Raw genomic sequence first — 103,012 nt, forward strand, 5'->3', positions numbered from 1 at the left:
ATTTCTTTTATTACAGTTACAGTTGTCCATGGTTTTACCATGCAGAATATTGTAGAAATGCCTCTGGTTACTATACAGTATTCTTTTTTTATAGATTCAGGCACTGACATTCGAAACAACTGCATCAGCTTCAAAGGCAAATCCCACCTACCCAGCAAGAGACCTAAAATAGAATTCTTTTAAAGGACACAAGTTCACGTGGTTAATTTACAGTGTTTCCAACATTCATTGACAGCATTATGAGGCAATGTGCCTGCAGCCAGCACTGCATATTTCAAATCCCTGCTTCATTATCTGTCTTTCCTGTCTGGCTGCTTTAATCATTGAATAATAACTTTCAGGCTGTAGCCCGTGGCAGTGTACTTACAATCCTCTGCTGACACCAAGCTCTGGTGTACCGGAATAACATAGCCTGGCATTATTTTCTAGTGACAGTCCATCTTGATTTATAGAATCATGGGTATGTTAACATACTACACATATTAGACTGTCTTCATATTGTGTTTAGTTTGCCATAAGATATCCTGCAGATTGGAACTGTAAATCACTGAATTTCCCAGGATTTATTAATTTTATTGATTTCCTATTGTTGGTGTAGCTTTTGTTTCCTAGTGGGTCTGGCATGTAATTTCCCAATTGCCAATTTTATAGGAAACCAATTAGCCTGTGGGAAACTGGAACACATGGAGGAAATGCAGACAAGCATGATTACAGGATTTAATTATAAATGTCTTTAAGCAGGACTCTAGTTAAGTGATGAAGGTCGGTACAGAGCTGTTGGTGCTATGGAAGCAACAGGAAATATGTTAGAAATAATGATAGCTCCTAAACAGGAAAATTAGGTAGGTAGACAGACAGACAGGCAAAGAAATACATGGCCAAAAGTATGTGGACACTTTGCTATTACACTTACAGTATATGAGCATGCTGGACATTCCAAAACCAAATTATTGAGTTGGGCCTAGTCCAAACCCTACATAAACAGAACCATACCATTGTACCTTCACAACTGAATTTGCCGCAGTTATCATTAAAGGAAACCTGTCACCTGAGAACAAAGGGAAGAGCCTGCCTGATCCCCCGGTGGAGCCTTACCTCATCCTGCAAGTCTCGCTCCAGCTAGCCGCCCGACGGTCTACGTGCGTGTTATCTAAATGAGAAGAGATGAGTCCGACTTCCACAAGAAATCACTTGCCATTTTACGCCAGCTCCGCCAGGGGGGCGGGGAGGGGGTGTGGACGGGGCGGAGCGGGGGGCGTGGACTCTGGGTCCGCTTTATTTATCATTTTTTTTTCAGCTGAAGTAGGTTTTCTTGCACACACACTGGTGCACCTCTACATAAATCTCCGTACTGTCGGCGCTGCAGGGACATTTTTACGCCCAGCTCAGAAAACGTCGGACTTAATAAATGTCTCACATAGTTTACACTCCGGATGGGATCCCTAGCGGCCCCACGAAAAACTGACATGTCAGTTTTCTGCAGCCACTATTCATTGTATAGCGGCTGCACAAGCCTGACAAGTGATATATTGCTAGTCCTGTGTTTTAAGACTCTTTAATGAGGCTCCACGGGCTCTTCTTTTGCATATTCATGTTTCCCAGGGGGCAATGCACCTAGGATTTCAATGCATTGAGCACTTTCTCTAGCAGCCAGTAGTGCTATCTTTGGCTGCTCTCCCTGAGATCAGTGATCTGTTTCTCTTGTGGCTCTACTAGGCATTGCTTCTACCTAGCCAGAATCCTGCTCCACACTGATGAGGGGCAACACCCCGAAACAGCTGTATGTGGATGGATACCTGGCCTTGGTTTTCCCCTTGTCATTACAATGACTTCTAGGGCCACTTAATATGGTGGTTATGGTGGTTTCCCTCCAGGAGCCGGGGTGGGTGGGCTGGGTTCTTGCTGGAGGGATATCTGTCCTGTCCTATAGTCCTGTGTTTCGAGACTCTTTAATGAGGCTCACACAATGATCCAGAGCAGATGCCTTGGTAATTTATCACCTTTTAACTGATTTATCTTTTGATGCCTTTTTCTTCTGACCTTAGTCTGACTAGAGTTATTCTCATTACTATTGTAAGCAAATAGGCTCAGATAGGGGTAAACGAAAACAAAGATACCTGTCCTTACCTTCTGGCAGTACCCAATCCTCCTCCTCCGCAATACAAAGCCACTCCCTTGTGTCAAGACCAAAACCAGAAATTACTGAGCAACTGGATCAGGCACTGAAAGTGCAGCAACAGCAGGGGAACGGTGAAGGTGATTGTTGGTTTCTATGTGGTTTTTGGCCCTGCATCAGTAGTTCCATCTGCCTGGCTGGAAGATGTATTTTCCCAAAAGATGGAGGCCACTTGATTATAAAATGGGTTATTGGAAGCCGACTGGCTACCACTGGTTTGAAGGGTACACTTTCATACAACAGCAGTTGAATAACTATTTTGTATCAGTACTAATAAGCCAAAGCTGGAGGTAGTTAAAAACACATAGGAAGAACAAATCTTGTGATAATAGTATTCTCTGAGTACTGTAGTACTATAAAAATTCTAATCCAAAATACTGACCTGAATATTGCCATGTGAAATTATCTGAAAAATAATGGAATTTATGTAGTAGCCCAGAACCCATGTTCTATTGATGGGTTCCTTTTCTTGTCCAATCGGCCCATGAAAGGTATTTTTGTATGGGTTGCCTATGTCCTTCTAAGTTTTATTTTTAGAGATGTCTTACTACTGTTTGGCCACAAGGTGCTGCCACTGAGTAGTATCCTATTTTTCTCCAGAACATTGAAAGCATTGGGGGCTTATGCACTTCCTGTTTTGTGTTACATTGTAAGTGCAAGAGTGTGATTGCCGTACAGTTCCCCTTCCCCAGCCTATCAAAGATGTGTTCTAGAAAGTTCCCACCAATGGGGTGTCGAGTCACCCATTAATAGGTGTCTCAGTTCCCCCACTAATAGGTGGCTAAGTCTCCCATATAAAACTCCCTGTTAGTTCCTGATTAGTCAGATTTGTCCGGAATAGCTCTATAGTGGATTAGCAGTGGAGGAGTCTATCCAGTTTGTGCCTGTAAGAGCTACAGCAGTATGCATTGCTAAAACCCTAAGAACGGAAACTACTTTCAGTGGCCATTGGAACAGGCCAGAGCAAAGGTCTAGGCCCCACCCCCTCTATGTTGGCCCATACCAATGGCTGTGGAGGAGGCGGAGCCTGTACACTGGTGACGTCACAGGGCAGGGCCAACTGGCATTGTGGGCAGGGCTAAGTGGCGCTTTGGCCGTGAAGCCCTGTCCAGATAGCAGAATCCATAGATTATAACACTTTTTACTGGAACAAGCACCATGATGTATGATTTAAAATAAGGTATGAAAACTGCAAATTTTACCCTTTACAGCTGTGTAGAGAAGTCATAATGCATAAAGGGGGTGACAGTGTCACTTTAAACTTGTGCAAAGTATTAAGCTGTACTGTCATTTTAAGAAACTTTCCAATAAAGCATTCAAGTGGTTAAGTTTATCCTGGACTCTGTGGTTCCTCTGCGCTACATCATACACTACAGGGACTATACCTACACCTTTTAACGTGTGTGTTTGGGACCCAGGGAGGGCATATACCACTTAGGTTCCGTGACAAGTGCCACAAGGGTACCGCAACACCTGTCCTTGCCAGATCCATCTAGCAACCCCCGATTACCACATTCACATTACAAAGTTTGAAAACTTTCTATTAGCTGTGCCAGTTTATAGTTGTAAAACAACTAAAAACAACTTACTCTATATACACATATGAATGGCAGGATATGAAGAGTCTGCTCCACCAAGTATAAAAGATGCAGTGAGACATATGGAACACATTGAGACGTTTTTTCTGTAGAATGTGAAGCTTGCAAATCTTGCTTTGGAACTGTATTTATGAATGCAGACTACTTTATCCCTAATAAGAAATATTTCCCTAGTATATAGCTTGAAGTCAGTCCTTCATCTTAGTATTAAATGGACAATGCATGTTGCTGTGGCAAATAGTCTTCATGAAGGCTGAATGCCTGTAAGTCTGGTCTGAACTTTTGAACTTGATCTGTGTTAACACAAAAGACAAACACATGTTTGAACTATTCAAGCCCCAAATCCAGTCGGGCAGTTCTTTGTAATGCTCAACTTAAACAAGACAATGCTACCATCTAGTGTCCGGATGTGGCAGTACATGCTGCTAATACAGGATGAGGGCTTACGCACACAAAAATACTAAGGCATCTAAGAATATATATATACACACACACACACACACACACACACCAAAACAGATATTACCAATAACACCAGCATATAGGAAGGGAAAATGTTATCACCATACATATTACGACCATACTGTTACTAACAAAATCCTGTATACTGAGACCAATATGACCAGTATATAGGAAGGAAATATTACCGCCACACCACAACCCCTACCATCACCACCATATAGTTACTGACCAAATCCAGTATACTAAGACCAATAAAACACAGTACCAGGCAAGTAACAAATAATTCCACCACATACTGACTAACACCACTACTGACTAACACCACCGCTGCTACTGAATAACACCACCACATACTAACTAACACCACCACATACTCACTAACACCACCACATACTAATTAACACCACCACATACTGACTAACACTGCCACATACTGACTAACACCAACGCTTCTACTAACACCAACACATACTGACTAACACCACAGCGGCTACTGACTAATACCACCACATACTGACTGACCCCACCGCTGCTACAGTCATATAGAGGTGGATGCAGCTCCACATAGGTTCTGTACACCACATACATCACAGTGCAGTTACATCAGGTGACTCACAGGGGACATCTCTGATCAGAAAATTTCCCTTTTCATCTTCTTCTCCATCTGCCCTGGGCCATTATGAGAACTTCCCTGAGCCACGAATCCACAGAATCTGCCAGAGAAACATATTAGGCTCCTCACTCTGGCACCATCCTCATCTCTCTACAAACTGCACATCTATATTGGCCCCTTTGTCCCCTCATTTAGTGGGTAGGCTGACTCTATGTGTTCCTCCTTATAGTATATGCCCCCCACTATGTAGCCTCCTTATAGATGCCCCCTCTGTGTATCCCCTCTTATAGATGGCCCCCTGTGTTGTCCCCCTTATAGATGCCCCCCATGTTGTCCCCCTTATAGATGGCCCCCTCGCCCAATATGTTGTCCTCCTATTAGATGGCCCCCTCTCCCCCTATGTTCCCCCCTTATAGATGGCCCCTCCTTATAGATGGCCCTGTCTTCTCCCCCCTCTTATAGATGGCCCCTTCTTCTCCCCCTTCTTATAGATGGCCCCTTCTCTCCCCCCCCTATAGATGGCCCCCTCCCCCCCTTATAGATGCCCCCCTCTCCCCCCCTTATAGATGCCCCTTCTCTCCCCCCCCCCTATATATGGCCCCCTCTCTTCCCCCCCTTATAGATGACCCCCTCTTTCCCCCCCTTATAGATTGCCCCCTCTTCTCCACCCTCTTATAGATGGCCCCCTCTCTTCCCCTCCCCTTTTATAGATGGCCCCCTCTTCTCCCCCCTCCCCCCCTTATAGATGGCCCCCTCTCTTCCCACCTTTCCCCTCTTATAGATGCCCCCCTCTTCTCCCCCTCTTATAGATGGCCCCTCTTCTTCCCCCTTATAGATGGCCCCCTCTCTTCCCTCCTCTTCTCCCCCCTCTTATAGATGCCCCCCTCCCCCCTCCTTATAGATGGCCCCCTCTTAAACCCCCCTTATGTATGGCCCCCTGTTCTTCCCCCTTATAGATGGCCCCCTCTCTTCCCCCCTTATAGATGGCACCCTCTCCCCCTTTATAGATGCCCCCCTCTCTCCCCCCTTATAGATGACCCCCTCTTCCCCCCTATAGATGCCTTCCTCTTCTCCCCCCTTTTAGATGGCCCCCTCTCTCCCCCCCCCCCCCCCCTTTATAGATGTGCCCCTCTTTCCTCCATGCAAGCAGATAAAAAATAAAAAAAAACAACAACACACAACTCACCTAACAATGAGTTCCCCCGTCGATCCTCTCTCCTTTTTCAGCATCTGTCTGGCCCCGGCTGATGTGCGGCTGCCGGGGGTGTCCCGTCCTATCCCCGGCAGCGCGCGCATCATAGAGATCCCTGTGCCGGAAGTCACAGGTGCACAGGGAGCTCTCTGATACGCTTGCTGCCGGGGATAGGACGGGACACCTCCGGCAGCCCCACATCAGCCGGGGCCAGACGGAGTCAGCCTCTTGTGACCGCAATCCTTGTTGACTCTTTTGTTATAGAAAAAAAAGTAATAATCTTCTTTCCGAAGTAGTCTGGTCTTCATTTTACCCTGTTGAGTAAAAAATAAAAAATAAAGCAATTCTCACTGCTTATCAACCGTTATTCTACTGTCACTACTCAGCAGAGACCATTGATCTCCCCACCCTGCCTCTGCTGAGACCCTCTAACAATGATGCCAAATAGTTTGCTATAAAAAGGGGCCCGCTAAGACTGTCACCCAAGAGCCCACAAAAAACCTGGAGCCGGCCCTGAATTACATGCATGTTGTATGCACTGAAATAAGCATTACTTGATTTGGTGAGTGGCGGGGTTTTCAAATTTATGGGACTTATCCTACCATGAGCACCACTGTCTGACAGAGGTCCTCCTCTACTACATACTACACACTGTGAATGAAGCAGGAAGGCTTGGCTCCATTCACAGTGTAGTGATTGTATGGTCAGCCTTAGCTATGTGTGACCATTGCAGCCAGACTGCTTACAGGGGTGACATTGGTATAGTGTCCCACTACAAGTTTTCTTTTCTTCTCTTACACCTTGGTACAACTGTATCACTCTAGTGTCACCAGTTAGGACATGTTGGCTACTGTTCCTTACTTCAACCACTAGATTTCACTCACACGGCATAGCTGCAGATAAAACTTAGGTCTTTACACATCTTTCTCTCTAGTAACCACTTTCATAAGTTACTTAGTGCCTGGCTACAGGCCAGGCAGGACGTGTATATAGCTCTTCCTGACACTAGCTATCCAAACACTATGGGTTGCTAGACAAGACCTCTAGGGACATCGGAGAAAAGGGAGATCTTGATTGTGTAGGGTGTGCAGTCCGGAGCCTCAATTCAGAGCCCTGGGTGATATGTGATCCATTATATCTATCATAAACTGATTCTTTTTTGTGTCACAGGAGACAATTTATTTTGTGCTATATGGGTATTTTGTCTACATTTGTGTTTGATGATCATTATTAGATGTATGGTTGTTTTCATGAATTGATTATTTATTAATTTATTTATTTATTCATGTGGGCATTTGCACTTTAAGGCTATGTTCACACTACGCATATGTACGGCCGTAGTTTTACGCGGCCGGAAATGTGCGGCTGAAACTACGGCCGTGGGAAAAAATAGACATGCGGCTGAAAACATACGGTCATTTACTTGGAAATCTGGTTCAACTAAAAATAACAAACAAAATCTTTAGAAAGTGATGCAAACACCTCTGGATGCATCTGGGAAAGCAGGGAAACAGTTTACAGGAATCGCTATTACCGGGGTTAGCGATCCTCTGCAGTAATGCCGATGCCTCTCATGGTTAATATATTTAATTAATAAAACACATTTTCGTTGTAATAAAGTCCCTTTCGTTGTTCAATAATTAAATTTAAACGAATCCATCATTTTGCAATTAAATATACAGTTAAAATAAATAAATATATATATAAATAAATGTATATTTATATACATATTTATTTTTTGACAGTATATTTAATTGCACAATGATGGATTCGTTTAAATTAAATTATTGAACAAAGAAACTGATTTTATTACAACAAAAATGTGTTTTATTAATTAAATATTAATTAGTACAGGAAGCTCCATTAAGCCGTTAATTCATATTCCCGGTAAATAGAGCATTCTGTACTAATCAATACTTGACTTTAATTAAAACATCAAATGTTTCTTCTAATTATGTTATCACAATAGCATTATTAGAAGAAACATTTTGAATTATATGTGCGATCAGCTTTCTCTCTCTTCACCATACACTAGAAAAAGGACTTCCCACCAGGAACTAACTAGCCTTATATAGGGGTGATTGGTTCTAACCTCCTATTGGTGGGGACAGTGTTGAAGAAAAGAGAGGGAAGAAGTGGTGGGTTGTGTTGAGGTACCTGCACCAGTGATTGCTCAAACAGTGAACAGTAAAACACATCAGTTAACCATTAAGCCTTTAGCTGTGCCCATAACAGACAGGGGAGAGTGATACAACAAGAGTATGGCACCTGACAGAGTTACCTTTAACCAGGTGGCATAAGAATTTGTGGCACACCTGTACTGGGATACTACACATTGACGGAGCAAGAAGCCATCAGCTGGGATGTGATGCCCTGGGCCATTCCTTACCCTGCCTACTCCTTGCCCTGATACTGCAGCTACCCCCTTGGCCTTGTGCCAGGGGCAGCTGCCCCCTCCCTACACCTTTGCTGGATAATAAGACCAGAAGTGTTACTTAGATATTGAATTGTAGCCTTATTTGAAGAGCACTGAGAACAGTGGCTGGGCCTGGTAGATAGTTGGAGGGGTAGTAACACTGGGTCTCTGAGAGAGGGGTCTGTAGGCAGACTACTCCCATATAGTGTTATGAGGAGATCTAGGAGCAGGTACAAGGATATAGACTACAGGGAAGCATTCTGGCAGACCTCTGGCAGAAGAGGGAGGAAGCATGTGTGGATCTGTGTGAAGTAAAACAGGCCAGGGAGAGGTCTGTAGGAGGTGTCTCAGGACACTTGGCAGATCAGAAGTAGGCGTGGTTATCAGCACCAGTGGATGTGACACTGACATCATTAGGTGTGGCCAGTTTCAGCAGTTTGAGCCCTCAGAGTAACTTTGAGACAGAATCAACAAAAAAAATCCAGAAAATCATATTGTATTATTTTGAAATAATTTATTTGCATTTTAATGCAAGAAATATGTATTTGCTCACCTACTAACCAGCAAGAATTCTGGCTCTCACAGACCTTTTATTTTTTTTTAAAAGAAGCTGTAATACCCTGTACTCATTACTTGTATTAATTGCACCTGTTTGAACTTGATACCTGTATAAAGACACACTCAATCATACTCAAACCTCTCCACCATGGCCAAGACCAAAGAGCTGTCTAAGGACATGGGGGACAAAATTGTAGACCTGCAAAAGGCTGCTTGCCATTTTTGGAGGAAAAAAAAGGTTGAGTACAACTTAAAAACACAGTCCCAACCATGCCACATGGGTGGGAAACATTATACCTTGGGGGTGTTTTTCTGCAAAAGGAATAACTGCACCATATTGAAGAAAGGATAAATGGGGCCATGTATTTCAAGATTTTGGCCAACACCCTCTTTCCTTTAGTAGGAGAATTGAAGATGGGTCATGGCTCGGTCTTCCAGCACAACAGTCACCCAAAACACGCAGCCAGGGCAACTAAGAAGTGGCTCCGTAAGAAGCATTTCAAGGTCCTGGAGTGGCCCAGCCAGTCTCCAATCCAAACCCAATAAAAAATATTTAGAGGGAGCTGAAACTCAATTTTGCCCAGCGACAGCCCTGAAACTTGAAAGACCTGCAGAAGATCTGTATGGAGGAAGGGGAAAATCCCTGATACACTGTGTGCAAACTTGGTCAAGAACTACAGGAAACATCTGACCTCTGTAATTGCAAACAAAGGTTTCTATACCAAATATTAAGTTCTGTTTTTCTATTGTATCAAATACTTTTTTATACAATAAAATGCAAAAAAAAGAAGTTTAAAAATAATACAATATGATTTTCTAGATTTCTAAATACTTATATTGCCCATTGTGTATACTTGTCACCATGACAAGATTAAGGGTCAACATATAGAGACGTGTTTTGCATTACTCAAGTGGTGTTATAGGTGGGTCCTTGGACACCCAGAGAGGCACACAGGTTTTGTAGGCTGCTTGTCCGGGCACAGGTAACCCAGTTCAAATGCTTAATTGTAATACCAAGGATCCGGATATAGAAACCGAAAATCCTTGTTGTCCGAGGTTTGGGGAAGGGGGGGAGTTTTGTTTGTGGATCAAGTAAAGGGTGCTGTTACATTGTTATTCTCCTTAACATAAAATTTTTAGAAATGCTCAAGCCATAGAGCCACCTGTGAATGCAACCACTTAGCATTGTGCCTGAAATGAGTTTTTGTAGAAAAGGTCAGATCTGCCTTGCACTTAAAGAGTAATAAGAATGAGCCGAGATCCTCATGTGCCCCCATGAGATTATTAAAGGTTAGAGACCTTTTTCCCTTTTTATTTATAATTTTTCCATTGTAACTTAATCATCCAGTTAGAGAGGTAAACAGCCCCCTGTCATGTCATGGCTACAGCTCTACCATGTTGTGGGACATCCAGCGATCATGTGATTGCTTCTTTTCACTACATAGCACATATAGACTGCAAACCACTTCAATACTTTCCTCCGGGTCCCCAGCTGTGACAGCCAGTTACTAGACTCTATCTTACTATGCTTTAGAGTCAGCTGTAATTCATGTTTCAAGCTGATGACACTGTTAGACAGCTGTTAGGTTAATGCGACTCTGTACCCACAGTCTACCCCCACAAACCACTTGCAACTTTGGATAGCTGCTTTTAATCTAAGATCTGTCCTGGGGTCTGCGCGACAGGTGATGCAGTTATTGTCCTAAAAAACAACTTTTAAACTTGCAGCCCTGTGTTAAATTGGCGTGGCCTAGAGTGTCTGTGGATTAGACTTGCACCGCTCCTCCATCTCTCCTCCCCACCCTCTTAAACATCAGGAATGCCCCTAGAACGCTTTCTCCTATTCATCACCTGCGTGAACACTGCACGTGTGCTGGATCTTTTAAGCACCTGTGCAGTGTTCAGACAAGTGATGAATAGAAAAAAAACTGCCATGGGGCATTCCTAGTGATGAGGAGGGCAGGAAGGAGGGACGGAGGGCTATTGCAATCCCAGGACATGGGTACTCTAGGCCATGCCAATTTGACACAGGGCTGCAAGTTTAAAAGTTGTTTTTTAGGACAATGAATGCATCATCTGACGAACGGACCCCAGGACAGATCATGGATTAAAAGCAGCTATCCAAAGGTACAAGCAGTTAGAGGGAGCAGATTGTGGTTACAGAGTCGCTTTAAGGAGACATAACATACCTTTCATATAGCCATCTGTGCTTCCAGAACATAAAAAAGGCTTTAATTATCTGCTACAAGGAGTCAAAACATATGTCCCAGAAAAGCTGCAGGCTGCAATGTCTCCTCAACCCCCCCTTTCTGCTTGATTGACACCTAGAAGCCAAGCAGGGACAGGTATGATAGGGGGAAGTAAGGAGGTGTTACAGCCACTTCAAGGGTTCGGGAAATCCTCTTTCATTCTTCATAATATAGAATAAAAGGATTTTTCCAGGTTATGGAATAACCAACAGATATATGGAAGGTACCATCTCCTGGCCCTAACAGTGAAATAACAGTGTCAGCAGTTAGAAACATAGTTTGTAGCTGACAGATTCCCTTTAAACTCACACCACACATTGACTGTGGAAAGGCAATACATACAAATACTATACATACTCATCATATACATATCACTGGTCATTATCAGGTTAAAGAAGATGCAACTTAACACAGAATGCAAAACTTTATTTTTAAATTTTGGTATAAAAACAGTCACACAGTGACTATGTGCTATTTACAGCTTGGAAAAGTTAATTCAGACCTATGGATGGCTCTGCCACTGGATATAGTTGTTTTGTATGAAAAGGTATGACATGAATACTGGTGCAGTTCTAAGATTCATCCCACATGCCTTCTTAGGGTGAGTTCACACTACGGAATTCTCGCGGATAAACTCTGCGGAATCCCGTCGGGTGTGGACCAACGTATTCCGCTATCCGCCGAAAGAATTGACATGTCACTTCTTTCGGCGGATAGCGGAATATGCCGGCCCATAGAATGGTGTCTATGGAGTCGGTGGAAAGGCGCGCGGCCGTGCACGGACAGCCGACGGAATTCCGCGGTATTTATCCGCGAGAATTCCGTAGTGTGAACCCACCCTCACACTGTGGATTTTGGCCCTACTGATGGAGCCAATTTTCAATTTTGCATTTTCACTTCTTCTCTCCTTCTGTGACTCATAGTGCTTTCATTTCATCACCTACATACCTACATTTTTTGCACTGTAATCTCTAGTATTTATTATTATCATATTTTTTTCAATTTTCTTTGTATTTTTCTTTTTATTATTTTTTTTCTGATAAAAAATGTGATTAAAAAAATCCACAATTTTGGTGCTTTTTTCCTCTTTTTGCTTACGGTGTTCACTGTACAGGAATAGCATTGGTATAGCTTTATAGATAGGACAATTGCACACGCTATGATATATAATATGTTTATTTATTTATTTTTATGTGTTTAATATATAAAATAGGAGGGGTGATTTTAACTTTTATTGGGGAAGGGGGCTATATCATATTTTTTTAAACTTTTTTATTTTTTCCTCCACTTTTTAAATCCCCCTAGGGGACTATAACAAGCATGCATTTACATTACTAACACTGTTGAATGCTATTCCATAGCTTATCATTGATCAGTGTTTTCTGCGATCATTACATAGAGCCTGCCTGTGGCCGCTTTAAAGTGTCATTGTCGTTATAACTTTCAAAATCTAAATTAACAGTAGATGTGATCTAAAGCAAGTTTGGAATTTACATTATTTTTTTTTTGTTATTATGGAAAACACTGCACTTCCTGTTTTCTGACTTTTTTTTCTAAAAAAAAAAAAACTGTAAACAGACAGAAAACAGGAAGTCCTGTGTATCCCCGGCCATCTGAGAGGTCATAGAGAGAAGGCAGTCATGTGAAAAATGAATGTATTTTACAAACCTGATAGCAGCCGGTCCTCACTCTCTATAAAGTGAGCTCAGCTCCTGCAGACCATGACATAAATATATGCCCTAAGTCATCTGGGCCATGACTTTCATGGCATACTTTTACGTCCATTGTCAATAAGGGCTTAAAGGGTACTCCGGTGAAAATATTTTTCTTTTAAATCAACTAGTTTCAGAAAGTTATTTAGATTTGTAATTTACTTTCTATTGAAAAATCTCACAAATCTAACAAATTATAACAAAATATATAACTTTCTGAAACCAGTTAATTTTAAAGAAAAAAATGACAGGTTTGTCTGGTTTGTGGACAAATTGTGTAGCACACCTTTAGTAAATGTGTGTCCACTAAAACTGGACAAAAACTCGACAACTTGTTGCCGAGAACATTTTAGTAAATCAGGCCGAATATCTCATTTGGAGAACAGACAAAAATGCCTAAAAGGGAATCTGAGTTAAGCAAATCCTGTGTTTTTTCTTTTCATTTTTCCTGCAATATTCTGCTTCGGAAACCCCCATCTCAGACACACACACACACACACACACACACACACACACACACCGTACCAAGGGTTTTCATGTTATGCCTACAAAACCCTAATACATGTGCATGTGTGATACTTTTTTGAGAACTACAGGCGCACCTTGGTTCAGTTTAGGTACATGGGTCATGTGCTAGAAGTGCTCTTATGTAACCAGAGGTATAATTTCTAGATAAAGGGCAGTCTGTCTTTTATGAGAGGTCTGTATTCACAAGGCACTGTTCTGCTGTAGTTCAGTTGCAGAGTTCCTCCATCACTATTGCCCTATTTTCTGCCTTCAATACCACATCTACTGTCCTCATCATGCTGAGGATTTCATCACATCCGATACAGCATAGCATTCTCAACCAATGTAGATTTTACAGCAGCTCAACATTGTTTGGGGGATGAGGTCTGGCAAATAATAGTGTCTTTTGTTTTCTGCTCAGATATTGAGTTAATGTGTTCTTTAGGCATATCTGTAAGAAAAAGGAAATATAGTTTCATTTTAAGTTTAATATTATGAAATGTAATGAAATAATATTATCTGCTTATAAACTGGTATCTACTAAAACATACAAGCAGTATGTTACAGACATTATTGATCCACCAAATTACTTCAATAGAACAAGCAGTCACTACATTTGAAAATTAGAATCATCAAGTCATTACACATCCTCATTCACTTGGGTATGACATACAGGTTTAGGCTATGTTCCCACCCTGTAACAATAAGGGAAAATAACAGCCATTGTTGGGAAATAACAGCATTTATTTAAAGGGAACTATGAGCAGGTTAGACTTATCTAACCTGTAAATAGCTCCCAATTGCACAGGAGACGTGGAGGGTTAATGTCAGGACTGGCAAGAACAGACAGGACAGAGACAGTGGGCCCTGAATCTGAACCCACCACTGACCCTGCCTAATTGCCTCGGTCGACCCTAAACGGTCGCGGACAACCACGAAGGCGGTCCCTACGCTGCGTAAGTGAAACACAGAACAGCACGGAGAGACAAAAACACAATAAAGAATCGTAGAACAAGCCGGGTCAAACCAAACAGGCAACGCAGTACAAAGTCGGTAAACAAGGGATAGTCGGGAGTCAGGCGGAGGTCAGAACACGAGTAGTCAGGCAGAAGGAATTAGGACGGGATACGCAGGAAAAGGACAGGGGGAGCTGGGATCAGAATAACTAATAGCCAGAGATTACTAGCTGGCTTTCACTTTACTTTATACTGGACCAGGAGCCCGGACCAGACACTGATTGGTCCGGTCTCCTGATCCAGCAACAATACAGCTGCGGCGCTGCAGACCAAGTGGCAGAGCGATCTGCCACTCAGCCTGCATGAAAGCCGCACCAGCTGTGCCGGCCGGCCGGCTGACTATCACGTGAGACCGCAGCGTCTCCGGTTACTAGGGACGCCGTCGGGTCTCCGTGACGTCACTCGGCTCCGGCTGGCGGAGCTCCGGCGCGCTCTCGAGCCGGCCGCTGGAGCAGAGCCCGAGGAAGACGCCGCAGGAGCCAGGTCAGGTGAGTTCCTGACAGTTAAGGTAAATCTCTTACCTTCATCCTCGGCGCCGTTCCTGTGCACTTAGTTTTTTACTCCACAGTTTACTCCTTGGTCTGGTAAGACTGTTAGGAGCACTGCCCCACTCCCATAGTGACAATCTGGCCTGTTGGCCCATCCCCGGATGGCCCACTCCATTGATTATAATGCAACAAGGCAGTACTACATACATAGTAACATTATCTGACAGGGCCCACATAAGGCTGTTATGGGATCTTTAACAGCACGGCTATACAGCTATCATTATATAGTGTCTTATACCATCAGTAGGAGAAGTCCGTCAAAATTTTTTTTGAAAGTATTGTATTGCCACCCAAAAGTTATACAAATCACCAATATACACTTATTACGGGAAATGCTTATAAAGGGCTTTTTTTCCCTGCACTTACTACTCCATCAAGGCTTCACTTCATGGATAAAATGGTGATGTCACGACCCGACTCCCAGAGCTGTGCGGGCTGTGGCTGCTGGGGAGGATGATGGCAGGGGGGACACTGAGGGACACAGGGCACTGGAGGGACACTGTGCATCCCTCTGCCATCATCCCCGCACAGCTCTGGGAGTCAGGTCATGACATCACCATTTTATCCAGGAAGTGAAGCCTTGATGCAGTAGTAAGTGCAGGGAAAAAGCACTTTATAAGCATTTCCTGTAATAAGCGTATATCAGTGATTTGTATAACTTTTGGGGGGCAATACAATACTTTGTCCTTTAATGTTATTCGGCAATGATCTGCCAAAATGGAAGTTATTGGACCATATGTCAGGGGATTCAGATGGTCTGGACCCTATTAACAGTGAAAAACATTTTTTTTTTTCATGTTATATTACAGTCCCATGATCAACTATTTTCAGCTATGTGACCTAAGCTGTGCAATAGGCACTGTTCCTAAAGTTAAAAAGTTCTGATGTAAGTCAAGAGGGAAAGTACATGAATTTCTATTTCTCACTGAAGAAAAGCAGAACATTCAGTTGACATTTTCCTACGCACAGAAATAAAATGTGAATATACAGTGGAAGAGGAAGTGAGACATTCTGGAGAATGTCATATTCATTCTTTCAGCGTAGAGTTTTTGTTGGTTAATATTAGTGCTTTCCAACACCATTAAAACTAGAACACATGAAAGTAGCCTTGATTGATTTTTGTGGCTATTAGAGATGAGCAAACCTTGAGCATGGTCAGTTTCATCCAAAGCAAGTGTGCTCGAGGTTTGCTCATCTCTTTCGTTGGCAACATAACATAACTCAGCATGTTCTTTTCTGTATACACTCTGCTCAGAATGCTGAACATTCTAATTGCATTGTATATGAACACAAGTCTTTTCGCCTTGACAATAGGTCAATAGGACAATTGGTCAATAGGTGGAAACTTGCTCCAGTTACTGTAAATAACTAAAATAATGCATCACAGTATTGAGATGAGAGAAGCAATGTGAGGTACTGTAGACACTTCTAAATGAATAATGGGGCAAACATCCTAATTCGAAGGCATCTGTTTGCACCTAGAAAACTGAGTAGTTGTTTTGCACAACATATATTTTACACCTTGAATAACAAAGGAATAGGGGTTAATTTCAGCAGGGTGTGGCATTAAAATGCATGAGCTACAATTCTGGCATAAAATAAGGAAACCAATAGGTGGTATAAAAAGTACCTAATAGATGCAAACTTTGTTGCATGATATGCAGCATGGTGGCTCAGTGGTTAGCACCGTTGTCTTGCATCACTGGGGTGTTGAATGTAAATCAAACCAAGGATTTTTGCATGGAGTGTGTATGCTCTCTCCATATTTAAAGGGGTAAAGAGTGACCCTGATCTTTATACTACTGTGCGGCAGCGCTTGAGCTGAGCAGGGAATCAGGATCTGCAGGGCTTAGATAGCCCTGCAATTCCTGCCACAATGGTTGGTAGCTGCAGAGGGGGACATATCGCCAATTACTACTCCCAGCCAACATAAGTGTGTTTGTAAAAAAAAAATATATATATACATTTATTTAATAAAGTTGTAATACTGTGTAACATTTTTTTTTTTTCATCTTTCATCTACTTATTTTAAATTAGTTTTCTTTTCCAATTTCTGCTAATATTCAAAAAGCAAGCTATTACATTAAAAGATGTGTTCTGAAATTGGCCTTAGGTCCTTGAGGGTTTCTGATTTAAATAGAAAAACAAATGACAGCCTACTAGGGGTGTAAAATAGTAAAATACCAAAATACACTCTACTCAATTAGTTCACCCCCACTGCACCTGTTCACTCTCCATGCTCTGCTGACAATTTCCCAAACACACTGTAACCTCAGTTATGGGTGTCAGCGATTGGCTGAACATCATCCGCAAGACAGACAGAGCGTGCCATGCAGGCTGTCATTTGTATTTTTATTTTAGGGTGGGTTTACACCGGACGACTCGCAGCGGAAATCTCGCTGCGAGTTTTCCAGCAAGATCCGCTACAAGGTAAAGTCCTGGCAGGTCCCTGGGCTACCGCCCAGCCAAAGAGTGGCTGCGCCTGGGCAACACACTGATTGGCTGGACGGCAGAGCAGGAAGCCGGGACCCCGTGCAGCAAGGAGACAGGTAATGTATACTGAGAGCGGGAGCCGATTGAGGGGTTAAGGGGGCGGCTGAATTACATACATATGTATTCACAGGGACCTGCCAGGACCTTACCTCATAGCGGATCTCGCTGCAAAACTCGCAGCGGAGATCCGTTAGGTGTGAAGGCACCCTTATTAAGCAGTAAATTGTGCGCCCTGCTGAGTACAAGGAAAGTTGTCTATGCCTTTGCCTCACAATTCCAGTCCTCATGGCTCACCAACAGATCACATCCCATACAAAGAACACCTGTGATAATCCTTGATGCACTAAGTATAATTATATCACCTGTGAAATGCTAAGGAAATTATCTAAACTTGACCTGTTGTTGGCCATGAGGGCTGGAGTTGAGAAGCAATGGTTTATGCAATGAGCATTTCTGTACAGTTCAGCAAAATATATTGGCACTATATAAGCAACAGAAAATGAATAAAACACTTCAGCATCTTAACACTGACATTGCTTTAATGTTATCTTTATTATTACATTTCAGTGCCTACATGAATGTTTCCCAACTAGGGTTCTCTAACCCTGCATTTCTTTGAATCCTTAAGGCTGGGTTCACACTACAAATATTTCAGTCAGTATTGTGGTCCTCATGTTGCAACCAAAACCAGGAGTGGATTAAAAACACAGAAAGGATCTGTTCACATAATGTTGTAATTGAGTGGATGGCCGCCATTTAATGGCAAATATTTGCTGTTATTTTAGAACAACGGCTGTTATATTGAAATAATGGCAGTTATTTACTGTTATATGGCGGCCATCCACTTAATTTCAACATTGTGTGAACAGATCCTTTCTGTGTTTTTAATCCACACCTGGTTTTGGTTGCAATATGAGGACCACAATACTGACTGAAATATACGTAGTGTGAACCCAGCCTAAGGTGCATTCACATGTACAGGATCTGCAGCAGATCTGCAGCAGATTTGATGGCGCAGATTTGAATCTGCAGCAGATCCACAGCAGATTTGATAGCCTAGAATTGATTTGCTTTGAATCTGCAGCTTCAAATCTGCACCATCAAATCTGCTGCAGATCCTGTACGTGTGATCGCACCCTAAATAATAATTATATCATGTAAAAATTTGCACTTCTCTTGTTATAACTGATGATAAAACATTTATCTACCTTATTCTGGATTATTATTAGCGTGTATGGTAGGTGCTATTAAAAGTTGTTAACGAAAAATTACGATGACGCCTCTTACATGAGTGTTAGCTAAATGTCGTTTACTTACATAACTGATGAACATCATCATTATAGATAAGAAAAGCACTGCAGAGCATATGTGTTCTGGGGAATAACTTGTTGATTTGATGTTATAGCTCCAACAATCTACAGAAAAAAAGAAGAAAAGAACAATCAAACTAAATCTATAAAATACCATAATTTGCAGTAAATGTTTTTGTAACATATTTAGAGGTATGTTCACACTGGTGCCTTTCTTTACAGGTGTAAGATGGTTGAACCAGGATTAGAAGTAAATTGTTTGAGACAGTCAATTGTGGACAGTGGATTAAAAACACAGAAAGGCTCTGTTCACACAATGTTGAAATTGAGTGGATGGCCGCCATTTAATGGCAAATATTTGCTGTTATTTTAAAACAACGGCTGTTATATTGAAATAATGGCACTTACTGTTATATGGCGGCCATCCACTCAATTTCACCATTGTGTGAACAGATCCTTTCTGTGTCTTCAATCCACTCCTGGTTTTGGTTGCAATATGAGGACCACAATACTGACTGAAATATACGTAGTGTGAACCCAGCCTATATGTTATTTGTATTTACAGTGCATGTTTTAATGTCACTGTACAGGAGTGTTGCCATAAGTGGTTGTTTTGAATCATTCATGACCCAAAGCAAATGACTTCCACATACATGCACTAGTTACAGGCATATGCTGCATTAGAAGCCCGGTTTAGTGAGAGGTCCTTTGCCTGGTTCCAATCTCCTCTCAGGCTGTCCCTAAAGAGGGAGTTTATTGAAGAGTGTAGTGAGGGAAGTGAGAGGAGATCAGGAGCAGTCCAGCACTCCTTTGTGTAGTTCATGTCTCAAAACCACTCTGGGCCTGTATGAAGCCATAGCTCCAGTCATTGCTGGGACCACAAGTCCACAGCCAAGGGGTTCCGGAGTCCTTGTCTATAGTGACATTAACTGAAAGGACTATATCATTTCTTATCAAAATTGCTGTTAGTCAAGAGGACAACAATGTTTACAAGCCAGTGAAGAGGTGGTATACAAAGGCCCCATTGCTATCTAGGGCCTATTTGGCCTCAGGATGACCCTAGTCATCATTGCCTACACTCACAGTTTAGGACATTGCCAAGTGTGAGTAGTACAACAAGCAGCAGGATACCTGCCAGTGGCCAACCAGTGTAAATTAAGGCCCTTTTGGTGAGGCAAAGAGTAAATAAACTATGATTGTCTGAATTAGCTGAGGAACTGAGTAGAAGAAAGACATGCCATCTCAGATTCCTGTCTTAAATAAATAGCTTCTTTGTTCTGGTTATCCACCTTTTAAGAAAAGTATTTTTGCTGTTCTTTTATAGGAGTGTGACCTCTCCTGTCATGTCCATAGCACTTGCACTTGAGTATTCATAGGCTGTTCATTAATAGCATTATTATAACCAACACCCAGTAGTGAATTATAATAGGGGCGTTTTGGGGCGGCAGCCCGGGTCCCTGAGCTCCTGGGGGCCCATGACCACCCAAAAAAGTGGTGTACTGTCTCCTGTCTGCACTTCCGCCATGATTTGCAAAAAATCACAGTTTTTTATGGCAATTTTGCACAAATCAGGACATCATGACATTATCTGTCCTGTACTATGAACGCCAGGCTAGTGCTGCCATAGTTAAAGAGGGGGGGGGGGCAGGCTTTGTAAACAGCCCGGGGCCTATGGTAAAGTTAATCCGCGCTTGCCAACACCGAATCAGGATTCTAAGATTAAAATAATTGTTCCTCTAAAAAAATGTTATTGATTCCTTTTAAGTTTTGTCAGTAATAAAGAATGGCTAATTTCATAGTATTGTAGAATTTAAGAATTTAGAAAGTTGTGGTGCTTTGGAATTGTTGGTTTTGCTTTTTGTTTACTGTTCGTGTTACATAAAGTTTATGGGTCGATTATTTTAAGTTTGATAGTAAACGTTATCATTTACAGTATATCACACAACCTGTCGTGTTCTCATACTTATCACCTACCAAATTGAATGGATGTTTTCTTCAAATAGAAGCAATTGTTTCTCCAAAGTCTTCCTACACTTATCATGCAGGATCCTCGCCACACGATCTGTGCTCTAGAAGCCTACGCCTTCCTTAATCTAATCTGGTTTGTGGTTTCCTTCTATTGTTGTCCTCAAGAAACAGTACTACTCCTACCCTGACAATACTACTAAAATCACATGGGCAGATAGATCACTCTCCCTCTTTCACAATATCTCTAAACAAATAAAACATGATGCAGCATGAGGGAGGGATGTGTGCTCTAAACAGTGGAGATTGCCATTGATAAGAACCAAAGAAACGTTATATGAAAACAAAACACTGTGAAAATATCAAACCTTTAAGAAAACCTTTAAGCTTCAAGACTTCTGTTGTGTTTTGGAGTTCCAAAAAATGGTTCCTGGAATCCCCCTGGTTGGGTGAAGAATGATTACACAGAGCTTCTCTTAGGGATATAAATGTGCCCTGCCTGCTTTCATTCCTCTGAAAAAAACATAAAGGTTACATATCTGTTAATGATGATCACTGAAAAGTGAAGGCATTCTGTTCTGCTTCTAAACCCAGGGGCTGTTTGTGATGGAGTGGAGGCCCAGTGGGACAGCCGGATTGATTATGTCGTATTATGTTGGTAGGATTCCCTTCCTGCGTACACATGTTCTGGGGGTGCCCTTAATGGTAAAGAGCAATTAATCAACCAGAAACAGAGGTAACTCAAAAACAGTAAATTATGGCACTGGTTACATAGGTGAAGATGAATGGGCACTACCACTTTATGTTGACAGTATTTACATATTAAACAGAGCCAACTTAGGGAAAAAACATCAAGTATTGTGCTGTATAAAAGGGGTTCTCCATACAATTTAGGGATGTGGTTTTGGCATAAAATTTTCTAATTTCCAAATCAGGAATGCTTAGAGACTTGTTAGTGACCTGAGGATAAAATTAATAAGAATCAACACATGGAAAATACCTGGTGCCACATAATAATTGGCTATATCTGGAAACAAGCAGCACATACATGAAAATGAAACATGCTGTATACTACAGCAGAATAGAACTAAGCTAGACATGAAGTTTAAAATAATTAGTACAGTGTTTATATATACTTTTTTACTATACTAATATATACTAATATATATACTAATATACTAATATATACTAATATATACTAATTTTACTTTTATATGTCACAAAATTTATATATTCCAAATGAATTTGCGTGACAACATACAGCCATCTGCCATAGGCCAACTCTAAGTCAGGCATGGGGAGCTTTCAGCCCAGCAGCTATTGCAATACTGCAATATTTTGGCTGTACAGGCATAATGGCATATGTAGTTTTGCAACAGCTGGTCTAAGTAAACAAGTATGATGTATAAGAAATTCTTTACATTTTTCTGTCAGATACATTATGTTGTATATTGTAACCTGATACTTAAAGGAAACCTGTCACCCTGGGACCTAGGGCAAAGCCTTCCTGACCCCCTGGTGGAGCCCCCGATACTTACCCCCTCCTGCTGCTCCAGCTCACGAAGCCAGTGCCGCTGCAGAGAAATCAATGCTGCTCCACTGATTTCCTTTGGAAGTTGGACTCATCTCTTCTCATTTACAAATTGAGCAAGCAGACCACCAGGCGGAGATTTCTCTGTAGCAGGACTTGATTAGGGAGCAGAAGGAGGGGGTAAGTGTCGGGGGCTCTACCAGGAGTTTTGGGTGGGCTCTGCCCTGGGTGCCAGGGTGACAGGCTCCGTTTAAGAGTATGTTCGCACACAGTAAAATAAAAGGAAAATACAGCCGTAAAAAAAGGAAAGAAATGTGGATGTACTATATTAACATCTATGGGAAAACAGCCATCTGTGCACAAAAATAAGCTTGTCTTCACAATGTCTGCACAGGCAGACCTTTTACTGTAGCCTGTAATGTAACACATTATAATATAAGAAAAGCATCTGTATTTTTCCTTATTTCACAACTGTATTTTGCTGTCATTTTACTGTGTGTGAACATCATATCAAATTCTATATATTTTATATCTATGTGGAAAGAAAATTTTTCAGCAATTAATTAATTTTGTCATCAACCATAGATTCTAGACAGGTGCACCTACTAAGATTACAACAATAAGCTTCTTCTTTGCTACCTGATTATTAACTACTCAGGGTCCTATGGTATAAGCAAATACTCCTATTACTAACATCTAGCTGAATTATTGAGACAGATTGTCTGGTATGCAATAGCACCATTTCATGCATGTGCCAAACTCCTAGAATCTGGACGGATATATATACAGTGACAGATGAGTATGATCAAGGCCGTATTTACCACTAAGCACCCGTGGTCCGGTGCCTAGGGCAGCACCTTGCAGGGGGGCAGCACCAGGGAGCAGGGGACAGAAAAAACAAATTTTTTGGGTTTTATTTTTTTAGTTTCCCTCCTCCCCTCCTTCTGCCAGTAAATCACCTGCTGCATACAGTATGGCAGCAGGTGATGGAATAACAGCAGAATGTGTGCAGCTCTACATCTAGTGGTAGGGGACAATGGGGTTAGAGACAGGCGACGGGCCTCTTGATGCCTTGCCTGCCCATTTACAAGTGAGGGCAGAGGAAGTGAACATAGGTGACGTGGGCAGGTAACGTTCTTCATGTCCTGCATGCAGCTGCTCTGCAACGGATGGTAAAGGTAGGGGACAATGGAAGGGAGCTAAAAAAGATCACAGCTGCATGCCCTGGTGTTCTGTTCAGCGCACATGGTTCCAAACAAAAACTTTGCTAGGTCTTACTTTTCGGGGAGGCCTTCTATTTAGCAATTCAGTAGGTCTTATTTTCAGGGCATGTCTTACTTTCAGAGAAACAGGGTATGTGTATGGAGCTCATCTCATGCAATGAGATGAAGATCACAGGGAGCCAGGGAGAGAAGTGCTCAAGCATATGTTTCTCCCAGCTACATCTAGAGATAAGTGGTGTTCTGAACACTAAGGAGGGGATTTATCAAACTGATGTAAAGTAGAATTGTCTTAGTTGCCCCTAGCAACCAATCACATTCCACCTTTCATTTCTCACAGATTCTTTAGAAAATGAAAGGTGGAATCTGATTGGTTGCTAGGGACAATTCTACTTTAAACCAGTTTGATTAATCTCCCCCTTAGACCCCTACTGATAAAAACTTTGAACATGTCTCTGTGACAAGTTCTTTTTTTAATTAACAAATAAAAACTAGAAGGCAAAATCTTTTTAAAAGAATCTAAGCTATGTGAAGTATGGCATCTAGAATTCAGACTCTGGCTATGTTCACCCACAGTATTTTTGCTATTCTGATCAGTATTTTGCAGCCAAAACCAGGAGTGGATTAAAAACTCAGAAAGGCTATGCTCACACATTGTTGAAATTGAGTCATTTAATGCCGTTAATTTAAAACAACGGCGGTTGTTTTGAAAATAACATCCGTTATTTGCCATTAAATTACTCAATTTCAACAGTGTGTGAACATAACCTTTCTGTGTTTTTAATCCACTCCTGGTTTTGGTTGCAAAATACTGACCACAATACTGAGCAAAAATACTGTGTGTGAACATAGGGGGAGATTTATCAAACATGGTGCAAAGAGAAACTGTCTCAGTTGCCCCTAGCAACCAGATTCCACCTTTCATTTTCCAAGGAGTCTGTGAGGAATGAAAGCTGAAATCTGATAGGTTGCTAGGGGCAACTGAGCCAGTTTCCCTTTACACCATGTTTGATAAATCTCACCCATAGCCCCTGGATTTACAGTATAAAAGAAAGTACCCAATCGCTGCCAGGAACCAGATGTAAAATGCTTGGAAAAAAATAAAACACAAAGTATATATTTGATAGTATAATTATACACTGACAATGTTCTGTTTTTTTTTACCCTAAATGGGTTATCTAGAATTATAAAAACACAGCTACTTTCTTTCAAAAACAGTACCACACCTGTCTTCAGGTTGTGTATGGTAGTTCTGTTTACTTCAAGGAAACTGAGCTGCAATACTACACATAAACTGAGGACAAGAATGGCACTGTTTCAGGAGTAATGCTATTTCTTGAAGAAAGCAGCTATATCTTCCTAATCATGGACAACTCTTTAAACCACTGTATTAAAACCATTAGTTCTTATCACCAGTATGTGCACCTCCTCCAATATGCTGCATTTCTCTCAGGTTAGGTATAATATTCAGTTTACCTGTCCCTCTTCTGTTTTGCAGAGTGATGTATCTATACAGTGTGACGCAGCATCAGATGAGCACAGAAGTAGAGTATTGCCAGAGCACACTAGTTTCAATCCAGACTGGTTAACCTGAATCTCCATGGCACAGAGAAGGCAGCACACTGTGAAAGAAAACACTAGTCATTCCATACATCTCAACATGCACGTGACCAGAATTTAGCTTTATATGTACTCACAGTTTCCAAACAATAGACATGGCAGGTGCCACTTTATGTTCATCTTGCCGGCTGCAGCATGTGTGTGTAAAAGACATGCACTGTCAAACCTCTTTGCAACCCAAAGGCTGGGATTTCCTATGTCGTCATGAGATGTGTAGGTGGGGAAATCCATTTATGATTTATAAGACGAAGATCGAAAGAAAGGAGAACTGTATACTCTGAGCCCGTGTCTGTGTGTCTGGCTTCTAACAAACTCATTGATATTTTAGGGGAATTTCCTACTTGCTGTTCTCCTAGATTTTTTTTTTTTTGTTCATGGAAAGTATCACAAACAAATTGACACTTAACTGCAATGGTTCTTTTGTTTTATACAAAATATGTTTTGGGAGGTTGAAGAGGGAGAAGGAAGAGTCATTGTGAGCCAGATCACTCATGCGTTCCCAACTTTTTCAGAAATTATTTTACATTATGAAAACCATTTAAATATATAATATTATATAGAAGAAACAGGGCTGAAATAAAATAGAGGGAGGAGAGACCAATCAGAACTCAGGTTTAATATCTTGAAAAGCTCTGGGCAATGATTGGTTGCTGTGGACCAAACCAGTTTTCATTTATTCTCCCCAATGTCTCCTTCCTAGAATAAACCCATGGGGATATTAATGCTGAAATTATCAAAAGGCAACAACAAAAAAGCTTAGCTGGTTACTAACAAACCTGGTCGTCTTCTGAAGCACAGATATCAACCTGGGAAAGACCTTCAAAGATGGGAGTGGCGTATTTGAGGGATGTAGTTCTTATAATATTGAAGGGGTGAAACCTGATCATGTTCAGTGGAAGGATCAGGAAACAGATATTGAACGTGACATCAGTGGAAGAAATCACAAGCAAAGTGGTCATGTGGCTGAGCCTGAGAACACAAGAGGAGCTAGCAATAAATAATGAAAGTGTATATAGAACATACAACACCCACAGAAGTCAATGCAATGCTAGTTTATTGAAAAGTCACTGACAACCCCTTTACATAGATATATAGCACAGTTGGTGGGTGATGCGTATATTCTATACATATGCATTTATGCTATTTTGTTCTAAGTACTTGTCGCCTGCTCGCTTAAACCTTTTTTTCTCCAGGCGGAGGCAGTGCCCCCTTGTCCTTTAAAGGGAATTTTACCTGGAACATCTTTTCCCCATAATTCTTGTAGGGGCCATTTATATATTTATATAAATTAATCACATCTCCCCTGAAATGTCTCTTCTCAAGATTAAACACATGTAATTCTTTTACTCTATCATCATAACTAAATGCCCTATTCCACGGAACGATTATCGGGCGATAATCGTCCCATGGAATAGAAGGCAACGATCAGCCGATATCGTTCATGTCGGCCGATCATTGCAGTCGTTTGCTTTTCAACATGTTGAAAAACAAATGACTAATACAGCAACGATATGCTGCCATCTCTTCGCGGAACAGGAGGGGCAGCAGCTATGGGCTGCCCGGACGATCTAGCGATCACCCAGTTTCTCTGGATTTTCTGCAATTAATACAGCCCAAACCACTTTGCATCCAGATTCTGTACAAACTGTGTTTTGAAGCTTTCGGCGATGAGAGGTGTGCTACATATTTTTGGATTTGATCGGACTTGTCTTTTTTACATTTAAAGCCTAAAATTCCTCATAGAAATGAGCACAGCACTAACCAGCCAATTACACCACACATGCATCTAGCTGAAATGCAGGTACTTTACTCAATGCCTCACAACATCAAAGCAGTCACATATTCAATTTTGGACAATAGAAGATGGCAGGTCCTTACGATTTTGCCTCACTGACATAAATACAGATTACCACAAGATTGTCATGGTAACCAAGAAATTTTCTTTACCATTATAAGGCCGTTATGGCCTTATAATGTCACTGTCAGTGATGTAACTGTTAAGGGCCAGAATCAAAGTTGCTCTTAAAGGGACAGTACTGAATTTGTTGAATTTTATTGTTTTCACCCACCCCTCCCTTGTGAAAAAAAAGTGTTTCTGGTCTGAGTACCCCTTCACAATAGTGTGTTATATGTGCATTCATACAGTACGTCTGTATTACAGACTTAAAATGTCACTGCCGTTACAAAAAACTTTTGATGTGTCATACCGATCGAGAGAACAAGCGAGGAGAAGAGGCGCTGCAGTGTATCCACTATCCACTAGAAAATAAAGTTAGAAAATAGTCAGGCTTATAATGGAGCTCGATGGAGCCTGGCTCTTTTTTCTAACTCAGAGCTCATTCTCCTGATCGGTACAGGTCTGAACACTCAGACTGATCAAAGCTTTTGACATGTAATAGAGACATATAAATGTGCATATAACACACTGTTGTGAAACCAGCCCTAAAGGAGTACTCTGGCTAGGGCCCTTTTTTTGACAATTACCGGGAAGGGGTGGGTGAAAACAATAAAATCCACTTACCACCCCGGCTTCAGCACTGCTGTGTGCATCCAGCTGCTCCAGTCCCTGTTTTTCGGCCCTTTCCTGGTCTGAGATGGGATTTGAGACATGACATTTCAGGCCCACTCACCACTTAGCAGTACAGGTGGGACACCGCTACAGCCTCTGAATGGCTCAGCAGGACTGTCCACATCACGTCTCAAGTCCTGTCTCAGACCAGGATGTCACAGGTTTTTGTAATGACAGTGACACTTTAAGTAATAGACTAATGACCCGAGATGACAGCTGACATGTCAATAAGAGCCTGAACAGACCAAAGCAACCACAGGCAAATCAGGGAAATATAGGTGTATCTGCCCAAGACTATTCTAGCAGCAGACTGCTTCCTATACAGATGTAGTAAGCTGTGGTGTTGTGTGATACTGTTGTTGCCAATTATGCAAGGTGCAAATGTTCAGACTTGCAGAAGTGAAAATCTGGTCCTTCAGCTCCCCAGTAGTGTTGATCGAACTGTTCGAAAAAAAAGTTATGTTTGAGTCAAACATCTAAATTTTCTCGAACTCGAATCAAATATTTTACTGTTCGTTTGAGTTAGCGTTCGAGTTAGCGTTCGAGCGCCTTTTTTGCCAGCCAATCAGTGCAGAGCAGAAACGTCAATGCTGAGGTGTAGGGGTCTCATTGGCTGCTAAAATCACATGACCATGTCACATAAAATTCACTGTGCCGCGTTCTAGGCGCCATTTTCTCCCCTTCAGCGTGTTGTGTGGACGGCAGTCTCAGCGTACTATCGTCTGCCTGCTGTGTTCTGGATGCCATTGTCTCCTTACTCACTCACTGTGCTGTACAGACTGCTATCGCAGTGTATCATTTTCCTGCATGCAGACATTTCTATTAGTCCCTATGCTACTTTCTGGACACCATTGTCTCCTCACTCACTCACTGGGCTGTACATACTGCTATCGCAGTGTATCATTTCCCTGCATGCAGACATTTCTATTAGTCCCTATGCAACTTTCTGGACGCTATTGTCTCCTTACTCACTTTTCTGTACAGACAGCTATCACACAGATAGGCAGTGAGATTAGTGATATTACAGAGATAGGCATTAAGATTAGAGAGATTAATGGGGTGTTCATCAAGGTTACACTAGCATATTTGCAACAAGCATTTTTCTGTCCATAGACACCATTGCAGCCTCAGCAATACGTATCTTTGGGATTGCAGGCTACATATTGGATTTGCCAATTTATACATAGTGCCTAAAAGTGTATTTTGGTCTGCTCACATCTGTTATACATTACTTAAACGTGCATCTCATTTGTGTACGTGCATTTGATTAGTTAATACAGCTGTATTCCTATAAGCCAAAAAACGTCCTCAGTCCGTCAGGAAAAATTCTAAATAGTAGACATTTGATCACATACAGTGATCAAACATACATCTCGTTTGTGTATGTGCATTTCTTGAGTTATTATAGCTGTATTCCTATAAGCTAAAAAACGTCCTCTGTCAGGAAAAATACGAAATAGTAGACCTCTGTTATACAGTGATTAAACATGCATTTCGTTTGTGTACGTGTATTTCTTGAGTTAGTACAGCTGTATTCCTATAAGCTAAAAAACATCCTCTCTCCATCAGGAAAAATACGAAATAGTAGACATCTGTTAAACAATAATTAAACGTACAATACATCTCATTTGTGTACGTGTATTTCTTGAGTTATTACAGCTGTATTCCTATAAGCTAAAAAACGTCCTCTGTCCGTCAGGAAAAATAAAAAATAGTGGACATCTGTTAAACAATGATTAAACTTACATCTCCTTTGTGTATGTGCATTTCTTGAATTATGACAGCTGTATTCCTATCAGCTGACATACGTTCTTTATCCGTCTTAAAAAATACGGAATACTTCACATCTGTTATACCCAGTAATTAATTGTACATCTGGTTTGTGTAGGTGGATTTATCAAGAGTGGGTAGATCTGTTAATTCTTTTTTTTTGTCCTATAAAGGGCTCCAATATTTCACTCTTTAAACAAAACCAAAAATGGTATGAGGGGAAAGATGTTAAAAAGAACCCCCCATCAAACAGATGTATTTTATAATTGTTGATTTTTTTAAAATATATTTAATAAAGAACAATCATTTTCTTATATTTGTTCTTGCATCTATCTGTTGGATGGGGGGTTCTTTTTAACATCTTTCCCCTCATACCAAGTTTGGTTTTAATTTTTTTTTTAATCTTCTATCTAAGATTTCATATCTATCTTGTGAACATGGTGAGAACCAGAGGTGATAGGCAAGCAATTTCAGGTGTTGGAAGGGGAAATAGAGGTTGTGCACAAGGTAGTGCTTTCCCCACGTTCTGGCCCTGGCATGTTCCCAGTATCAGATGCCTAGCAACATGGCCCAGCATGTTGCAGAAAATATCTCAAGCCCGTTGGCTGCTTCTGTGTCCACCAAGGTCCATATGACTACAGACATCTGCTTCCAGTGCTCTGGCCAACATAAAAGCGAGAACATCGTCAGTAGCTGGACTGTCGGGCCTGTCCTCTCTTGCTAGGTTTCCTGTGCGCCCTAATAATGAACAGCGTTGTCACACTGTTCTTCAGTGGTTATCGACCCCTGAATCAAGCGCTTTGACCTCCTCTTCCTCTCCGTCTTGGCCACAAATGTCATCATCATCATCATCCGCAGTACAAATGAAAGCAAACATGGGTAGAATGTCCCTACCTAGGCTTCATTTTGGTGCGAGTCTGTCAGGCAGCTGCACGACCTTTGCCGATCATCTCCTGAAGACACCGGCTGCCTCCCCCTCCTGTCTGCATTTCCATCCTCGCCTCATCTAACCCACTAAACCCGAGTAAATAAAATGGCCTCAGGTGTGATGGTTTCTGACGTCATTTCAATTTTCAACGCAATGAAAGTGCGGAAAGCCTGCTCTCTTAAGGTGGCCAAGAAGCACGTGAAGGCTGTAATTTTTTGCCTTAGCCCTGACAAGAAGACAATTATTCCAGAAGAAGGAAAATAAATCTTATTTCACATTTTATATCGAGAAACAGATTGCAGAACTCAGGGAGACCAGCCAAACGACAACACTGCCGGCTGCTAGTGAAAGCGCTCAATGCAGTGAAGTCCTAGGTGCATTGCCCCCTGGGAAACATGAATATGCAAAAGAGGAGCCAGTGAAGCCTCATTGAAGAGTCTCAAAACACAGGACTAGCCAGATATCACTCCAGGAAGGACCCTTGTCATTACATTGACTTACAGGGCCACTTAATATGGTGGATTTGGTGGTTTCCTAACAGGAGCTGTCCCTTGGCTGGGTCCTTCCCGGAGGGATATCTGGCTAGTCCTGTGTTTTGAGACTCTTCAATGAGGCTCCACGGGATCGTCTTTTGCATATTCACATTTTATATAGAAAAAAGTAGAGTTTGTTTATTTGTTTGTTGGTATAGTTACATACAGTTTTGTGTTATTAGTTATAGTTTACAGTTTTATAAAGTTTTTTTTTTTGCAAATGTGCAATATGCATGAATAATGCAATAAGGCCATATAACAGTTTTTGACACAAAAAAAACTAAAAATTGAGTTTTCATTTTTCATTTGTTTAAGAACAACCATGTTCACATACAGTATAAATCTATGTTCACACAACGTATCTTTTCGTAAAAGTACGTGCAATCTGCAAAAATAAGTGCAATCTGCAACAACGGCCGTACTTTTTACAAAAAGATATGTTGACTTGTATTCTATGGAATCACAGCCGGAGCGTATACACATAGTATACACTCCGGCCAGGATCTCTCGCGGCGCCGTAGAAAACTGAACAGCGATAGCAGAAAACCCTGTCAGTGCACACTATGGAGCGAGCAGCTCCAGCCGCTCGCTCCATCATGTGCAATGGGGAGTTCTGATGCGCGCCGCATCAGAACTCTGCGGCTGCAAATATCATCCGTCCGATACTGCAGTACCGGCCCAGATGATCTTTTCAGAGACCGTCTTTCCAAGACCCGGCCGGGTTACGGAGTGGCCAGTCTCTTACGCAGTGTGAACATAACCTAATAATGCAAAAGAAATTCAAATAAAACGCTTAAATTAGTTAAAAATCCAGAGTTTATTAGGCCCGGTCAAAAAATTTTGACCGGAACATTATATGTGTATAGTAGAACCGAACAAAACAGCAGGGATAAGGACCGCTGTACCCTTGCTGAGAAACTTGGTGGCAACACTGTCATCTGTGTGGAAGGAGTACCTGTGTGCAGGGCCGTATTTACCACTAGGCACCCGTGGTCCGGTGCCTAGGGCAGCACCTTGCAGGGGGGCAGCACCAGGGAGCAGGGGGACAGAAAAAACGAATTTTTTTGTTTTTATTTTTTTAGTTTCCCTCCTCCTCTTCAAACTTGCCAGTAAATCTGCTGTCTTTTCCAGGGGGGTGGGGGTATGGTGGTTTTGGTCAGGTCTGGTATCGCCAAGAGGTGCGTGAAGATGGGGCATCTTCAGGTTTAGTGCCTAGGGCAGCAGCAGCTGTTAATACAGCCCTGCCTGTGTGAAGACCTCATTGCCTCCACTCCCAGTGTCTGTGCCACTTCTTAAAGGGGCTTCTATGTTATCACCCCCCAACAATGTCTTCTCTGTTACCCTCAAACCTACACCCCCTCTCGATCAGGAAGTCATTCATCCTACAGGCAGGCTTCAAGCCGTTTCTCCAGCAGGCATAAATGTCCCCGTAGTACGTTTGTTTTCCCAACAAAAGAAGCTTTCCCATTCTAGTTTCGAACTTGTCCCCTTTGCCTCTTCATTGTTCACTTGCCTTCCAAGTTGAGTTATTTTGCCAAATGCAACCTGGCATCCTACCCATTCTCCTTACTGCTCAATAGCTCCAAAACTGGGCTCTGTAGATGAGAATCCTTTAATCTAGGTGTTAATTATGATGATGGCATCGTTGTAACGGGATCTGGGCAAAGTTAGGGCAGAGGAGTTGGTCATATTTTTCTTGAGGGGACAAAAAGCCCATTTTGGTCAGTTTATATTGCTGAATAATTTTTTGAAAAATCAATCTCAACATTTGTTAGATGTATTGATGTTTCGTACAGAGGAGTTCCCAAGTATTTTTCTCCCATAGATTATAATAAGATTCCTTATTTGTACGAATATCAGGAGCTATTCTATTCAAATTATCGAATATTTCACTATTCACCCATCTCTTTCATTCTTAAAGCCAAATTTCAGGCTAAAAGTTTTTCCATGTTTCCAGTTTACTCTTCTGGATGATAATTATAGTTTCTCCTACTACATGTAGGTGTCAAAATTAACCCAAACATATCCCATTGACTTTACTATGGTTCGAGTTTGAGTTTGAGTGGAACTTTAAACCGAACTTCACTACTGTTCGAGGTTCACCTCGAACTCGAACATTTTACTGTTTGCTCATCACTAGTCCCCAGCAGGCCCCCATTTGGGATGGGATCCCAGGGTAATTGCAGAGTGCCATCTCCACCCAACAGCATCCCTGATTCTGTCTGTCTTCTCTGTATCATGTAAATTGTCACCCAAAAAAGATAAGCAGGCATTTGTTTCTGTTTTAGATAACATATAACAGTTACACTTGGGATCATTTTCAAAGGTGTTTTCTTTAGTAGCTTATATCTGTCATAAAGTGGTTTTCCTGTTACATTTTATAAAGCATTCCATGAGGTGGCAGTATGTTCTTATTTATAACATTTGTCTATATTCTAGCAAATGAATTTGTCCACAACAGCTTCTACAAATTCACATGATCCACCTCAAATTGATCTATACATCAGTTATGATGTGGAATATTAAAACTGTATTTATTTATTCAGCATAAAGAAAAAAGAAAAAAAAACCTTAGCAAAACCAGCAATAGTGACCAAGATAATAGTGACCAATAGCAATAATAAAGCTAAGCTGACCCTTTTTGTTTTGCCATGTGTTATTTGTTCTTGTCATGGAATGCAAACTGGTGCTACAGTGCATCTATTTGCACTACTTTTCTTCATTTCCATATTGTTTTTTTTATGCAATCTGTCACATTTAAGGATGATGAGATATTATAAGCAACATATACTAAAATGATAACTTTCTCTAATGTATTTCATAGGTATTTTATATGTCTGCTCTATGTTTTAAGTGTGTGTTTAAGTGTGGTATGCAAACATGTACTATGCAATACCTTGTAAAAGGTTTAGTAACAGCCATAGCACTGATGAATATGAAATAAAAATGTTCTGTAACTGCAACACAACCTATGCGGTATATGTCATACAGTGTATGGAATGCAACTTACTTTATGTAGGATGCACCACCAGGAAAGTTAAAACGAGATTGTCAGAGCATGTGTATGACATTATTCACACTAGCACCAGGAGCCCATCCGGAGCCTCAGGGGAACAGGCAGAACAGGGGAACAGGGGAACAGGCAGTCTCCGTATCTAGATAATAGACAGAGTGAGAGTGCCACCTAGAGGCGGGGATAGGTGACACATACTACAGGAGCGTGAAGCCCTGTGGATTTTTCAACTTCAGACAAGCTATACAAATGAATTCCTACAGCAATTGATAGCTCACACCAAAGTATATTAAACAATTTAAACTTTATTGAAAATTCATATAGCATGCATAAAAATTCATATCTTTAAAAATCAAAGCAGTTGTAATCACAGATTTGCACAGATGGCATAGGTGTGCCACAGAGATGACCGGAACATGATTGAATAAATAAGGAACCACAATGTAGTTAATATAGCCGCCAATAGGAACTTGGTAAGGTGCACAGTGCTGCAGGATGAAGTGTCCTATATAAAAGACGGTATTACAGCAGCATGATATATACTAAAGTGCACAGTGCTAAAAGGGTAATGTACACAAAGTCTCAAGTGGACTGGCAGCTAGAGGGATAGTAAACACATGAAAAAATTGGAACAGTGCCTGGCCAGCTTCCAAACTAATAACATGCAAAAGTGTAGAGTATACCTCGGATCCGGTGACTGCGTGGTCCTCCTCCTCCCCCAACGCACGTTTTGCGTTCGCTTGATCACTAACTAAACTCACTAAAGTGCAAAATTGCAGATTTTTGGTCACAAAAAATGCAGAATAATTGCAATAAAAAGTGATCAAAAAGTCATTATATGCAGGCAAAGTACTGATAGAAAAAACAGATCATGGCGTAAAAATTGACACCTCACACAGCCTCATACAACAAAAAATAAAAGTGTTATAAGGATGGGAATAGGGCAATTTGAAGAACTTTTAGATTTGTTTTGTTTTTTAAGTTTTTTTTTTTTTTTTTTAAAGCCATCAAATAAAATAAAAGTTAAATAAGTTACATATCGCTGTAATCGCACCGACTTGAGGAACAGAAATAACATGTCAGTTATTGGTGCAAACACAAAACCCTTCAAAATAAAAAGAATTGCACTTTTTTCAATTTCAGTGCGCAAATAATTTTTTTCTGGTTTCACAGTATATTTTATGGAAAAATTGCAAAGTATAATTGGTGTCGCAAAAAATAAGGGCTCGTGTGGGTCTGTAGGTGAAAAAATGCAAGTGCTATGGCCTTTCAAACAACAAATGTTTCCCTGTCTATGTTCCAATACTCACAACCGAGTGGGACTTAAGGGGTTATTTATCAGGGTGGTGTGGTGCTCTCCCCATCATGGAGGCACCCCATTGGCAACAGGCTAGAGATATCTGGCTATCCCGTGTTTTGAGACTCGTAACTGAGGCTCCACGGACTCTTGTTTTGCACTTTCAAACAACAAGGAAGACAAAATGAAAGCACATACAGTATATGAAAATTGGCACAATTAATCAAACATTTCTTTTTTTTTCAAATGTAGACCAGGGTTATATATCCTTGCAATGCCCCTGCTGAGTCAGAGGTGGTGCAACAGAAGTTCTAAAGTTTGTTATGGGTCCAACCATTTATAAACTGTGTGGGGGCCATACCATTACTTCCAGGACTTCATGCGGCACAATTATTAAAGACGCGCCCCTGACCTACATCATGGAGAAGGAACAGATTTGTGCCTTTGCTAGGGCATAGGCCAGGTGTAAGCCTTGCTTGCTTGATGGGCAGTCAGGTGTGGTGCAGCAAAGCAGGGAGAAGATGTGGCCTCCTCCTGTCCCTAATTTAACATGGTTTACTGTTAACACAACAGAAGTATGTTGGGAGCGGGCCCTGGCCGGCGGCTCCACTACAACCAACAATCACAGAGTTGCATGCAGTCCTCAAAGATAAAGTGACATCACTCCTTTCGTCCGATTCGGCTGCCTGTGTCAGAGAACATCTTTGATGAGGGGATGGAATCTAAGTGCCCTCTAGGTCTTAACCCTTTATTCCTCTCCAGGATGCGGAAGCTGGACTTCCAGCTAGAGAACACCAGGTCACTTCACAAGTGTGTTTCCAATGTGAGCAGCAGCTGGTTCCCAAAAAACAATAAAGTACTTTTATTCTAATGATTTTTGGTGTGGTTTGTGTTCCAAAGCAAACCTTTCCATGAGAAAGATGCTTAGACTCCAAAGTACCTATTTATTTTTAATTTGTCTTTTATATCAATGTCCTGTTTTTAACCCCTTAACGACGCATGACAGGTATGCGGCCGTTAAGGGGGATCAGTGAGGGCTCCCGGCGTGAGCCCTCTCTGCAGCCCGCAGTCCCCAGTTGCTATGTGCAGCCAGGGACCGCGGGTATTAGCCGCAGCGGCCGATCGCCGCGGCCGGCTCATTAACTATTCAAATGCAGCTGTCAAAGCTGACAGCTGCATTTGAATAGTGTATGTGGCCCCTGTCCCTGGTGTCTCGTGGGGGATCTCCCCCCTGCGATGCGATCGCGGAGGGGAGATCCGTAGTAATGAGCCGGCCAGGGCTCAGCGTCGGAATGACGCTGATCCCGGCTCGGCAATCCATTTAGATGGTCTGCAGCAGACCATTATAATAGAGCACCGATCTGATGGATCAGTGCTCTGTTATATACACAGCATTGATCTCAATGGGAGATGACTGCTGTGTATACAGAAGTCCCCCAGGGGCTTCTAATTACTGTTAGTGGAAAAAAATAAAGTGTTTTTATTAATAAATAGCCCCCTCCCCTAATAAAAGTCTAAATCACCCCTATTTTCCCATTTTATAAACAAATAAGTAAGTAAATAAATAAAAAAATAAACATATTTGGTATTGCCGCGTGCGCCATCACCCGAACTATTAAATGTGTACATTCCTGATCTTGCACAGTAAATGGCGTAAGCGCAAAAAACGGCCAAAGTGCAAAATTGCGCCTTTTTGTATAAATTAAATACAAAAAAATGTAAAAAAAAAAATGATCAAAAAGTCACATATAAGCAAACAAGGAACCAAAAGAAAGAAAAGATCGGGGCGCAAAAAATGACACCTCACACAGCCCCATAGACCAAACAAAAGCGTTATAAGGATGGGATTTTAAACACATTTAGTTTCTTTAAAAAGTAAAAAAATGTTAAAAGCCATCAAATAATATAAAAGTTATACCAGTTACATATCATTGTAATCATAACGACTTGAGGAACATAGATAACATGTCATTTTTACCATAGGGTGGACGGTGTAAATACAAAACCCCTCAAAATAAAAGGAATTGCACCTTTTTTTTAAATTTCACTGCACATATAATTTTTTTCTGCTTTTGCAGCATATTTTATAGAAAAATTTAGACTGTATTTGCAAAGTATAATTGGTGTCGCAAAAAATTAGGGCTCATGTGGTTCTGTAGGGGGAAATATGCAAGCGCAGTGGCCTTTGAAACATGAGGAGTAAAAAACGAAAGCGCAAAAATAAAAACTGGCTCCGTCCTTAAGGGGTTAAACTGGCTTTTAAAAAAAAGTTCAAAGTGTCACTGTTGTTTGGGAAAACTTTTGACGTGTTATGGAGACATATAGAAGAAAATAAGAGTTCCTAGAGCATCCATATTGAAGCAGACGTTAATTTTATTTACAATGTCAGGGTACAGGGGTGCAAGGTTTCGACCCAGGATAGGGTCTTTGTCAAGCATACAGATAGGTACACAGTGTGCACAAATGAAAACCCATAAACCAATGGGGAAGGGGCAAGAATTAGGGAAAGGGATGATGGGTATTGGTTGCCTGCGTAGAAAAGTTTGACAAGCTTTGCTCTAAACCAAGCAATACCTTATATTCTCTGATGTATCATGAAAACTCTTTAGTGACACTTGGTTCTATGAAAATAGCATCATTATTGTTTGACTTTCAAACATTAGAGAGCTGCATGACCTAAATGAGCACTGTTATTACCAATAAATAATATTAACCCCTTCCCGCAGATGGACGTAACGGCACGTCCAAATCTGCATACTGTTCCGTCAGATGGACGTGCCGGTACGTCACAGGGATGACACGGGCGCAGGAGCTGCGCCCGTGTCACCCGCTGCAACTGCCGAAATACGGTCCGAGCCTCGTCAGTTAACCCTATAGGTGCAATCGCAGCACCTATAGTGCTGCAAGAAGGGAGAATCCTCCCTTCGTCCCCCATCGGGGCTGTGTGGTGAGATCTATAAATGGCGATTGGCCAGCAGCCATACAAACCCCTGAACATGCTTATGTGCACCACAGCAGCAGAGTAAACTATGTAAACTTCTGGCCTAAGGCAAATATCATTTTATAAAAGGTCCTTCCCACTGGCACAAAATGAAATGCAGAAGCATGAGCAGCCTAATGAAACTCCTAAAGCAGATATTAAAATCAAAATTAACAGCCCACATAAGGCAAACATTAACTATATTTTTTATGTTTTTTTATTTTTTTATGTATCATGACAGGTACACAGCCCATTCAGGACCTGTCAAAAAATGGCCTTAACCCCTTCCCAACCAAGGATGTAACTGTACGTCCTCGGTCGGGTAGGGGTGTTCAGAGCTCTCTGAACCGCAGCGATCCCAGGTGCTATTAATAGCCCGGGACCACGGCTATTAGCTGAGGTGGTTCGATCGCCGTGCCCGCTAATGTGCTGTTTAGATGCAGCTGTCATGGCTGACAGCTGCATCTAAGCTGCTCTTTATGCCCCATCCCTGGTGTTTAGTGGGTAGATCTTCCCCCCCACGATGCGATGGCGGAGGGGTGATCGGTTTAACTTGACGACGCTGATCCCGGCTCGGTGTTCTATGTACGTGGTCTGCAGCAGACCGGACCAACAGAGTACAGATCTAATGGATCGGTGCTCTGTAATTTACGCAGCATTGATCTCAATGGGGGATCAATGCTGTGTATATATAAGTTACCCAGGGGACTTCTAATTACTGTGTAAAAAAAAAAAAATCATGGCGCAAAAAATGACACCTCAACCAACCCCATAGACCAAAGGATAAAACGTTATAAGCATGGTCAATTTTAAGGAGCATTTAGAATTTTAAAAAGGTTTTAATTTTTTAAAAGCCATCAAATACAATAAAAGTTACACAAGTTACATATCGTTATAATCGTACTGACTTGAGGAACATAGATAACATGTCAGTTTAACCATATGACCAACGGTGTAAACACAAAACACCCCACCAAGCCAAGGAATGTCTCCAATCAAGGAAACCACCCAAGCAAGGTATCCATCCACAGACAGCTGTTTCGGGGTATTTGCCCCTTTTGTATATTTAATTTCCCAGGGGGCAATGTTCTAGAATACATTGACATTAAGACACGTAATGGTGTCTCTGCGGTGTTCTGGTTGATCTTCCTGAGGTCGACCACCATCCTTTTGCATGCACTTACTAGGCATGTTCTCCCACTAGCCAGAAACCTACTTCACACTGATGAGGGGCAAATACCCCGAAACAGCTGTCTGTGGATGGATACTCTGCTTGGGTGGTTTCCTTGATTGAAGACATTCCTTGGTTTGGTTGTTCCTTCCCGGAGGAAGGTCTGGCTAGTTCACTGACATCGAGACACGTGATGGTGTCTCTGCAGTGTTCTTTTGCATATTTGATTTCCCAGGGGGCAATGTTCTAGAATACACTGATGTCAAGACACGTGATGGTGTCTCTGGGGTGTTCTGGTTGATCTCCCTGAGGTCAACCACCATCCTTTTGCATGCACTTACTAGGCATGTGCTCCCACTAGCCAGAAACCTACTCCACCCTGATGAGGGGCAAATACCCCGAAATGGCGGCCTGGAGGCTGAGGGCGGTCTGGGGGGAGCTGCAGGGGATCTTTCAGGGAGCTGCGACGGATCTGCCAGGGAGCTGCGGGGGATCTGCCAGGGAGCTGATGGCAGTCATCTAGGCAGGTGATGGGCCGAGCGGAGGGGCAGATGGTGGAGCAGGGGGGCGGCGCGCATGGTGCTGATTGAGATCTGAAGGGTGCCACCAGCGCGCCTAGCTGTCAGTGCCCTGTGTGGTCGCCCGGCCCGCCTGCCGCTAGAAACGGCCCTGTTTTCTCCCTATGTGGTTAACTCTCAGGACTGAAATTATGGAACCTGCCTAAGAACCCGATTGTCAGCAGGAAATCCTCAGCATTCTGCTCATCCCAGGTAACAAGGTCTGGGGCTTGTGTCACCCTTTGGGATGGGACTGGTCACAAGTGTTTGTAGTATACCAGAGCATGGTTCCTGTGGCTGGGCTGAGGATGGCACCTGTCTACAAGCAGTTTATTGTCTATTCTAGGAGGTAACATGTCTTATGTTCAACTGTTATTTGTATTTCTCTGTACCTGTAACTGGCAGGCAGAGAATGGGTTACATGCTTTACACTGCACACACCACACAACAGCGACACCTACTGTCCCTAGTGGGAACTGCTCTAGGTAGTGTAGAGATAGTGTATTAATCCCATAGGAAGTTGCTAGAAGGGGGAGGAGCAGTCTCCTCACAAGACCTAGCTGTGACAGGAAGTGTTGTTCAGTCCAGTTCAGTCCAGTCAGTGTGTACAGCCACTATACAGTGCAGCTAGTGGTTGTTCTGCAAGCAGGCCAGTCCAGCCTGCCTGTTACTAAAGAAGGGGAAGGAGATAAAGGAGGAGAGACTGAACCAGAGGAGAGTTCTTCGGAAGTATTTACAGAGATACAAGGTATTTCTCTAGTGGGAATCCTAAGGGCAGAAACCCCTAAGCCAAAGGACTTGAGCATACTGGGTAGCAGAGATAACTGAGGCCTCTGTACCCATCTTCCTGAAATTTGGGGGGTAAGATTGACTAGGACCCCTGGATCCTCTGGGACCCGAAAGTTGTGGCCTAAGGCCCGGCCCAGTAACAGAAGCAGGAAGCTCCCTAGCAGACTGAGAGGGATAACAGACTCAAGCGCCATTGGGGGAAGAGATCCACGGGGTCACAGCGCCCATCAGCATTCTACACACCACCAGACTCTCCATCAGTACAGTAACCCAGTCAAAGCCGCCAGTATTCACCACTGTATGCTAAAGGACTGTATAACACCTGCAAGTCTTACAGTAAAGGAGTTGTTGTTACACTGCCTCCCTCCTTGTCTCCCTGTTGTCTGGTCCACCTGCACCACACCACCATCAAGGGCCATATTACCAGGCAGCAGTATTTTGGGGTTGGCCCCGGGGGAACTACAAGTCCACACCACCGACCACCTTACACACGGGTGCAGCCCCCCTACAGAAACCGCTGCAGCAGCCACAGAAGAGAGAGAGATACCAGGGAAGCGCCAGAGAGTCCCCCTGTACCTGCAGAAGCCCTCGTGCCCACCTGTGACCGTGACAAGTTCCAGCCATCCTGCAGGTATAGCACACTCTCCCCCTGCAGCCCTCAGTGCGTCCCCTCACAGAGGAGCTCAGCGCCACGCTACCAGGAGAGACTACCAACACCATCATCCTCTCCTCATTCCCCTCACTCTCTTCCCGTTACCCCGGCTCGCTGCATAGTTCTCTTTTGGCGTCACGAACAGGATAGGCTGTGTGCCTGTCACAAAGTACCGACACCTCAGCTGTGAGAAAACTTCCCTCAAGTGTGTGCTAACCGCAAAAGAGGGGGAACCCTGCATCTCCATAGACTGTGAGTGTACATTATCTGCCTGAAAGCCTGCCATTAAACTGTTCTTGCATTGTAAGAGACTCTGTTCCAGCCCTGAAGGAGTTAAAGCACCGCAATTGTTTGCTGCGCCACAGCCTGAACCCGGAAGTGACAGTTGCCGCGCAGACGCTCCGTAACGGAGACTACCTCCATCTTAGGCTCCTGCTGCTGCCTAACCATCACAAAAAGTGAGTCTACATACTGTTCCTGTCAGCAATCGCTGTGGTGTGTGAGCGACTGTGCATTAGAGACTATCCGGTCAGCGTCAGTGATCCCGCTGTGTGTGCTCTTAAAGAGACAGTATCATATATCTGCAGAAGCACGGAAAAGGTGCTAAAATGTCCAGTTCTTCAAGTGACAGTGACTCTCCTGGGCCTAAAGCCACTACCGCTACAGGCCCAATGCCTCTCACTCTACCCTACTACATGGGGGCTCCCTGGCTGCCCCGTTACCGTGGAGACGCTAATACTCTTAGAGGATTCAGAGAACAAATGATGGCCACCTTCAGGATGTATCCTTTATCCCAAGAGCAGCAAGTAGAAATGTTGAAGGGACAATTAGAGGGACCTGCCCTTAAAGAGATAAAGTCATGGTCTCCTACTGAGAGGGAGACAGTAAAAGACATATTTGCTAAACTACAGTCTGAGTTTGAAGCACGCTCATTGTCAGAGTTACAGATGAGGTTCTTTGAGAGACGACAGAAACCTGGAGAATCACTCAGAGACTATGCTTATTCTCTCCAAGAATCTATGGGAGCCATTATCCAAGCAGAACCCTCTGGGGAGGCTCATGCAGACAGAACTTTGTTAGAGCGCTTCATTGAGGGAGCCTACTCCGAACACATCCAAGGCCAACTGAGAATGCTTGCTGAGCAGCACCCTACTCTCCCTTTCCAGGAATTCAGAAGAATGGCTGTTCGAGTGCTAGAGAGGGGGCGACATCAAGAGCCTTCCAACCTGGCAGGCCATCCAGCTGCTGCCATGAGACCTGCTGTTCCTGTCTCTTTGCTTCCTTCCACAGGTGCTCCACCCGTGATCCAGGCTGCGCAAGCCCCTGCATCTGATGCCGTTTCCCGGTTGCAGGAGCAACTGACTTCCTTGGCCAAGACTGTTGAGACTCTATGCAGACGTCTAGATGACCTCGCTACTCACCCTCAGCCGTCCAGTGTTCCTGAGACCCATGTCAGGAGTTTCCCAGATGCATCACCTCCTGTCTACAAGGGTCCACCTGCAAGGACTGCACCAGATAAGGCAAGTCGTCCCAGGCCTATTTGTCGTTATTGCCACAAATATGGACACTCTGCTGACACCTGCTTTCAGTTAAACTACACATCCCCGAGGGCGAGGACCGCCCCTCGGGATCAGCAGATCAAGGTCCACCTCGAGAACCGCTCTGGGGCCCTAGGTACATCTCATCCTGCCCGAGAGTAACTATCTATCTAAATGGGGTACCCTTTGAGGCTCTTATTGATACTGGGTCTCAAGTGACTACTTTTCAGAAAAGTGCATATGAACAGTACTGGGACGTGTGTGACTTAATTCATCCCCCTGAACCCTGGCTCAATGTTATTGGCAGTTCTGGTCACCATATTCCCCATCAAGGCTACTGGGAACCTACCATTCAGGTTAATCATCTCATGTTACCCAGGCAAGGTGTTATTGTGACTTCAGTTGAGGATCATGAGTTTCCACCTGTTGTGTTGGGGATGAATGTAATGAAAAATTGTTTTGGGGAAATTCTCGAGTTGTTGCATGCATCTCTGTCCACAGCTCCACCACCTACCCAGAAGGGAATTCAGAGCGCCATCAAGAATATCAGCGCACAACAGAAGTTCAGCAGTGGATCTGGAGACATCTGCAGAGTACGTATTTGTGATTCCAAACCTGTACTTTTACAACCTAATGCAGAAACTGTACTTTGGTGCCGCGCACGCCCTGGTGTTGGAGGAGAGGACTATCAAGCTCTCTTAGAACCCATTGACATCAAGGAGCGAGCGCTAGTGAAGGCCGCCAGAAGCCTAGTTACTGTGTCTCAAGGGCGAGTGCCAGTTCGTCTAGTCAATGTTGGTGACAGTCCAGCTACTCTTCCCAAGTTCTACGCTGTTGCAAAGCTCTCCCAAGTCACATTTGAAGACATTGTCAGTAGTAAAGCAGCAACCTGCTGTCAAACTGCTCGAGTCATGGACAGTGCAGAGCAGAGGCCCCAGGAATCCTGGTGGACCCAACTTGATATTGGTGATCCTGCTACGCCAGCTGCGCAACTAAAAGGCGTACTGAACATTGCATGCCAGTATCAACAAGCTTTTAGTCAACATCCACTGGACTTCGGCAAAACCACTTTGCTGCAGCACACCATTCAAACTGGAGACCATCCGCCAATCAAGGAGCGGCATAGGCCTCTACCACCTGCTATGCACCAGTCGGTGAAGAAGCTTTTGCAAGACATGAAGGATTCAAACGTTGTCAAAGATAGCCAGAGTCCTTGGGCAGCACCCCTTGTGTTGGTAAGGAAAAAAGATGGAACCATCCGTTTTTGTGTGGATTACCGCAAACTTAACAGTGTGACCCACAAGGATGCCTACCCACTTCCGCGCATCGAGGAGTCCCTCACAGCTCTAGGGAAAGCTGTTTACTTTTCTACCCTGGACCTTACCAGTGGATACTGGCAGGTACCAGTGGCACCAGAGGATCAGGAGAAGACCGCTTTTACCACCCCAATGGGTCTCTACGAGTTTACCAGCATGCCTTTTGGGCTGTGTAATGCCCCAGCTACGTTCCAGAGGCTGATGGAGCGATGCCTTGGACATAAGAACTTTGAGAGCGTTCTTCTTTATTTGGATGACGTGATAGTCTATTCCAAGACTTATGAGGAACATCTCGAGCATCTTGCAGAAGTTTTTCAAGTCCTAATCCAGCATGGGCTGAAGATTAAGCCATCAAAATGCCACCTCCTCAAACCACAGGTGAAGTACTTGGGCCACATAGTGAGTGCAGAAGGAGTGAAACCTGATCCAGAAAAGATCTTAGCAGTTCAAGACTGGCCTACACCAACCACTGTTAAGGAAGTGAGGAGTTTTCTCGGATTCGCAGGGTACTACAGACGTTTCATACCGCAGTTTGCCCACATATCCGAACCATTGCAAGAACTACTGAGAGGGCATCCGCCTGAAGTTCGTAAAAAGAAGTTGCCCATCATCTGGACTGACCAGCAGGAGACTGCCTTCCAGACTCTTAAGAGGCTTCTGACCCAGCCTCCTATCTTAGCTTACCCTGACTACCAGCTTCCATTCCGCTTGTACACCGATGCCAGTTACCTAGGCCTCGGAGCAGTCTTGTCCCAAGTGCAAGATGGGAAAGAAAGAGTCATTGCCTACGCAAGTAGAGGTCTGCGAGGTGCAGAGAAGAACGACCAGAATTACAGTTCTTTCAAACTGGAGTTCTTAGCGCTCGTATGGGCAGTGACCGAGAAGTTTAAGGATTACTTAGCAGTGACACCCTTCACTGTCTTCACTGACAATAATCCATTGGCACATCTCAACACGGCAAGACTTGGAGCGTTGGAGCAACGCTGGGCATCAAGGTTGGCAAACTATCAATTTACTGTGAAGTACCGCTCCGGCAAGGTCAACATCAATGCCGATGCCTTATCCCGCCTACCAACAGATGAGGAACCACCCAGTACACTGGAAGATGAGTGGGAAGAAGTCGAAATGCCCGCATTCTACACCCGTTTTGCTCATCAGAAAACAACTGTGGTTGCACAGAGTCAAAATGCCAGGCCTACCCAATCTAACCAGCACCTTGAAAATGTTTCCTGGAAGACCCTCCAAGAAGAAAGTAGAGTGTTGGGAGAGATCCAGGACTACCTGCAAAGTGGTAGGATACCACGCAGACTGCGTCAAGACTATCCTGACCCTGAGCTGCTACGTCTCTGGAGACAGAGAAAACGCCTGTTTTTCTACCAAGGTCTACTACAGAGGAGTACTCTTGACCCAACCTCAGGTGAGCGACTTCATCAGTTGCTGATCCCACGTAGGGATGCTCACATTGTACTTGAGGCGTACCATGACAAATCTGGACACTTTGGTGTACAGAAGACCGAATCAACCATTCGGAGAAGGTTTTACTGGATTGGCATGCGCCAGGACATTGAGAAGTGGTGTAGAGAATGTCCTTCCTGTACAAGGACCAAAGGAGAAAGACATGACCAAAGAGCTCCTTTGCATCCTATCAAGACTCAACGTCCTCTTCAAATTGTTGCTATGGACCATGTAAAACTGGAGTCAAGTAGGTCTGGGTATACCTATGCCTTGACCATAGTCGACCACTTCACAAAGTTCGCTGTAGCAGTACCAGTGAAGGATTTGACTGCTCAGACAACTGCTGAAAAGCTTTGGAAGAATTTCATTCTACCATACGGCTGTCCTGATCACATTCTAACAGACAGAGGAGCTGCCTTTGAGTCGCAGTTAATCCACCAACTCTGCCAGCAGCACAACTGTAAGAAGTTGAGAACCACCGCTTACCATCCTCAGGGTAACGGTCTTTGTGAGAAGATCAATCAGATCCTCATCAGCATGTTGAGAACAGCCTCAACCTCTCAAAGGGCTGATTGGCCAAAATCACTACCTGAGTTGGTGTACACCTACAACAACACAGTCCACTGTTCCACTGGATATACTCCATACTTCCTAATGTTTGGTCGTCAAGGACAGTTACCATCCGACTTGGCCCTTGGAGTACAAGTACCAGATTCAGTGAACCCTTTACCAGAAATCACCTGGGTGAAAGACCACCAAAGACGTCTGGAAGAAGCTAAGGAGATTGTTGCCACTAAGATGGAAGAAGCCAGACGTAAGCAAGAAGCAGATTTTAATCTACATGCTCGATTGGAACCATTACAAATGGGAGATAGAGTTTGGCTAAAAAACCATCATCGAACAAGTAAACTTGATCCAAAGTGGGAAGCCGAACCCTTCACAATTGTGGCTGTACCCTATCCAAACGGAGAGGTCTACAAGATTGAGAAAGAAGGAAGAGAACCTCAAACCGTACACCGTAACCGATTGAAACTTTGCCTAAAGGAAGATCATCCAGCAGAGTTCAAGGATACAGAACCTAGTTCACAGACAGAAGAAAGCTCAGAGCTACCTGTTCATGTACCAAGTGCATTCTTTGACCCACTGTTCCGGTTTCTGGGACCTATTCTAACTGTGCCTACCTCAAGAGTTCCTACCAGAGAACTGGATACCTCAAGAGCTGAACCAGAATCCGAACTACTATCAGTAGTAGTGGAGCAGCCACCTCCATTGAGGAGATCTGAGAGAACCACCAGAGGAATGCCTCCACTCAGATACAGAGTCTAAGTTCCGGCCTTGTTGGCCATATTGTTGATTGCATTATAATGTTCTTTATGAGTAAATGTTATAGCAATGTATGTTCAAGTTTTAGTGCCTGACTTAAAGTCAAGAGTAACGTTTAAGATATGTGCCTGGTTATATAGCCAAGATTCCCAGAACTGTTTATGTTAGTTATAATCTGCCATGGACTGCCTATTCAGTGACCTTACTTACCCAGAGACTCTCATGGACACTATCTTTGTCATGTGCCACAGAGCTTTGTTTGTTCTGCCAAAAAGGGACTTCATGTTCATGGACACTACCAGGACTCTATATATATTGAGCTGTGCCAGAAGCCCTATACTACTACACTGTTATTGCAGCCATGTGTATTGCTTATTCAAAAGAAGCACTCTAATATGGACGCTGTGCTAAGTGCCAATAGAGAGACTTTAAGAGTTCCCTGTTGGGCAGGAGCCCACTATGTTTACAAAATTGTTTGCACTATATTTGCCTATGTGCCTAACCAAACTTTTACACTTTTATACAGGTATGGTGCCTTTTATTTGTGTTTCCAGCTTTCATCCTCGCCCCAGCCCGTCGCCGAGGCCGGCTTATTTTTAGAGGGGGAATTATGTAGTATACCAGAGCATGGTTCCTGTGGCTGGGCTGAGGATGGCACCTGTCTACAAGCAGTTTATTGTCTATTCTAGGAGGTAACATGTCTTATGTTCAACTGTTATTTGTATTTCTCTGTACCTGTAACTGGCAGGCAGAGAATGGGTTACATGCTTTACACTGCACACACCACACAACAGCGACACCTACTGTCCCTAGTGGGAACTGCTCTAGGTAGTGTAGAGATAGTGTATTAATCCCATAGGAAGTTGCTAGAAGGGGGAGGAGCAGTCTCCTCACAAGACCTAGCTGTGACAGGAAGTGTTGTTCAGTCCAGTTCAGTCCAGTCAGTGTGTACAGCCACTATACAGTGCAGCTAGTGGTTGTTCTGCAAGCAGGCCAGTCCAGCCTGCCTGTTACTAAAGAAGGGGAAGGAGATAAAGGAGGAGAGACTGAACCAGAGGAGAGTTCTTCGGAAGTATTTACAGAGATACAAGGTATTTCTCTAGTGGGAATCCTAAGGGCAGAAACCCCTAAGCCAAAGGACTTGAGCATACTGGGTAGCAGAGATAACTGAGGCCTCTGTACCCATCTTCCTGAAATTTGGGGGGTAAGATTGACTAGGACCCCTGGATCCTCTGGGACCCGAAAGTTGTGGCCTAAGGCCCGGCCCAGTAACAGAAGCAGGAAGCTCCCTAGCAGACTGAGAGGGATAACAGACTCAAGCGCCATTGGGGGAAGAGATCCACGGGGTCACAGCGCCCATCAGCATTCTACACACCACCAGACTCTCCATCAGTACAGTAACCCAGTCAAAGCCGCCAGTATTCACCACTGTATGCTAAAGGACTGTATAACACCTGCAAGTCTTACAGTAAAGGAGTTGTTGTTACACTGCCTCCCTCCTTGTCTCCCTGTTGTCTGGTCCACCTGCACCACACCACCATCAAGGGCCATATTACCAGGCAGCAGTATTTTGGGGTTGGCCCCGGGGGAACTACAAGTCCACACCACCGACCACCTTACACACGGGTGCAGCCCCCCTACAGAAACCGCTGCAGCAGCCACAGAAGAGAGAGAGATACCAGGGAAGCGCCAGAGAGTCCCCCTGTACCTGCAGAAGCCCTCGTGCCCACCTGTGACCGTGACAAGTTCCAGCCATCCTGCAGGTATAGCACACTCTCCCCCTGCAGCCCTCAGTGCGTCCCCTCACAGAGGAGCTCAGCGCCACGCTACCAGGAGAGACTACCAACACCATCATCCTCTCCTCATTCCCCTCACTCTCTTCCCGTTACCCCGGCTCGCTGCATGTTCTCCTTCAAATATTCTTCTATTTCTACCTTATCCTCCAACATCCCGGCAAAGCACAGTACTACTTGGGTTGGGACTCTCACAACATCCTCCTCTCTGCTCCTCTGATTCTTTGTATCTCTCAACACGCAACTCACCCACCACGACTGTACTATCCACTACACTCTGATAACAGATCTGGATCCTGTATTATCAAGTGTCTTATCAAGTCTACTACACTCTGTCAATGCAAAGTTGTATGTTCTGCTGCACCTAAGTAACTTCAGAGTAAACAAGATTTTATTTATAGTGAAGAGACTCTGTGATTCTTTGTTCCACACCAACACAGCATACACCACATCCTTGGGACATTTCCCCTTTCTGTGGGTGGCAAGTACCAATAGTCCGGGTGGGTCACTATTCTACTCCGGACCACCGTGATAACAGCCCAAGGGAACCCGTAGCAGCCCGACAGGTCATTGACCACAGGGGAACAAGCTGTAACCAGCCCTTTTAAATAAAAGTAGGTGTGCTACCATACCTGTGTGCCCAACCGGCACTGGCGTCATGACACAACACCCTAGGGCCTTGTTACATCTCAGCCAACAACCATAGAGCTGGCGTGGCACTTCACCATCTTGTTAGTGACCGGCCGCACCTCCGCCATAACACTTCGGGGGCACACCACACGATCTAATGTACATAAAAAGATACTTCAAACTAAAGTCGAAATAATGCTCAGTGTTTCTTGAGGATTCATATGACAGTTTGCATATGTATGCTTCCAACATCCATTTATGCCTGTTTTAACATAATCATTTTTTACAGGCTGTTTGTGGGACAGGTAACGTGATCTGGGCTGTTTCCTGGATCTCTTACTCTTCAGAGCATGTTCAGTTTCAAAAACACATTATGACTGGCAGATAGACTTCACCATAGACTTCAAAGTGATGATCCACTTCTGTTTTATTTTTACTGAAATAAAATTTAAGCATGCTGTGTTGTGAGAGTAGGACCCAGCTTTCCTGGTATCCTGAGAGGCTATGATGGTTTTAGATGGCACGGAAGAGTTAAAACATACAGGCCTGTATTCTGTCCATAAAAATAATTTAAGGGTATGGGATGTTAAAAGTCCCATTGTTCTTTGCTAAAGTTCTGCCACTAAGGGGGCATTCACATGTCCGCAAATTTCCAGACGTTACGGACGGGGAAGGAATGCCATGGATTGTTTCCCTGCCCTGCATAATATCATGCCAGCAGCAGGGAAAATCCTTTAATCGTTGCGGCTCTGTCACTACAGTGCCACTGCAATTCAAGGAGTTTCCCGGCTGCTGGCATGATATTGACACATCATGCCGGGAAGGGAAACAATCCATTGCATGCATTCACCATCTATAGGTTCGCAAAATCTATGGACATGTGAGTGCAGCCTAACATTTTTCTGTACACACACTGGAACAGTTCACACGTTAAAGCAATAACACAGTAGCTGTATTTAGAGGATCTATTGTCAAAATATGCTGAGTCCTTTAATTCATTTCTAGGTTGAAATAATAGAGATTTTTTGGACCTTAAGTGAGAAGTCCGGCAATATTTTTTATTAAAGTATTGTATACCCACCCAAAAGTTATAAAAATCACCAATATACACTTATTATGGGAAATACTTATAAAGTGCTTTTTTCCCTGCACTTACTACTGCATCAAGGCTTCACTTCCTGGATAAAATGGTGATGTCATGACCCGACTCCCAGAGCTGTGCGGGCTGTGGCTGCTGGAGAGGATGATGGCAGGGGGATGCTCAGTGTCCCTCCAGAGCCCTGTGTCCCTCAGTGTCCCCCTGCCATCATCCTCTCCAGCAGCCACAGCCCGCACAGCTCTGGGAGTCGGGTCGTGACATCACTATTTTATCCAGGAAGTGAAGTCTTGATGCAGTAGTAAGTGCAGGGGGAAAAAAAACTTTATAAGCATTTCCCGTAATAAGTGTATATTGGCAATTTGTATAACCTTTGGGGGGCAATACAATACTTTAATAAAAAATTTTGCTGGACTTCTCCTTTAATTCCCTTTGAAAACAACAACAAATTATATGGATCACTTGCAAAGTGGTTTAGCGAAGTTGAAAACAGTCAGAGGAGGAACGGAATGTGAACCTAGCCTAAATCTAACCATTTAAATAATGGACTATTGAAATACATGTACACTGAACACAGAAAAATGTAAAGGCATACTGAAATGGTACAGAAGCTGTGTATTCCCTGTTATGGAATCCATGTAGTTTCACGCAGCCTTCTTCATTACTATGCAGTAGAGAATCTGTCATCATGACCATCCCCCTTCCTGAACTACTAGAATCCACTTGCCACTTGTGTACTTACTGCGGGGGAGTGAAAGTAAGTAAGAGATAATAACAACATCTTTTATAATCTGTCTTTTAAGCTATCTATGCATTATAGCAATTCAGGAAGCTTTATCATACTCATACATTCTCTTTAGGATCCTTTGTAAGAACCTTTTTTTTCATTCCATAATAAAACATTGTATAATACAATCTGCTGTTTATTACTGTAAAGATAAATGCTGACTTTGTTTTTAAAAAATAATATGTAAATCTTTTGGAAATCTCTTGGCATGCATTTATTAAAGTGACTGTACCACCAGGCCCAAGATGAGGCACTGGAGGCGGGCCGACCCACCCCCAGTGGGAAGAAACCCCAGCCCCTCCATGACGTGACTCCATTAGAATCAATGGAACCCTATCATAGAGGGGCAGGGGTTTCCTCCCACTAAGGGTAGGTCGGCCCGCCTCCAGTGCTTCAGCCTGGGCCTGGTGGTACAGTCACTTTAGGGTTGCATTTACTTTTGATTACTAAAGTCTTGGGTTGGGTTTCCACATATGCACTCAGTTTGCAATCCGAACGCTGTGAAAACCACACCCCTGTTTACTTCCAATGTTGCCAGTAGCAATCTGACTGTATTAATGGAAATGCAGCCTAAGGTTATGTTCTCACACAGTATTATTACTTAGTATTTTGGTCAGTATTTTGCATCCAAAACCAGGAGTGGAGTAAAAACACAGAGAGCCTATATTGATACACTGTTGAAATTAAGTGGATAACCACCATCTAATGGCAAAAAACTTACAATATTTCAAAACAACCACCATTGTTTTAAACTAACTGCCATTTTTTGCCATTAAATGGCGGCCATTCACTCAGAATTAACAGTGTGTGAACATTGCCTTTCTGTTTTTTCACTCCACTCCTGGTTTTGGTTGCAAAATACTGACCAAAATACTGTGTGGAAACATTGGGGGACATTTATTAAGTCCAAAATTTTTTATGCCGGACTTAAAAATGTCCCCGCATCTCCGGCGCTACGGAGATTTATGTAGAGGCGGACTGCCTCTATATAAATCACGTGTGAGCCGGTGCGCACGGCAGGAGACCTACGCCAGCTGAGAGCTGGATAGGTTTCCGGCGTATCTTTAACACAAAGCAATGATATATCGTGCGGACTCTGAGTCCGCACCCCCCGTTCCGCCCCCTCCACACCTCCTCCCCGCCCCCCCGGGCGTACGAGGCAGAAAGTGCCTTGGGGGGGGGCGATCGGAGCGGCGGCGGGGGGGCGATCGGAGCGGCGGCGGGGTGGCGATCGGAGCGGCGGCGGCGGGGTTGGCGATCGGAGAGGCAGGGGTGGCGATCGGGGCGGCGCAGGGGGCTGCGGGGGCAAGCTGCGGGCGGGCCGGGCTGCGGGCGCGCGATCGCAAAACGATTTTTCCGTACGATATATCGTACCGTCTAAACGCTGATCGTTATTAAAAAAAATCGTCACTTCGAAATCGTTAATCGTACGATCGGGCCAATAATCGCCTCGTGTAAACTTAGCATAAGGCTGCATTTACACACACAGATTTATCTGACAGGTGATTGAAGCCCAAACCAGGAACAGACTATAAACAGGGAACAGGTTATAAAGGTAAGACTGAGATTTCTCCTCTTTTAAAAAAAATCTGTCAGATAATTCCGTGTGTGTAAAGCCTTAGGCCTCATTTACAAATCCAGTGATTTTTATGGACAGACATTTTAGTCTGCTAGCTAAATCCATGATCCGTGATAAACCATCTGTGATTAGACCCATTTTTACATCTGTATCCTTTTTTCACTGATCACATCACCCCAGTATGTATTGCACCAGGCATCCCCCTAGCACGTTTACACATGATGTAGCAGAGCTGAATTGTGTCATACTCTACAGCGCATCACCCCCCTAATTCTCCCCCCGGGGTCAGCATACACATAGTCACCTGCTGTTGGCATTGCATCCCCAACTCCAACCCCCAGGACCAGAATACACATAATGTTTTTAGTGTGTGGATGTTTCCATAAAGTAGAGATGAGCAAATACGATTCGATCGAGATGGTATTCGATTGAATATTGCGGTATTCGAAAGATTCGAATTTAATCGAGTAGTGAGGCAAATACGCGGGAAACATTCAAAAGCCCTCCCATCGCAGTTGGTGCTTTTTTTAATCCAATCACTATGCAAGGAGGCCGTGAGGGACCCTGGGAGTACACACGCAGCGTGAAAATGGCGTCTTCCCTCATTGGATAGCTGAACCACATGACCTTGAATCTTAAATACTTGGCTCACGCCTCTCGACCACAGATGAGCTTTCAACCTAGCCAGGAAAAGATCTTGCAGTCAGGAGAGATAGGTTTTAGTAAAGTTTTGGTTAGGCAGGCTTACTACAGAACCCAAAAGTCCTTTTCAGGGCTAAGATCCAGCGAAAAAGTAATCTCTGAATCAAAAGCACTTCTCAGTGCTAAGAAATAGAAGATATAACAGCAGCATCAGCAGGTGTATTCATTACAGTACCCTGTGTGTACAAGTGACTTATAGTGTCCCTGTTAAACAACACTAAGGGCACGTTTTACATATTGTTCCAGTAGCCCACTAAGGGCACTTGATATATACTGTTTCAGAAGCCCAGTAAAAGGCACGTGATACATATTGTTCCAGCAGCCCAGAAAAAGGCACGTCATACATACTGTTTCAGTAACGTTCGTACAGCATTACGCATGATACGCGCGAATAACATGACGCTCTGCGGACGCACATTGGAATTATGCAACACTGCGCAAGAAATACGAACAAAATGTGTGACCACTGCCATAAATGTTCGTAAAGCGTTCGCAAATATTTTTCCTTTGCAACTGCAGAGAGTGGCATTATACTGCGATTTTGGGGTGTTGGGTGCACCCAGGCATGCTCCCCCTAATGTCCCAGTGTCATTCCGGAGATGATTGCATCATTTAGGGAGGTTTCATGGGGGACTTGGTAACCTCCAAGTGGTCGAATTTTTTTTCCCATAGACTATAATGGGATCGAATACTCGTTTGAATAGTCGAATATCGGTGCCTATTCGATTCGAATTCTCGAAAGTTGAATATTTCACTACTCGCTCATCTCTACCATAAAGACCTGGACTGGCATAGTCCCGGGCATTCCGGTGCAGGAGACCTGAACCAGCACAGTCTCACATTGCTTTCTTCTCCCTGCATTCTGGGGCTGCATTTCGGAGGCCAAACCCTCCTGTGTCAAACTTGACACTTGACAAAGGAGGGTTTGGCCTCCGAAACGTAGCGTGACTAGGCCAGCTACTGGCGTCCCACCTGTTCAGGAGGTCTCTGCCGCACAGGACACACAGACTTCATTCCGGACTTGAAGACGAAGCCCTTTTATTGTGTCCACACTCGTGGGTGTTGATATTTTGCTACAAATGTCCAAATTGTTCCTGTTTGTTAAACTGCATTTTTTGAGATTTAATACATTTCAAGAGAATACTAAATATTGTCTGATCCTTTTATTATGCTCATTTGAATACAAGAGCCTGTTTATAAACAACATTGGCGGTTTTATTGCCAAGTGCTGAGACATAAAGATTTTTATTTGATCCAGTTCTGGAGCAAGCAACATACAGTCATTCATACAGAAAACATGCAAAATGTACTGAAGAGCTATCCACAGCTATACACAGTGAACAGAGTTTGCCTCCGGTCATTGTGTAGTGGTGGCGACCTATAACTGCAGCTCAGCTCACGTTCAGGTGAATAGGAGCCGAGCTAAAGTTGCACATCACCGTTGCTACACAATAAACGGAGACAAACTAAATATACTGTGTAGTGTAGCCACCCTACCGATCAGTAAATGTTGCCTGGAAAACCTCTTTACCTGTAAACTGTAATCATTTGAAGGGGCTGATTTCTCCAAACTGAAGAAAAATGAAGCCATTGCTCCTGACAACCACTTAATTAAGGTGAATTAAGGAACATCTTTAGTTGGCGGTATTCCAACCATGATAGGTATCTACCAGGGCAGGAGACACACATTGTTTTTCTTTTAACACTGACTTACTTTATATTATTCTATGTGCACCACATATTTCACTATAGCTTATAGGAAATCTGTCAGCTCCTGGGCCCTACCTAAGGTGCTGATAGTCCCCTAGTGAGCACGGTGACTTTTGGTAATTTGTCCGTGCTGTGGATTATGTACAATCTCAGGTCTCCTACTGTAATGAAGAGTCAAAGAGAAGTTGTTTGTGCCACACTCTTGTTAAAGCTATGTTCACACACAGTGTTTTGGCTCAGTATTTTTGTCAGAAAAGCTATGTTAACACACTGCTGAAATTGAGTGGTTGGTAGCCACTTTATGGCACATAATTATTGTTATTTTAAAGCAACAGCCAATAATTGCCATTAAATGACGGCCATCTGCTCAATTTCAACAGTGTTTCTATAGCCTCTCTATGTTTTCAATCCACTCCTGTTTTTGGTTGCAAAATACTGAGCAAAAATACTGTGTGTGAACATAGCCTTAAAAATGATATGATAATAAAAAGGGAAAAAAAGACCTCTTTTTCATTTATATCAGGGGATTTAAACCAGAGAATGAACTGCTGGCAGGTGTCTAGACAGGTGAGTTACCCCTCGAGCACAGCTCCAACACATTTGGGTTGAGAGATCCAACTATATCTGAGTGTTTGTTTCACCTGCCTACAGAGGACTGATCTGCAATCAGAGACACTGGCTTTCAGCTGAGCGAGCAGGAGGCTGGGCAGCATTGATTATTCATGAAGAGGAGGGAGGAGTGGTGAGGAGTTCCAGAGTGTGGCACAAGCAACTCCTCTTTAACTCTTCAGTACAGCAGGAGATGTGACATTGTGCATAATCCACTGCATGTAAAGTTACCAAAAGGCACCATGCTTACTAGGGGACTGCCAACACCTTAGGAAGGGCCTGGGAGCTGACAGATTCCCTTTAAGGTTATATGCCATCTGGGCTGTGCTTTAAATGATATATGGTTTAAACATGCAAACATGCTCTACACTGAGTATTGCACTGAAAAGTGGTTTTCTAAGGGGTGTATTCTCAAAGAAAATGGTTACTATGCACCATGTATTATGAACTGAAAACTCATCACTTCAAATCAGGTCTGAATAAAGGAGTAGTCTTTTCAATGTGGATGACTTTTAGAGAGGTTTTACTCTATATACCTTTTCATTTTAGATTTGCACCTTTCATGTACAGTCCTCTGGTGTTTTTGCATTTTATTTCACATTGGACTTTATTATAAATGATTTATTAATGTAAACGCCTGTTGTCTTGTTAATGACGAGATTTACTGAAAGTATGGAATGACAATGCAGGATCATGTGACCTATCATCTATTCTGTACGATGCAATTACCATTTATTGGCTGCAGTACCATGCCCCTGAGTCCTATTTCTAGCATCATCATCATAGCAGCTCTGCAGCCTAAAGCCAATCAGTGTTGTAGCCAGGATGGTGGCTCCGCCTGCAGCCTCCATTCCTTACTCAATGGGAATTCTTGAATGAACTCAGGAGGGGGTAAAGCTGCTGCACAGTGCCGGAGTCTTTAGGCGGTCTGTTGCTATAGTGACTTCTTCCAGGAGCTGCCCAGTCTACTGTGTAGTAGTAACAAAGCTTCACTTCTCAGATGCTGATGGGGACAACACAGGGAGAGGAGGAGGAGCAGATACAGCTGTGTGCATTTATCCAGCCCTAGCCCCAGGTAAATCAATCCTTTATTTTAATACCTGTGGCTTTGTTATGAGGCGCTGTATGGTGGTGGCCCTTTACCTCTGCCTACTGTGTACAAAGTGGCTCCCTGTGTATCTGGGCTTTGTCAGTGCAGGCAGCCAATACTGCAGCAAGGGCTGTACACATAGAGACAGGAAGGATTGTGCATGGATGAGAAGGAAACAGTGTACTCTTGTTGTTATGATATAATGATGATGATGATTGATGATGAGGATGATGATTATTACTAATAATAAGTGTTTTCAATTTAACTATACTACGTTGGTAGTGTTTATCCAGAATAAGCTGTTTTCCATTGTCCTTGTGTATTTTATTATACAATCACTAGTTGTATAAAGTCACCACTGAATAGCATTAATGTCATCGAGGCAATAGGCTGTACCACAAAGTATATGGCTGGGGTGATTATAGGTATTGGTGTTGTGTGCTGTCCGTCAATACTTGTACACCTTAACTAAATGTCTAGTAGACAAGATTCATACTGAAGACTGGCTTACCTGGAACAAAGGACGCTGTGTGCTCTGTGCTGCCACGCTCCCTTATCACTGTGTACATTTCACTCCACACAAAGGAGGCTTCATCTGATTTATGATGGTTTATTATGCCTACACAAGACCCTAGAATACGTTTACTGCACTTGGGTTCTGTGTCACTTTAGTGTTCTCTCATTCACAAGGATTTTCCTGCTTGGTGTGATAAGCATAGAAAACCTTGAGGTTTTCGTAATCGTAAATCAGTCCATATAAAGAGAATTGATTTAAAGTTTTTACAAGAACATAATATGTTTTGGATTACTTTGTTTTTATTATATTACCACCTGTTGCTTGTGTGGCACTGAGCTAAAAAAAAGTGGACCAGTTGCTTTTGTCCGGCTATCATTGTTCCAGGGCAGATAAGTCTAGATTCTTTGCTATTGACACTTTTCTGAATGCACAGGTCTCTCTATCTTAGCCCCAAATGCCCTAGTCCCTATGCCCAGTGGGGTTTAGTGTCTAATTTCTCAGACACACATACATGCTAGAACACTTTTGTCAGCCATATGTATGGTTTTGGGAGAAATGAAAGGTAAACCCAACATATATAGGGAGAGTAATAAATCCCCATATAAGAAGATTTTTTTAAATAATAACAACAAGTAGTAGTATTAGTTACTTTCATTACATTACTATGTTCAAAGTAGTTGACAGCAGACACTGGTGTACAGAAATTGTATCTGCCTATGCAATTTTAATACCATTCAATGCTTAGTACTGTAGTATCTTCTTCTGCATTTTGATTGCTTGTAACGTATTCTTATTTTTTGGTATCTTTGTATTAAACGTGTTCTCTAAATGTCAAAATATTACTCAAAGTCAATTTTGATTCAGAACTGATTGATTTATCTGAGATGTCAGGGTTAAAACAAGGAAATAATTTTTAGTTAATGAATTTAACTCGTCAATTTTGGTATCTTTTGCTAATAATGAAAGCCACAGCACTCTGTGAGATCTGTCACATGACTGAGGGTCCTTTGGGACTGTGGGGTTTGTCAAAATTTCCACCATTTTGACTCTTGATTTGATGGGAAGCAATTTTTTTATTTTTTACAGTAGCAGAAATCTGATGCAGAAGTAAACTAACCATGTACCTTAAGATGTAAGAGGCAGCACATCATCTATGGTGTGGGCATGGTTACTTTAGGGTCAGCTGTAATACGGGTGCATTTTAGCATCTATGTTATGGCTAAAACACTCAGACCTTAACCAAACTTGGATGTCGGTAGGACCTTATGGTGATATCAGTCTGTCTGGGTAAGTTGAACCATGGGAGAGCTGGACAGTTACCTTAAAGCAGCTTTGTTGTGGTTTGGTGCTGAATTTAAGTCGTAGAATGGAAATAAAAAGCTTCAATATCTATCTATCTATCTGTCTATCTATCTATCTATCTTTGCAGTAACATTATGTGCTATCTCTTAGTCAGGTGTAGAGCAATGGGAATTGGCTAGCAAAAAAACAATCCCATCTGCGTTAGTCCCTATATACAGCAGGTCCCATAACCCCTGCTATGTATGTTAAGTCTCTGCAGATCACTTGTACATCTTGCTTGGATACAGATGCAGCAAACAGCAGCGTAACACTTTCAGGTTTGAGGTGTTAAACCTGATGCTGTGCATAATAATCAGGCTTCTATTTTTTGCATTTACAGCTTGAAAAAATGTGTAAGTTTCACTACTATGGTATCACTTTGTAACTACAAACCTCCTAGTAAAAATATAATTAACCTCTTACTGACTATTGATAACTGTCGTTGGCTATGTGCACAAACTGTAAGAGACTGGTCGTTCAGTGCGCGCCCGCCTCAGCCGCTTGCTTCATAGTGTGCACTGACAGGGTTTTCTGCAGCCGCTATTCAATGAATAGCGGCCGCAGATAACAGACTTGTCAGTTTTCTACGGCACTGCTAGGGATCCCGGCCGGAGTGTATACCCGGGATTCCCTAAAAGGCAGGACTACGTGAGTTCCGTGGGAATCACGGTCGTTGTAACAACGGTCGTGATTCCTGCGGAGCTTACATTGAGGGAACATAGACTTATTCTAGAGACAGTCAGACTCGCACAAAATAAATAAACAGTGCACAATAATAACATTGCTACAAGATGTCCATAAAGAACTGAACTAGTACTTAGCACCTCAGTGTACAGCCTCCTAAATCAGAATGTGTAAACTCAGTAACATAGTATTACAAAAGTGCTTTGTAATTTATCAGCACTTTCAAAACGCTGATTAGCAAAGAATTGTTGATAGACACTGACTCACTTACTGCAAGGAACTTTTGCTAAGTTTCATGCATATTTTTGTCCTAAAGACTCCATACTAGCTGGATCTCTACTAATCAGCTTTTACAGGTTGGTCTTTAGTAAAATTCTGCTGGTGTTACATTTAGGAGGTTTCTTAAGCATCACAGGCCTCTTAATAAATCAGCCACTTTAGCCCCTGTTGCCCGTGCACCTCACTAGCATAGATTTCAGCTACAATATTGCACTAGTTCACTAGCATAGGGTGTGAGACAATCTGCCCTTAAAGGGGTAGTGCGGCGGTAAACAATTATTCACAGAATAACACACATTACAAAGTTATACAACTTTGTAATGTATATTATGTCTGTGAATGGCCCCCTTCCCCGTGTCCAGGGCCGGCCTTTGGGGTGTGCGACCTGTGCAATTGCACAGGGCGCATCACTCCTGGCCAGCTAGGGGGCGCTCTGGCAGACAGAGAGCTGCACATATAAGTTAGACATGGGAATCTCTAAGTTACATGTGCTGTGTGTCTGCCGGAGTGCCCCCTCTAGCTGGCCGCCTCCCCTCCTCCCATGCTGGCTTTGGGGCTCTCCTGCAGGCACTCAGCACATCTAGCTTAGAGATTCCTATGTCTCAGTTAGATGTGCAGCCAGTAGGGACGCGCTCCCGCCCACCAGCTTACTGGGGACCCGGTAAATTACTGTTCCCAGTATGTCCAGGTAAGCTCCGCCCCCTGCCGACAAGCCCCGCCCCCAGGCGCTGGCCGCGAGTGCGACACTGAGTGCACAGAGAGCCTTCATTACCCTGCTGAGAAGCATCAGGTTAGGAGAGGGAGATAAAGGAGGGAGTGGGCCTAAAGTGAAAATAGCCTAGGGACATAGCAGCAGCCACATCCCTCAGTGTGCTGGGACAGACCAATGTCCATGCTATGAACCAGAGCCAGCAGCAGCCTGTACTCTGCACTGATACTACTCCCATATGCTGCTCGCTGGAAGGAGTCTTTCCTGGGGCCTGGGCTAATAAAATTATATGGTATTTGTGATTGGCAATGATTTATCAGTAGTCAGTATTATGGCAGTCACCCAGCTTTCCCAGCATCCTGTATGTCAGTGTAATGGAGGTCACCCAGCTTTTCCAGCATCCTGTATGTCAGTGTAATGGAGGTCACCCAGCTTTTCCAGCATCCTGTATGTCAGTATAATGGAGGTCACCCAGTTTTTCCAGCATCCTGTATGTCAGTATAATGGAGGTCACCCAGTTTTTCCAGCACCCTGTATGTCAGTGTAATGGAGGTCATCCAGCTCTCCAGCATCTTGTATAGTAGTCAGTATATGGAGATCACCCAACTTTCCAGCATCTTGTAAAGTAGTCAATATATGGAGGTCACCCAGCTTTCCAGCATCTTGTATAGTAGTCAGTATATGGAGGTCACCCAGCTTTCCAGCATCTTGTATAGTAGTCAGTATATGGAGGTCACCCAGCTTTCCCAGCATCTTGTATAGTAGTCGGTATAATGGAGGTCACCCAGCTTTCCAGCATCTTGTATAGTAGTCAGTATATGGAGGTCACCCAGCTTTCCCAGCATCTTGTATAGTAGTCGGTATAATGGAGGTCACCAAGCTTTCCAGCATCTTGTATAGTATTCAGTATATGGAGGTCACCCAGCTTTCCAGCATCTTGTATAGTAGTCAGTATATGGAGGTCACCCAGCTTTCCCAGCATCTTGTATAGTAGTCGGTATAATGGAGGTCACCCAGCTTTCCAGCATCTTGTATAGTAGTCAGTATATGGAGGTCACCCAGCTTTCCAGCATCTTGTATAGTAGTCAGTATATGGAGGTCACCCAGCTTTCTAGCATCTTGTATAGTAGTCAGTATATGGAGGTCACCCAGCTTTCCAGCATCTTGTATAGTAGTCAGTATATGGAGGTCACCCAGCTTTCCCAGCATCTTGTATAGTAGTCAGTATATGGAGGTCACCCAGCTTTCCCAAAATCTTGTATAGTAGTCGGTATAATGGAGGTCACCAAGCTTTCCAGCATCTTGTATAGTAGTCGGTATAATGGAGGTCACCCAGCTTTCCAGCATCTTGTATAGTATTCAGTATATGGAGGTCACCCAGCTTTCCAGCATCTTGTATAGTAGTCAGTATATGGAGGTCACCCAGCTTTCCCAGCATCTTGTACAGTAGTCGGTATAATGGAGGTCACCCAGCTTTCTAGCATCTTGTATAGTAGTCAGTATATGGAGGTCACCCAGCTTTCCAGCATCTTGTATAGTAGTCAGTATATGGAGGTCACCCAGCTTTCTAGCATCTTGTATAGTAGTCAGTATATGGAGGTCACCCAGCTTTCCAGCATCTTGTATAGTAGTCAGTATATGGAGGTCACCCAGCTTTCCCAGCATCTTGTATAGTAGTCAGTATATGGAGGTCACCCAGCTTTCCCAAAATCTTGTATAGTAGTCGGTATAATGGAGGTCACCCAGCTTTCCAGCATCTTGTACTCAGTATAATGGAGGTCACCCAACTAGATAGATAGGCATGGTAACCTGCTTATGTTCCCTATGGGTAACATAATCGGTTGGGGGCCCACTCAGACTCGCTCGCCCGTCCCTAGACTGAACAACTAGCTAAGCCCCTGTGTACAATTGTGTGCAGGAGCGCCAATCAGGAAAGCCACGGAGGGCGCAGAGGCACCTGTCGGGTGGTTTAGAGGGGTCGGGTGGTTTAGAGGGCTTGGCTTTAGAGGTGGCGCTCATTGTAGTAGGATTTAGTCTATCATATCTAAATCCTTCAGCCTCCCACCACATTTGTGGTTTGATTGTGGGGGTTGTCTGGCACTTATGGGGTATCATGGCGGGGGGGGGGGGGCGCCGAAAGAAAGTTTCGCACAGGGCGCCATCTACCCTAAGGCCGGCCCTGCCCGTGTCCCACCACCCCCACCCGTGTATCCGGAAGTGTGGTGCGCTATACATACCTGTCACGTGCCGACTTGTCTCCGATCTTCAGTCAGCGATGTCGTCTTCAGACGGCCGGGCCGAATCCCTCCTTCCATCCTGAGTGCCGGCCGCCCTCTTCAGCGTCATCAGATGCTCAGCCGCGATTGGCTAAGCACAGTTTGGCTCAGCCAATCGGGGCTGAGCAGCCGATGACGCGGCAGAGGGCGGCCGGCACTCAGGACGGACGGAGGGATTTGGCCGAAGACGACATCGCTGACTGAAGATCGGAGATGAGTCGGCACGTGACAGGTATGTATAGCGCACCACACTTCCGGGTACACGGGTGGGGGTGGTGGGACACGGGGAAGTTGTATAACTTTGTAATGTGTGTTATTCTGTGAATAATTGTTTACCGCCGCACTACCCCTTTAATGCTAAATTACAACCATCTGTTTACAATTAATGAAGGGAATGTAAATCCGCACATACAGTAGTTGTAAACTATAACACTTTACTGTTTCATAAATTCAACCCAATTAATTCAAAATCTGAACATTGGTGGGAATAAGGGGGGGTCCCAATCATTGAAGGTCTGGAGAAATTAGCTACAAACTTAAACTTAAGAACACACACACTGAAATTTAATGAAAATATATTATACTTAATGGGAATTAGGAACCCCTCATAACATGCTGGAACTCAACACTCGAGGATAAACAATACTCAGTGTCTGTGCTACCTCAGTGCCTCTTACTCAGCTGCCCTCTGGTGTCATGGATTGTACTTAAAGTCACACTTGTTGTGCTTAAAGTGAATGTACCAGCAAGTATATCGTTTTAAGTTGTTTTTTTACATCAATAGAGCGGCGTGGGGTTGCCGATGCCATGGTCCTTTTGTTTGAACCACGGCCCGGTCCCGGGCATTGCGCTGGTCTATTTCCGGTCACCGGCCCGACCTGAAGCACCACCCCCAGTGTGACGTTCTGCCCTCCCCTCTGTGACGCGGCTCCATTAGAATCAATGGAGCCGTGTCACAGAGGAGAGAGGGTTTTGTCACAATTTTGACATGTCAATTCTTTAAGCGGAGAGGCTCGGAGAGTGGAGGTGCACGAGCCCTCCCATTCAAACACATTGAAGGCAGGATTCAGAGCTGCACGGGGGTTTCTACACAGACTCTGTAGTGTGAACAGGGCCTAAGTTTACAACTTGTCTTCAACCTTTCTATTACTGAACCAAATGTGGTGGCAAACCACCTATTATTGTGAGCATAGGCCCTTGGAAAAGTCCTACTTTGACTAATCCTAACCTATACAACATGCTTTGTTAGTCTCTGTTAACCACCTAAAGCCACTCAATGTGATACAGATACAGCAAGCATTGCAACATATTTACACACTATAGTACAGTACAGTGAAAATTAGAGCAAAGTCTGCATCAGAGACATAGTAAAAATAGGAATTAGAAATGGAAAAAACTAATGATGACGGTCACCTCGTATTATATAAAGATCTGCCATCTCTAGAGGGTTTCTAAGCGACATAGATACATTTCAAGGTTTATGGGTATTTTCCCTAGCTTGGTATGCTTGTTTTATACTATGTGGATTTGTTGTAGTTGTAGTTTGTTGTGTAAACAGAGCAGAATTTCATCTTAATAAGTATGCTCAAAGTAATCACACAATATAGACAAAGAAAGGAAAGCAGATGGGAGTATGAAACTCCATGTAATAAATGGGGATTGCATGCAATCGTACACTAATTTCCCCATCTGCCTCTTTCTCCACATCATCTTTTCTTTCTTGCTTCACTTACTATATCCATGGGGACATAAATACCTATTAGTGAACTCTTCATAATGAGCTTATAAATCTCCAGGGGAATGTGACAAGGTTACACCAGTGTGTATGATGTAATCATCCAACTCTGCTTTATAGCAGGCTAAGGTAAAAGCTTTTTTCTGTGTTTTTGTGTGTAAGGTAAAAGCTACAAACATGTCCGCTTTGCTGGGAGTCTAAAGTTGGCCATAGATCTACAAGTTTTGCTTGCTTCCCTCACAAACATTTTCAACTATTGTATCTACAAACATAATGCTCTATACCAGTGATTTTCAACCAGTGTGCCGCGACACATGGTCGGGTGTGCCGGGGGGAAAGTTCCCCAAACTATGGTGCCCCTGTGTTTTGTTCCCCAGCAATGCGCAGTGATCAGTGGCGGATTATAATGCGGGTGGTTGCATGGTGCGCTGCGGCGGGCCGTAATGCACACATCCAATCAACGTGTGCGCTACGGCCCGCCGCAGCGCACCACGCTCCCGGCCTTCGCTGATTGGAGGAGCACGTCCGGGCCCTACGGGCGGCCAATAGGTGAGGCGGACAGCAGCGGCGACCATCTCGGAGGAGGTAAGAAGGAAGGGGGGGGGGGGGAAACCTGGGGATGGGGGAGAGAAGTTTGGTGGAGAGAAGCACAGGAGAGAAGCATGGGGGAGAGAAGCACAGGAGAGAAGCATGGGGGAGAGAAGCACAGGAGAGAAGCAGGGGGAGAAGTATGGTGGAGAGAAGCACAGGAGAGAAGCAGGGGGGAGAAGTATGGTGGAGAGAAGCACAGGAGAGAAGCAGGGGGGAGAAGTATGGTGGATAGAAGCTCAGCAGAGAAGCAGGGGGGAGAAGTATGGTGGAGAGAAGCAGGGGGAGAAGTATGGTGGAGAGAAGCAGGGGGAGAAGTATGGTGGGGAGAAGCACGGGGGAGAAGTATGGTGGATAGAAGCTCAGGAGAGAAGCACAGGAGAGAAGCAGGGGGGAGAAGTGTGGTGGAGAGAAGCACAGGAGAGAAGCAGGGGGGAGAAGCACGGGGGAGAGAAGCACAGGAGAGAAGCATAGGGGAGAGAAGCAGGGGGGAGAAGTATGGTGGAGAGAAGAAGAGAGAAGCAGGGGGGAGAAGTATGGTGGAGAGAAGCACAGGAGAGAAGCATGGGGGAGAGAAGCACAGGAGAGAAGCAGGGGGGAGAAGTATGGTGGAAAAAAGCCCAGGAGAGAAGCCCAGGAGAGAAGTATGGTGGAAAGAAGCACAGGAGAGAAGCAGGGGGAAAAGTATGGTGGAGAGAAGCATGGGGGAGAAGTATGGTGGAGAGAAGCACAGGAGAGAAGCATGGGTGAGAGAAGCACAGGAGAGAAGCAGGGGGGAGAAGTATGGTGGATAGAAGCTCAGGAGAGAAGCGGGGGGGGGGGAGAAATATGGTGGAGGTATGGTGGAAAGAAGCACAGGGGAGAAGCAGGGGGAGAAGTATGGTGGATAGAAGCTCAGGAGAGAAGCACAGGAGAGAATCAGGGGGGGGAAGTATGGTGGAGAGAAGCAGGGGGGAGAAGCACGAGGGAGAGAAGCACAGGAGAGAAGCATAGGGGAGAGAAGCAGGGGGGAGAAGTATGGTGGAAAGAAGAACAGGAGAGAAGCAGGGGGGAGAAGTATGGGAGAGAGAAGCACAGGAGAGAAGCAGGGGGAGAGAAGCAGGGGGGAGAAGTATGGTGGAAAGAAGAACAGGAGAGAAGCAGGGGGGAGAAGTATGGTGGGGAGAAGCACAGGAGAGAAGCATGGGAGAGAGAGAAGCACAGGAGAGAAGCAGGGGGAGAAGTATAATGGAGAGAAACACAGGAGAGAAGCCAGGGGGAGAAGTATGGTGGAGAGAAGCACAGGAGAGAAGCAGGGGGAGAAGTATGGTGGAGAGAAGCATGGGGGAGAAGTATGGTGTAGAGAAGCACAGGAGAGAAGCATGGGGGAGAGAAGCACAGGAGAGAAGCAGGGGGGAGAAGTATGGTGGGGAGAAGCACAGGAGAGAAGCATGGGAGAGAGAGAAGCACAGGAGAGAAGCAGGGGGAGAAGTATAATGGAGAGAAACACAGGAGAGAAGCCAGGGGGAGAAGTATGGTGGAGAGAAGCACAGGAGAGAAGTAGGGGGGAGAAGTATGGTGGAGAGAAGCACAGGGGGGAGAAGAAAACAGGCCCAGGTTTCACACTGAGTGAGTATAAATACATTTAGAATCTATATTATTAACTATATGTATAATATATACTGTTTTAGTGTCATTTTGTGCCATTTTGGTTGGTGGTGTGATTTTTTAAGTATAAAAAGTGTGCTGCGGCTCAAAAAAGGTTGAAAATCACTGCTCTATACCCTATAACAGGGGTGCTAATCAACTTTTAGTAAAGGTCCACCTACCGGGGTCTATTGTCAGGTGAAGGTCCGAGCTGAACATCAGTAGTAAACGTGTTTTAACTTTTCACAAACGTTGTTGAACTATTTACATACAGAATTGATGCCTATTAGTGGGAAAACTGGCATATTTTTTCCCTCTCACCAGCCCTATAGTCATCCTGTGTGCTTCCCCAGTAGTATATAGCCCCCCTGTGCACTCTCCCAGTAGTATATAGACCTCTGTGCGCTCCCCCAGTAGTATATAGCCCCCCTGTGCTCTCCCCCAGTAGTATATAGACCCCTGCTTTGTGCTCGACCAGTAGTATATAGACCCCCTGTGTGCTCTCCCTCTGCCCTATAATGTCCAAACGGCCACAATCTGTGATTTGTACCATGAACTTTACATTACAATCTAGTATGGGCTAAAATTATTCTACACAAAACCCCAATAAACATTTCCCAGAAGTTAAAGAGGTTGTCCGGCATTTGTTTCTTATTGGAAATGTGAATGATATGTAATCTGTCCCTTTCTCTCAGTGGTTTTCTCTCACCGTTTTTCGCCTCTGTGTCCCTGGGCCTCCTCCTCTGTTGCTGCTTTTTGGACTTGTGTTTGTTTACATAAAGAACTTCCAGGTCACAGGGGTCAGCAGTGACATCACAGCTCTGCAAGCCTATAGCTCCACCCCCTCCTCTCTGAATATAGCTCCGCCCACTCTACCCATAGGCAGGAAATGTCTGTAACTAGTTTTTTTTGCATCTTTTCTCTGTTGTAGCACTACAAACCCCAGCACACATGTACATGTTAGGAGTTGTAGTCCTGGATTACATATACACTACAGTAGCCATCCTACAGGTGGGGGGGGTTTCAATAAGCCAAGTTTGTGTTACCTCAGCAATAGACAGAATGGTGACTGCCATGAGGTGAAGTAGCATCTCTCCTCTCCATATTACACACAGCAGCACTGTACATTTGTATTACGCGCTAAATACGCGCGTATTCCACGCTGAAACAGAAAATCAGAGCCCCATTGATTTTTATAGGCTTCCGCTAGCGGAAGAATGAACATGTTCATTCTTCTGGCGGAGAGAGGATTAGCCGCAGAACTTTCAGCAAGGAAATTCCACCGTGTGAACTGCAGAGCAGAATTTCCATTCAACACAATGGAAATTAGCTCTGCACCTATTTTATCAGCTGAAATTTCAGCGCTGATTCAGCGCAGAAATTCAGCTGCTTTTGCTCTGTGTGAACGAGCCCTTACAGTACAATAGTAAGAATATATGGGGAGATTTATCAAAGTCTGTGCAGAGGAACAGGGGAGCAGTTGCTCATAGCAACCAATCAGATAGTTTTTTGTTTTGTTTTTTAATAAAAAGGCCTCTAAAATGAAACTTAGAATCTGATTGGTTGCTATGGGCAACTGTTTCCCTGTTTCTCTGCACAGGCTTTAATAAATCACCCCTAGCTCCTTTATTTATATATCTCCAACCTATTCTGCAGCGATGCACAGAGATTGTAGCCTGTCATCTAGGTCCCTGTCCCCAATGGAGCTCACAATGTTTTGCAGAGTGTGATAAAATCCATGCAGACATTGGGGGACATACATGCAGTCGTTATCCCAGAACCTCAACACTACAAAGCAACATGGCTAACCTCTGTGCCCCCCCACAACATGGCTAAACTCTGTGCCCCTCACAACATGGCTAACCTCTGTGCCCCCCCACAACATGGCTAAACTCTGTGCCCCTCACAACATGGCTAACCTCTGTGCCCCCCACAACATGGCTAACCTCTGTGCCCCCCACAACATGGCTAACCTCTGTGCCCCCCACAACATGGCTAACCTCTGTGCCCCCCACAACATGGCTAACCTCTGTGCCCCCCACAACATGGCTAACCTCTGTGCCCCCCACAACATGGCTAACCTCTGTGCCCCCCACAACATGGCTATCCTGGTCTCCTCCATGCCATGATGCCCTTACTGCTGCAGTTTCTACTGGGCTCAGATGTTAGCGCCTACTACAGGGGTGGGGCTAAAGAAATGTGGGTGCATAACCCCACCCACCTGATGACTATTCCCTCACTGGCAGGAACAGGAAACAGAAAAGGATCATGACATCACAGGAAGTAGAGACAACACAGACAGAGTGGTCATGTGACTGAGCCTGAGACAATAAGCACTTTAAATAAAAAATAGAAGTGTATGTAGAATATACAGCACCCACGGAAGTCAATGCTAGTTTATTAAAAAATCTCAGACAACCCCTTTAACATCATAGATTTACACTTGAGAAATACAGTATAACCCTCCACCAGCCCTAGCAACTGATCAGAACCCCTTTTCTTAGCTAAAGGTGTGCCAATTGGAGCCCTGACAGATCCAGTACCTGTCAGCAGGGCCGTATTAACAGCAGCTGCTGCCCTAGGCACTAAACCTGAAGACGCCCCATCTTGGGGAGCATGGGGGAGAGTGGTTTCGGCCACATGCATGTCTCTACATGTAGAAACATTGTCTGATTTGCGTTTTTCATGATTTTTAACTGCTTAAAGCAAACAGATTTCCACATTGAATTAGTGATTAGAGCCGTCTGCATATTGTCTGAAGGAATTCTCACCACAGGATTGGTAGATTGGTAGGTAATAGCTCCAGGCCTCACATTTAACACCGCCACACCAGACCTAAACAATACTGCCATACTGTGACTGGATAACACCACCACACTAGACCTGACCAATACTACCATACTGTGACTGGATAACACCCATACCAGACCTGACCAATACCACCATACAGTGACTGGATGAATACCGCCACACTAGACCTGACTAATACCGCCATTCTGTGGCTGGGTAACACCACCATGCAAAAAAGGAGTCCATGCAGCCTCGATTGCGAGTCTCAAAACACGGGAATGGCCAGATATCCCAAATACCCCAAAACAGCTGTCTGTGGATAGATGCCTGCCTTGGCAAGCCCTTGTCATGAGTTAGACTTTGAAACAAAAGGGGACACCGGTTGTTTCCCTATATATGTTCCAATACTTGCAACTGAGTGGGACTTAAGGGGCTACCTATTAGGTTGGTGTGGTGCTCTCCCCATCTGGAGGCACCCCGTGGCAACAGGCTAGAGATATCTGGCTATTCCCGTGTTTTGTGACTCGCAACCGAGGCTCCACAGACTATATTTAAATTTTTGGGGGCATCTGTGGAGACTTTTGATTGAGTGCTTAATTGAAATTTTGTCATTGATCTCTTTGAGCTCAGTGATTGCTGTGTTTTGTTGGTTGATTTGTCATTGCCCCAAATAGCCAGAATCCTACTCCACACTGACTAGGGGCAAATACCCCGTCTGTGGATGGATGACTGCCTTAGCAAACCTTTGTCATGTCACAATACTCGAACCTTGAGTTAGACTTTGACACAAAAGGAGCCACCCTGTTGTTTCCCTATATATGTTCCAATACCCACAACCGAGTCGGACTTAAGGGCTATCTATCAGGGTGGTGTGGTGCTCTCCCCATCTGGAGGCACTCCGTGGCAACAGGCTAAGAATATCTGGCTATTCCTGTGTTTTGAGACTTGCAACCGAGGCTCCACAGACTCCTTTTTTGCATATTCAAATTTAGGGGGCATCAGTGGAGACTCTTGATTGAGTAATTCATTGGAATTTTTCCACTGATCTCCTTGAGCTCAGTGATTGCTGTGTTCTGTTGGGTAACACTGCCATACCAGATGTGAATAATTCCACCATACAACCAACTCCCCCCCCCCCCTTGAAAAGATTTACTGGCAAATGTGAACGAGAGGTGATAGACTACAAAAAAAAAGTTATTTCTTTCCCCCTGCTCCCTGGTGCTGCCTCCCAGCAAGGTGCTGCCCTAAGCAATGGACCACGGGTGCCTAGTAGTAAATATGGCCCTGCCTGTCAGGGCTCTCTGTCCATGCTGCACAGGGTTAAATTACTGGGATCGGACTAAAATCTGCTCCCGGTAATTGCAGACAGGTGTCAGCTGTAACATACAGCTGACACCCACTGCATATAGCTAGGGTTAGCTCCTGAGCCCGCGCCATATGTAAAGATCACCAGGCAATCATAAAAAGGCATATCAACGGTAGTAAAGAGGTTAAAGTAAATGTAAAGTAGATTCCTATGACAACCAATCAGATGCAGGCTCTAAGCAACAACCCTTTTAGTAGTTATGGCAACTTCACCATTTCTCCCACTAGTCTCCCTTAAAATGGATGGAAATAGCAGTGAAAGCTGCTTGAAGATCTGGGCAAATCCTAAACCAATAAAACATAATTTCTAAACATTTCCAATAACTATGCTTAGTTTGGCTGACAATACTATTTAAGGGTAGCTTCACAAGAACTGGATCGCAGCCCAGGTAGGTAATGTTTTAGCCGTGCAGCTCTGTGTTAAGTGGGGCTGGGTTTTACATTCTCGCAGCAGAATGAAATATTCGCTGCGAGTATGTACAGTCACGGCCAAAAGTTTTGAGAATGATACAAATATTAATTTTTACAATGTCTACTGCTTCAGTTTTTAAAATGACAATTTGCATATACTCCAGAATGTTATAAAGAGTGATCAGCTTAACAGCAATTACTTGCAAAGTCAATATTTGCCAAGAAAATGAACTTTATCCCCCAAAACACATTTCAACATTATTGCAGCCCTGCCTTAAAAGGACCAGCTAACATCATTTCAGTGATTGCTCCATTAACACAAGTGTGGGTGTTGATGAGAACAGGGCTGGAGATCAATCTGTCATGATTAAGTAAGAATGACACCACTGGACATTTTAAAAGGAGACTGGTGCTTGGCATTATTGTTTCTCTTCTGTTAACCATGGTTATCTCTAAAGAAACACGTGCAGTCATCATTGCACTGCACAAAAATGGCCTAACAGGGAAGAGTATCTCAGCTAGAAAGATTGCACCTCAGTCAACAATCTATCGCATCATCAAGAACTTCAAGTAGAGAGGTTCCATTGTTGCCAAAAAGGCTCCAAGGCGGCCAAGAAAGACCAGCAAGCACCCGGACCATCTCTTAAAAGTGTTTCAGCTGCGGGATCGGGCTGCCAGCAGTCCAGAGATTGCTCAGGAATGGCAGCAGGCAGGTGTGAGTGCATCTGCACGCACTGTGAGGTGGAGGCTCTTGGAGCAAGGCCTGGTCTCAAGGAGGGCAGCAAAGAAGCCACTTCTCTCCAGAAAAAACATCAGGGACAGACTGATATTCTGCAAAAGGTACAGGGAGTGGACTGCTGAGGACTGGGGTAAAGTCATTTTCTCTGATGAATCCCCTTTCCAATTGTTTGGAAAACAGCTTATTTGGAGAAGACTAGGTGAGCGCTACCACCAGTCTTGTCTCATGCCAATTGTAAAGCATCCTGAAACCATTCATGTGTGGGGTTGCTTCTCAGCCAAGTGAATCAGCTCTCTCACAGTCTTGCCTAAAAACACAGTCATGAATAAAGAATGGTACCAGAATGTCCTCCAAGAGCAACTTCTCCTAACCGTCCAAGAGCAGTTTGATCAACAATGCCTTTTCCAGCATGATGGAGCACCTTGCCATAAAGCAAAGGTGATAACTAAATGGCTCAGGGAACAAAACAGAGATTTTGGGTCCATGGCCTGGAAACTCCCCAGATCTTAATCCCATTGAGAACTTGTGGTCAATCATCAAGAGATGGGTGGACAAACAAAAAACAACAAATTCTGAGAAAATGCAAGCATTGATTGTGCAAGAATGGACTGCTATCAGTCAGGATTTGGTCCAGAAGTTGATTGAGAGCATGCCAGGGAGAATTGCAGAGGTCCTGAAGAAGAGGGGTCAACACTGCAAATATTGACTTGCTGCATTAACTCATTCTAACTGCCAATATAAGCTTTTGTTACTCATAATATGATTGCAATTATATTTCTGTATGTGATAAAAACATCTGACAAACACACATAAAAACCAGAGGGCAGCAGATCATGTGAAAATATAATATTTGTGTCATTCTCAAAACTTTTGGCCATGACTGTACATCCATAGAAAATGAGAGTAACGGGAATGACAACAGATTTCACTGCGGAACTCGAAGAGATTCTTAATGCTCATTCTGTATGTATGGAAAATGTATTGGTTGTACAGTGGAATTTCAAATAGCAAAAGGAAATATGATTAAACAGGGAATAAACTAAGGAAATATGAAATTTAGGTGAAGCTACATTACTCTTTAAAGCATTACTGTCAATTACAAAAACTTTTGACATGTGCAGACAAATGTTTTGATCGGTCTCAGTCCTGATACCCAATCCTCACTTAATCCATCTTGCAGAAGTCAGAGTTAGGGTATATTCACACTGAGTAATAAGGCATAATTCCGCAGCAGAATTAAAGCGAAGAGCGGCAGCAGCAGAGGCGCGCAAGGTCTCCCATAGACAGGCTATGGCACACTGAGGCAGGCAGAATTCCAGGATGGAGAGTTTCACAGTGGAATTCCAGAAGTGTGAACTATTCTTAGTGTCAACCCAAGGAGTGAAGCTACTAACTTTTGATCCAAATCTATCAAAACATATGAAATGTCTACATGACACCCTAAACTACATGACACCCACATAAAGGGTAGTCAACCAATAGACTTGAAAGAGGTGTGGATGCATGGTAGTTTGCCAGAAATCCCTATTCCCGACTTGTATACATAGAAGAACAATGTCCAATAGCATCCAGTAATATGCAAAAAGTAACAAGCCTTTAAAGTGACACTGCCACCTCCTTTTTGCATTCTGACATCTCTACACAGGTGTAAAGGGTAAATTTAGCGGTTTTCATACCTTATTTTATATCATACGTCATGGTGCTTGTTCAAGTAAAAAGTCATCTTTTATTAACTGCAGATTGTGTTAAGTGGGCAGGGCCGCACGGCATAAGCGCCCCTTAGCCCCGCCCACAACAACACAGTTGGCCCCGCCCCCTCGCCGGCTATTGGAACAGGCTGGCCGAAAGGTCTAGCCCCCACCCCCTTTTCGACGGCCAACCAATGGGCGTCAAGGGGCGGGCCCAACTGCAGTTGATAAAAGGACACTTTTTACTTGAACAAACACCATGACGTATGATATGAAATAAGGTATGAAAATCGCTAAATTTACCCTTTACACCTGTGTAGAGATGTCAGAATGCACAAAGGGGGTGACAGTGTCACTTTAAGCACCTGCAGCAGCACGGAGGATTTTATAGAGCAGTACTGACCAGTGTGGCTGTAAATTCAATGGCATGAAAACAATGGTACCACTCTGGTACCATGTGCTCTGTGAAAGAATTCTTTAATCCGCTAGATATTTAGAAAAATCCAGAGCAGAAGAATACTGAGAAGAGTTGAGGTAAATAGGTCAATATTTATTATATGCACTATATTTTTTTGCATTTTTACTGTCCTTCCTTGAGGACTTCACTGTCTGCCTAATGACAGGAATAACACATGGCAGTGCTGATCTGCACTGCATTGCATTGTGCCTGTTATAGGCATAGCTGATCAGCCTCAGCCTCAGGGAGGCCTCCAGTTGTCATAGCTTCCATTGGGGCTGTGCGATCACTTCACAAAGCCCTGATGGTGAACAGACTAAGAATTCTCCCTCTGTTCTGCTTTATAGATGCTGCAATCGCACTAGTACTAGTACTAGGGTTGAGTGCCAGGATTCAAGTGCAACTCGGGCCCCAGTAGTTGCAGCGGATACCCGGCTATCACTGAAAACCAGGCACCACCGTGGATGGCATGGGCACAGCTTCTGTGCCTGTGTCATCCGAGGACATAATTGTACATCCATGATAAGGAACGCACTGCAAAAATGGATGTACGTCCCTGATCCTCAACATGTTAAGGATGTCATAATGGTAATGTCATCCAGGTGTGGGCACAGTGGTTATGCACAGGAGTGAGGATCTTCACCAAGGTCATTGGTGCCTGTAAAGTGTACTTTCTTTGCTAGAATGGCAAATCAGAATGTGCCGCCCCCTTTACTGCTGTGTGCTCAGGTGATGTATGTCAGATAGCTCGGGATCACACACTATCCATGAATCCCAATGACTTAGCACTTCACTCGACTCCTGTGTTTGTTTTAGTCCTGTGATTTAAATAAAACTGTGGTTATTTTAACACTAAAAAGTGTGTTTTGTGCATTCATTTTATAGTCTGTGTTTATTGTGGTTGGAGCTATTTCCAGGGTAAACAAGGGTCCATCCCATATCCAAAAGTCATGCATGTGTGAACAATAATTCATAGAATATTGTGTATATATTAATAGGTACTGACCTAGCTGCATCTCCTCTTTTTCTAATTATCTAGCTGTAAATTCACCACTTGCATGAGACAGTAACAATTAAGATTCTGCATCACTGTGTCTGCCTCTGTCTCTCTCTCCTCTCCATAGACATTTATGGGCAGCATGTTACCTAATCTCTGTAAACTTATAGTCCATCTTTGAGTGATCAGCGTGTTAGGGAGAAAATGTAACTTATAAGTTGAGAAAGGCATTTTTCTTTATTTTGATATATTACCGAGTTCTTATATTTGTTTTTATTGTTGATTTATGCACTGTGTTGTACCAGTTTAACTCCATGAACTAAAATGAATGGCGGATTTAGGATAATAAGTACATAAAATGAATAATATCTGCTTAGCAAGTTGAATATTAAGCAATGCGTATAATAAAATGTCCCAATTAAAACATTTCAGTGACAAGTGACACAGTACATGACTGAAGGAACGATTATGAAACATAAATTCAAAGGCTCAAGACTGTCTTGTAAATGTGTCATCCCCAGCAATTTCAATGCCTCAGATAAACATTGAAGTGAAAGGAAGCGTTCTCCCATTGTTATTCTTATAATCACTGTTGAATGCAGCATCTCTGGGTTCTACGTTTTTGCAATCTGTTTAACGTATACGTTTTATGGAAAAAAAATTTATTCAATTGTGTGTCATCCATTTTGATCCATTTTTTCTTTTCCGTTAAAAGTAACCAATTAAAACCGGATACATTGAACAGATTGCAAAAACACAGTGTGAACCCAGCCTTAGAATTTTTTTCTGATTCCAGCCATTGCCACAATGACCATACTGCCACAACTATATCTATGTGATGACAGCATCATAAATATGCAGCCATGACCATAAAATCGGTTGTTCTGTAAAAACAACTCCTATCCATGTACACTACATTAAAAAGGTCACAAGTATCAGGTGTGGACCTGATGTGTCATCCAACCACTTAGGCTTTGGGCCCTACTTGAGGGCATTGTCTTTTTTATAAGACTCTGGTGTTGTATCCCACCAAGGGTGTTTCTAGTCTTTACACCCTTCGCAAAAGTCTGTACTCTAAAGTAGAAGTGGGAATGAAGTAGTACCCAAGTTTTGCCACTAGGTGTCGATGTTATGTGTATTGTGTACCTAGGTATTGTACGGCTGGATGTAACTAAAGGGTTATTGTTTTAGGATCTGTGCACCAATGGGAATTCTTTTTTTTTTTCCTCCTATCTCTATCCTTCTCTTTCTCTTGCACTCTCTTCTCACCCACTCACAGCACACCTTATAACTGCTGTAGGAGGAAGTCACATGGGGAGAGGAAGTGTAGACACATCTTAGTAAGTCTTACTCTGGCTTTTGTAGAAGAAGGAAGCCAGATCGGTCCCTGTAGTAGCCGAGAAGGGCCCTGGATCCTGCCAGGTCCCCTGTGGACAGCGTTTCTCTGGTCACTGTAATGAATGGATGGGCATCTTTTCTTGAAAGCAGCACTTCCACACACAATGCACTGCTGAACACACTCTTAGAGAGGACAAGTCAGGGATCATCCCATCCCACTCCGAGAACCAGTCTAAAAGAGCAGGACAGTATCCTGAAGAAAGAGGAACTGATCCAAATAGAGCAAAGCTGCTAGGTGCCTACGTACTCTATCTCGCAGCGCGGGTGTAATTGGAAAATTCTGATCATTCTGCTCATCCCAGGTTACAAGGTCTGGGGCTTGGGTCACCCAACACTGGTGGGCAATAGGTGGTGCAAAGACCAAAGAGTCAAAACACGGGCACAAGTATTCTCTGTACTCAAGTATTCTACTTATTCTCCTTCTAAAGTTCCGGCACCCAAGGGACCCCCTCACATCCCGGCAGGTCACCGACCACAGGGGAAAGGATATAGCCAGCCCCTTTAAAATAAAAGCAGGTGTGTCAGCATACCTGTGTGCCCAACTGGCACTGGCGTCACAACAACCTAACATCTCCCTGAGTTATATTCCGATCCAACCACCATAGAAGTGGCGTCACACGTTACCACCTAGCAAGTGACCGGTCGAGAGTACACCACATCTGGTCTTTGCTGCTAGGGCCCACCAGGTCACACCTCTATAATTATAGGTCCAGGTCTTGGGCAGGTAACATAGTCAGGAACAGTAAAACTGGTCCGAAAGAAAGTACATGTAAACAGTCAAGGTTATATCAACTGCCAAACGATTGGGGTCGGATGGACTCGAGCATGCTCGAGGTTCACTCATCTCTAATCATCTCTGATGAGACCAACCTTCAAAGGGCAGCATTACACCAAAATTTTGACCAATTTATCTGACAGATTTTTTAAGCCAAAGCCAGGAATGGATTTGAAAAGAGTCTTTCCTTTATGATCTGTTCTCTGTTTATAGTCTGTTTCTGGCTTTGGCCTCAAAAATCTGTCAGATAAATTGGTCGGATAGCTGTTGGTGTAATAGGGCGCTAAGACTTAGCTGCCAGCCCTGTATATTTATAGTACAATGTACAGTAAATGAAAAGGCTTCCAGGTGCAGCTATTACCAAATTGTGGCTCAAATGACAGCTTGGAATGTTTACTACAAGATGCTGGGGAACAAGATTGTTAGCAGGATAATCTGCCTAATCCTTTAATGCGGTACATTCATTATAAATGCATAGCCCAGCACTGCATTCATTTTAGAGAAAATGGCATATTCATGAGCTTCTCACTTTCTAGAGAACTGTATTTATTTACAAATTATTTGCTTCACAAGTAAAAGCTGAGATGTAACCATAAATTAAATGAATGTAGATTTAACCCCTTCCCGACCCACCATACTCAAATTATTGGCTTACATTTCCCTCCTCCGTTCCTTCTAAGACCCATAACATTTTTATTTTTCATTGACATGAGTTATATGGGATGAAACTTATTTTTTGTGGGACATGTACTTTTACTGGCATGTTTTATTTTACCATATAATGTATTACAAAGCCAAAAATTATTTGTACGGCAAAATCGAAAAAATAATGCAATGGTGTAAATTACTTTTTGATCATTTTTTACTCCAGTTTTTGTGATGTGAACTTTTCTTGTGTTCACACCATTGACTGTGCGGGATCAGGAATGTTATAATTTAATAGTTCAGGCAATTCTGCCCAGGAATACAGGGCAAATAGCACTGGATTCCCAGAACAGGGACTGCAGGGAATATGGGCACCCCCTGCCCGTCTATATCATAATTCACCACTAGTAAGAAGTCTCTAACCTGCTTTTATGTTCACATAGTGCACAGGGCTATGAGGATGAAGGTAATGATCAGTGCACTGATCTGCTCCGCCAGCTCAACCCTTGTAATAAATATTCATCCAGCACTCTGCAGGGATGAACACCAAAGTGATGTCACTGCAGAGCGCCACCCCAATATTCAGTGGGAGAAAAGAGCATGCAGGGTGGATCGGTAAATTGACTCATTTACATATGGAATAAAGTCATGCAAATGGTCCTAATACTCAAAGTAAGAAAATTACCTTCATCCTCTAACCTGCTACTAGTTTCCCTTTTAAATATATTTTATTTGGCTTTTATGTGACAAACCAACAGAAAGTAGCAAGTAACTGTGAAGTGTAAACAAAATCATGCATGTTTTTTTTAATTTTTGAAAGATAGGAATCTACTGACGTGTGGTATGCGGTATGCAGAAGTCATCTGATTAGTAAATAGTCCATCTGTGTGCCATTACTACTTAGTATAAATAGAGCTGTTCTGTGAAGCCTCAGAGGTTTGTTAGAGAGCATTAGTGATCAAACAGCATCATAAAAACTAAGGAACACATCACATAGGTCAAAGAGAAAGTTGTAGAAAAGTGAAAAGCAGAGTTAGGTTATACAAAGTATACCAAGCTCTAAACATCTAATAGAGCACTGTTCAACCCATCGGTATTGAAAGAGCTTTATTACAATCAGTCATCGTCAAACATACATACGTTGTGTTGCGACACAGCACAGGCTTTGAATCAGCGCTTTAGCCAGCAGCAGACAGTGTTGTCTTAGGCTGGTCTCTCTGAGATCAGTGATCTTTTTTCGTATGGCTCTACTAGGCATTGCCCCAACCTAGCCAGAATCCTGCTGCACACTGATGAGGGGCAACAGCCCGAAACAGCTGTCTGTGGATGGATACCTGGCCTTGTTTTTTCCTTTGTCATTACATTGAATTATAGGGCCACTTAACATGGTAGTTTTGTTGGTTTCCCTACAGGAGCCACCCCTTGGCTGGGTCCTTCCCGGAAGGATATCTGGCTAGGCCTGTGTTTTGAGACTCTTAAATGAGGCTCCACTGGCTTTTTTATTGCATGTTCAGCTAACCTGATGAATTATGATAGACCAGAACTAACTAGAGGAGTTGCTAAGAGGCCCATTGTCACTGTGAAGGAGCTGCAGAGGTCTACAGCTCAGATCAGAGAATCTATTCACAGAATAACGTGGCATGACAAAAGCAAGCCATAAGAAGTTCCATTGACAGAAAACATGAGAAAGAATGTGCTCTGGTCTGACCAACCAAAGTTGAACTTTTTAGCCTAAAAATCCTATGTGTGGCTGAAAATGAACACTGCACATTACCCAAAACTTATCATTCCCAAGGAGAAACATGATGGTGATGGTGGATGCTTTTCTTCAGCAGGAACAGGGAACATGGTTAGAACTGAAGGGAAGATAAAAAGAGACAAATATGGGGAAATTTGCTGGAAAAGACTTGAGACTAGGGCACATTTTCACTATCCAGCAAGACAATGACCCTAAACATACAGCCAGAGCTACAATAGCATTTTTTTATTAAATATTCATTTTTTCGAATAGCCCATTAAAAGTCGAGACCTAAATTCCATTGAAAATCTGCGGCAAGACTTTAAAAATTGCTGTTCACAGACGCTCTTGATCCAATCTGACCAAGCTTGAGCTATTTTGCAAAGAAGAATGGTCAAAAATGTTAGCCTCTAGATGCGCAAATCTGGTAGCGACATATTCCAAAAAACTTGCTGCTAGAATTGCAGCAAAAGGGGGTCCTACAAAGTATTCACTTGGGGGGGGGGGCTTAATGCAAATGCTAACCACATAGTCTATCCCAAATAATATAAACAACATACATTTAAATTATATAAGTTCAAGGGGTGTGAATACTTTTTCAAGATACTGTATATCCATTTCATCATACATTGTTTTGTGTAGATATACTGTATACTGTATGTATAGAGATATAATAAGGTATTGTAATGTAGCTTTTGTTCAAGCCAGAAAGTTTAAGGAGAGATTGCTCCAATTGAACCAAGGCTTTCACAGCAGATTGTCAACACCAGTCAATGATGCGAGAGGGGTGTGGGGGGGTCCTGTAATATCTTCAAAGTTACGGTAGACCTCATGTCAGGTTGGTTCTGAGAATAGATCTTTTGAAGGGGTATTCTCACCACCTAAACTTTTGTTAGGTGATAAAGAATGCAAAAGATTAGCAAAATTGCTTTCTTTTGTATGGTGGCCCCATTCTCCCCCTGTAGTATTGACAGCTTGTTGCCTAGGTTCCTGACCACCGCTTTCTGCTGTGAGAGCAGTGGCTAAGCTGTGATGTCAAGTGCTGTCTGGGATCCTCTGGAGATGGTATGTTTACTCCCTTTCTGTCTTCCACTTAGCTTATACTCGTCTCCAGGGATCCTTTTGAACCAGAACCCCTTTAGAGAGTTCCTATACTTTGTTTAGATAGCGAAAGATAGCTCTGTCTTGATTAATATTAGGTAGGTATGTGAAAGCCAGGTTAAAATGCTGCAAAGCAATTTGTCCCTTTACCGCTAGCAGCTCACTCTCATTACCACTGTAATACTCCAAGTGTTCACATAGCAGCATGGAGGAGACCATATTGGTGCAGAAGACAGCTAAAGCCCTCTGCTTTTAGATGCTGACACTTTTTTTGCCCACTCGCCCTTTCTACATGTGAATGGTTGGCTCTGAGTCCCCAATGCGTGCAGGTGAAGCTACACCCTCATTTGATGTCCAATAGCTGCACAGTGTCACTCCAACATCGCAGACACTGTGCACCTATTGGACATTGTATGCGGGCATAATATTAGGACTCAGGCTCGTTCCTCCACATCTTGAAACAAGTACTTCAAAGAAGTGGATTGAGGGAAGGCAAGCAATGGGGAGCAGAAGGCTTTAGCATCTTCTGCTTTCCAGACAACACCTTTGAAGATGGTCCTAATTCTCTACTGTAGGTCATCTGGTGACTGCCCAGGAAGGTGTTTGATTTGTATTTTGTTCCTTCTCCCCCAGTTTTCTCTGGATCATATTCAAGAATGGGCAAGAAGAGTAATATTTTGCAGGAGTTGAGGGATTTCATTTGGTGCACTTCCTCACAAAGCCATGGATAAGCCACCCAGCATGTCAATTTCTGTTGAGGGTTTTCACTGCAGCTTTCATCTGCCAGTATTTCATTGTAAGTCATTTATGGTATGAGAAATAAAGTATTCATGTATTTCCTCTGGACAACATATTTTTACTGAGGTTTTATCAAAACACTATAGGAAAGAGAAGCTTTAAAGCCTATGGATACATTTGCATTGTATTTATTTGTTCCTAAATGCAAAATGAAGCAACTTTCTAAATAGTCTTTATTAAAAAAAAAATTCCTACCATTTAGCTGCTACTCAGATAAAGATGACCCAATCCAGTCCTCCAAGCAGCTTCCTGGTTGCTGATGACACACCGTCTCTGCAGGAACTACCCTGTTCAGCCAATAACTAGTCACAGCAGTGTCCAGCTTCTGTCAGTAACTGACTGAGCAGGACATTCCTGTAAGTAAACAGCAGCCAGGAAGCAGCCAGGAGGAGCAGAGAATGGGAGTGTTGGTGTGACAGCTACAGGGGATCACAGCAAGTGAATAGCTTTTTTTTTACTACCAGACCACTGACAGAAAAACTACCAGGCCACTACCAGACACATATAGATTTCTTTTTCCCTGTATAACTCCTTTAAAGTGATTCAGCAGCACTACAAAACTCACAGTGTCATCCTAGCCTTACTGCAGTGGCCCTCTGAGTAAAAGAAGCAGATCCAGGTTGTGGGGTGGGTGACATATAGAAGTGATAGTTGGAAGAAAACAACTCTGTAATCTAGCAAGGACTTGCTCTTTTCATCTAGAACCTCGTATAAATTCCTAAGTCACATAGTGGAAACAGTATTGGCACAAAAATAACTGGTCGGGTGTGAACTGTCTCCATTACGTCATTACAGCATCTGTATCAGTATAGAATGTGCAGTTTTCATTCACATTACCAGCCATGCACTATATTTAGAGCTAAAGGTCATCTTGGATCAGGGGACATTTATAATAACAGTTAAACTAAAATAGCTACAGAGAACTCGAAGCATTGCCAGATAAGACCAACCTGGAACCTACTAACATAAATATGCTTCATTCATATTCAGCAGGAATAGTATAAATTTAAATATCACCAAAGTGTTATATATTCATTGGTTCTACAGGATTCCCTTTATATTTAAATTGTGACTAGAAAGCGGTCACTAATTATAGAAGACCAGACGTGATGCATGTCCTAAGGACAACTCAACATTACTGCCAGTGGTTTCTCTCATTTGTCCTTGATGCTAAGCTTCATTAACCATCGCCAATATCTAGGACAAGCCACATATCTCACTGATGCAAAAGTCATAAGGAAAACTAGTTTGCAAATATGTCTGAATGTCAGACTGTCATTACTGGCAGGATGATGTCTTAGGTTTCAGCTACTTTGATTTTTTTTAAAGGCTGTGACATTAACAATGTTTATGGCACTAGGTGTCAATTTGTCAAGGTGCTATAAGTGGCTTAACTGCAGGGCAATACTTGTCATAACCATGGAGTCTGTTCCACATTGACTTTAGGCTAATGTCAGATAAATCAGCATGGGAATTGCAGTGCTGTTTTGGTGCTGATTTTTGAGGTGTGGGCAGTGACTTTCTTTTCCTGTTTTTGGCAGTGTTCTTTGTAGACCAGGCCTTTTTTCACATATCCCACTAAATTCAATGGGAGATGGCAACATTGAATGGGATATGGAAAAATTGGCCCAAATGGTTTAAGGTTTTCCATAGGATGCTCAGTGGCGGTCTGAACCTGAGGATGAAGTATGAATCGGGGTTGTTGTTTATTGCAAAATGACATAGTGTGAGGTGGCCTAAAAATGTTATAAGTTAGAAGGGTTAGAATGATAATTTTTTCTTTTTTAATTTTAATGAAAAGTTTACTTTTTTTTAAGTAGTAAAACATGACAGAAAAGGTACATATTAAGTATTATTGTAATCGCACTAACCTGATGAATACATCTTACATGTAAATGTTACCGCACAATAACTGATATAGGAACAAAACCCCCTCAAAATAGCGTAATTTTTTCTCAATTTAATGGAGCCCTTAAATGGCTCTGTAGATGGAAAAATAAGAGTTATGACTTTGAGAAGGAAAATGGGTAAATTGATATACCAATAAAATATTTAAACATATTTAGCTTTGTGAGACAACCCCTTTAATCAGTTGGATCCCCAAAGAAGTCCTTTCTAAGACTCAGATCACACTGGAGTCCTTTCTAAAACTCAGATCACACTGTACACCAGCACAATGTAAGTGTACATCAGCATCTTGTCAAAAACAGAAGCTGACATATAATGCAGTAAACTTGCAGCTAATCTATTCACTTTAATTGTGTAAATATGGTCAATTTGTTACCAGAGTATATGCCGTGGCCCTGAGTTGCCAGGTGATAACAGCAGTGGGTTTGTTGGTGTTTTGCTTGGGCACTTGTAATGGTGGCCAGGAGAGGTAATACCCACCAGCCCTGGACTTTGTAATGGTAGCACAAATGTGTGGGTGCAGGTGCAGGTGTTGGTGCGATGGAGTAATGAGCAAAGAGTCCAGCACTTAACCAGAAGATAACTTTTACTGAGAATCTTCAGTGCAATACAGTGTAATACTTTCCAAAAACAATCACAGCAGTACAATGTCCTTGTCTTAAGAGACAACACAGAATCTTTAGATTTGGGTGCTTGAAGTGCAGATAGTAGGTTAACCCTTTCACGACCATGGGTCATTGATTCCTCAATGCTCAGGTCGTTTTTGGACATCAGCTTATGGGATCATAATCCCATCCTTATGTCTGCCACCTCTCCTCTGTCACCTCCCCCTGTCACAATCTTGTGACAGCGGCAGGGGAGAGAGGGGAGGGGGCAGAGCACCCGGCCCACGCCCTGCCTTCCCTCCCTCCTCTGGTGCATGCCCTGCCTTACCTCCCTCCCCCACCGGCCTCCGTAGCCTAAAGGCTTCCAGTTTCCATGGCTACCATCGGAGCTCTGCGATTACTTTGCAGAGCCCTGATGGACATCGGACAGAGAATTTTTTGTCTGGAGCCCTAAAGGTGCTGCGGTCGTGCTGATAGATGCTGCGTTTGTGCAGTATCTATAGGGTTAATTCTCAGCACCGGAACGCGGCTCCGGTGCTGAGAGTTGTGGTGGGTCACCGGCTATCACTAATAGCCGGGACCCACTGGGGATGACACAGGCGCAGCTTCTGCGCCTGTGTTACCCTCGATTGTAAATTAACATCGCTGCAGCCTCAGGCATAGACTGCAGCTACGTTAATTTACTGTGCAGTGGAGAGAGGGGGGCAAAAAGTGTAGCTGAGTTAAGTAAGTTAGGAAGTGTAGTGGAGTTGAGTAGGTTAGGGGGGCTGTCTTGGGGATCTTCCCTAAATATTGCATTGCTGTGCTGGGATAATTCATTGAGACTTTGTGTAGAAAGAAGACTCACGGTCCTCACAGTCAGAATCAGAAGACAAAAGAAGACCGCCTCATGCCACACAAGTCCAGCGAGTGTCAGGTTTGGTAGTACTAGTCCCAGGCTTGAACAACTGGGTGAAGCTTACCTCTCAAGAGGTTAGGCCAAGCAAGGTTCAATGGAGTACTTCAGTATATGCTATTTTCTCCACTGTGGATCAACACTGGCTTTGGATTGTCCTGACTTTTAGAAGAATCCCTGGTGTTGAACCTAGGTGACAGTTACTCCACCTCTGGGTTTAGCAGTGCATATTAGTTTTCTCAAACTCTCACAGGAATATCTGTCTTTCTCTCCCTCTCCAACAACTGACAAAAGGCCCCTCCAATAGGAACTAGCCTTCGTAAATAGGGGTGGCTGAGACTAACCTTCTATTGGTGGGGAAAGTGCTAGAAAAGGTGAGGAGTAAGAGCATCATAGGATGGAACAGTGTGTGGTACCCAATTAAGTGATTGGTGAACAGAAAAACAGTGAAACTCACAGATTAACCCTTTTCCTTCCTTCAGCTGTGTCAACAAACAGGATAGAGTGAGACACCAAGTGGTGATGGTGCAGAAAAGCACCCATCATCCCAAAATGTGACACCTGACAAGGTTCCCTATGGACAGGTGGAATACAGTACTTATTGGCACATCTGTACTGGGACACTACATACATAATTAAATAGTAGGACTTAAAACTGTGGACTGCTTTTTCGAGTCCCGCTAAATAAACATACATTGCAGGAAATGGCTAGAATGTAGTTACTAGTCAACTACATTTGGGCCATTAAACAGAATGGGTTGGCTGCCAGTACGAGCCCAGTATATTTTAACATCCCTTTTTTTACAGGATGCCTACATGTACCTATGATGCACTGGGTAAACACAATGTGAACTCTGTCTATGGGTTCCATTGTAAATGTACATGATGCAACTTCAGTCTCCACTGCTTCCAGGGAGGCAAGAGAGAACATTTCATAGAAATACACTGAACATTTTGTACACAAAACAGATAGTATAGGCAAGGTTGGTTTTATAACTCTGCAGCTATTTCTTGTAGGGTCTCAACTACTATATCACTGCACTCCTAGTCTCTTTTATATGACAAATTATTTATTAAATAATATTCTATGCATGGAGATGCAAACAGAGAAACGAGGAGGGCACACTTTAGTTGATAAAGGAGGTGTCTAAGAGCTGTCTTGAGGGATTTGATAGTTCTTTATAAGTTCTCCACTTAGGGGAGATTGGCATCCTGTGTTAACATGAGAGCAAGCTCTGGATTAGTAGTCAGAATGGGATCACATGACACAGCTGCCCACAATTTAAGGTTTCATAAAGTGTGGATGCAGCTGAACTAGGATGAAACAAATTACACTGCTAGACGTGTGGTGGTGTTATTTATGCAGTATACACTTTAGTGCCATTTTTAAGGTTATATTATAGCATTTTTATATTTAACCGTTTGAGGACCAGGCCCAAAATGACCCAGTGGACCGCGCAAATTTTGATCTTAGTGCTTTAGTTTTTCCCTCCTCCCCTTCTAAGAGCTCTAGCACTTTCAGTTTTCTATCTACAAGCTATGTAAGGGCTTGTTTTTTACAGGAATAGTTGTACTTTGTAACAGCGTCTTTCATTTTACCATAACATGTATGACGGAATCCCAAATATATTATTTATGAAGATATAAATTGGTGAAATCGTAAAAAAGAATGCAATATGGTAACGTTTGGGGGGTTCCTGTGTCTACGTAATGCACTATTCGGTAAAAGCGACATGATACCGTTATTCTATAGGTCAGTCCGAACACAACCACATGCAGGTTTACACAGATTCTCTAATGTTATATATATTTTTTTAAATGAAATCCTTTTTTTTGGCAATTAATTATTAATAAAATGGGCCTATTGTGACCCTTATAACGGTTTTAGTTTTTCACCTACAGGGCTGTATGGGGTGTCATTTTTTCCTAGTTTTTATTAATACCATATTTGTGAAGATCGGACGTTTTGATCACTTTTTATAAAAAAATTTTTTATATATAATGTAACATAAAATCGGTAATCCGCGCACTTTTTTCCCTCTTTTCGTCTACGCTGTTCACCGTTCGCAATGACGCTTATTATATTTTAATAGATCGGACAAATACGCATGCTACGGTATATTATATGTTTATTTGTTTATTTATTTTTATATGTTTTATTCATATAATGGGATGGGGGGGTGATTTAAACTTTTTACTTTAAACTTTTTACACATTTGAAGTCCCTTTGGGGGACTTGTACATACATTACTTTGATTTCTACACTGATGATTGCTATGTCATAGGCATAGCATTGATCAGTGTTATCGGTGATCTGCTCATTGAGCCTGCCTGTGCAGGCTTAGTGCTGCAGATCGCCGATCGGACCGCGCTGAGGCAGGTGAGAGACCTCCGGTGATCCGTTTTAACAATCGGGACCCACAGTCACACTGCGGGGGTCCCGATCGGTAAGTGACAGGGGACTCCCCCTGTCACTTACACTTAAACGCTGCGGTCGCGCCGCTGCAGTCGCGTCGCGTCGTTTAAGGAGTTAATAACACGCAGCAGCGCGATCGCTGTAGCGTGTCATTACCGGTAAGGTCCCGGCTGTTGTTGGAGCCGGCCCCCACCTGCTATGAAGAATAGCCGGAGAAACACCCAGGACGTATAGTTACGCCCTAGGTTGTCTGGGGACAGACTTCCATGGCGTAACTATAAGGGTTAATCTCACGTTTCCTCAAAAAATGTCGAGGACACTCCAAACGGTTTTCCAGGAGCTTTGACAGACATTGATCCTACCCAGAATAAATCTCTTAATCAAAAGATAGATACATTTCTGAAATTGTTATCTTTGTAGTGAATTGTTATGTTGACAATACAGGAATTATTTAACATAAAGTATTGTAAATGTTATATATGCTCTATGAGTTAAGAACTGAAGGTACAAAGAACTTTGGGATCACTTGGATCATTGGCTCCAGCAATCAATCAGTATCCCATCCTCTAAGGGTCCATTTCAACAAAAAGAATATCTGACAGATTATCTGCCAAAGATTTAAAGCCAAAGCCAGAAATAGCCTATAAACAGAGATCAGGTCATAAAGGAGAGCCTGAGATTTCTCCTTTTTTTTTTCAAATCAATTCCTGGCTTTGGCTTCAAATCTTTGGCAGATAATCTTTCTGTGTAAATGGACCCTAACCTGCCCTTATTAGAGATGAGCGAACCCGAGCATGCAGCATTTGATTACCGGTGGCTGTAGAAGTTGGATGCAGCGCTAAGGCTGCCTGAAAAGCATGGCTTATGCCATAAGCTGCATCTATTTTTTCCAGGACTCCTTAGGGCTGCCGATCATGCTCGAGGTTCGCTCATCTCTAGTTCTTTTATGACAAAACATTTTAACATACAGACACATTTTTAACTTTGCACTGTTCTAAATTTGACACGTGAGGACATAATATAATTAGACTATCATATATATATATATATAATTATGTTAATGTTCTACCATTGGAAATTACAGAATACATACAAGTAGCAAGGAGTTGTTAAAGAGTCAATCAAGGTATTACAAGGATGAGACTGCTTGTATTTAGTACTATGAGCCTGTTTCCACTATTATTTGTGGTATCAATAATAAAAAGCTTTCACTGGTTTACATGTAAAGTATAAAGTACTTAATTGTGCAACCTGGCTTGTGTGTATGTGCAAATGTTTGACCTTATTAATCATTTGTGAGACTTTGGACAGATTTCTGCTTTTACCACGTGTTCTCACTAAATTACATCTATTTAGTATTACAAGACAAGTCACAAACATTTCATAGTCAGACATCACATGGGGCTGAAAGATAAATCAATTCCACATTTAGTTCATCATTTCACTTATGTGTCTACTTTGGGACCTGTATTTTCTTAGAGGTAAAGTAGCTTAACTAAGTCTATCAATTTCTTAATATCCTAATTAAAATTAATTAATAAGAAAAATCTTATGAAGCCTCGCAAGGAGCATCAATGTTTAGATTTATAACCAAAATATTTTATACAATGTTCTTAATAAATTTGTTAAGAAATCTTTCCTGTTTCCTGCATTTCAAGGGCAGTTATTTTGAGAGCCCAGACTGGAAAACACCAGCTGCTGTGACCTACAGAGACAATTGAGGTGACAGGGTACTAGTTTTTTGTGTTTTTTTGCAACAAACACAGCATACAGAAATATTAAAATATACCTAATTTTCTGCGATTCTGTTACATTTTAAAATATTGCTTTCAAGAATAATATTTATTTAAGTAAACAGCAGTTGCGATGTGAATTAAGCACTAAGAAGAAAAATTAGAAATTACTACTGTGGTAGACTCAGGATGGTGCAAAATTATGTTTATTAAGTGAACAAAGAGTATATACAAGTATTACAAATCTGTACAGTAGAGGGTATAGGTAAGAAAGTAGGCTAAGGTTCTGTCGGGAAGGTAGCCCTGTAAGACCCTGCCTTGCGTAGATGAGAACTGCTGGGTCAGGTGTTCCTAAGCCAGACGGAGGATGCCCAAGGCTGTCAGGCTGTCAAGATGAGTTGCAGTCAGGTATTGGTGTTAGAGGAATACAGTATTGCCGTCTGGTGAGGTAGAATAAATCAGAACGTGCATAGAGAGGAGGACATATAGTCTAAACAAATTATTTTGGAGACGGTTAACCCCTAGACGACCCAGGGCGTACCCATACGTCCTGGGTTTGCTAGGGGAGTTCAGAGGGGGGCCCTGCGGCTTTATGCAGCCCGGGACTGCTGCGATTAGCGGGCATGGTCTGATCGCCCCCCAAATAAAAGAAATGTGTTGTTGTTTTTTCAATTTCACCACACATTTAATATTTAATTTTTTTCTGGTTTCGCAGTGTACTTTAGGCCTGTCATTGCAAAGTAAAATTAGTAGTACAAAAAATAAGGGCTCATGTGGGTTTTTAGGTGAAAAAATGCAAGTGCTATGGCCTTTTAAGCACAAGGAGGAAAAAGCAAAAATGCCAAAATTTTAATTAATCCAGTCCTCTAAGGGTTAATCAGGGTTGTTCCACTTCCCACTTCATCAGGGAATAATGTGGAGATAGTATGTATGTTGTCCTCAAATGAAGGTCTGTAGTATCTCTAATGAGACGCTGTATAGATGCTGAGAACAAAGATGGTGGTCATTGCGGTCTGTGTCACAAACTGATTCTACAAGACCTTTCATTTTATTATCTAGTAGTGTGTGACACAGCCCGTAATGACCGCCATCTTTGTTCTCAGCATCTATACAGCGTCTCATTAGAGATACTATAGATAATTATCAGAATAAACAAAGAAGTGCCACATATTATTTATGAGATAAAAGGTGATATTATTTAAAAGGGAATCTGTTGGATAGTAGCTAATCACAGTGCCAGGTAGATGTTAAAAGACCATTTACAGACATATCTTTACATCTGGGAACTTCTGCTTTTAAGCCAAGCAAATTGTGCTTTTTAATATATGCAAACAAGAAGCAACTGCCCACAGGGTGGGGCAAATGGTCACAAGTGCCCATTATTTCCATCTCCCATGCTGCTTGCCTCTTTCTCCTCCCACATTTGATTGGCAGCCTCAGACACTGAAAATTACCAAACAAATGTGTACATTTATTTTTCTCAGCTTAATCTTTAGGCTATGTTCACACTATGTAAAAACAACAACCATATTTCATAAAAAAGGCAGTTTTTACATGTGAACATGTGAGTGAACAAAGTCTAACTGTATATAGAACCAGTAGAGTAGAGATGAGCGAATTTGCCGAAGTTCGGGTTCGTATGAACCTGAACTATCGGCTTCTGATTCCCGCTGTCTGCAGCCCCCGTAAACAGGGTGGATACAGTGCAAGGACTGCCTGGAAAACTGGGATACAGCCTATGGCTATGACTGTATCCCAGTTTTCCAGGCGGTCCGTAAGGCTGTATCCACCCTGTTCACGGAGGCTGCAGACAGCGGGAATCAGAAGCCGAGAGTTAAGGTTCATACTAACCTGAACTTCGGCAAATTTGCTCATCTCTACAGTAGAGAGAGGGAGAGAGAGAGAGAGAAAGAGATATTGTGAAAAGTCACAATTGTAGTTAATGCATTTCTCACAGACCATGTTAGTTAAAACAGAAGAACTTTACCTTTCTTTACAACGTAATCACTCTTACAGATCTACAGATCTTACATATGGTACAGAATCTTAAGGGTGCAAACACACAGGACGTATATGCAGCAAGTTTCTCGCTGCGTAAACGCAGTGAAACTCGCTGCATGTCCCGTCCCTGTGTGGTCAATGACATGAACATCCCTGCTGCGAGTTTGTCTGCAGCCCGCCCTTTTAACCCCCCGGCCGCCGGAGCGTATACTTTACCTGATCCCGACTCCAGCGGTTCCCGGTGTCTTCAGCAAGCCAGAGCCGGGACCAGGTAAAGTATGTGCTCCAGCCAGCCGTCGCCTGCAGCCTCCTTAACACATCCTGCAGCCCCGGAAGCCCCGATCGTCCCCACGGGCGCCCGATCGCCCCCCCCGCAGCCCCCATCGGGGCTGCCGGGGGGGGCGATCAGGGCTGCTGGGGAGGCGATCAGGGCTGCCGGGCGGGCGAGGGGATGATCGGGGCTGCAGGATGTGTTAAGGAGGCTGCGGGCGGCAGCTGGCTGGAGCATATACTTTACCTGGTCCCCGCTCTGGCTTGCAGAAGACACCGCCAGAGCCGGGATCAGGTAAAGTATACGCTCCGGCGGCCGTGGGGGTTAAAAGGGCGGGTTGCAGACAAACTACACAGGGACGGGATATGCAGCGAGTTTCACTGCGTTTACGCAGCAAGAAACTCGCTGCATATACGTCCTGTGTGTTTGCACCCTAATGGTTGCAGTACACATCAATGTTCCATAAAACAATGGGGGAGATTTATCAAACTGGTGTAAAGTAGAGTTGTCTTAGTTGTCCCTAGCAACCAATCAGATTCCACTTTTCATTTTTCAAAGCATCTGTGAGGAATGAAAAGTATAGTCTGATTGGTTGCTAGGGGCAACTAAGACAATTCCAGTTTACACCAGTTTGATAAATCTCGCCCAATCTGTTTCTACACTTCAGAAATGCACAGTGTTGTCTTTACAATGACTTCATTCTGTCCTATGGGTATCCAAAAAGTACACAAGGAAGCTCACAGGTATAGCATTTCTTTAGAGTCAGAATCTTCCTGCATCTAAGGTAATCTAAGGTTAGCTGCTGGACAAAAAATGAAAATTCTTGCTTTCAGCTACAGTAGTGTTGCTGTGAACAGTGGTGTTGCTATGAACTGTAGCAAGCTAGTCCAGCAACCAAGATCCAAAGGTGTATAGCCATTAAATAATATAAATTCACAGTATAATGCATACACATTATACCTACATTGCATTTGAGAGGCGATAATAATAAAACATAAAGCATTAAGTTTAATTAAAACAGCAGAGCAGTCTCTCTTATAGGTCCATTTTAAGTTGAAAAGTAGAATTTATGTTTGCCCCCCTTACCCTTATGCCTCTTAATTGTACTTCATCTAGGGACATTTCTTCTTAGTGTAACTGTCATTTTTATGTCGCTTTAATAGTACAAGGGATTTTAAGAAACTCTGTAATAAGTTTTATTAAAGAGTACCTATCATTTGGAGCTGTCCGTTTGGGCATGCGCAGGACACTGAGTTCTTCCAGCTCGGCCTTTGGATGCATACAGTTACAATGCCCAGAAATGCTGAGCGGGAAGAACTTCATCTTCTGCACATGCCTGAACATACAGCCCATGCTTTACATAATTTTGGTCCCTGTCCCCATTAGGGCTCACAATCTAAACTTGCTTATCTGTATGTTTTGGGTGTGGGATGAAGGCTACAGTGATAACCACTAAGCCACCGTGTTGAGTTTTCTGTGTCTATTATGGTCTATTAAGGGGGGAGGGGTTGAGGGGGGTAAGTGAGCAGGGAGACAGAGGAAACAGCCCGTGTATAGGAGCCAGCACAGCACAATATCCTGCAATTTGGGATGGTCCGAACCTGCCGGGGTTCGGGTTCGTATGAACTGGAACGCTCGGCATCAGATTCCCGCTGTCTGCTCGCTCCGTGGAGCGGGTGGATACAGCGGGAGGACCGCCTGGAAAACTGGGATACAGCCTATGGCTATGGCTGTATCCCAGTTTTCCAGGTGGTCCTCCCGCTGTATCCGCCCTCTCCACGGAGCGGGCAGACAGCGGGAATCATTACCGAGGGTTAGGGGTTGTACGAACCTGAACCGAACTCGGTTCGGACCATCCCTACCTGCAATCTTACCTCACCTGTAAACTCAGCATTTTATGTGTCCAGATTCCAAACTGCATGGGCTGCTTGCCTGCTTACTCACCCCCCTTGGCCCCTTCCCCCTCTATAAGTTATAATGGACACATCAAACCTATCATCATGTTACTCCTCTGACGACTTTGCCTGATAATGAGCAGATATGAAGTAAGGGGCGGGGGGAAGGCTGCAAAACAACTTTTTTAATACAGAAAGAAACTCTTTTGCTTAATAAAACCATTAGAGTATCTGTATCACCTGTTCTACTGATTTCTACAAAAAATACCTTAAACGACAGTTACACTACAAGGGTACCTGTCATGATGTTTTCTCCTGCCCCAAAAATTTGGGTAGCTTTGGATACAACCACATTGCATTGTTTCCGTGCTCCAGCCCCATTCTGACTCAATAGGGCTTGTGCATAGAATGTACCTTGTGTGCTCGTATTCCTTGTAACCCAGACTTCCAGCGGCAGTAGAGCCTGCATGCTGATCAGAGGATAAAACATCATGACAGGTACCCTCTAACTGATAATCTAAACCACTGACAATTCAGACTCAACTGTAGTATTTTGACTATTTGTAAAATAAAATAATATCTTCTCAGATTGTTAAACAAAAGGTCACTGGTAAGGTTAATGTAATTATTCATGACTGCTGTATCACCCCTTGCGGATTGTTCAAACTGCAGCTGAATCATGTGCACAGTATGAGACTGACTACTTACAATGTTGATGCAATTATTTCCATAATGTTAAAAAGCATAATCTGTATGTGCTGTGCATTCCAAATAGATCCTAACAATTTGATGCATTTAATGTACAACTTTTAGGCATGGTTAGTGCTACACACTATGGGGAATTCATTTTATATGAATTTATATGCATTGATCAGCATGTTATATGGCAGTCTTAAGACAAAAAGATAAAATGTGCCAAATGTTTGAGAATCACAGACCTTTAATAAATTTTACTTGACTGCGTGTCACAATCTACAACAAGTATAATCTGGCATAGATTTGTGCTATAATTCACACCAATTTTTAGTTGTACATTATGGTAAATATGTCAGACTGCAAGATGCCACACTAAGCTCCGTCCACTTTCAGGAAAGTGGTGTAATCAGGACACTAGGAAAATGATACATTTCTGTGCAAAATAAGGTTTGTCCAAAGAGTCTGGCTTTATTCCCTTAACACAGGCATGTCCAAAGTCCGGCCAGAGGGCCATTTGCGGCCCGCGTTCCGAACTTTTACGGCCCCCCAGGTATCCAGCTTGCTATTATCTGCCTGTGTTATAAAGCATATAGCATGTAGCATGTAAAATGGTCGGCCCTCGCACATGTTCACTTCATCAAATTTGGCACTCTTCGAAAAAAGTTTGGACATGCCTGCCTTAACATAATGAAGTATAACAATTTTTATTCAATTTCTATAAAGTGTCTAAATTTGTACTTCTTATAGACAGACAATTTATCTTCTCCCCCCTATTTAGCTTCTCCCTCCAAACAAAACTTTATTTCATCTTTGGCTGAAGGATTTAAATCAGGGGCGTAACTACCACCATAGCAGCCATAGCAGCTGCTACAGGGCCCACCACATCAGGGGCCCACTCCTGCAATACACTGGGCCCACGGGACATAATTATTTGCAGCACCTGGTGGCCAAGTGGCCTTCTGGGTGCTGCAAATGCCCCTTTAACTGTAAGCGCTCCTGACTAGCACTTGCAGTTAAATGTTAAAGGTTATGACTACACTTGATGGGTTTGTGGTCAGTCGGGGGGGGGGGGGATGCAGCCATTTCTAGTTACGCCCCTGATTTAAATACAGACTGTCCAAACCTAAAAAAAAATGACAATTATATGTTATCACATACCAATAACTAAATGACTACAATAATCTATCCCAAACACCCCTACTACCAAGCACCAGTGGCACACATTTGGTAGTCCTTTTGTCACATAAAGTCCCTTACTGCACCAACAAATTGTTTTAATAGCCCATTTTATAACTGGCACATTGCCAGTGGGCTTGATCCAGTGTAACCACACTAATCAATTGTCCAATAAATAGGTTGGCAAAAGTCCTTAACGGCTCGTGGGGAAGGTTGGCCATCAGAGTAAAGTGTATGGGGCTTTCCCGTCGCTCCACCTACAGATGATGTTGGTGGTAATAGGGTTGGGTTTGATGGAAATCACTGCCCAACCTCTTTGTTTACAGAGATATAAGCGGCCATCAAAGCTGTCTGGCTACGGCTTAACCCTTGCCTCCCCATAGAGAACACAGGGACTTTTGGCTGTGCCAAACATTCATGTTTATGGAGACGGAAGACGGAAGAGATAGTTGATGGCTCACAGTTATTAAAATTGTATGACTACCTTAAAGGCAACCATTTAGCTCTCTGATGCTGTGCTTGACAGTCTACAGTGGGGCAGCAATTTAAAGAACACTCTTTAATCATTGCTCCCACCACCTGGGAACTAGGCATTGGGGGTGAGCCGCAGAGGCATGTAGTCAGACTGCCAATAAATTGTACTTTTAATTTTCAGTTTTAATTGATGTCAATTGTTAAGTTTTTTTTATTTAACACCACAGATCTTTTTGTTTTGTTTTTATATTATACAGTAAAGAGTCTCATTGAGAAGTACAACTTGCCCAACAAAACAATCACCACATGGCTCTATTAGCAAAAAAAAAAAAAAAAAGAGCTATTAAAGGGTTAAAGAGGTTTTAAAGGAGAAGTCTAGGGACATTGGAAATGCTGCAGCCTGCATGGGCAGGGGAAAATTTGATAAAAATTACCAACTTACCTCTCCCTGTGCCTGCGGTAAGTGACAAGACTGGACTCAGGATCCCCGCCAGGCTCCGGGATCTCAGGGGTGTAAACGTCATGACCCGGCTGATGCACTGCCCACTCAGCCAGTCAGTGACTGGGGAAGAACCAGTCACTGATTGGCTGAGCAGCCAGTCCATCAGCTAGGACGTCATCACAACTTTGAGGAAAATGGCTTCCGGCGGGGGTCCTGAGGGTATGGGAAGAGTTGGTACTTGTTATCAAATTCCCCACTGCCTGCTGCCGCATTTTCAAAATCCCCGGACTTCTTTAAGGGAAGAATAAGGTGGGTAGTCTTTATTTGAAAATAAAACAGTGTGGCTTACTTTGTACTAATAATGTCATGGGAAAAGTGGAGGGAGGCTAATCAGAGTTCTGCTATGGGTTATGTTCATCTAAGGTAGAGAAACACGCATAATAAAAAGCAATTAAAGTTGCACAACTATAATCCAACTGGATTAACCCTTGTTGTTGTCCTAGTGGCCCAAAGTTATCAATCTGTGTAAAACAAAAGCAGTGCCCACAGCAACCAGTCACAGCTCACCTTTAATTGTAGCAAATCTTGTTAAGCTGAACTGTGACTGGTTGCTGAGGGCACATTACGCTGCTTTTTGTTTTACACAGATTGATAACTATGGACCAGTCAGCCAAAGGAAATTAGTTTTTGTTAAGTTTCTTCAATTAAAATCTAAATTTCTGGGTCAGATGAATTGAAAAAATGCCTCTTTCTGTTTGCTTTCTATATATTGCAGAACTGTCTGGCAGAGGTACAGATGTCATTCAGTCCTTTTTGAATAGCAAACACAATTGGGATACTGTCATTGTAATGCCTAGAAAAGTCTAGAAATGCCATTGAGTTCAATTTCCTGGCTTTACACATGAATATAACAATGTAAAATCCTGTGTTGCAGATTCCAGCAATGTGACTGCAGCTAAAGATGGGACAGAGTGAAGAAAATGTTACCGAGAAAGGCACTGCTGAGTGATGAAGACTGCATTTGTCCTGTATCTACTGTCTGGATGTATCTCTTGCTACTATGTATGCAGTCTGTGGCTGCTCATAGGCTCTGAACTTGAACAGTCATCATATGGGCTTTGTTAATGTTTTTCAACTTGCTGAAGGGCTTGCACTAAGGCACTATGACTGTACAACTAAGTGAAGATACTTCCGAGTCTCCAAACCTAAACTCAGATGAGTTGGAGTGCAAGATTTGTTATAACCGCTACAACTTAAGACAAAGAAAACCAAAGGTTTTAGGCTGTTGTCACAGAGTGTGTGCCAAATGCCTCTATAAACTTGTGGACTGTGTGGAGTCTCCACAGTGTGTCATAGTATGCCCATTTTGTAGATTCGAGACTCGTTTGCCTGAGGATGAAGTCAGTAGCCTCCCAGATGACAACAATATTTTACTTAACCTGGCATGTGGCGGAAGGGGGAAGTGCTCTGGAGACAATGCGACGGAGTTGCTGCTTACACCAAAGCGTCTTTCAACTCTGGTTACGCCTTCCCACAGTTCTACTAACTGCCTGGTCATCACTATCATGGAAGTCCAGAGAGAAAGTGCTCCCACTCTCAATGCTACGCCTGTGGTTGAGTTCTACCGGCCTTCCACATATGACCCAGTTTCAGTGCCTCATACCTGGACGGTGTGGAACTGTACATCTCTGATCTGCCAGACCTCTGTACGCGTCTTTGTTTGGTTGCTAGGTCTACTCTACTTTAGTTCCTTGCCTCTAGGGATTTATCTGCTGGTTTCAAAAAAGGTAACCCTTGGAGTAGTCTTTGTCAGTCTTGTTCCTTCCAGTCTTGTGATACTTATGGTATATGGCTTTTGTCAGTGTGTCTGCCATGAGTTTTTGGATTGTATGTCCACCTCATAAGTAATACAACAGTAAAGAAGTAAATACTCTTGTTAAAAAATTCCACCGTTTATTGCCACACTGGTACATTATGTGCATTATGAGGAATTAAATCTATTTCCATTTTCTTTTTCCTCTTTAAAAAGCACAGTAAGTACCAGGGGACATTATCAATTGAGTTCATTCACTAGAATTCTGGGAAGACAGAAGGAAATGGGCACATACTGTAGAAATCTTCTACGTTGGATAGTCACACAAACCACTTTTATTACAGCACATTTGTTCTTTGCTACCCAAAACTTGAATTGCATTTTGTATTCATATTGTAAAGGAGTTTTTATCAAATTTCCAGAATGTGTAGTAGTTTTTGCTAACATTTACTAGGATGAGCTATCTTCAGTGATTATTGTAATTTCATACTAAACGTCTTGGATCTTCTTTTTTTTTTTACTTCGAATTCTGCATTTTAACACTGGATTTGCAGTTCCATCAGGGTATGTGTTGATAATACAGCAATACTCTAGACGTGATTTTTACTTGATGATAACTCAGGGAAAATAATGTCTATTCCTAATCTGGGAAACATGACATTATTTGCTCTAATTGAATAGAGCCGAGTGGACCTTGGCCTTACATATCATGTGAAAAATGTTATATACCAGTGGTGATTGTACATTTACATTGAATGCAGTGGTGTTAAGAATGTATTCTTTACTGAAGTTCTACACCAGGGATCTGCAGCCCACCCTCTAAATAAAATAAAGTTTTATCTACTACCCAAATCATAGACTAAGCATGTGATATTATATTGGGACCTGGGATTCTTTTCCAGTTTTGTCCATGGGCTGTCTGGTAAAAAAAAAAAAAAAAAAAAAAAGAAGACCCTTTTTCTATTGCTAGAAAGCATGTATGTGCCACAAATGGAAACCCTCAAGCATTTTTGCTATATGCTAGCAATGACCACTGAATAAGTAGGCTGCAGACCCCTGCTCTGTGCTAATACATGTAATCTTATTTCTATTCTGAATGCAAATCAGTGATGTTTTCAGTGAAGGCTGCACAACATTATCTTTTCCTGTTTACTTGACTATAATTACAGTGTATATTGATGTTCAATATATTCAGCAGCTGGAGGGGACAATTCTTAAAAGAGTTTTCCTGAGAACAGAAAAGGTCCTACCCCTCCTGCTCTCCGGTGCTCCACTTCCTCCCTTTGCTCATCTGTGGCGATAACTTCTGCGCAAGAGGGGGGCGGGAGCAAGTTGCAGACAATTACCTATAGGTGCCTGATGTTACCAGTGTCGTGGCAACATCAGCAGCTATTGGACATTGCATGTGGGTGTGCTTTTGCCCACAGCGCCCAAAATATGCTTCTGCCCCTTCCCATCTGCAGACGTTAGTAGCACAGAGGGGGGGGAGGGGGGGGGAGTGCCGGAGAGCAGAAAGGGTAGGCCTTTTCTGCTCTCCAGATAACCCCTTTAATTCCATACACATTCCATGTGTTTTACATCTTGTTCTGCTGTGCATCTGTCTTTACTGTAACCAGAACCTACTGGAACAATGTAATGAAAAATTCCATTAATGCAAAATAGGTTGTGTCTTATATGTGTATGTAAATTAATGTTGCAGATAAGATGTAATATGTTCAGAGATATATAGCGATCAAACCACAAGTAAATTATCCCAATCCATTTAAAATATTAATATCGTACAGTGAGCTGCAGCATTGGCCTCTAGAAGTGCATTGACCTTGAAAAGGACAGACAATATATATGGCTTGGGATAGATAGTTCACGTAGTAAAGATATCAAGGCCATCTTTTTTTTTTTTTTCTTATAAAGCAGTACAATGGCCCTTTTGCTATACATGTGATCCATACATAAAATGCTATGGGATCTGAGCAGTGTTCTTAATTGAAAGTGTGTTTGTGTAGTCAGTGTAATAAGCCTGTATAAAAAATATGTAACCATGAAAAATCTGGACAACATAAAGGATGATGGTAAAGATGGTAAGATAAGGAGGATACACAGAGGATAAGGATCCTTCATCTAGCATATACATATAATGTATAGATGTTTCTATGATGACCTTGTGTGCAGGGGGACTGTGCTAACTGGATGGTTAATACATTCATACTAATCATTGACAATTTACCACTGCTGTCAGGCCAGCTAGAGAGGAAAAGTGGTCCTTCTCAGCTGTAGTATCTCTACTAGACATCTGCTTACATCTTCCTAGTACCTTAGGGTCCTATTACACTGAGCGATTTTTTACGATTAACGATAAACGATCGCAAACTGTTTATAGTTAACTTGAAATCATTCACCATATTATGGTGCGTTTACACAGACAGATTTATCTGACAGATTTCTGAAGCCAAAGCCAGGAATGGATTTGAAAAGGGGAGCAATCTCAGTCTTTCCTTTATGACCTGTTCTCTGTTCATAGTCTGTTCCTGGCTTTGGCTTCAAAGATCTGTCAGATAAATTTGCCTGTGTAAACACACCATTACACAGAACAAAAATCGTTAGTTACGATCGTTACTATGATCGTTTATTCTTTCTGATCCCAGAAACACAATGAACAATGTGCTATTACACTGAACGATTAGTGAAAAAACGATTAGCGAATGATTAACGATAATTTTAGGTTCAGATCTAAATCAACGATCAACGACATACGAACGATTTTTCGATCGTTGCCTGCATTACACAGAACGATTATAGTTTAAATTTGAACGATTTAACGATTTTTTGCACGATAATCGTCCCATGTAATAGGGCCCTTAGGAAAGTGTCATTTATGAAGTACCTATAATGTGGCCAGGTGAACTGTGCAATCCCTATAAAAGCAAGTATATTTTATAAGGTGCAGTATCTATCCTGAATTTAGTTATGTGGATAGGGTAGTTGATGAAATATGTGCCAGATTAGTGAAACCTTCACTCCCCTCCCACTAAAACCACCATTATTTAACCTTTCAAGCCTTTGCCATAGTTTTAGTCCATACCACATTTGGTTACAGAATGTACTGTACATCGTGGTATTGACTAGTTTTAGAGTACAGACTTGTTCTTGTGTTTGGGGCTAACTTTGAAACTGATATGCAGTATGTGACAGGTCCAGTGGTAATAAAAGTTTTGTATGTGAAGTCTTACAGTCTGCCAGTTGTCACAATTGTAGTATGGTCTATCTGCTTTTTATCTATTTTGTGATTTGTATTAAAAAAAAAAAGTATAAAAACAATTGCTCAATTTACAAGCTGAACGTTAAATATGTGTATAAAATATTTATTTATTCATTAATTGACTATTTTGTGATTATTGCGCCTTTGTGTGCATGAAGTCACCTGGGTATGCTATAGGGTATGCTTGAGCGTGTGAATGTATTTCTGCTCTTAGGTTTGCCTTGAGTGGTAAGTATAAAATAGGTCAGATGGTGCTGATATTAGATAATCCTGTATTGTAGCAAGGTGAAACAGAATCTTCCTCATCACTCATCAAGAAAAGCTAAAGAGACCTTGGGGGACATTTATCAAGTCTGGCGTTTTTTACTCCGGGCTTACAAATGTCCCCGCAGCTCCGGAGCTCAGGGAATTTATGTAGGAGGTGCACTGCCTCTACATAAATCCCGATCGCACTGTGCCCGTCCGTGGGAAAATTTTTAAACCTACACCAGCTCAGAGCTGGCATAGGTTTCAGTATCATTTTTCCACCGGAAAAATGATAAATACTGCGCACGCAGAGGCTGTGCCCCCTCTGCGTGCTGCCACACCCCCTCTCCGCCCCAAAGGCAAAGGTGGCGCAGATGGGGCAGATGCAAAAAAAATATTTGCAAAAATACCATTTGCAAATATTTTTACACCAATTTGCCCCATCTTCCCCTTAAAAAGGCATTTACGCCTTTTCATACATGTCCCCCTTGTGTTCCACCATTGTGTGTGTGGTTCTATCTGAACTTTTAGGGAGTAAAAATGTATATAAACACTAGATCTCACAAACAGCTATATTAAGTTTTGCAATAGGCCCATAAATTACATCCGCATGCCTCTGATTTGTACCAGAAATCCAGAGGTTTATTCAAACATATTTTTATGGAATTTGAGAAAACAGACCCCATTGCATGTTTTATTATGCAGTTATTCATATTAGAAGTGATGTTTAATGGAAGGCAATGGCTTCTGTAGTGCAGAGATGGGGAATCTTTAGCCCTCCAACTGTTGAAAGACTACAAGTCCCATCATACCTGGACAGCCAAAGCTACATTTAGTATGTCAAAAGGTGAAATTTTACTCTGCAACAGAGGTGTCAATAGCGTGTTCACAAGAGGTTAATCTGGTTCTGGCTCTCAGCAGACAGGTTAATAGTATCTTAAGCTAAACAGTCTCTAAACTAAATGAATAGGATTAGGTAAATCAGACAAGCACCATTCTCCTAGGAATAAGATGCAATGGTCATTACACAAACACACACTTTTCTTTCACTCTGTTCGTGTTCTTTTCACTGGGAATTTATGTCAGAATACTATATTGCCTTTTTTAATCAGTGGGAGAGGGTCAAATCATATTATACGATACAATTAAGCTGAGAGTGGAACAATTGTCTATGTCGAATCTCAAGTACCACTATCCTAACCTTGCCTGCTTCTCAAATTTCCACTTGTCCAGATAAGTCCACAGTTTCATTTGCAGTTCCATTTGTTATTAATGTATTATTTTAACTCAATGATGAAGAAGAAATTGTTCTGGGTACTATACTAAGCCCACTATATTATCAATAATATTGGGGTCACCCTGCCAATAGAAAAGACAGAACCTCTTAGGCCAACTTATGTCTTGTTTACTTTATTTTTTATTTTTTTTTTTTTTTTTTACAAAAAAACGCTTTAA

At 43.0% G+C, this 103,012-nt stretch overlaps 1 protein-coding gene across 3 annotated transcripts; it reads left to right on the top strand.

Annotated features, from left to right (window-relative positions):
* The first annotated feature begins 56,974 nt into the window (after window positions 1-56,974).
* RNF182 (ring finger protein 182) lies at window positions 56,975-99,352 on the top strand. 3 transcript variants are annotated; one of them, XM_069960165.1, is made up of 2 exons: window positions 56,975-57,058; window positions 97,177-99,352. In XM_069960165.1, the coding sequence occupies exon 2, from the start codon at window positions 97,406-97,408 to the stop codon at window positions 98,144-98,146; it is 741 nt and encodes a 246-aa protein (XP_069816266.1). In that variant the 5' UTR covers window positions 56,975-57,058; window positions 97,177-97,405; the 3' UTR covers window positions 98,147-99,352. The 3 variants fall into 3 exon arrangements, with proteins under 3 accessions (XP_069816266.1, XP_069816268.1, XP_069816267.1); XM_069960167.1 differs by lacking the exon at window positions 56,975-57,058 and adding an exon at window positions 88,998-89,035; XM_069960166.1 differs by lacking the exon at window positions 56,975-57,058 and adding an exon at window positions 92,221-92,302.
* The last annotated feature ends 3,660 nt before the right edge of the window (window positions 99,353-103,012 follow it).

This window comes from Dendropsophus ebraccatus, chromosome 2 (assembly GCF_027789765.1).
Source record: "Dendropsophus ebraccatus isolate aDenEbr1 chromosome 2, aDenEbr1.pat, whole genome shotgun sequence".
NCBI classification, from domain to species: Eukaryota; Metazoa; Chordata; class Amphibia; order Anura; family Hylidae; genus Dendropsophus; species Dendropsophus ebraccatus.

Coding starts and splice junctions, on each gene's coding strand:
- RNF182 (XM_069960165.1), top strand. CDS start 97,406: ATGACTGTACAACTAAGTGAAGATACTTCCGAGTCTCCAAACCTAAAC.